The sequence below is a fragment of the Mustela lutreola genome, chromosome 14, assembly GCF_030435805.1.
Source record: "Mustela lutreola isolate mMusLut2 chromosome 14, mMusLut2.pri, whole genome shotgun sequence".
Lineage (NCBI taxonomy): Eukaryota > Metazoa > Chordata > Mammalia > Carnivora > Mustelidae > Mustela > Mustela lutreola.
In genome coordinates, this window is record NC_081303.1 from 45,882,318 (window position 1) to 46,026,496 (window position 144,179).

Consider the following 144,179-nt stretch of genomic DNA (forward strand, 5'->3'; position numbering starts at 1 on the left):
TATAAGCCCAAGTTACTGCATATTTTGTTTATGGCTCTCTTATAAAATGATCTAGATATTGAATGGTTCATGAGACAATCTGTATATTAAATGGTTCATGTAAGAAATATTGAAAAATAAAACTTCTATCTAAATTAATAAATCATTTGATAGGACCATTTAGATTTAGATTTATTAACAATTAAACTAACTTATTGAGACATTTCATGGAATTGAAGATAACACAGACCCAGCTTTAGAAATTACATTATTTGCTATTAGCATTAGAATTTCGGAAAGCAGATCCTTTAAAAAAAAAACGTTTGCAGTTACAAATATCAATTAATGCAGACTTATGACCAAGCTGATGAATTTATCAGTTCATATGTATATTTTTACTAGACTGCTTTCATTTGGGAAGACACAGATAAATAAAGGAAATAATTGATTTTTTTTCTCTTCACATAACCAAAAATGTAGACCAGTTATATGACGGGAAGAACAGACTACACTATATTTTTTAAGATGTAAATTAATAATGTAAACTATCTAAAGGAATTATACTGATGTATTTAATAATACTGCATCTTGGGATACTAAGTACTTAATGGAGGGGAAGAGAGAGTGAACAGAAGTGTGAAATATATACATAATACCTTAGTTCCATTTGAGTAATCATGCAAATCAGAGAAAAATAAGTGCTATTAATTTTCTTATTGTAATAGACATCCTTAAAATTAGTTTTCTCCTTAAGTAGCTAAGGTATTTCTGCTGCATTTGTAAATAACTTGTAAATCCCTTTACTGGATTGGGGGATAGGTGAAGGGGAGAGTTGAAAAAGTTCCAAGAGACTTTAAATTTCTGCCCTGAGGAAGCCTACCTCCCCATGGTCTCTTGGATTAGCTTATTTCCCCTCTATCTCACCCTATAATGTATCATATTCTATGTTAAGTGCCCTCTCTCCCCAACCATTCCTGAAGGTATCACTAAAAATGTGACAGGTTTTGGAACCAAAGAGGCTTTTTCCTGAATCCCAGCTCTACAACTAGGTAGCTCTGTGACCTTAGGCGACTTCCCCTCAAATTTTCACTTTCCTCACCTGTACAAATATGAGTAATAAAATATTTCTCAAAAAGCATAGAGTCCTTCCCTTTTTCTTCTTTAAAATATTTACTTTAAATGTACCTTTCCACAGCCCCCAAGGGTTTTGTTCAATATTTCACCTTTCAATTATTTAGGAATTGACCATACTATTTATGGGCTGTTTTAAATGTGTGATTTCTTCCACTTGCTTTGCTTGCTACTGACCCATTGGCCTTAGTTACTATCTTGTACAGCTCACAGTAAGGGTAAGTAATCAACAACTGAATTCAAGGTGGAGAAATGATTAACAATAGCCAACTACCATGTGTGTTTCATGTACATTTCATAGTTCTCCCTAGAACCAATTGCTCTTCTTCACAGAATGTATTTTTCTTGGTCCTTTTACATTATCTTAGAACCTACCTCTTCTTTTATTTATTTTATATAGATTTTATTTATTTATTGATGGAGAGAGAGAGAGAGAGAGTACAAGCGGGGGGAGCTACAGAAGGAGAGGGAGAAGCAGATTCCCTGGCCCAGCCCAGGACCCTGGGATCATGACCTGAGACAAAGGCAGAGGCTTAACTGTTTAAAAGTTATCAGTCGGGGCACCTGGGTGGCTCAGTGGGTTAAGCCGCTGCCTTCGGCTCAGGTCATGATCTCAGGGTCCTGGGATCGAGTCCCGCATAGGGCTATTTGCTCAGCAGGGAGCCTGCTTCCTCCTCTCTCTCTCTCTCTCTCTCTCTGCCTACTTGTGATCTCCCTCTGTCAAATAAATAAATAAAATCTTTAAAAAAAAAAAAGTTATCAGTCTTCTTATATCATCCCTGATAATCATCCTGTGCAGAAGCCTGCACATTTGCCTGGGGGGCACAGTCCGTTGAGCCTCCAACTCGGTTTTGGCTCAGGTTCTGTTCTCAGGGTCCTGATCTCAGGGTGGTGAGATCAAGCCCACTTCCGACTTTGTGCAGAGTCTGCTTGAAACTTTCTCTCCATTTGCCCCTCCCCATCTTCCACACTCTCTCTAAATAATAAATAAATTCTTTTAAAAAGTCTGTCCGTTGATTCTGTCTCAGTGTCAAATCTTCCTATATTATATCCGTTTTCTTGAAATATCTTGCTTATAACAAAATGTTTTACATTTTAATGAATTTCATCCTTAAGGAGACATGTCAAAAGTAAGAATGACATTAACAAAAATGAAAAAAGTAAATTACAGAAAGAACTGATTTGAGCTACCCATAAAAGTTCCTCTTTTTTCTGTGGGGCATTTGATGATATTTTTATTTTCACTGTACATTTATATAGTTGCTGATTTAAGCCAACTAGACCCAAGAGGATCTGATCTCCACAGATTTGAACTGGAGAATATCAATGAAGTTGTCAAACTCTATTCTTAACTCCAGGTGCAGAAGCCAGATCCACACAAACCAACAAGCAGCCACGATGCAACCAACTAAAGAAATGACCTTGTTTCCCAACATCACTTCAAGATGGCACACGGTGAGATATAAGATAAAGAACAAGTGTTAAAGGGATTGTGACCTGCACCCCCCCAAAAAAATGCCTTTGAAACGAAAGTTCTTAGCAAATGAGCTTCTACACAGCAAAGGAAATAGTCAACAAAACAAAGAGGCAACCCACGGAATGGGAGAAGATATTTGCAAATGACACTACAAAGGGCTGATACCCAAGATCTGTGAAGAACTCATCAAGCTCAACACCCAAAAACCAAATAATCAAGTCAAAAAGTGGGCAGAAGACATGAACAGACATTTCTCAAAAGAAGACATACAAATGGCTAAGAGACACATGAAAAAAATGTTCAACATCATTAGCCATAAGGGAAATTCAAATCAAAACCACTGAGATACCACCTTATGCCAGTTAAAATGACAAAAATTAATAAGGCAAGAAACAAGTGTTAGGTTACAGAGAAATGGAAACCCTCTTACACTGTTGATGGGAATACAAGCTGGTGCAGCCACTTTGGAAAACAGTGTCGAGGTAACTCAAAAAATTAAAAATAGAGCTACCCTATGACTCAGCAATTGCGCTACTAGATATTTACCCCAAAGATACAGATATAGTGAAAAGAAAGGCCATATGCACCCCAATGTTCATAGCAGCAATTGCCACAGTAGCCAAACTGTGGAAAGAGCCAAGATGCCCTTCAACAAATGAATGGATAAAGATGTGCTCCAGATACACAATGGAATATTACTCAGCCATCAGAAAGGATGAGTACCCAACTTTTGCATCAACATGGATGAGACTGGAAGAGATTATGCTGAGTGAAATAAGTCAAGCAGAGAAAGTCAATTATCATATGGTTTCATGTTTTTGTGGAACATAAGGAATGGCATGGAGGATATTAGGAGAAGGAAGGTGAAAATGAAGGGCGGGAGAAATCAGAGGGGTAGACAACCAATGAAAGACTATGTACTCTGGGAAACAAACTGAAGGTTTTAGACAGGAGAGGGTGGGAGGAGGGGTGAGTTCGGTGATGTTATTAAGGAAGGCATGTATTGCACGGAACACTGGGTGTTATACGTAAACAATGAATCATGGAACACTCCATCAAAAACTAATGATGTACTGTATGGTGAATAACATAACATAATAAAAATAAATAAATAAAAATAAAAACAAACAAAGAAAAGATAGTTCAGAACATGAACCCACAGCATGGTGCCTCAGTATCAGTCCAAGACAACACACCATTGAAGTAGTGTGGTCTACAACGGAAAATTGGTTGGAGCTGGAAGGAGCCTGAGTTGTCATCCCAGGTCCATGTCTGAAAAATGGCTGACCTTGGATAAGGCAGTCACTTTGATACCAAGTCTCTCCTCTAAAATAATGAAATAATGGAAATTGCTCTCTAACTTATATTGGTGCTCTAAGTGAAGATGCAATAACCTTGGAGAAAATAAGACTCAAAGGAAGAAAGAGCTCTGTAAATCCAGGGTTCTAGTACAAATAACAGTATATATTGATGTTATTAGACACAGATTAAGTAAATCATATCATGTACCTGGCACCAGCCAGGATATTTTATGAAAAGGTTTATATAGAGTCCTTCAAACTCCAGATGAGTTGAAATGACCTGAAAATGTCTTGACAGAGTTGGGTGTTTATTGTTTGTTTGTTTGTTTGTTTTTTCAAATTTTTAGTTAAATTCTAGTTAGTTAAAATATAGTGTATTATTGGTTTCAGGGGTAGCATTTAGTGATTCATCACTTACATACAACATCCAATGCTCTTCATAACAAGTGACCTCCTTACTACCCATCAACAGAGTTTAAAGAGTGATTGGTTAAAGTGCAATACTTATGAAAGAATCACAAATTCCAGATGCCCAGTAGGAACTATACTCTGAATTCCCCATCAAACAGGCAATTTCGTTAACTAGGAGGGGAATGGAAACAGAACTCGTATATACTTGATTGCTTTGAAGCTCTTTACATGAAACTCCTGTTTCCATGCTGATGTATTTAAGACACACTAGGCACAGTCTGGTGCCATCTGCGGGCTTAAGGGGGCAGTCATTAGAGCTACTGTACCATCACTTTCAATCCATCCATAGCACAGGGAGAATCTACTGTACACGTGGTGCTTTAGGATATATCCTTGAATAAGAGTAGGATACAATCTGGCTTAGGGCAAGACTCGGCAGTCTTTCAGAAGTCAGGCCTTCTAAATTGCTGACTAATGGACGTGAAGAAAAAGGGACTTTACCTAGAAAAAGCAAAGAGCATGAGGAAGGTCCCTCTGCTGAGAAACAGCTCACCATTTAAGAGTTTCATTTGTATTAAACATTCTCCTTTTGAAGTATGAATATTCTTTGAGAAGGAGTCACTTGATCAGCTCTATTTTTAGAACAGATGGGTCTCAGACTGAGAGTTTTGATCAGGGACCATAGCGTGAATAAGGAAAGACCAATTGGAACATGAATCACTTTGGAGGCCATCTGACCTGAGGAGTGTCACACATTAGCGACGTGTGAACTGCCAAAGACAATGAGGAAAGGAGGCACCAGGCCGAGGAAAGGGATATCGAGCCAGGGGAGATGTACTTTGCCAGTCTGGCAACAGTTTCTAGTACAACTAGCCACTAAGAATAATTCCCTGTGACTCCTTGGTCTCTAGTGCCATAGGATGCAGACTCCTACTCTGTTTGCAAGAACACAAAAGGTTCAAAGACAGGGGCTTGGTTTTCTCAGAATGAGCTATCCACATTTCTTCTGTCTGCCTTATCCTATACCTCTGCCAGGTAGGATGGTTTAGATTTGCTTCTGCTGGTCTTCCTGGGATATTTTAAGGACAAATGATTGGGTTTCTTCGTGAACCACAATTAGTGCCAAAATTTGAACAATGCTAGAAATTTTAAGTAAGTGAAGATCCCATAGGTGACCAAAGTTCTTGTAACTTCTTCCAAGAGTAGGCTGCCTATGTACACATTTTTAAGAAATAAGAGTCTCAATGCCTACAAATTTAATATTCCTAAAAATATAAAATTGTCCTGTAGACAGTGAAAAGCAAAAATAGTTTTAGTAGAGATCTAGAACCCTGTCTGAGAAGTTTAAAATAGGGGAGCAGTAGAATAGGATTGGTTACTCCAAGCCAGGTGGAGTCCTAAGATAATATTAAGTGATATCATTGTGACAGCAACCTAAAAGAAAACTGCTATTGGTATACCCATTTTATAGGTCAGGAGACTTAAACATAAAGAGTATCTGCTCCAGGCACCACAGCCAGCAAATACCAAAGTCAGGATTCAAATCCAGACAGTGTAATTCCAAAGCCCACACTCTTCACTAGAAGTTGGCAAACTCTTTCCATAAAGAGCCAAACAGTAAATATTTTCAACTCTGCAGGCCATAGGGTCTCTGTCAAAGCTATTCAACTTGCCATGGCAGGGGGAAAGCAGTCATAGATAATATGTAAACAAATAAGCATGACTCTGTCAATAAAGCTTTATTGACAAAAACAGGCAGATGGAGGACTCGATTTGGCCCATGGCTCAAGTGTGCCAACCTCTGCTCTTAACCCTTACATGATACTGCCTCTTAGAACAAATATACATTTCACTCCAAAAACCTGAAATCATTTGGTTGCTTCTGACCTCCTTGTCATTCTGCTTAGGAGCTCAAGATGATACATTGAAAACATAGGCCTCCCTTCTATTGAAGCTTAGGTTTTTAGCAGTTACTGGCATTTGAAATATCTATTGGGATATCCCATAATTTGTCTCTCTGAAATTAGAAGCACAGAGGCTATATTTGTACCTGCACGGTCCTCTAGGGCTCTTAACCAGCAAGAAAACGCACTCTGTTGACTCGAAGAGCTGTCCATGTAGAGCACCCAGCTTGGTTGTTAGGGTGTTTGTTTCTAAAGATCAAGCGACAATGTAATACCGTCTGATGATCCAGGACAGATGTGAGGATAAAGTCTGAGCTGAAAATATTCCCGGAGAACTTAAACTAAGATCAGAGGCATTTCCCCCAGGCATGTGGCAAGTTGGAGTCTGGAAAATGTGCTGTCTTGTATGAAATCAATGTCCCACTGAGCTCCCCACCTTTGACACTTACAGCTGCAAGGGGAGGAGGCCAGATTTACAAGAGGTGTTGACGTCGTTGTCAAGGGAAGTAAAGCAGATTTGATTCTACTCTCCATCCCTTCACCTGACAGAAGGGAAAGGGCTTCTACCAAAAAAAAAAAAAATCATGAAGCTGACCCCACTGTGCTTCCTGCAATTTGGTGCTGTGTATTTATATCTCTATTCTTTACCACCTCTTTGAAGATGGTTGTATTTATTTTGCTTGGGTGCTGCACTATAGGCCCATGAGTCAGAGAAACCAGGGATTAACAATCAAGTGTTCATACTGATAAACTAGCAAAGATACTGGCTCATCTCCTTCCCAATTCCTAAATCACAATATTAGTATTTAAGTGGTACAGCTAGGTTTGGTGGTTTCCTTTGCCCTATTCATATTCTGTGCCTCCCTTCCTCTCTCTTATTCACTACCTGGTTACCTTGTTTCTATAGCTACTAATAGCAGAGCTACCCTCGAAACTATAATGGAGTTTGCCTCTCTCATTCTTATTTTAAAGAAAATAGAAAATTGAGTACTTTAAAACTTAGTGAATTCCTGCTTTTTAATTGCTTGGCTTCTGATGGAAAATCTACTTCACTGTACCTGATTTGATATCATTTGAAATGGGGTTACCATCATATCCACATTTAGATTATGGCACAGATAAAGTTATCTTTTCTTGAACTGCATTCTGGAAAATAAACAACTATCCTCATTTCTGATAGAGAGTGGTAGACAATGGAACCCGCATGCATTTGCACGAATATTTCAGATATCAGTCCAAATTAAGAGATAATATGTGATAGTTTGAATTTGGCAATTTCAAATTCCAATTAAATTTTTTTTTAAGCACCACTATATGTATTACAAGTAAAAATGTCCCATTTTTGCCTGGAAGGCAGAAAATAGTTTAGCAAATTTATGGTAAAGCAAATTTTTTTCTATCGATCAATCCCTAGAGAGGCATTAACTACTCTTAAGGGAGCTTACTGCAGAAGATGGCCTAACGGACATACACAAAAGACAGAGCAAGAATGCTGAGACGTGGAGGAGGAAATGGAACACTTTAGCATTACATCCTGGTCATACCAAGGTCCATTGACCCTATATTCATTCCAGATAATTAATTTACAACACATTAAACCTCAACGTGAAGAAGGCTGTTCTGCATCAATTGCGTAGGAATAAAAAGTGTTATTGATTTAGGATTTCTTTTGTATCGTATGCTGACAAAAACGACAACAACCGAGCTGTAGCTCAAAGATAGACCGTACCTCTGCTGAAGGACAGAACTGCTAAATAAGTGCATTCGAATACACTTAGCTGAAGTAACACTGCCTGAAGAAGGATAATTAGAACTAACCAAAGCGTCTAATAAATATTGATAAATAAGCACTCTAGAAATCAAATTTGGGCATGTGATAATGATCTTCTTTACAGTAAAGGTCTAAAATAGCCCCCTGCCCTCTGCCAAATCCAACCATTAATATTTATTAAATAAAATATGAGCGTACCATTAATTTCAGACAACTGATGTGAATCGAAGCTGTCTTCTTCTTGAAGCATAGAAATTATAAGGGTGAGGCCACAAAAGCCCAAAGTCATGATGTTCTGAAGATGCCAAAAAAACAGTCATCAATTTAAAAAGCCAAGTGGCCTCATGAACTAGTATATGTACCAGCATAGGAGGGTAAGAATAAAAAATGGGTAAAACTGCTTTGGTTCAACTGCTCAGTGACCAAGAGCAAGTCACTGAGCTTCTCTGAGTCACAGTGGTCACATCTATAAGCAGAAATAATAATGCCCACTCTATTTGACTCAGGGCCAATGATAGGAATAGATGAGAGAATACATGTGAAACTGACCATAAATATTATTCAATCTATTTAAATGTGTGATTATTATTTGAGAATTGATGTTTAAGAAGAATGCAGTAACAAGGACTTCTTTTAAAGGTGTTTCAATCTAAACATGATTTTCTCCATGTTTCCTAAGCAGTTCACACCACCTTCAGTTAGCCTGAAGGGACTTATTTTAGGTTGGAAAAAAAAGGGCAGGAGGGTGGTGTACATATCAATGCCAAAAAAAAATAAAGTTCTAAAAATTATTACTTAAAAATTCAGATATCCATTACTCCATGGGTCAGATCAATGTGACCTGAGTCCTCTCGCTAATTCAAGGGCCTCTAGGTATATCAAAGGATTCCACCACATTCAATAGCCAATACATTCTTTCTTGTTTTATAAACTGTCTGTCCAAATACCTTTTCCACATCTAGCATTTTCACATCTACAATAGGAAGTTGATAGGACCATCTGTAAATATATTTATTTCTTGTAAGTTCTTCCTATAATAAAAACAGGATTGCCATAGAACTGCATCGTCCAATATGGCAGCCACTGCTACACATGAACATTTATGTTTCAATTAATTAAAATTAGAAATTAGAAATTCAGCTTCTCGGTCTCCCTAGCCATATTTCAAGTGTTCAACAGTTACCTGCGGCTAGCTGGTGGCCACCATACTGGACAGTGCAGATATAGAACACGCCATCCTTCCAGAAAGTTCTAGTGGTCAGTGTTATTACAGAGGATCTTTGAAGTCATAACCTTAGTTCAGCATCTCCAGGTATTCAGCCTCATCCACTTCATGGCATCCCTCTTTGCTGCCTACTGCTGCAAGGCCCTGCTCTTCCAGCTTCTCACAGCCTAATTTTTAGTGGGTATGAAACAATTACATTGCCTTGTTCTCTCTAGTTTTTGCTACCTTTCTCAACACCTGGTTAGAGAGCCATAGATATGAAAGTAGTAACATTTATGCAAGAAGAAAACATAGAAATAAGAAGAGGTAAACTGAGTAAATAAAGGCTCTTTCTATGTTTTCTGGGCTCTACCTTCTAAATGGGATCCTTAAACTCGGGTGATTCCCCTTTTTTGTTTGTTTATTTGTTTGTTTGCTTGTTTAACTAAATAAATTTCACTTAGTGGGTAAATTGCCACATCCATTTTTTTTTTTTTAGATTAATTTACTTGACAGACAGAGATCACAAGTAGGCAGAGAGGCAGGCAAAGAGAGAGGAATGGAAGCAGACTCCCTGCTGGGCAGAGAGTCCCATGCGGTGCTTGATCCCAGGACCCTGGGATCATGACCTGAGCCAAAGGCAGAGGCTTTAACCCACTGAGCCACCCAGGTGCCTCACACATCCACTTTTCTAACAAACTCAGTGAAATCACAGAAACATTGTAAAATTTGTAGAAATATAAGCCAATATATGATCAAGGCACCTGAGAGGACAGGCTCATTAAAGTACCTACTATTCCAAAAAACAAATGAAAGCACAGTTGTCGGCATAACCAGAATAAACAACTTAAGGGTGACCAGAAGACAGGTAGCATTTACTAAATACCTAGTATTCATTCACAGTAACCCTATAAAGTAGGTAGATAAATTCTATTATTAGAATAGAAAACCAATGTTTAGAGGATAATTTTTCTCAAAAATACACAGCCATTTATAATCTGTATCATTTAAATCTACATCTATCCAGCTTTGGGGATCTTTTTTTTTTCCCATAATACTTTAAAGACCACCAAAAAGAATATGGGTCTCCTAGGTGGCTCAGTCAGTTAAGCATCTGACTCTTAATCTCAGCTCAGGTCTTGATCTCAGAGTTCAGACCTGCACTGGGCTCCATGCTGGGCTACTTAAAATACATAAATACATACATACATACATACATACCTCCAAAAAGAATAGCAATTGTCAGTAAAATCTGAGATTCCTGACTTCTAATCATGGATAAACTCAAGACTTAAGACTTCCTCAGAGAGCAGTTGACATAAAATGAAATAGTAAATTCTATCTGAACTGAAGCATAGAAAGAAAAAAAGACTGGAAAAATTTTAACAAAGCCTTAAAAAATAATCTGTGGAATAATATCAAATGGTCTCACAAATAGTAACTGGAGTTTCAGAGAAAAAGACATATATACAAAAAATAAATACAAAAAATATATATATTTGATGACATAGTGGCAGAATGTTTTTTACAAATTTGATGAACACTAAAAATCCAACAAACCAAGAATCTCAATGAACCCCAAACAAGATAAACAAAAAGAAAACTACACCAAGGCACATCATAGTCAAATTGCTGAAAACCAGTGAAAGAAAGGTTCTTAAAAATGGGAACATGGGGGACGCCTGGGTGGCTCAGTTGGTTGAGCAGCTGCCTTCGGCTCAGGTCATGATCCCAGCATCCTGGAATCGAGTCCCGCATCGGGCTCCTTGCTCGGCAGGGAGCCTGCTTCTCCCTCTGCCTCTGTCTGCCTGTGCTCGCTCTCTCTCTGATAAATAAATAAAATCTTAAAAAAAAAAATGGGAACATGGATCATAATAATGATCTATGAGATCAACAGAATAAAGATCATAATAATCTCACATTTCTTATCAGAAAGAATGCAAACTGAAGAATATGAAACAGCATCTTTAAAGACCTGAATTTAAAAAATAAGTCAACCTACTATTCTATATCCAGAAAAAAATACCCTTCAAAAATGAAGGGCATGGGAAAATCTTTATAACATCAAATTTGACATTGACTTCATGAATGTAACACCAAAAGCACAGGCAACAAAAGATAAAATATACAAACTCATCAAACCTCATCAAAATTAAAAACTTTTATGTACCAAGAGATACTACTAAGAAAGTAAAAGAATAACCTATGGAATGGGAGAAAATATTTCAAATCATTTACCTGTTAAGAGATTAATATCAGTGTATAAAGAAATCCTAAAATTCAACAACAAAATACAAATAACCCTATTCAAAAATAGGCAAAGGAGGGATGCGTGGGTGGCTCAGTTGGTTAAGCATCAGCCTTTGGCTTAGGTCATGATTGGGTTGAGCCCCGCATCGGGCTCCCCGCTCAGCAAGGAGCCTAATTCTCCCTCTTCCCTTGCCTACCACTTCCTACTGCTTCTGCTTGCTCTCTCGCTCTCTCTCTGCCAAACAAATAAATAAAATATATTTTTTTTAAATAGGCAAAGGACCTCAATAAACATTTCACCAAAGAAGATATACAAATGGCCAATATATTGTACATAAGAGATAATCAACATCATTAGTAATTAGAAGAATACAAATCAAAACCACAATGAGGTGTCATGTAACACCTCCTAGGATGGCTACAATTTTTAAAACTGGAAAACAACATGTGTAGGCAAGGTAAGGAGATATCGGAATCCTGTGCATTGCTAGCAGGAATACAAAATGGTACAGCTGCTACAGACAACAGTTTGACAGTTTCTCAAAAGGTTAAACATAGAATTACCATATGACCCAGCATTTCCACTCCTAGGTATATATATGAACAAACTGAAAGCAGAGACACAAATGGGTGTTTGTACACTAAAGCTCACAGTAGCATTATCCGCCAAAGCCAAAAGGCAAAGCAACCCAACTGTCCATCAATAAATGCAGGGATAGAGGCGCCTGGATGGCTCAGTGGGTTAAGCCTATGCTTTCAGCTCAGGTCATGAACTCAGGGTCCTGGGATCGAGCCCCGCATCGGGCTCTCTGCTCATTGGGGAGCCTGCTTCCTCCTCTCTCTGCCTGCCTCTCTGCCTACTTATGATCTCTGTCTGTCAAATAAATAAAATCTTTTTAAAAATAAAATAAAAGCAGAGATAAACAAAATGTGGTCTGTGTGTCCAGTAGAGTATTATTCACCCATAAAAGGGAATGAAATTTTGATAAATCCTACAACATGGATGGATCTTGAGGACATTATGTCTGGTGAAATAAGTCAGACACAGAAGGTCAAATACTATATATGATTCCACATACATGAGGTACCTAGAAAAGGCAAGTTCTTGGACACAGAAAGTAGAATTGAGGTTACCAGGGAGGGGAGGAAGAACAGAGGAGAAATCATTATTTAACATGTAAAGAGATTTTGTTGGGGATGATAAAATGGCTTGAGTTTAGATAAAGTGATGTTATACAACATTAGGACTGTATTTAATGCCAAGGAACTGCATACTTATAAATTATAAAAATGGTAAATATTTTTTTTTTAAAGATTTTATTTATTTATTTGACAGAGAGAAATCACAAGTAGATGGAGAGGCAGGCAGAGAGAGAGAGGGAAGCAGGCTCTCCGCTGAGCAGAGAGCCCGATGCGGGACTCGATCCCAGGACTCTGAGATCATGACCTGAGCCGAAGGCAGTGGCTTAACCCACTGAGCCACCCAGGCGCCCTAAAAATGGTAAATATTATTACATGTATTTTACACAATAAAAAAGAAAATATGACAATATGAAACAATTTAGATGAGCAAAAAAAGAAGTAAAAAAAATCAGTTATAATCCCCTCATCATAAAATCCCCTCATAACTACAGTTACATTTGGATGTAAAATTTTTACTTTTGTAATTCACACAGGTTTAACAACAAAAATGAAAACATATACTATATATGGATTTTTTCTTAAACAATAAATGTATTTCCATCTCATTAAAAAATGATGTCCTCAGATAAGCAAAATCTGTGAGAATTTGATATCAGCAGACCTGCACTGTAAGAAATGCTAAAGAAAGTTCTCCAGCTCAAAGGAAAATAACACCTCATGGAAACTTGGATCCACACAAATGAATGAAAGGTCCCCAAAAAGGTAAATATGTGGTAAATATGGAAGACATTTTCTCATTTTTAATTTCCTTTGATTTGAAGAACTCACTTTGAATATGTTAAACCAAAAATACATAAGCTTGTATAACCCTATCTGTCCATTTGCGTACTATGCATTCATTCATTCACTCACTCACTCACTCACTCATTCACTTATTCTTTCAATAAATACTCTGGAAGAAGCCCTACATTAGGCAGTAACTATTAGTGGAGAATAAACAGACAAGGTCCCTGTACTCACAGAGTTCTCAATCTATGGGGAGAAGCCAGTTATGGTTTACAAACACAGAAGTGAGAATATAATTAGAAAATGGGATAAGTGCTATGAAGCTGAGAAAGAGAATAAGATGTTAGGAGAAGTGGAAGAACGGATTCCAGTGCCTCATCTCCTGCCACCCTGGTTTCCACTTCATGGTCCAGCAATGTGAATGAGCTTTGCACTGCACTCACTTTCCACTCACTTTCTCATTCATTATTGCTCTTCGCGATCTGTGTACACAAGCTGTCTCCATTTCCTCACTTTACAATTCACTCCTCACTCTTTTCAATTAGGTTTTAGCCCTACCAAACGTATTCTTAATAAGACAGTGTCTTGGGTGGATTCCCAAGAAGCAGATCCTGAGATGGGAATTCTTGTGCAAATGATTTATTCATGGGATGCTCTCAGAAAAAAGGGAGTGAGAGAAGTATAATTGGGCAGAGGGGAGAAGGTCCAAGCAAGAATGTCATCTCAACTAGAGACTAGCTTTAGCCAAATCCGCAAGGAGTCCTGTGGATTGCCCCACAGAGGCAAAAGACATGGGCTTCTCTCTACCTCCATGTCAGTCAGTCATTGGTGGTAGACTGCATAAAGAGTAGAATCAGGGAGTGGTATACTGGAGCGGTCTTATATGGCCTGTGAGAGCCAATTTCTAAATTTCTCAAAATTTTGTAAGCTGGTTGTTAAACACAGCTACTATTGTAAGTTAAATTATATAAATTTACAATTAAAGTATATAAAAAATAAAGGTAATAAATCTCAACATGCCTCACTTCCTATTTTTCCATATTTCCATATTTTATCCATGTTCTTGAGGTTAATTACATCTAGTATATGCTGTAAGTAGAAATACTATTAATGGTTAATTAATGAGCATCGCTTTCCAATTCCAGATTCATGACATCACATTGGTAGCTTGAAATCAGCTGTGATGCAAGTATTTACACAGAAACTGACAGACACTACAAAGTGGGGCTTGGTTTTTGTGTCTTGATCAGATAGTCTTAAAAAGGTGATGAAGAAAACCTTAATGAAGTAGCCATTAGACTGCAAATAGCACAAAAAAATTAAGGAAATACTCATGGAGTATTTGAAAACTATTATCTGATTCAGCAAAGAAGTCATGTCATTGACAAATGAGTGAAATCCTGGCCTACGTCCTTGCTGTTTCATTTCCTACTACTTATAAACATAAACACAAATATCAACCAGCATATACGTAATTACATTGGTTAGTCAGTTGAATATATAGGTTCGCTATGAATACAAGAGTTTGGGGGAAAAACAAGAAAGAGTAAAAGAAAGAAAGAAAAGAAAAAGGAAAGCATTCTGTAAGAATCATCTGGCTATACCAAATTTAGAATAAAGAATATTGGGTATTTTATTATTGTTGTATACTACACATCTTTCACATCAGTAAAATTTATAATAAAAGTAGACATATAGATAGAGAGACACAGACAGAGGCATACATTTCTTTTTGAGAAAGCTGGGTGTTAAACATATACAAACATACCACGGGGGCGCCTGGGTAGTTCAGTGGGTTAAACCTCTGCCTTCGGCTCAGGTCATGATCTCAGGGTCCTGGGATGGAGTCCCGCATCGGGCTCTCTGCTCAGCAGGAAGCCTGCTTCTCCCTCTCTCTCTCTGCCTGCCTCCCTGCCTACTTGTCATTTCTGTCAAATAATAAATTTAAAAAAAATCTTAAAAAAAAAATAGCACAGTAGTAGAGGTGAGAAAAGCAAATGCCTCCATTTGGAAAAGGGTAATTCAGAAGAAGAAGGGGTTCACTGTGAGCCCTTAGCAGACATCTCACAGTATCAGGAGTGTAGAAGCAACAGCCTGGTAAAAGGAATTTGGACAGGATGCAACTACATCCTCTACAGATACTCCTCAACTTATAGTGGGACTATGTCCCCATAAGCCCGTCATAAGCTGAAACGAAGTCGAAAATGCATTTAATACACCAAACCTACATCATAGCTTAGCCTAGCCTACTTTAAAGGTGCACAGAACACTTACATCAGCTAACAGTTGGCACAATCATCTAACAGAAAGTTTACTTGATAATAAAGTGTTGAAAAGTTCATGTAATTTTTTAAAGATTTTTATTTATTACTTGATAGACAGAGAGAGATCATGTAATTTTTTTTAAAGATTTTTATTTATTACTTGATAGACAGAGAGATATCACAAGTAGGCAGAGAGGCAGGCAGAGAGAGAGGGGGAAGCAGGCTCCCCGCCAGGTAATTTATTGAACAGGGTACTGAACGTGAAGAACACAGGGTTGTATGGGTACAGAATGGTTGTAGGTATGTTAATTGTTTACCCTTGTGATTCCAGGGCTAACGGGAGGCTGAGACTTGCTGCCACCGCCCAGCATCACAAGAGAGCATCTTACCGTGTATTGCTAGCCCAAGAATAGAGCAAAATTCAAAACTCAGAGTTCGGTTTTTACTGAATGCGTAACACTTCTGCACCACTGTAAAGCTGAAAAATCGCTGAACCATCCTAAGTTGGGGATCATTGCAGATGGCTAATGGCCTCTATGCCTTTACACAACAGACATGATTTTCAACCACTTTCAACCAAAGGGAGGAAGCTGCATTCTCAACAGCAGCTGGTGGCTGACTGTTCCCTTCTGCTTTAAACAGACTTCCTTCAGATTCCCTCAGAGCTTTCCCCCTAACCTTCTGGCCTATTTTCTCCACACTCCTTTGTCTTCTCCTCTATTAACTGATAGAGTTCATCCAGTTTAAAGGCCTCTCTTTTTTCTCATTCTACATTCTCTTAATCTACCCTGTGCTTCATTTACTAGAGATATTACAAGAGCTTCTAAATGCAAATTTCCAACCCAGATTTCTCTTCTGAGGCCCAGACTCATGCCTCCTATTGCCTGTTCAACAACTCCACTTGGATATTTCTCAGGTGTTTCAGACTTGATATGCCCACAAAGCAATGCCTGATTCCAACCCTCCAAATTTTTTTTCTTCTTCTTCTTCCTCTAATGTTCTATATCTTAGCAAATGGCATTACAATTCACCCAGTTCCTTGTGCCAGACATCTGGAAACTATTTTTCACCTCTTCCCACCACCTTTCCTACTCCCCCACCAGTAAATTCTTTTTCCATACATTTCCTGATTCCATCACCTTCTACATTCACACTGCAATCTCCTACTCAAGATAGATTGCTTTGACAAGCAGGCCTCATCTCTACACTATACTGGTACTACTGTGGCTCTGAAATCTGACTGTAACACTAATGTGGTCCCACACCAAGGCAGCCCACCATGCACCCCTTAGCTATAAGTGAGTTACCTGGGAGTTACAATCAGCTTTCCTTCTGCTTCACCTCCACTCTTCCCCTAATGATCACCCATTTCAGTTTGGTCCCAAGGAATTCTACAAAGCAGTCTCTTCTTCAAGTCCTGCATTTAAGACTAAGCAACATTTCTCTCAGAGTTCCTCTAGATCTATCAAACTAGCTCCCTCCTCCTTAAATTGAAGGAATGTCAGGACAGATGTATCTCATCCCCAGATTCTCTTATCTCCACTGCCATTCTTCCTCCCATCATTTAAAAGGGCAAGGACAGATAGGGTTCTCCCCCTCTTCTTCTTGCATGCCAAAGAAACACAACTTAGAACAAATAACTACTTTTTTCCCCTAACAAAATAGCAAATTTGTTTTATTTGAAAATACTCAGTGGTGGTAAGAATGATCTGAAATGAGTATTTGCATGCAGCATGGAAAGGAGGGTAATTTGTATAGTCTCTTTGGGAGAACTATCTGTCAATACGCATCATTCACTCAAATGTAATACTTTTACTTCTGTGAATACATGATTTTTAAAACTACAAAATACAAATAAAGATACATGCACAATAATACTCACCATGGTGTCATTTACAAAATCCAAAATTTTAAATGGCCTAAATTTCTACCAATAGGAAATCAATAGCACAGCATATGGAACATATATATGAGGAAATATGATTGTTTGAAAATTTTAGAATTGTTTATATTGTAATAGCTAAAAAGATAGGATCATACTTTGTTCAAAAGTCTTCTTTGCTATATGATCTCAACTAAATAAAATATTTACATCTGAAGACATTATGTCGATACAACAGAATGTTACCTCTAAGAGGTACGCTTATGAGTGCTTTTCTATCTTCTATATCATACTGTCTATAATTTTCACATTTACTATCTTTCATTTACTCACTCAACACACTATTGAGCATTATTATATGTTATTCATTATTCTTGACATTGGGGAACTAGCAATGGAAAAATTAAACAGATAAAACCCCAACTTCCATGGAGCTCTGCCCCTTTGAGAAGATAAACAATAAACAAAATTAGAATATATAGTATGAGAGAAAGTGATTAAATGTTGTAGAGAAAAAGTCATCAAAACACAGCGATTGAGAGTACCAACAAGAAGGTAAACAATGTGGGGATTTTTTCTGAGGTGGGAAGGGGCTGAGGGAGAGAGAGAATCTTAAGCACGCTCCACTCTGAGCATGAAGCTTGACGCAGGGCTTAATCTCACAACCCGGAGGTCATGACCTGAGCTGAAATTAAGAGTCGGATGCCCAACCAACTGAGCCACCCAGGCGCCCGAAAGAATGTAATTTTAAATTGGACAGTCAGGGCAGGCCTCACTGAGATGGTGAACAGAGACCTTAAGGAGATGAGGACAAAGCTATGTGAGGTCTAGGGAAGTGTACTAGCAGAGGAGACAGCAGGTGCAAAGGTTCTGAGGTAGAAGTGTGCCTGGATTGTTCAAAGAACAACAAAGAAGCCAGTGGGGCCAGAGCAAATGATCATGGCATTTTTTATAATGGGTCAGAGACATTTTTTTAAAAAAGAAAATAAAAATATATATCTGTATCAGCACATATATGTGAAAACAGAGTAAGAAAATCTCCCTTTGGTGAAATTGATCATATGGAAGTTCTGTTTATTTTAATTTTTCTAATTGTTTCCCAATGATTCAACTCAAAAATTTAAATTGAAATCATTATACATTTCAAACACAAGATTCTGTTTATAAAAGCAGCTTTTATAAAATATTCTTACCATAAAAAGACATTACATGTCCCCCAAAAGATAAATTAAATGTAATAAGCTAATTTAATGAAATATTAAACTACAGTTAAAAGGAATCAAAATGGACATATCACAAAACAATAATGTTAACTGAAAAGGATGTACTGGAAAATATGTACAGCACTATGCTATTTTTTTTTTTTTAGATTTTATATATTTTTTTGACAGAAACACAGTGAGAGAGGGAACACAAGCCAGGGGAGCTGGAGAGGGAGAAGCAGACTTCCTGTGGAGCAAGGAGCCTAATGTGAGGCTCGATCCCAGGACCCCGGGATCATAACTCAAGAAGAACGCAGACGCTTAATGACTGAGCCACCCCGGCGCCCCTACAGCAGTATACTATTAATGAAACTTAACCAAGCACACATAAAACAGTGACATACTGTATTAATGGAGGCACACTGGTGTATAATGTTACAGGAACTAAACAGGGAAGACACACACACAAAATGATAATGGTTATCCAGAAGAGGTGGTAGGAGAAAAAGTTGGAAAGGTCAAATGGAAGATTTAAAGACCCGAAGAAAACATGTCAAAATATTAATTGTTATTAATGTAAGGTGAAAACATGGGTGCTTCTTTTATAATTCTTTGTACTTTTTAGTATTTTTTAAATTTTTCTTATAAAGGAAGAAGGGCAGAAGGCGAAAGAAAGGGAGGGGGAGTTGAGAAGAGAAGGAAGAGGAGGGTTGAGCGGAGGCGGAAGGGAGGAGAGAGAGACCTATCTTCCACATCCAAGGTAGTCAAGTGTATTAAAATCTACAAATGTTCAGTGACTGCCTATGAGCTGGCAGGCACTATTCCCAGGGCAGGGTGTACCAGAATGAGTGAGACATAGTCCCTGTCCTGGAGAAGCTTCCCTAGACAAGTCTGGTAAGCACATGAGTATGTTTTTTAAAAAGATTTTTTTATTTAAATAAAAACCCTCAATTGCTAGTGCCTTATTCTAGATAAATCATCACTAACAGCAGCTAAATTTCATTTTCATTAAGGATTCTAACTTAACTAGAAGGGTTGTACCTACTACAAACGGGTACACTGACATCAAACAGGAAGGGGCCAAAGAATCCCACAGTCATAAGCATGGAGGGGGTAGGGGCCCATTTCCACTAATACACTATTGTGAATGACCACAATAAACTTACAGTTAGTTGGGACTCTTTCATCTGCAAATCAAAAACACAGCTCAAACTTGCTTCATCAAAGTTCATATATCAAAATGTCCAGAGATAGTTCTAGCTTCCAGCTCTAGCTATCATTAAGTCTGGATCCAGCTGCTCAAACAATATCAGCCAGAATAATCTAGCTAAGTAGCTAGCTATCTGCCTCATTCTCTCTCTCTGCAAACACTTGGCTGTGCCATCCTCTGCAACAGCAAATATCTCAGGCAGGTCCCCCATGTGAAGTGAGAAAATGGTTACCAGCAATTTCAGTGAGCAACTAACTCCTCATACACCAGTTCCACACTGACACTCATCAGCTCCTATTGAACTGGCTTTGGAATGTGTCTACCAACTGTAGCCAAGGGATATCATCACCCCCACAGAAACCCCACGAACTGAGAGTAAAAGAGAAATAGTTTTCCAAAGGAAAATAAATGGTGTAGGCAAAAAACAAAATATACACATGAAAAAGAAATTTACAACATATTTTGTCATTAAGCCATCATAATAAGAAACTAATGATATCAAGCTCTATATTAAGCACACTACAAACATTATCTCACCAAGACCACAAAACAACCTCTGAGGTAGATATTCGTACACATTTTAGAGTTGAAAAAAGCAAATTTTGAGGAACTTCAATTGTCCAAGATAGGCATCCAGCTGGTAGACTAATCATTACTTTCAAAGGATCAAATGATTCTCCCTGCCTCTCGGCCTGCAGCTCCCCCTTCTTGTGCTCTCTCTCTTTCTTTCTGCCAAATAAAAAGTAAAAATTTTTTTTAAGTAGCATAGACAGGGGGCACCTGGGTGGTTGAGTCAGTTAAGTGTCTGCCTTTGGCTCAGGTCATGATCCCAGGGGTCATGGGATAGAGTCGTGTGTTGGGCTCCTTGCTCAGCAGGGAGTCTGCTTCTCCCTCTGTCTCTGCCCTGGCCCCACCTTGTGCCATGTTCTGTCTCTCTCAAATAAATAAAATCTTTTTTAAGAAGTAGCATAGAGGGTGCCTGGGTGGCTCAGTGGGTTAAAGCCTCTGCTTTCAGCTCAGGTCATGATCCCAGGGTCCTGGGATCGAAGCCGGACCTCTGCTCAGCAGGGAGCCTGTTTCCCTTGCTCTCTCTCTCTGCCTACCTCTCTGCCTACTTGTGATCTCTGTCTGTCAAATAAATAAATAAAGTCTTTAAAAAAAAAATCTTAAAAAAAAAAAAAAAGAAGTAGCATAGAAAAAAATAATTAACTCAACCTGAAGAGAGAAAGGATGAGAATGGTCAGAGGAATCCATTTCTGAGTGAGGTCTGAAACATCAATTGAACCTTGATGAATGGACAAGAGGGAAAAGCAACCAGGCAAAGAAAAGAGAATCTGCAAGGTGGGGCACCTGGGTGGTTCAGTTGGTTAAGTTCAGTTGGGTCCTGGGATCGAATCCCACATCGGGCTCCCTGCTCAGTGAGAAGCCTGCTTCTTGCTCTCCCACTCCTTCTGCTTGTGTTCCCTCTTTCACTGTCTCTCTCTGTTAATTAAATAAATAAATAAAATCTTTAAAAAAAAATCTGCAAAGGCTCAGAAACATGAAACACCACTGGAAGTCATATTTGCTCTGGCATTATGGGAATTTTCTACTCTCCATCCTGCAACTGACCTCAAAGCAGTTTCACAAACTAAAGTCAGCCTTTTTTTTTTTTAAAGATTGTATTTATTTGACATAGAGAGAGATCACAAGTAGGCAGAGAGGCAGGCAGAGAGAGACGGAGGGAGAGGAGGAAGCAGGCTCCCTGCTGAGCAGAGAAGCCCCATGTGGGGCTTGATCCCAGGACCCTGGGATCATGACCTGAGCCGAAGGCAGAGGCTTTAACCCACTGACCCACTCAGGCGCCCCTAAAGCCAGCTTTGAATAAAGATTCCAAACTGTATTATCTTCCAAATCCAGGAGGGAAAAAAAATCATTCATGTAGTATCAATAAGCTACATTTTCATCTAGAATCTACCTCTACAAAGGCAAGATTATATGGCATTAGAATTTGCTCATAATCCAAAAGCAGGCAAAGATCAAGGGGGAAAAAAAAGTGAAGAAAATTTCATTTCAAAACAGAAAAATACATAGGTATCACTTAAATTAAAAAAAAAATAAATTTTTTTTTAAATTTTAAAAAAAGACAGCTCCTTTCCTGGCACTTCACGCTCAGTCTGTATTCCCAATGATCCAGACAAGCGCAGCAACTCTTCCCTGCTCCCCTATGGCGTGGAGACAGCTCTGGCAAACACATCTCAGTGCATCTGAGCAAAGCATGGATGGAGGTTCTGGACCACACTTGTTTATGGATCTGCTCACCACCACCAAGAAATGTTTGCTTAGGGAAGAGCCGGGGTAGCGGGGTGAGGTGTGGGGGGGGGCATTCGAAGCTAACCCACCCATTTCTGCATACGACACATTGGTCCTCTTGAAGTGAGGTCTGAGGTCATTTGTGGGCCACCAGAGAGGATGAATGCATGGCTGATTTTATGAGGCCTGCCAAGAGATAAGAAGCAGGCTGCAGTCTAACTGCTACAAGGTCAAATACTTGACCAAAAGTGAAAACAAAAATGGAAGAAGCACAATGTTGCAAATGACAGGAAAAACAGGAGAAAGGATCTCTTCAAACAATCCGTCATGGATGCAAGTTAAAAAATAATCGTACTAAGGTCGCTTTGTGAATCTTTGTGTAGTTCCTATTCTTTCTTTTTATGATCATCCCAAGTAACTAAGTACATATGGCATGTTTGTAGGTAAAGCAGTCGATGAAGTCAGTTACACCTCTGCATTTATTACCATGCCCCTGAGTATTATTAAGTTTTACACTCCCCATAAAGTATAATTTATCACTTAAATAATTTGCTTTGTGTCAGGGTTCAGTGTGCTCCAGTGCTTTCCTGCTCATTAAATGAGATATTTTTACTTAATGAGCCAAGGATGTCCTTTGTATTTAACATTTGAATTGATTTCTAACACTTCATTTTTATAATAGTTTGGTGTGTGATTCTAAAAAATGTGGGTTTCGTTTCACAATGTCAAAGGAAAACAATTCAGAAAATTGTCAAATCCATGTGGCATTGTAAGTGATAAACGGTCTTATCCTTAACTAACCGTAATGACTGAGTGAACAAAAATGAAAATATGTGATCATAAAATAATGATTTCTTTACCCTCGCCAGCAAATCATGGAATTGGGGAACTGAAGTATCTACTGTTCAAAACAAAACTTCACTCTAAGCCACTCAGAAAGAAAGTTATGTTCTGATGTGAAACAGAAAGTCTTCAGTCGAAGTCGCCATGGCTGACGGAGCAGCCTGGGACAGTTTTCCACACGGAGAGCCACAGCGTTCTGATTCATCACTGTCCATGGGACAAACACGAATGGTTGCTGGGGCATTTCTTTTCATTTAACAAATCAAAGACTGAGAATTGAAATTTCATGTTTCCTAAATCATTTTCAAGTCATTTAGTATCTTAAACAACTGAGGATACACACTGTCACCAGACAGGGGAAGGGGGTGGGGGGGAGGTCTTTGCTCCGAGTATCATCAAAAATATTACATTAACCCATATTATTTAGAAGTCACAACATATACCTGCATGCATGTATCTTAATGTGAAGCTTCTATTTGAGATTACAGCACCCTGGATTTTTCATTTATTAAGCTGCATTGTTATCATTTAATAGGTGGGAGGATAGCAGTACTATATATCATCTCATATGCATATATATCTTTATATGCAGTATAGCATAGCATCATTAAGGGAAGTAGGACTTAAAAGACTTGGAGAGATACAGTCAAATGCCCATTTTTCATCTTATAGTTTAGAGACCTGGAGCATTCTTCCCTTGTTTCTTAGTCAGAATTTCCCATTCTATATTCCTTGCCTATTCTTTGGGATCCATGAAAATGGAGTGTCATTCTGATCGACTGTGATAACCAAACACCAGATAGATGAGACCTTAAATACATCAGTATTACGCAATCAATCAATACACATTTCTACGGTCAAATAAGCTTAGAAGTAATGCCTATTACAATCCTCACTTGTAGATACACAGAGCACACAAGCATTTTTAAAACTATGGGAGCTCCTACAGAGAAAAACTTGTTTATCCCAGAGTTTCTCAAACTTAGACTACAGAAACTTTTGGTCCAAAAATACTTCAAACAACCCTTTCAACTAGGATTTCTTCAAAAAGAATTTAGGAAAGCTTATCAATTAAATAACCAGTTGATTCAGTGTGGGTGTTTGTTTTTTAGAAAACATCATTCCCCATGCCCCACGTCCCAGCCCCCAAGGGCAGCCGCTTCGCATAATTTCAAGAACTGGTTTCCTTTCAGCTGAATTTCTGTATATGGCGCCCCCTGGAGTTGCACTTCATAGTGTCTGAGAGACTGTCTGTCCCAACCCAGTATTTGATTTCTCAAAACCTTATAGCACATAGACAATATCTATGCCATATGTACTACAGAAACACTAGTTCAAATATTTCACAAGAGAAATAAAGTATTAATGAACTGAGAACTAATCTTGGAGAAAAGTTTACAGTATGAAATATTTCAAAGAAATGCAAATTCATTATTTGGAAGAACGTGATTTGTATCTTTGGAATCCATCCCCTGGAAGATCGAACTTTTAAAAATGCCATAGTCGTAATTTCAAATTAGTACATAAACTGCTTTCCATTAACTTCTTAACAATATTATTCATTTTAAAAATCACACCAAGTCCTAATATAGTATTAATTCCAAGTTCTCATGGCCCAAAATAATAAAAAAAATTAGTAAATCCTGACGACTTGGGTCAAAATAAATATTAAAGAAAAACAACATTTATATATTACTTGATTCCCTTAAAAAAATTGATTCGCACACTGACAATTGCTTTGGTGACTGAAGAATCGCTCTTCTACGGAAAGAGAGACAATGAGTGTGACTTTAGGTGGTACACACTAATGGAATTCCACAAAGTGAAGACTGATCCAAAAACACCTTTGTTACTTAAGATATTTGAAATTCAATCCTGGCAAGTGATTGCAACTTTTGTCTTCCATTCTAATATGTAAAGAATCTTCAAAATGTAAGTACATTTTAGTTTTGTATCTAGAAAACTTACTATAAATTGGTGTTATAGGGAAGCCCTTACCCCGTCAGATGACCCTGCCCACAGAGGCAGTCTTTTCTCGCTTCCCCTTTTTAATCTCTTCAACCTCCAGCAAAACCAACCGACCTTTAGGAAGCTTTTCTTGACCAACTTTTGCTCCTAGCTGGATTCAGGCCCCAAACTCTAGCTCAGTAATGTCTCATGCACATCTCTGTTATTTTCACTTCCCTCATTTTACCATCATGATCTCTTCAGTTGTTCATAAATTTGAGCTGTAGAAGCTCAAAAAATGATGACTAATGAATAATTGAACCAAAGGCAAAACTCTCAGAAACGAAGTTAATGTGCAGTATTCTAGTTTGGGTGAAATAATCAAAGGAACCAAAAGAACAATAATAATAACAATGAGAGGAACCTAGTGATGATGGTATTTTACGGAGCAGAATGGAGAATCTGTGGGGATGTGTTATTGTCTCCCTAGAGGATTCTACTGCGTTTGCTTATTTTTATTTTAAGTTGAAGTAAATCCTATACCCATTTTTCCAGAATGGTTCCTATTTAGTTGGGCTTTGGTAAAATTCCCAAGCTCCTTCAAGAATAGAAGATGCCACCACCTGCCTTCATGGCCTCCCAGCACCTCACAGGATTTCTTGCACGGCTGTGATATGACTTTTCCATAAGGCAGAAGCTAGCGCCAATCTGAAGCTAGCCCACACATTCAGCATCTTGACCTGAAAAAGGGAAATTATCTAGAAACACGTTTGGTTGAAAGAATGTGGCCAAGTCAGGGCCTTGGAGAAGACAGGAAGCCTAAAAAGCAGAACAGTCCTCCTAGTCTTCTCTATGACAGAGGTCCTTCCTTTTGAGAGATGGTTTCTTTCCTTAAACCCTCATTTCAGTGGATACAAAAAAGCGGGGCGGGGGAGGGGGGGTGATTCTTAGCTATCATCACGGGCTTCCCATTAAAACTAGAGCTTCAGTATTACCGCTTATTTCCTCTGGTGTTTCAGTTTAAAAACTGAGTCCCTGTGATATCTCTCATTTATAGAAGCTGTAGTTTGCAGTTTGCCCAGCCTCACAGCCAGGAAAGTCTGCAGCCATTTTATTCTTTCAGAGCAAATATTCATCCTAAGACACAAGTGAAAGAAGCCAGACCTTCAACTTTCAACCATCAGCAAGCTCTCACTGCCGCCTGCATCTAGTTTTCAGGTGAAGACGCAGGGATGGAGCTGCGGGTCAGTCCTTCTATCCCATGCCCTCCACGCATTGTAACTTTCATGCTGTTACCTTTGTCTCAGCAGCTTGATATAAAACCACAGCTCTTCCAGTAAGAGTGAATGTGGCCGTACCTTGGCAGAACTGCACCATTTACAAGGGAGCTGGTGAGGTGTGATGGCGGAGAACCTGGACAAGGTTACCCCGGCAACCTGATCCTGGTCATTCCGTCCCCAATATGCCGTTTGCACCCCTCCAAGAGTGGTGTGGGGGGCAGGGGGGTGTCAAGGAAGTATGTAATCTAGGTCTCACAGAGCTTGGCAGCACTTCACTCTCAGCATAGTAAAAGCTGAAGCGTGATGCTTGAAAATGAAATGTACAAATCAAGCAAGATTTTGCCCAACAGATAAAGTGAAATTATTTTTTTTCTCACGGTGGTCCATCTCCCAATTTCGTTAACAGAAGTGACATGTTAGTTTTAAATCAGATATTTTGTATCATTAAAATATCCACAAGCAAATTTGTCTGACATAACAGTTGAGTAATCATGCAGAGAGTACGGGCTCAGGGGAACAGAAAGTGAAAATATGGTCTTAGCAGCATGATTTAAATTAATTAAACAAGCGTTAATACCTTCAAGTGTTTGCACACTACTGCTTCTAGTCTTTGGTGGGAAAAGCTATAATTTACATGTTCTACCGTTTTAATACTTTCTGTGTATTACATATACACAGTAGCTGTGTTAGCAGATGCTGTAAACAAAAGATGCAGTTGAAAACACATGCTATAATAATTAAAATGTTATGCTGACACTATCTTTCTTCTAGGATCTTGTAACATCTGTATTGACTGTGATAAGCATTGATTATCTGGAGTGATGTAAATATTTGGGGAGTTAATAACAATCGGGAGTTCAGTGCATGCTAAGACACAAAAGATAAATCACAGGAAATTCAGATCAAAGCAGGTTTGTGAATAAGCTCGTTTTTATAGTTAATGACTAACTATAAAGTGCATATACACATTTCTTTTCTCCAATGAAATGCATAAGGAAATGTCATAAAGAAACATCCCATCCTGTGTAGCATTTCTGTACATCTGTCGAATTTCCATATGTAGAGAGGAGGAAGTCCACACACAGCACTACAAAGGCTGAATTGATCCAATCCATCAAGTACTTAACATGCACTTTTAAAATCATTAAAAAGTTCTTTGAATTATTAAGACCTTTTTTCAAAAGAAAAAAAAAAAGGCCCACAACTTATAAATCTTGCATTTCCTGAGAGGTTAATTTAAGGATGCTGGGGTCAGCAGTTACCCAGTTCTAGCAAAGATTCTGAAATTTCCCTTCAAGTATGTCCTAATACTCAGCCTTTTTTTTTTTTTAAGAAAATTTCATGCAGCCTCACCAGTTAGACATCTTACACTCATTGTGAACATTATTTTGAAAAGTGAACACATGCTGAAGCCACTGAGCTGAGGTTCTTTTCAGTTTATCAAAATGGGTACAGAAATAACTGGCGGTCTATCACCTACTCCTTATATGAATACAAATAGGTGCACAAACTTTTCAGAATATAAAGTCACCCTTCACTTAATCTGAAAGCCCATTATGCTCTGCCTCCTTCCTTCTCTTTAACCTCACCTACTGACATTGAACTTTCAAAGCTACTCACAGTCCCCTGCCCCCAACACTGACTTCATCGGAGCCTCTCTGTCTGAAACACACTACCTGCTCTTCAACTGCTCCTGGGTCCATCATAACATAACACAGTCTTCAGATCCTCTGGAAACTCTTACTTGATGTACCCTACTCTGGGTCAAGGGCATTTTCAAGGTTCTCCTATCAGCACCCTGTATTTATCCCTACCAAAATATTTACCACCTTGTACTGAAAAGGCCATCTGTCTTGTCTATCTCTCCATTAAGTCTCGAGCTCTTTGAATCAGGGGCCAAGCTTTATTATCTTTATATTCTCAGAGAACAGCATATAGCATCCACTTAATACATGCTCAATGACTAAGAAAATAAGGCAATGACACATTTCCTCATGATATTATGTGACTCTGAGAAAGACCCTACCACAGGTGTTCCATATCCAGAACAGAATAGGACTTATTCTAAGCAAGTTGCAGAGATCCAGAGTGCCTTTTTACTGGTCTCAACCATTTAGAGAGGATCTAAATCCTTTGAGAACTAAGAGCAAAGTAAGAAGTTAAGAGAAAAATTAAAGACAGTCTAGACTTGCAAACTAGAAAAGTTTACCGATAAAAGCTAGTAGGTAATCAATAAGATAACCAATATTTTTCAAAATAACAAAAGTTAGTAAAATGCTTCCCAAACCTGGTTGATTCCACTCTTTTGAGTGTTTATTTCAAAGGTCGGGGATGGGATATTTGGTAGGGAGAGGGGAAGAAAACACGTCCATAAGATGTAAAATTGGGGATTTATAAAAAATTATATAATCAGGAATTGGAAACATCCCAGGTATTTTTCAATAGAGGGATGGCTAACCATTCTGTGGTATAGTCATAGAATGAAATGCTACTCATCAATAAAAAGAAACAAATTACTGATACATCCAACAACACAGATAAATCTCAAACACGTGCTGAGTGAATGAAACCTTACAGAAGAGTACATTTTGGGTGATTCTCTTTCTCTGAAGTTCTAAACAGACAAAACTAATCTATAATGAAAAAAATCAGAACAGCAATTGCTTATTCTAGAATGAGTCATAAAGAGACTTTCTATACTGATGATAGTGTTCTGTATCTTACACAGACATAATCTGTGTAACCTATAGGTTGCAAAAGAGTATATATTTGTCAAAATGTACCAAATGGTGCTCTTAAGATTTGTGCCTTTTACTATATGTAACTTTTACCTTCAAAACAATAAACAAATGAGTTCTGGTTGGTGATGTACCTGCTGAAATGTTTAGGCATGAAGTATACAAATGTTAACTTACCTTGAAATGCATCAGAGATAAGATGACTTGATAGATGGATAGATGGATGAAAAGATGGACAGACACACAATAAAGTAAATACAGCAAAATGTTCATTGTAGACTCTAGGTAGAAGGTATATTGCTATTCACTGCATAATTCTTTCAAGTTCGCTATATTCAAAAAATTTCATAATATAATATTGGGGGTAAAGTATATATTCTGAATCCCCTATCCCAGAGCCTGGGGCAAAGGGATAAACTTGCCATTTATCTAGATATTGTTAAGTTTGCCAAGATATCAACTGCAGGCTTATAGCATTAATATTTAGGGTACTGAAATTTGGCCCAATGTAGTAATATTTTGAAAACCCACACCTCAACCTCAAATTTTGTCCTCCATTTACCACAAAATGATGCCTGAAATTCTACCAATATAGTCTCATTCCATGAGGGAAAAGTAAATAAGCCAGTAAACCAATAATTTACCCACGATGACAAAATATTAGAATAGAGCTTTCTCAACTGGCAGTTATCTGAATATGTATTTTTGTGACAAGCATGGCAGACCAAGAACAGTAAAATCAAAATGAATATGAGCCTGTGAAAATGTCCATGACCACCTTGCCCCCTCTCAGCTGTGTCTAAAGGTGCCACACAGCAAAGTGACCGAACGCAGCAACTCTTTGGGATCCTGAAGAAAAGCTATTTTTCCCCTCTAGGCCTCAATTACTTCAGCTGTGAAAGAGAGACATTCTTTCCTAACTGATTTCCATCGTGGTTCTAAGACAGAGCTGCCAAATAAAATAGGTACTTGGTTAAATCTGAATTTCAGATAAACAGTGAATTTTTTTTATATAAGCATGTCATTATTGTATCATACATTTTTAAAGTTAAAAAAATCAAGATTTACTTGATATTCAAATTTAACTGGGAAACCTTCATTATTGTTGTTTGTTTGTTTGCCTTCTGCTAAACTTAGTAGCCCTCTTCCAAGGGAATGCAAACATTAGAATTTTAGCCCAGAATCACTGCTGTTTTTGATGGAAAATGGCTATGACTGAGAACCCAGAGATTCATTCAGAAAACTATAGTTATTAGGTGTGCCAAAGATTTCAGTATATGATGCAAAATGACATGTTCAAGCCATAGGTGTTCAGGTGAGGCATCCTGATTTTCCTGGAGACCAATGCTTGATTCTTCAGGGGCCAAACTGTGTCCAGCCTAAAAGGAATAGTGGCTGAAAATAGATACGAAAAGATATGTCCCAAGATCTATAGATTGACACGGTTGTCTCCATGTGTAAAACCCAGCAAGTGATTGGCGAGAATGAGGGGGAAAACACTTGATTTGGATTGGTATAGTCACTTCATACAACTTGGAGAAGGACTGCTTTAACTGAGCCCAGCTCCAACCAACTGAATGCAAGAGCAAGAAGACACTTCCGACTTGTCTGAAGTTATGAGGCGTTCAAATAACAGACATTAAATGCCCACCCTGGAATCTAGAAGAGGTCACTGGGGCTAACTGAATACTCCATTGTTTTATTTTAAATCCCATGTGAAATGGTCACGGATAAAAAATGAGGTTTTTCCTAAAACGCTGACTGAATCTGTTTTGTGAGCAAGGGGGTGGGCAGCAGAGAAGCTGAAAGATCTCTGCTTAAGAACTCAGCTTCCAGGTGGAGAAGTTAACTATTTCATATTAAAAGGATAGATTTAGGGGTGTCTGGGTGGCTCAGTGGGTTAAAGCCTCTGCCTTCAGCTTAGGTCATGATTCCAGGGCCCTGGGATCGAGCCCCACATCGGGCTCTCTGCTCTGCAGGAAGCCTGCTTCCTCCTCTCTCTCTCTGCCTGCCTCTCTGCCTACTTGTAATCTCTGTCTGTCAAATAAATAAATAAAATCTTAAAAACAAAAAAAAGAGGTAGATTTAATTTCCAAAATCAGGTACCAAATTTAGAGGCCATTAGGATAGGAGTCAGACCCAGAAAAGTGTCTTGTTTCTCCCTGTTCATCCTCATAAACATAGCCCATTGTGAAGGAAGCTTGAAAAAGAGTTAAAAGTAATAAAAAGTTGCTGCCAGATAAAAGCTGACCTTCGGAGTGTGCCCCAGCCATTTCTTCCAGGCTCCTCGTAACACGCAACCCCTTCACATGCTGGGCGAGAATTCTGAGTCAGGAATGTGTGACGTGGTGCACGGGCTTTTGAAATCTTGACACCAACTGAGGTCAGGCCTAAAGAAACAAAAGTATTTACCCAAATTCAATCTTGTCTTCACATACACATAGACACAAATTATATCTCATATTTTCTGCAAACATTTTAAATTCGTTTTCCCTTTCTTTATAACACAATGTATTGTCTCAGGCTAGTTGAATTTCTCCGCTATTGTTCACGCTACCCATTTAGTCCTCTATGTAGAAGCTTTTTTTTTTTTTTTTAAAGACTATGCATTAACTTCTCCTTCTATAACCCTTGCCCAGCTTTTTCTTCGCTTGATGTAACAGTTTGTACTATACAGAGGCACCAGGATTAATTGTGTCTCCAGTCATTATCTTGTCCTTGTTTTTTTTCAGACTTGTGGCCTCTGAAATTTTTCAAAACAGCTCAGGGCCTAAAAAGACATCTTCTTCACAATAGCATAAACTAATGCTCCGTAGACCCAACAATGGATGTTTATTGCACCTTACAAAACTACTTTAATTACCTTCAGATTGCTGGTTTTATTCAAACAGATTCATTCCCAGCTAAGGACGTCTGTGGACATTTACAAAAACTCTTTACAATATAGTGTTTTATGAAGAATGATTATAATATTCTCCCCTGCTCATATTTTAAAAAATAAATAAAAGGAGATGGATTTGTATTAAATTAAAAAAATAAAAAAACCTTCAAGCATCAATGTAGCAGGGAGGTTTTCACTGTAGATAATATGAGTTGAAAGCCTGGTACCTTAAGACTTCATTTTGTCTCAATGAGTCCTGGCCTTGTTCCCACATGGCAACTACATCGTCACACTCAGGTTCATACAGAGCAGCTCATTGAGCTTAACCGAGCCTCTAGTTTATGCTGACCCATTTACTTAGACATAATATATGTGTATTTCTTTACCCCTGTTATCAACTGATGTTTGACTATATCAAGCTCTACTATTACTTGAGTATATATTCTACATCACTGCAAAAAAATAAGCAATTTGTTTCAAATCCTTAATTTATAAATAAAAGCAATTTAGCCAATGTGTACTGAACACTTAGCATGTCAGACATTATGCCAAGCACCTCATTTGGACTATGTCATTCAACATTTACAACATCTCTATGAGGGATCTCTAAAATCCCCCACTCTACCGATACAGAAACTAAGTCAAAAGGAAGTTAAGTAAATTTGTTCAAAGACCAAAGCAAGTGTCATAGTCAAAATTCAAACCCAAAATTCAAACTCCAAAGCCCACGATACACATGACCACCTTTTGATTACACATATATTTGATTGTATGTATTTGATTATATTAATCATGACAGCCAATTTTTAGGTTGGCTAATATATAATTTTATAAGTGTAAGTTATAAATACAAACTAAATGATATCTAACTTTCTGCCTATGATTTTAATCATATTTTAATACACTCACTAGAAAATTAATTTATATGTGACCCAGTTCACTTTAATGAATCTCTGGGCATGATGTGTGAATCTGACAGTCTTTTCTGGTCACTAGTTTCTTCTATACTACGAATTAAAATAAATTCCAACATAGGCTTAGCAGGTGAGGACCTGTGCTTGTCTTCAAAGCAATACCTGTACATGCATAAGCCATGTGGCATAGTTTTTTATGTAAGCCATAAAAAATGACTTGGACACATGAAAATGTGGTCCTCAGAGGAAAATCATTACTAAACAGTGTCATCCTGCATTAACATTTCTATCTTTTACAAGTCAATTGAGATGGAAAACTCTTCAGTTTAGTTAAAATGGTCAAATTGGTTTTGTCTTTAAACACAATCCACATAGTCCCCTTACAAAGGTCCTATTATAAGACATAAGGAATTTCAAACTTCCTTAATATAAATATAAGACTGCTCAATGTGTTGACAAATGACAAACTCAGATATTTGGAATCCCATCCAAAATTTCCTCTCTACACAGTCCTCCTTGATGGAATTTTGATTCTAACACTAGGCTTTCTAATTTATAATAGTTTCACAGTTAGTCTGAGGCAAAATCATGAAGTCAGATTGCTTTATGTTTGGTCTATGAGATACTGCTATTTATAAAAATATATCTATTTGAGCATTCAGATTTTTCATATATATTTGGTCTTCTCCATTGTTCCTGGCTCACAGCTCTTAAAATCCTTGGAATTTCCTTATGAAAGCCATAAAGATACCTATCCTTATATTAATGAGGTGACTTTGAGACTTCACATAGGGAATGAAGGCTGGTTGCCAGGGGAATCAACCATGTCCCAGTCCCATCCCCTGACCTCCAGAAAGCGGAAAGGGGCTGAAGCTTGAATCAGTCATCAGTGACCATTGATTTAATCAATCATGCCTAAGTAATGATGCCTCCTAATAAAAAATCCAAAAGGACTGGGGTTCAGAGAGCTTCTGGGTTGGTGAATACACGGAGATTTGGGGACACTGGCATACTCAGAAGGCACCGCAGCCCTGCCCCTTTCCGCATACCTGGCTCTGTGTGTCTCTTCCATCTAGCTATTCCTGAGTCGTATCTTTTTATAATAAACCAGCATTCTAGTATGTAAAATGTTTTTCTGAGCGCTATGAGCCACTCAAGTAAATTAATCGAACAGGTTGCAGGAACTTCTGATTTGTAGCCAGTTGGTCAAAAGGACAGGTGAGAACCTGGGCTTTTGACTGGGATCCAAGGTGTCTATGGTTGGGAGTCCGACTTGAAAGATTGAGCCATCAGCTGAGCGGATGCTATGTAGATAGTGCCTGAACTCAGGTGAATTCTAGGATGCCCTGCTGGTATATGAGAACTGCTTGGTGACACACATGTTGTAGTTGGTCTTAGAACTTCAAAAGAGCCTCCTCTCCATTCTTAAGATTGTACCTACCTCCTCTCTAAGTTTCTATCTTCCTTCAATACTTCTGTCAGGACCAACTGTCCTGGGTTCTTTGACCCTATCACTTCACTGGTAGAGAAAAAGCAACAAGAAGGCTAGTCTAAGGCAAATGCACCCTTTGGGGGAGAATTTTAAGCACCAAGGCTCTGAATAGGGAGGCATTTGGGATTAAGATCAAAAGAAGTTCAAAAGCATGAACCTCTTATATTCCTGCTAAGATCAGTCTACAGATGAATAGCTTGAGTCAATACCTCCCTCCTTCCCTTAAAGTTGTGCAAGAGGGCGGGGAGAAAAAAAAATCTTTGCCTTCAATATTTGAAATAGAAATTCGAGTCCAGGGAATTTGCAGAAAGTCTAAGTAGTCCTTAGTCGACCTTCATTCTAACATAAGAAACCCACCAAAACTGAAAGCAAAATTAACGAATCCCACTGCAATGTTTGGCAGACTTAAAGAAGGCATCAGGAGAACTGGATGTCTCACCAGGTGTAGCTCACATTCCTACGGTGAATTTCTAAGAAAGAGATCTTCAAACCACCGTCCAGGTACTCCCTAGTGGAAGGCACTTCCATTGCAGAGAGATTAGTAAAAAGCTTTCAAGCGTAAAGGATAAAATATGAATTTAATTAAGAAATTAAATGATAAATTTCAACTATAAAAGAAGAGCTTTTCCATGTATTTTATAAAATGAGTGAAATGAGTAACAAATTGCTCTGATATTTAGATTCCATAGGATACATTGAAAAGAATGATGTAGCAGCTTATTTTAGTTTGAAGGTAATCAACTTCCAGACCCACATAGTCCATATATATTTTCCTAAACTGATGTGCTTAAGAGCAAGTCATGGTCACAGCATCACCTTCGGCTCAGGTCATGATCCTGGAGTCCTTGGATCAAGTCCCGCATCGGGCTCCAAGCTCCATAGCGAGTCTGCTTCTCCCTCTGACCGTCTCCCCTCTCATAGTCTCTCTCTCTCTCAAGTAAATAAATAAAATCATTTAAAAAAAAAAAAAAAGTCTAACAAACATCCAAGTCCGAAGAACCACGGTTTGTCTGACAATAGTTCTTTCAGGTAAAATGTGATTCCATGAGAAAAAAAAAGTAACTAGCTCAGTTATCAATTGCAAAGTGCTTTTCCTTGAAGTAACTACTTGTCTTCATATGTTGGCACACAGAATATCAAAAATATGTATCCTCAAGGGTCAAGATTAATAAAAGTAAAGGACATTCTTAAATGCAACTGTCATTTTTTTTACCATGATTGTGTGGCGAGAAGGTTACACTCACCAATAACGAATGCAGTTGACTGCCTATCTCGATTCATGCTAAAGTGCTAGCCGTTTGTTTTTTCTTTAATTACATTTATTTATTTTCAACACAACAGTATTCATTATTTTTGCACCACACCCAGTGCTCCATGCAATCTGTGCCCTCTATAATACCCACCACCTGGTACCCCAACCTCCCACCCCCCCACCACTTCATTCAGTGCCAGCTGTTTTATCCATCATTGCTTTTACATCAGTAGTATAAAGGCCAACCCAGTGGGAAAAGGCAAATAACTATTACCATTATGAAAATATCACTAACCTGGCAGATAATTTGAAAGGGTCTTCTGAATTCCGTAGTCCATGGGCCACAAAGCAAGACTGTAGGGCTAAGCTATTTTGAATCCACTGAATACATTTAGAAAGTAATCTAACCAACTTACTTTAAAATTTTAAACATTTCTAATTCATCAGAAATTACTATTATTCTATGTTATTCATTAATGTAAAACAAAATTGTAGATGTCAACTTAAAAATATATAGCAGAGTACTTCATTTTTCAAAGATCTTTTAGGGAAAATATGAGTTGACATTTCTGAAACTCATTCTTAAACCCAGGCAAGCAAAGAGAAAAAACAACAAAAACAAAAACAAAAAAAACTGTAGGAAATGGAGCCATATTTGCTATACTTTTACCTGGATTTTATTGTAATAATAGTTTCCCAACAAAAATGTCCATTAGAATACTCAGAAATATTAAAGTATCTTGGTCTTCAACTCTCCATAAATTCCCATTTTCTTAGATTTAAAAATGGCATACTAAAATTATTTAAAGTAATAATAAATTCCATTACCCTACTGTCTTAATACAACTCTAACTTTTATATATTATTCTCAGTAAGCACTCATAATTTACCTAGATGAAATCATAGTGTTCAGAACCATCTGGAATACAGAATTTTTTTTAAGTAGAGTATAAAGAAAATAATGGTACCATGAGACATAAACTGTTGACACTTTATTTCCTATCTTCTTTTCTTTATGTATACATATATTTTATATAGACAAACACGGAGACTCACAATTAGTATCATTTTACAGTGGTTTAGGTTTCCTTCCTTTTCTTTAACTTTATGGATGTTGTTCCACCTGTTTAAATACAGTTTGAAAATATAATTGTTAGTGATTACATAATATTCCATTATGTATGTTCTAAAATTTATTATTTTCTCTCATCTCTAATTTTATTAATATTATATATATCAGACCATATAAATCTTTGTCTACATCTAGGATTATTTTTCTAAGATAACACCTTACCAGGGGAATTAGTGAGTCAAAGGATCAGAACTATTTTCATGCCATGTTACCACCAGGAAGATTATACCAATTTACATACCCACCAGCTCTCCAAGAGTACATTTCTCCAAATCTCTGCTAACACCAAATATCACTTTCTTCCTCATATTTGTCAAACTAATAAGTAGGAAAAGCATACAATTAAGTTTACACTTCTTTCTGCTGAATTTCTTTCCTTAATTTACTTCCAGGTGAGTATTTCCTCCTGTGCCTTGCCTAACCATATATTTTGCCCATTTTCATTTTTTCATTCCAGAGAGCTAGTGTTTTTGGTAATCTGCTTTTACGAGGTCTTTTTATGTTTACTATATCAGCCCTTGGTCTCTCTAACATCAGTGATAAGTGATTTCCTATTTTTTATTTGTCTTTTAAGTTTATATATATATATATTTTTTTAATATTTTATTTATTTATTTGACAGAGAGAGACTCAGTGAGAGAGGGAACACAAGCAGAGGGAGTGGGAGAAGCAGACTTCCTACTGAGCAGGGAGCCCGATGCAGGGCTTGATCCCAGGACTCTGGGATCATGACCTGAACTGAAGGCAGACACTTAACAACTGAGTGACCCAGGTACCCCTAAGTTTATATTTTTGAGAATAATGTATTTTTATTTTTTTTAAATATATAAATATATCTTAAATAAATGATAGGCATTTTTACTTAGTATTGTGTCTATTGGGAAGATTTTATTCATCACGTTTCTAATGTGTTATTTAAGTTTATAGAAAAATTATTGGTTTTGATGACTAATTAGCCACATTACCAATGGTTTTCCTAATTGCTATTTCACTTGTCTTGAATATTTTTGGAGGGACCATTAAAATAATCTGAAAGTGGGACACCTGGGTGACTCCGTTGGTTGAGCCACTGCCTTCAGCTTGGGTCATGATCCCAGGGTCCTGGGATCGAGTACCGCATCAGGCTCCTTGCTCAGTAGGGAACCTGCTTCTCTCTCTGCCTCTGCCTGCCTCTCTGCCTGCTTGTGCTTGCTCTCTCTCTCTCTCTCTAATAATTAAATAAACAAAATCTTTAAAAATAATAACAATGATAATAATCTGAAAGTAAGTATATTCTTTTTCCTCTTTAATAGCTTATAATTCTTAATAATTTCTTGCCTCATGATTATTGAAATGGCCAGAATTTCCAGGATAATCTTAAATAACAATAACGATTATAACCCATCCTTGTTCCTAACTTTATAGAAATAGTTCTAATATTTCATTAAATAGTATATTGATTGTTGGTTCCAGATATCTTATTTTAATCAGGCTAAAGAAGAATACTTCTGATAATACTTTAAGATTATAAAGAATCAATATAGAATGTTGTTAATACCACCCTAGCATCTTTTTTGATGATTTTTCTCACATATTGGTGACACATGTAATAGGCCCTCTGATAATAAACTCTCTTTGCTATAAATTAGTTGCTATTCTTATGTTAGCATAACTGTGAAATTTTGTTTGTATCTACATTTGAAAAAAAAAATCTGAAAAATAAGTTGTCATTTTTCTTTTTTGTGTCCTCTTTGAAATGTTTTATATCATGGTTACATTTTAAAAATGTAAACTGTTCTTAATTTTCTACACAAAGTTCTTTGAAAAAAAATAAGTCACTGGAAAAAACATTAGTCCTACAACTTATTTATTCTAAATAGTAATAAGAGTTTATGTTTCTCTCATATTATTAGTCTCTTCAAGACATTTACCTCTTGATTACCTTTTCATAATGTTAAGAATTTCTTCTTTTTCTCAAGTGCATTACTATGAAGTTCTCTATAGTATTCAACTGCAAATACTCTTTTGCCTCTCTCTGTGCTATTCAATACTTTTTCTCATTTATACTTTCATTTAATATTGTTTTCCCTTTTTGTTAAATAGAAACCAGGATTCTCTCAGTGTTTTTGCAAATAACCAACTCTCAGACTGATTTTTCAAGTCTCTGCTTTGCTGTTTCTGACTTGTTTTTCTACCTGTGCTTCTATTATGGCTTCCCCTTTCTTCATAACATTTACTTTATTATTTGTGTTCTAATATTTTGTGTTGAATATGTAGTTGAGGTATTTTCATTATTTATTTTTATTTTTAAATCATTTAGTCTTTCAATTTTTCTCTGAGTATCACTTTGTGGCAAAAAAAAAAAAAAATCCATTAGTGATGATGAAAAATTTTTGTTTTTTAAAATGGTCATTGTGCCTTTGACTTCCTCATTTGCCAAATAAGCATTTAGGAGAATATATGTAAAATGTCCCATGGACTACTCAACTGTGATGACTACATTTTTCAAATTTTCTTCATTCCAATTTATGTTTTGGTCACCTGATTTACCAAAACTTAAAAAAGGAACATCTCCAACAATAATCTGGTTTTTACCTAAAAATTTACCAGGCTTATGAAACTTACATTTTACCATTAAATACTAATCTTCATCCAATTCTATTCTACTTGTCTTTCATTTTAATAAATTCAAAGTTATTGTTGCTATCTCTTTCTTTTTATAATGAATTTTTTCATCATTCACTTGAAACCTCATAGAAATTATAAATAATATTTTCTGGGTGGTTTTTTTAACTTATCTGAGAAATTTTGTCCATGAATTTGAATTTTAACTCATCTATTTTTGATTACTAAAACATTTGCTTTCACTTCTGTATTTCTTCTTCCCTGACTTCTTTTCTTACCTTTTGCCATATGAATTGTGCTTTGTTGGCTATCAGCCACATAAGACTTTGATGAGCTCTCTGAACCAGACTGGTTTCCTCCCACTCATCTCCACCTCCGCCAGTCCCCAGATTATTGCCACAAAAGAAGTAAGTGTTACATTTTGTATCTTTTCTTTTAAAGTTGCATTTGTATCCGCATTGAATTTATTCCCAAAAGTTATAAATTTATTCTAAATTCTATATGTAAATGTTTTTGATATTCACTGCCATTTCTTTTACAGCACAAAGTCTCCATCCTTGAACTCTTAATTCTGCTTCATCTACCTGGGGACAGATGTAAGCAATTTTTTTTTTCAAAATAGTAAAAAGAATGTAATTTGGAACACTTGAACATGAATTATGTGTCTGGGTATAACATTGCGAAGTCAGAGTCTTTTTCCCTCAAAACTGCGGATGCTATTACACTATCTTCTGATCTTTCATATCACAGGAGATAAATCTGAGAGCACCTTGATTTTTTTACAGGTCACTTCTTGTTCTCCTTGTATGTATATAAAGCACTTTTTACTTTAACTTTCTAATTTAAGAATAAATTATTGACCAAAATATGTTAACATACTGGTTTTTCTTGAGTTTCAGACATATTTAGTCATTTTCTACTATTTTCTTCAGGAAAACTTCTCAGCATTAATCTCTAGACCTTGTCCTTCACGTCTGTTTCCTCTCTCATCAATTTCCACTCTTTGTCTATTACTCAGTATTAGGGGCATTTGCTCTCCATACCAGTCATGGAGTTTTCAGGAACACACTTAATTTTTATCATAGGCGCCATTGTGGTTTAAATGTTTATGTCTCCCTAAAACTCCCTGAAACCTACCCCCAGTGTGATGGTACTTTGAGGTAGGGTGTTTGGGAAGTGATTAAGCCATGAGAGTGGGGTCCTTACTGCTGGTATTACTGCCCTAATGAGAGAAACCTGAGAGACCACCCTTCCTCTTCCATCATGTGAGGACACAGAGAAAATGCTATCTGTGAACCTGGAAGCTACCCCAAATCACAGACACCAAATTTGCCTGTGACTTGATCTTGAACTTCTCAGCCTACAGAACTCTGAGAAATAAATTTCTATTGTTTATAAGTCATCTGGTCTGTAGCATTCTGTTAAAACAGCCTGAACAGATTAAGACATGCACCTTGCATATAAGTCTTGCTTTCAGATTCAGGCAAAATCTTTTTCTTATCTGGCTTCTGTACACTTTAGGCAATTGGTCTTTCATATTAGCTTCTTCTTTCCTTAAGCTTCCTGCTATATTTCCCGAGTTCATATCTAATTGAATCTTAGTGAACAATGCCAAAAGATATCATTTTTTCTTCTGATTCACTCTTCCTTTTACTTATTGATACTTTATATAAAGATGTACTCTCATATACATATATAATGTATATATATATATACACATACATAAAATGTATATATTTACATATCCCTTCCCAGTGCTAGGTGCAGGTATCCCCACTTTCAGAAAGTCCACCCTGGGGCACTCTGCTTCTGTGAAAGACCTGCATTAGAACTTGTTTTTGCTGACCAAAAGAAATCTGAAGACAATTTTCTCTTTTATGAAAAATGTTGAAAAGCGAAAATAGCACTAGGCATTTGTTTTGAAGTAAGCCCTCACAGAGGCAGCATGTACACCTAGTATCAGGAGCAGCCCCGCCTAGCTCCTACCCCAGGAACTACACTCAGTGTGTCAGCATCAAGCCATCACAGCTTTGAAGAATGTCCATGAGTGTCTGTACTTCATCCTGATTTATTTTGTGCAGCCATTAGCAAGATGTACCCTAAGGTATAAGAAAGGCCTAAGAGAGATTATTCTCTGGGTCTGAGAACGCTCAAAAAATTTTCCATGTAAATTAATGAGAACTGCTTCTGAGATTTATACCATTTCAGTTTACATAATTTTCATAGGAATACTGTGCTTTCAGATAACAGGAAAACCTCCACATATATAAATGTGCACACATGCACACACACACACACAAACACACACAAAGTTTTTGCTACCTACAGATATCAACTATACTGGTTTTAATTATTTACCTTTTAAAATAAATAATAAAAATTCATTAGTTAGGGGCACCTGGGTGGCTCAGTAGGTTAAAGCCTCTGCCTTCGGCTCTGGTCGTGATCCCAGGGTCCTGAAATCGAGCCCCACATCAGGCTCTCTGCTCAGCAGGGAGCCTGCTTCCTTTCCTCTCCCTCTGCCTGCCTCTCTGCCTACTTGTGATCTGTCTGTCAAATAAATAAATAAAATCTTTTTTAAAAAATTATTTTTAAAAACTTTATTAGTGAGATAATTTCTATATTTTATTGATTATTTGCAATCACTATTCTCAAAAATTTATTTAGTAAATATTTTACCATAAACTGCTTTGTCTCTGATAATTTCCAATTCAAATCCCTAAGCTCTCCAAATAGATAACTTGTATTTATTTTTTGCTCTCTGTAGCACTTATCATAAAACTTGCACATAACAAGTTACTTAACAAATACCAGTTATTTAGTTGTTAATTTAAAAGCACTCCGGATATATAAGTGATGAATCACTAAATTCTACTCCTGAAATGAATAGTACATTATATGTTGGGGGGGGGGGGGTGTTTGTTTGTTTATTTTAGAGAGGGAGGGGGAAGGGCAGAGGAAAAGGAAGAGAGAATCTTAAGCAGGGTCCACAGTCATTGCAGAGCTGTACACTGGGCTTAATCTCATGATGCTGAGATCATCACCTGAGCTGAAATCAAGAGTCTGATTCTTAAGCAGCTGAGCAACCCAGGAGCCCCAATACTACACTGTATATTAACTAACTCGAATTTAAATAAAACTTTGGAAGAAAATGAAGTGAAATGAAATGAAATGAAATAGACATAATTATGATAAAGCCCTTTATGGAATAAAATATTTGCATCTGTAGTTAAAATAAAATAAAAATTAGGTAATTTCTGAAATTTTGGGCTTTCGTTAAGCACACCTAAACAGTATTCTACATAATCCTACAAATAAAACCATTTATCACTTTGAATTTTATTTCTATTATAAAACCACAAGTTAGAGTATAACATATCAAAATTTTCGAACAATTATTTCATCCCAATCTTCTGGCACTGAAATAGGTATGGACCAAAGTATAAGCTCAAAAGATTTTCTTTCTCACTTGTACTGTTTATACATTTTTATCATAGGATGTTTATCAATTCCATAATTCAACCTGTTCAATATGTGAGAAGTTTTGTTTTCAGGAAAATAATACCACATTTGGCTCCTAGTATGTCAAGGGTTTGGTAAAATTTCAGTTCTAAAGATGAGCTCTCCTTTGTGGTTCAGACTGAATTTATGAGCTCTGAGGATCTGTTTAATCAGAGCTTAGGCATGGTTTATCTAAGCTGAGAAAGTGAGAAAGAACATCTCCCTCAAAAGAGGACACAGAAGGATATGCTCTAAATTCTATAAAAGCCTATAAAATATACCGATGTGGGGTGTTAAAAATTTAATAAGTAATGTTATAAGCAACTAGAAAATCCCTACTATCTTAAAACATGTAAGAAATTCACTTAAGACTCAGAAGATTTAATTTCCCATTTAACGAGTTTTCATTTTTCTCTACACCTGTTTTACTTAAAAGAGATGATTTTTGGTGCAATAGGTTAGGACTATGATCTATCAGAATGAACATGTTCTTTTCTCCCTTTTTTCACAGAATTCAAAATCTAGCAGAATAAATAAGAGAAAATATAAAATATACAGTACTATTCCAATATCCGCCCCTTATATAGAGTTACTTTCATAAGCAAGTAATTAATAAACATTTTCATTTGAAATTCCCTAAGTATTAAACTATGCAAAATTCGGGGCGCCTGGGTGGCTCAGTGGGTTAAGCCGCTGCCTTCGGCTCGGGTCATGATCTCGGGGTCCTGGGATCAAGTCCCGCATCGGGCTCTCTGCTCGGCGGGGAGCCTGCTTCCCTCTCTCTCTCTCTGCCTGCCTCTCCATCTACTTGTGATCTCTCTCTGTCAAATAAATAAATAAAATCTTTAAAAAAAAATAAATAAACTATGCAAAATTCTACCAACACTCAATTTTCCAATCATCAAAAGCAGTTGAATTTTTATGATGCCATGTAATATTTGTTCTATAATTCATCCCTAGTGTTCAGCTATTTTCAAGATGGAATTACTCTTTTTTCTAGTGTTATTTCCAGAAAAAAACAAAGATTAAGAAAGAAATACAGAATTCTGAAGTGTGAATCATGCAATGAAGTTTCTATTCATGAACACCTGTTGCAAAAAAAAAAAAAAAAAAAGCAGATGGTAATATATGTTCCTTGCTCACACACGTGAAAAAACAAGTAACTCACTGACATACATTTTTTTTTGGTTTGAGATAAAAGATACTGTGCAAATAGAGAACAATACTAATTTCCCTATCTTTGGGATTACTTTGTTGAATACAAGAATCACTCATTTGGTGGCTCAGTTCATTAAGCATCTGCCTTCCACTCAGGTCATGATCCTGGAGTCCCAGAATCAAGTCCCACATCGGGCTCCCTGCTGAGTGGGGAGTCTTCTTCAGACAGTCTGGTTCTCACTCTGGCCCTCCCCCTTTTCATGCTCTCTGTCTCTCATTCTCTCTTTCTCAAATAAATAAAATATTTTTTAAAAAATTTTAAAAAGGGGCACCTGGGTGGCTCAGTGAGTTAAAGCCTCTGCCTTTGGCTCAGGCCATGGTCTCAGGGTCTTGGCATCGAGCCCTGAGTTGGGCGTCTCTGCTCAGCAGAGAGCCTGCTTCCCTCTCTCTCTGCCTCCTTCTGTCTACTTGTAATCTCTGTTAACTGAATAAATAAAATCTTTTTAAAATTTTTTAAAAAAGAATCACTCATCTGGCTCTATTAATTAGTTTTCTTCTCATTTCTCTTTTTCATGTTTTATATTCTAAACATTAAGTAAAACAATGATTTGCAAAGGGGGAAAAAAAAGACTAGAAGGTAGTTTCCCAAGACACTAACAGCTACTGCTATTGGATAATAAGATTATCAGTAATTTTCTCATACATTTTTCTTGATTTTTCTAAATTTGAAGTAATAAATGCACCGTCCTTTATAATCAAAAGAAATTTAAATTATTTAAATAATATTCTTTCTGTTTCAGTGAGCACAATTATAAACTGTCCCACGTAATAGAAATGCTGCTAGCTTAACTATTCACCAATCTCATTCTGTCAACATCCCACCCCCAACCTTTTAGGATCCTCAGGCTGGCCTCCAGGGTCCTTGAATAAGCCTGTGATCCATCTCACTGAGCACTCCATGCAGTGACAAGACCAAGGTTGCTTAAAGATGGAAAATCTAAGAAATGCCATTGGATGAGTGCTTGGAGCCTTAAGAACCACCAACAAAATTCAGTTCAACAAGGGCTTTCTAGAGACATGTTCCTCCCCTGGGATGCCTGCAGAAGGCTTCCTTCCTAAATAAATTTGCCAGAATTCCTCAACTTGCCCTGCAGGGCAGAAACATTAAATCAATATTCAATTACTTATGACTTTCAATTTTTAATTAACGTGTGTTTCAAATGGATGGATGAATGGTCCTTTGTACTTTGAGAAGTCATTATAAGGGGTGTTATTTTCAGCTCCTTTAAAGATATGTACTTAATTATTTATTAAGTGTATGGTTTACATTGTGTCAGATCTCCAGACACCCAGTGGGAGACATTATTAAGCAGATTAGATCTGATATCTAAAATTTGTCCACAACCACTTTAACTAAAGCACAGCCAGGTAAGAATAAAAATATTTAATCATATACAAGAAGAATTGGTTAGAAATCATACACCACTCACCCACACAAACTGTCACCTCCATGTAGATCTGCAAAGCCATGTCTTCAAAAAAGAGAGGAATTTGTGGGAGGCAGAGCAAATCTTGTACTTTTTAGATATAGCTAAACACTTTTAAGAAGCTAGACACCCTTTAGCATAGCAAAAATGCAACTTTTAAATAACATGACAAAATAACTACATATAGAGAAAAACACAGTTACTTATTTTCACCTCTAAACTTAGGAAGGAAGAGGAGTATTACCAGTACTGGCGAAACACTTATCATTTAACAAGCAGATCGCTCTGCACCAAACACCCTGCTTAGAACCTCTATAAATGTTATTTTATTTCATTGTCACAAATGTCCAGGAAGATAGATGGCATTATTCCAGTCTGTGGACAGTGGAACTAAGTTTCAGAAAACATCATGCCCAGGGTCACCCAAATAGTGAGTGGTAGATTGGGAATTCAAATCCAGGTGTGCTAAAACCAATGTTCTTTCTGAGGTCTGACCACCTCTTTGGGCCAGATAGGGATTTAGGATTACAAATACAAGTGGGATTTTATTTTTTCTTAATCCCGCTGCAACACACGTTTTTAAAATATTCGTGTATGTCCAACCTTTATTATAACAAAATATGTTAAATGCCTGGGATAATTATGTCAATACAGAAAAGTGTGGCAGATGGAGGGCTCCAGTTTCTCTTCATTTTTATACTACACAAAGACATCTACATGAAGAACAAGGTCTCACCACAACCATGCCGAAGGAATTCTTAATGTTAACGTTTTCTATCATTTGAAAATGGCTTTTGTAATTGCCAAAATGTCTGCACGCATTTGCTTCTAAATCACAGAAAGATTGTGAAGGAAGTTAAATAGAAAATTAAGAAACAGGAAAACACAACAGCCTCTATACTGTCGACCTTGATTCAGAACAAATGATTTAGCTGTAAGCCAGCATTATCCCAGCCCTACTTCCAGCACGGTTTTTCTTTGTCTAACGCACTCTGCTCAGCTCTAACAAAAGAAATGGTGGGAAGATAATTAGATCTTCTTTTTAAAAATGACCTAGCAATAGCATCCTTAAAACCACCTGCATCTTTGCAGCAAATGAAATAATACATAAATATAAATGTTTCATGCTGCTATCAAACATTGATAATGAAGATTTTAATATTTATTGTTACCTTTGGCCAAAGCCTGAGTTCACTCTTTAGCAGGAGAGGCACAGAGAGGTAAGGATCGCCTTTGGGTACTACTGATTGGGATGGTATCAGCATTAGAATATCCCTGTGGAAAAGGGGGCTTGGGCATGGCATCCTTAATCTTCTTAACATTCTCTTCTCTGCATTCATCCGTAATCAGCTTTCTCTCAAATTCTAATAGATTCTTCTTCTTTTTTTAATATAAGGCTCTGTGCTTCCTCACAATCAGGGATATTTAAATGAACCTAGATCCTTCTATAGTCCACAGAAGAGGTTTTCCTGGCTGTGCCCCTAGAGATTTCACTGTCCCAACATGAGTGATGACCCTAGGCAAAAAGTTTTTCTGTGAACATCAAAGTATTCTGAGCAGTTTCTCAAATACCTTATGAATGTGGAGTTCAAGTTTTGTTACCCACCCCTCTCTTCATCGGCTGGTAACTGAAGCTAGGCTGGGCAGGGAAGTCACACCCAGAATTCGACTGCAGACTGCATGGTAAGATCTCATAGCTAGTTCCACGGTGTGTACCTCGTGCAGGGCACTGTTCCGGATTTTTTGCAAGCACCGACTTGCTTAGTCTTCAGAGCAATCTTATGAAGTAGATAAAAATTATCTCCATTTTAGAGATGGTAAAACTGAGGCACAGAGTCATTAAAAAACTTGCTCAAAGGTTGCATAATTAGTAAATGGCAGAGCTGGGAGTTGAAGCCAGTCAAACAGGGTCCATAACCAGAGCTTCCAAGCAATGTGCTACGCCATGCTGGCCCTGAGGTGAAGCCAGGAGAAAAAGGAAGGTCCCCATCTCGCTAGCACCTCAGGATAACCCACTGCCACCTAGTTACTACAACCCTTTATCTTTCACTCACGTTAGAACAGCAGCGCTTCACCAGCTTGCAGATGACCGCACCTCTGGCCGCAGACCCCCTTCTGCCCGAAGTGCAAGTCACCAAAATGGACTCTCAACAGCTCACCTCACGTTCACACCCAGGGCAGATGATTGGACTCCCCATCTTCACTCACCTCCCTCACTGGGTCTTTCTGGTTATGTATGCTCTTTTCGAGAGTCCTCTGTATTAAAACTCTCTTTATAGGCAACAATTAACACCCGAGGTCCCTTTCAGCCCTGGAAGGAAGAAGTCCTTCCCCGTCTTCTCTGCCAATCCCAGCGTCCTCCATTTTCTCTCCTCTGTAGGCTAGCTCAGACAGCTCTGAGTCTCCTCTCCCATCACTTACGGTCTTGTATCAGAATTATTCATGTTCACACCTTATTTCTCCTACTAGTTGGTAAGCAGGGGAGAAACATCTTTTTTCTTCTTTGTCTTCCCCAAAGCACCTTCATTTTGTTACTTGGGTGCCATCCAGTCCTTCCCATGCTCAATTACAACCAAAAAAGAAAAGGACATGCATTTGAGCAGCGAACCAGGAACTATATTTCCAACCACATTTTGCACTACAAAATTCAACTTTTTGAAATATTGCCTCAATTTATTTTCAAAAAATATTTTCCTTTAAAGTAATGCTTATTGTTCTTTGACACTGGTGGAATTGCAAAGCATGATGTAGTGTGATGATATCTTCCGTTATACCCTGATGGTGTTTGATTTACAGACACTATAAAGGTAGGAAAAATATCTGTCACGGTGACATCGATCGGTGTTTTGACTGGCTGAGGTTAAGCCATAGAGAGGTACCGTCCAGAGGGAAAATGTAGGGAAACTCCTCCTTACTCCCAACAGAGAATGTGTTTGATAGCTCCTGGCCTGAAGAGCCACTTCCAGACAGAGCTTTATGAATAAAACCAGAATGTGGCATTAATTGAAATCAGGTTCCATATGGTCTAATCAGACATCCAATCGGTACTGCAACTGATCAACTTAGTTAACTATCAGGGTCTTCATTTCCCAGCCTCCCCCAGTAATGAATTAGAAAGCTATGAACTCTTTGACAGATCAAAACAACTGAAGCAACTTGTGTAGACGATCTCAGCTATGAAGGAGTTTCCAGTTTTGTGAATTGTTTTGTCTTCAAACGTCTTGTTTCACTATCCACTAGATACTAAAATCATTTCTCTGCACATTGATGAGACCAACAAGGAAAAGGAAGGAAATTCAATTTAGTCAAAAGTTATTATATCAAGAGACTGTCAAGAGGTCGAAGAGTCCTTAGAATTTAGTACACCACCTCATTTTGAAAATGAAGAAAGTGTCGGAATAAAAAAAAAGATTTTGCAAAAGACACATATCTCATTTGTGATAAAAACTGATTAAGAATTCTAGAAACCAGTCTCCACAAACAGGATTTACCTTTAGACATAGAATAGGACTTACTAGAAGCTCTTCTTAACAATTACTGCTGAAAATTTTTAAAATCCACCATGAGGACTAAAGATCTTATTTTTCTATGTGACTCCAAAGTTATCAACTTTTCTAAAGTCACATAAACCAATGTTTTTCCCTCTTCTTTCTCTATTCATTTGAGCCTACAAATTATGATGTGAAATAAAATGGCCTATAAATAATATTTTCTTAATTTCTCACACTCTCCCCCTTCACCTTGCTATATCAGTGGGACGAATTTTAAAGGAACAAAGAAAGGAAATGAAGGGTCAAGAGATACAGACCCACCCTAATAAATGTAGAATGTACAATTCCAGAATTTTCTCCTCTCTGGCCGGGAAATTCATTCTGAATACCTGAGTATTCACGCATTCATTGCCGTACCTTTGCAACCACTAGGACTGCCCGGTCATATTTCCTGCTACTTCTTTCCCTTGGACCTCACCAGCTAACGGACCACCTGTGGACAGACAGCGCTTTGAGGTCTTTGACACAGACAAAACAATCCATTGAATAGCTGATTTTGCCACTTCTAAACCAACTATATGTGACATTTTTTACACACAAAGAAAGAATTTTAATTTCTTATTCTCTGCTCCCTGTACAGACCAGAATAGACTTGTAGGATGTTGCAAGCAATGTGTGGAGGAGTTAAATGGCTGAGTAAGAAGAAGTGATCATCCAAGTAAACGGGGTTTTGCCTCATTTATCTCTCTTAATATGAAGATCTCTCTTTTAATCACATCTAAAGTCACTCAGAGACTTTCTTAAAGATATATTGGATTACATGGTTTTCTTATTGGCCAATCAACACTGCATGGATTGAGTGGGGGACCTACTCTTCCCCTTCCCCCCTACCCCTTTGGGATTTCATCAAAGAGGCCACCCTGAAGTTTCCGGCCTGTGCCTCAGTGACCTGAAACTCATCTATCACTGATCACCATCAACATCTGTTATCCACCCTGCTCAAGATATTTTTCCTCCACTGGTGCATGCACTCTGATGGACAAGTTTCTTATACACAAAAATATGAATAGCATAAAATATATTAATTCTACAATCTCACTGTCTTTGATCCACATTTTAAAAGAATATACTAATAGTACTGTGATACAGTAATACAGAGCGAGGTTTTTTTACTTTAGATAGGATATAACAGCTGTTTGCTTTTATTTATCTCTAAATTTTTTCCATTTCTTGAAGGCAACCACTCCGTTTTACTATAAACCCGCTAAAAGTTTAAACATGCTTAAAAGTACTTTTTGTGTTTTCAGATTTAATATCAAGGGAACATACTTAAAACAGTTATTGCATCTCCACTGCTTTAATTATTTTATCATTTTCCTTCTTTGTGAGAATGTACTTTCCAATATATTTCAAGGAATTTCAACTTTAGAAATGACTAAAAGTATTTCAACATAAAGATATATGTTCTAACACATGTTCAAAGCTGGACTGTTTTCCTTCAGTTAATAGAAATAAGATCCTTACAGACCTTTAATAATTGTCTGGTTTTTATTCACTAAAAAATTGTTACAAATTAATGAAAGAAGAAAACACCACTAAAATCTTCTGTGTAGATTTTCTGAATGTAAACGAGCATTTTTTCTCAGCATTTTTATGTTTAGAATATTTCTAACTTACGATGTAAAGACTTTTTTCCCAGAGTCCAGATATTGACTAAAACATGATACTATTTAATTATCTATGGCACTTTAGAAAATATAGTCCTTTAGAAGTAATTCATGAAGAGCTAAGAAATTTCTTTCCCACCCCCACCCAAGAACAATGCCATTCAAAACTTTTACATGTATAGCCCGCATATAAATATAACCTTAAGATAATATAAGTAGTAGAAAGATAAAAGTTATATGAAGTATCCAGTTTTTCAATCAATATATTGAAGCTATAGGATGTTTACACATTGCTATTCACTTCAGGGAGACCCAGAAGAGAATCCATATCTATTGTACAGGGAAATAGACAAAACAACAGGAGTTTTAGCTACAGGGCACCAATTAAAGAATAATGGGAAAACTTTTATGCAGCTAAAAATCTTCTGGGACTACTTGCTTTTAATGGACAGTAACAGTTTTGGAACACAATCTTTACAGGTTCTGCACAAAGGCCATCTGTCTTTTGAAAGTTTACTTGAGTTCTTTCAATCAGCAAATATTGTTTGAGCATCTCCTCTGTGCCAGGTGCAAGATATACAGACAGAAAAATTCCAGCCCCTGGCCTCGCTGAGCTTTTAGTTAGAAAATGGCATAGTCATGGAAACCAATGAGCTGTACTATCAGATGAGGGTTACAATATGGGCATGTTCAGTGTGTAACAGAGCGGAGGAAGGGAGGTCCACAGATGATCTAATAGTCACTCAATACTTCAGAAATGAGCACCTACATGTCAGATACTGTGCTTAGCTTCGGGAATGCAAAGATGAAGAAGAAAACGAAAGCATACCATTGAATGACAACTGCCATCACAGAGAAGTGCCGAGGACTCCATAGAAACACCAAGAAGGATATCTGGCCCAAACAGGTAGAGACAAGATCTATTTAAGACCTCACCAAGAAGTCCAAATATGTTTTAAGTACTTGTATTTACAGATAGACTATTCGAGAGACAAACTCAAAACACTAGTTGGATTTCCACTGCTTTGTTTTTCTTATAATTTGCCTTCTTCATAAGAATAGACTTTAATTCAAGTAGGATCATAGAAAATAAGAGGTTGTATGACATGAGAGGCTGGCACAGCTATGTTTGGGAAATGATGAATAGTTTTGCATGGTTGGGGTGCAGAGTGTATCTGAGGGAAAAAGTCAAACTTGGGAAGGAGGTTGGAGGTCCATCATGGCAGGCCTTTATGCCAGCCTAGGCAAGATAGACTCTACCCCACAGACAACGGAAGCCCCTAAATGGCTTTATGAGGAGGAGAAAGAGGACCAGATTTGCATTTGTAGAAAGATCACCCACTAGTTGTGAGGGCCTTGCCATAATCAGTTCACACCTGTTCACAAATCTGACGCCTACCCCGAGCATGGTCTCAGTCCGGGTACATCTCTAGGGCACATCTTAACAATGAACAAGAGCAAACATAAGGTGACTTTCCTGGAACTAGCATGGAGTCTGGCTCGAGGTTGGTCCTACTCATACCTGGAAGCCTCCATTCTTCAAAAGCAGCCCTCTGCCTCAGTAATCCCCCCTCTCCCTTGGCGAGGGATGGTGTCCCTTTCTGTCTTCAGGGGCTTGACCTTGTTAGCCTAAATTCCAGCTTTGGGACCCTTACCTCTCTGATGTATGGATCAGACCTTGCCTGTGTAGATCTTGCCTCCCTCTCCCTATGACTGAAGGGTATTAACTGAGGATCCACATGGTTTGATTTTCTCCAGGTCCTAAATTCTCCCTCCCTTTAGGACCCTTTTCCTCTAGTCTGAACTCACAACTCTCGCCTCTCTGGCTCTTCCTCCCACCTGCCATTACTGCCCCACTCCATATGCCTGAAGAAAACTCTCCAACCAAATGGCCACAGACTGAAATTATCTATCAGTCCCAGTCCCATGTCCTGATAGGGCCTTTGAGTCTCTCCAACTCCACACTCATTGGAATTGAGTTTTTACCTTGTGAGCACTTTTTTTCTACCCAGGATCATGTTATAGCCTCTGGGCTAGATATAGTGGCCAAGATATGTTGGCTACCTGGAGAGTATTACTAGCTGACTACATGCTCAGCCAGTTTCAGCATTTTCTGCTTTCTTTCTCACAAAGAATTTAGGAGTTTCACATTTCATTGGACAGAGGCCCTGGCTTGATAGGTGAAATGTCTTTCTGACTGGATGATATATCCGTTTATTTGTATTTATAAAATGCAAGCGACCTTTCAAATGTGAAAGGTAGGAAAGCCTTTTAATAGATTATCCCTCCACTCTAGAATTTTTTAAACAAAGGCACATTTATTCAAGATAAGGGGATAAATGACAATAAAAGCACAGAACATCAATTTGCTATCAGATAGCAGGTTGTTTGGTGAAGGTTTCCCCCAAGGTGTTACAGAACTTATAAAGGAGTATACACTTGATTTTCAATGCGTGAGCCTCTTAAAATACTTATACATAATGATATTTTCACTCATATCCACTGGAATATAAAGCAGGAGCAAGTTTTCAAAATCTGTTAACAAATATTTAAAAATGTAAAGAAGAAATGTGTAAAATGAAAAAAAAAAATCTATCCAAACTTTTACTCTCATAATTAGTATATAAGGTTAAACTTATTCAGTGTCTAATAAGTATTGGGCATAATACTAAGTGCTTTACATATGTTATATTATTTCACACTAAAAATAATTCTATACTCATCATTATCTCCTTTATATCAATAAGAAAAGTGAGGAGTTATGTGACTTCCCCAAAGTCAAACAGCTATTAAGAAACAAGTCAAAGAGCACCTGGGTGGCTCAGTCGGTTAAGTATCCAACTGCTGATATTGGTTCAGGTCTTGGTTTCGGGGTTGTGAGATCAAGCCCTGCTTTGGGCTCCACGCTCAGCATGGTGTCTGCTTGTCCCTCTCCCTCTGCTCCTCTCCCCACTCATGCTCCCTCTTTCTCTCTCTCTCTCAAATAAATAAATAAAATCTTTAAAAAATAGTTTAAAAAAAATTTTTAAAGAAACAGGTGAAGAATTCAGATCCAAGTCCATTTGGTTCTAAAAGCTGTGCTCTTCCTACCAAGTATTATAGTTAACATTAACTCGGGAACCAAGTTAGCTGGATTCTAAACCTGGCTCTTTTGATGACTATGTAATGTTGGGCTAGTTATTTAACCTTGCTGTCCTTCAGTTTCCTCATCTTTTAAATTGAAATAACAAAAACACCTACTAACTAAGAGTATGGCAGGGATTAAATGAGTTACCACAGGAAAAGTATCTGGAACCATGTCTAGTACATAATAAGTGCTCAAAAATCCATGGCTGTTGGTCTCATTATCATTATTACCATTACTGTATTACTACTACAACACAAGGTTTCCTCCACGGGACACTTCTCCTGACCCTACATTCCTCTCCATCTACCATCCCACTTCATGATCCCCTTCACAGTCACACTTACTGAAAGAGATATCTATGCTTACTGTCTCCATTTCTTTCTTTTTTTTTTTTTTTTAGATTTTATTTATTTATTTGACAGAGATCACAAGTAGGCAGAGAGGCAGGCAGAGAGAGGCGGGGGCAGGGTGGGAACGGGGGAAGCATGCTCCCTGCTGAGCAGAGAGCCCGATGTGGGGCTCAACTATAGGATCATGACCTGAGCCAAAGGCAGAGGCTTTAACCCACTTAGCAACCCAGGTGCCCCTCCACTTCTTAACCTCACATCCACAGCCATTGAGCTATGGCTTCCTGTCTCTACAGTATAAAATCTGTTCTGTTTGAGATCTCTGTAGCAGAGACTATTATGTATTTATCAAAGCCCATCTACTTTGCCTTCTAGAAACATATTCAGACTACAATTCCCAGCCTCCTTTGCTGTTGAGTAGAGCCATGTGATAAAGCTCTAGCCAACCAAATGTGAGCAAAAGTGATGTGCCCCATTAAAAAGTTCTCACATGTGATCCTTCCTCTCTTTCATCTGCCGACCTGATGCTGATGGATCCAGTTTCATATTTCAAAGCCCTAAAGTATTACAGAGCCACAAGGGAAAAGGACTTGTGTTTATATATATATATATATATATATATATATATATATATATATATATGGAACAGAGCATATTATCTCTGTACCTTTGGCCAACTGAAAATTGCACCAATGAGAAATAACCTTGCATGTGTCAAGGCATTGAAATGTTAGTCTTGTTTGCTACAGACGTTAGTGTTGCTTTCCTTAACTAATGAGAACATCTATGATATTCAGGTCATTCTTTGTCCTCAACTTAGCAGTCTCTAAGATAATTTTTTCCTTTTTTGTTTTGTTTTATAAATTTTATTTTTTTATTAACAAATAATATATTATTAGCCCCAGGGGTACAGGTCTGTGAATCACCAAGTTTATACACTTCATAGCCCATACCTTCCCCAATGTCCATAACCCCACCACCCTCTCAGAGAATTTTTTTCAAACACTCTCTTGTCATAACTTCCACGATATCACACTCTTCTGATTCCCCACCTTACATTTCTGCACATTTTTTTCTCAGTTTCCTTTGCTGGCTTCAGTTTCTTGAACTTTTTCAAACTTTTTCACTAAAAGGCTAGATCATAAATATTTCAGGCTTTGTGAGCCACATCCAATCTTGCATATTCTTCTTCGTTTTCCTTACAAGCCATTAAAAATATAAAACCCTTTCTTAGCTGGGAGTCATGCAGAAACAGGCCCCACGCTGGATTTGGTCCACAGGCTGTGGTTTGCTGACCTCTATCCTAGTTGACTGACAAATATAGAAGTGCTCCTGCTCTTTCCAGCTCAGCTTTAACCTCTACTTTCTTTGCTCTATACACACTCCCTGGAAAATCTTACCAAATCTTCTGCTTTAAACACACCTTCTGCTTTTAACATCTCCTAGAAATCTCCAGAGCTGACCTTTCCCTTGTGAAACAAACCTAAACGTAAAACAGCCTATTTGACTTCTACCTTTGGATATCTACTACTATTAGGCTTCTCAAACATAAAAGCAATACAAAAACAAAAACACAACAACAAAAACCTAAAAGACTGCTGATCCCCTGCCCCCTTCAAACATGTTCCTAGCTCAATAAAAGACAGCATCATCCTCAAGTTCATCCCTGATGTCTCTTTTCCCACATCCCCCAAGACCAATCTCTAAGATTTGTCAGTTTTAATCAGGGAGATTCAAATAAAAACCACATTGAGATACCACCTTACATCAGTTAGAATGGCCAAAATTAACAAGACAGTAAACAACAAGTGTTGGGGAGGATGTGGAAAAATGGGAACCCTCTTACACTGTTGGTGGGAATGCAAGTTGGTACAGCCACTTTGGAAAATAGTGTGGAGATTCCTTAAGAAATTAAAGATAGAGCTACCCTATGACCCAGAAATGCACTATTGGGTATTTACGCTAAAGATACAGATGTAGTGGGAAAAAAGGGCCACATGTACCCCAATGTTCATAGCAGCAATGGCCACAATTGCCAAACTGTGGAAAGAGCCAAGATGCCCTTCAATAGATGAATGAATAAAGAAGATATGGTCCATATATATAATGGAGTCTTACGCCTCCATCAGAAAGGATGAATACCCAACTTTTGTATCAACAGGGACAGGACTGGGGGAGATTATGCTGAGTGAAATAAGTCAAGCAGAGAGAGTCAATTATCATATGGTTTCACTAACTTGTGGAGCATAAGGAGTAACATGGAGGACATTAGGAGAAGGAAGGGAAAAGTGATTTGGGGGAAATCAGAGGAGGAGACAAACCATGAGAGACTGTGGACTCTGAGAAACAAACTGGGGGTTTTGGAAGGGAGTGGAGTGGGGACTTGAGTGAGCCTGGTGTTGGGTATTAAGGAAGGCACGTATTGCATGGAGCACTAGATGTGGTGCATAAACAATGAATCTGGGAACACTGAAAAAATAAAATAGAATAATTTTTTTTAATGTGTTGGTTTTATTTTCACTATACACCTGGAACGTGTCTACTCCTCTCTATACTCCTCTGGACTATCGCACCAGTTCAAGGCATCATTGACACCCATCTGAACAATTGCAATAGCCTCCAGGGTGGGCTCCCTTCCACCTTCACCTCCAAAGACCATATGGTTCCTCCAAAGAGCAATTACATTGATTTTTCCAAAATTTAAATCAGCTCAAAATGCTCTTCACACTTGAGTGGCTTCCCCTTGCTCATAAAATAAAACCAAACTTCTTACTATAGGACATAGCCTCTTCCTCACCTTCTTCCACCCACCACCTGATCATCCTCTATTACATCACTCTATTTCCTTCTCAGTGATGTTTGCAATGTGTCACTTGCTTCTACATTCATTTATTTACCTACTTTTGTCTGTCCTGCAAAAACTACATACACTCATGCACACTGTAATGTAAACTCCATGACAGCAAGGATCTCCCCGTCTTATTTATCAATGTAATACCCAGACCAGTACCTGGTACATGTTGTACTAAGTGCATACTTATGGGACAAGTATGAATATGGGAATGAAGAAAGGAAATAGATGAATAAATTCTGGTGATGGAATTTACTTTGACTTTGATTTAGTGATACCAACATTAATTTCAGGTAAATTAACAATTACTGATAGTATTTTTCAGCTTAAATTTTTTACAGCCAGGTTTGCTTTTTCCTTAGTTTTCATAAATGCCAATGTGGGGCCCAAAGAAGTCAAATATCATGAACTTAATTTTATAGAGAAGCATGTTGACATATAAGCAGGTTGGTTTTACCAGATCTCTACGAATACGAATATACGAATTTACTGCAGGTCTCTGCAGTGCTGGGCTTACTGTCATTTTCTAGTAGATACTGGACTACTGGTACAAAAAAATCATTAGTTATCCTTATTCCCTTGCTTCTGTAAAGGTCCTGATGATGTCCTTGCAGGCCTTAGGCAAGATGGCCTTTAAAAATCTGCTGTATTAAACAGCAAATGACAAAGTTCAGTTCTGACTCTAAAGCAAGAAATTAGGAAAAAGTATAGTCACAAAGATAATGGTTTACTATAAGGGTTTACAAGGTTTCAGCTATGAACTCTATAGACAAGAGTACAAGAAAAAGTGTGAAATCGCAACCCATTGAAAACTGAGTTTAGCTGACACTCATTCACCGGGGCATCATACCATCTGAGCCCTGGAAGTTGTAGAAATCTTCAAGAAAAGAAGACTTGAGAGAACAGAGCAAAAATTAAAAAGTCTGAGTGGCAGATTAAAGGCTAAAGGAATTGATATAAAACTCCCCTGAAGAAGAGCTGTGAGGAGGGAAGCCATGACATCACTGAACCCTTGATCAAGCTGTCTTCTGCTCCCACTGTAAGAATGATGGATTTAAATTACAAAGTACATTGATTTCAGCCAGATGGGAGAATTTTAGAATTAGTGACTCTTTGCCTAGACTCTTCATTCCCTGGTGATAGTTCATGACCAGAGAGCACATCCAGACTGGGGCCACAATGCCATGGTGGGGAAGCTTTTCCTGGGTACCCCTGGCATCCAAACCTCTGACCTATAATTGGGCTTTTTCTTTTCCATCCTGTAAAATACATGCCTTGATACTTTATTCATACCGGATTGCAAAAGACCCTAGTACCTTAAAGCATAATCCTTCTCAGACACATTTATTTGCATTTTCATTTGAATCCATGCTAAAGCAATAAAGTTTTGCTTATAATGATTCAGAAATCAGCCAAACCGTTGTGAGAATACTTGCATAGAACTTTAAAACCTTCCCACACTTTTTCTGAGTATTCCATACAGGCAGACACTAGGAACCAGGAACACGGGGGATGGAGGGGCATGGGGCAGGAGAGGATTTGGCAATTCCATTAATAGAACAGGTGATCCACTTCCTCCCTATAGTAAACAAAGTAAAATAAATAGTAAAGTAAAAAATAATAAGGCAACTAGCAAATTAATTAATTATGTAAGTAATAAAGTAAAAAAATAATAATAAATCAAGGAAAAAAGGCACACATTGAGATAGCTCTAATCCAAACAGACTATAGGGAGCTTTATAATGAGGATCAAACTGTAGAACTTAGGAAGGGAGACTAATTTCCATGAAGATATTCTAGTACATCAAAAAATAAATCTGCTGAACTTAGAATTACTTGTATAGGCAAGATCACAAATATTTTATAAATTTAAATCACACTAAAATATACACAAAAATAAACTGAAAATAATAATACCTTTTATCTGATGATTCAGAAATAAGAGTTTTACAGAGGCTTGGAAGCCTCCTTATAATGAGCAAATGTCGATAAACCGGATGTACAATGTATTGTTTAATAGACTATTTTAACTAATAAATTCCTATCCATTTCACCTGCTCTAAGACACATAACCAACCTGTAGGACAAAAGAGACTAACTTTTTTTTTTCTTCTTTTATGTGTTTAATGAATTCTTCAGATATATTTAACAGAACTTGACATGAAATTCAGAAATTCCTGATATCATCTTGGGGCGCCTGGGTTCTCAGTGAGTTAAAGCCGCTGCCTTCAGCTCAGGTCATGATCCTAGGATCCTGGGACGGAGCCCCGCACTGCACTCTCTGCTCACTGGGGAGCCTGTTTCCTCCTCTCTCTGCCTGCCTCTCTGCCTACTTGTGATCTCTCTGTCTGTCAAATAAACGAATAAAATCTTAAAAAAAAAAAAAGAAAGAAAATAATTTCTGACATCAGAACAGATGGAAAATATCTAAAAAGGATTCCGTAAACCTTAAAAAGTGGGGAGGTCAGGGAATAGATAACTGTCATTAGATATCTATATCAATAAAACCTCAAAAGCACAAAAACCCTTAGAATTATTTAGCTTCTCTCTGTCACTACTGCACACTCCACACACACTTTGGAGAACAATGAATATCTGTCATCACACAGGACAGTAGAGGCGCCAGCCCAAGTGCCAATTTGAATGACTCGTTTCCCCTGATTAGAACCCCCTAACAGATCCCCTGGCTTTCAGGATAAAATCAAGCACACCTTCTTCAAATGCTGTAAAGAGGTATTTAATCCTTCTTGGCAAATTCTGTTCCCTATCTCAATCTGAACCAATCCGCAAACTGTCATGCAGCCTTTATTACATTTCTTTTTACATCTTTTTAGGACTAAAATTCCCAGAAAACTACACAAAAGGAAAATATGAAAGATCACAAATGTCACTGGGCATCTCAGGGTGAAAAACGAGACATAGACACCGCTTTAGAAAATTAAAGAAGGTTTTCTAACGAAGAAGATTTTGAAGGAAACCACTGAATATTTTAGATAGAGTGGTAAGTGCTAAATCCCCCAAAAGACCTTATCAGAAGGTCACAGTTAAGTCTAAAGAACTAAGGAAGCCATCACATGTCCTGGAGACTTGGCTGTCCCACTTCCGAGCTCAGTCTCATAGGAGAGGTTATAATATATGAAGTTGCTGACATTTGACCATTTTACCAACACTGTCATGAAACTTAATATAAAGTCAAATGTAGATCTGCATGTAGGTAAATTTAGATAAATGCTACAGACTCCTGCCTCTGAGTCACAGGAACCCATCCAATCACATTATCCAATGTACAACATTACTCCAGTGTGTTACATATACTACAGTACATAGATTCATTTACTATATTCAGTCTTTCTCAGTCAGAAGAGCCTGATCCAAGTGATTACCTGGATAATTACAATAAGGTTCAGATACACAAATGTCTCTGAATCTATTCAGTAATACTTAATGTTATGAGAATATGTAACAAAAGTGAAAAAGACATTATATATAATTTTATATTATATATATTATATATTTCCAATTTAGTACAAGAAATACAGACTATTTGCATAGAAAAAAAAACTAAAAGAAATGTACTAGGTTGTAGTAACATAACAAATGAATTATATTTTCTTCTTTATTGTTTTTGGTACCTCCAAATTATTAAAATGATCACTCATTAATCTTATACTCATGAAGTAGCAGTATCTTTTAAAAATTTTATCCTTGTAGTAACGTGGAGGGAGGATCAAGTTGATCAATGAGAAGACTCTACAGTTGTCAAGACAAGAGGGTGATAAGGACCTAGACAGAAAAAGATTTAGGAATTATTAAAGATCTCATTTTACATAGAAGTTGACTACAAGTTTTCTGGCTTGAGCAGCTGTGCAGATAGAAAGAACACTAATTAGGAGAATATATGTAGTTGTCTTAGGAAAATGATAAATGTTATTTTTGACATGTTTGAGGTCTCTGAAGACATGCAGGTAGAGATGAGGAGTAAACGTGGTAAGAAAGAGAAAGAAGGAGGGGCCCCTGGGTGGCTCCGTCAGTTAAGCGTTTTGTCTTCAGCTCAAGTCATGATCCCAGGGTCCTGGGTTCGAGCCCCGCCTCAGGCTGTCTGTTCAGTGGGGAACCTGCTTCTCCCTCTCCCTATGCCAGCTGCTCTGCCTACTTGTACTCTCTCTCTCTCTCTGTCAAATAAATAAAACCTTTTAAAATGTTGTAAAAGAGAGAGAGAGAAAGAAACAAGAAAAGAAAGCAGGGAGGGGAAGAAGGGAGTAAGAGAAGGAAGTGAAAAGAGAAGGACGGTTCAGAAGCGTAGAACATACATTTGGGCTGGAGATACTGTCTGGCAATATCCATATTAAATAGTCATTAACAGTGCATAGACCAATATGGTTTTAATAGAAAGTATAAACATATAGGCTTCTTTTCTTCTAGAACAGGGTTTCTCAACCTTAGCACAACTGATATTTAGGGAGTGAGGTGGGAAGCTGTCCTGTGCATTATAGGATGCTTAACAATATCCCTGGCTTTCACCACTAGATTCCAGTGGGTGCTACTACCCCTCCTCTGTTATGATCACTGAAAATGTCTACAGCCATAGCCGAATATCCCTGGGGTGGGGGAGCTATGGGGGTAAAAAATCACTTCCAGTTGAGAACCACCGTTCTAAGTGTATTATAGCAATGAGACATGATGTCATTCAACAGAAATCTACATATTGAGATAAAGATGTTTTCACATAAAGGTTTTTATTGGGGAAATATGTGCCAGGTACAATGCTAAGCTCTGGAGACTCAAAGTTAAATATGATAAGCACCAGGTCCTCATGAAGTCCATAACCCAGTGAGGCACATAAAGAACTATTTGCAATTGCATTGGGAAAAATGCTAATCTCAACAAGCACAAAAGACTCTAGTAGCAAAATAGTGAAAGCTATTCTGACAGGAGAAAAAAAAGAGTCAAAGAGAAAGTGATGTTTCAGTTGGATCTTGAAAGATAAGTATACATTCGTTACGTGAGAATGACAGAGAAAAATATTCTATGAGGAATATATGCAAAAGAATATAGCCAAAGAACTAATAGTGGCCCAGCATTTACATTGAGATATCTTTTGTTCTGCTCATGGATGATTTACGTCGATTTGGGCAACAACAGGGCACTTGTAGAAAACTAGCCCCCAAAGTGAAAAGCATATTTTTTACCAAAGGTAAACAAAGTGGTACTAACTGAGCTGGGCCAAGGAACATAAGTTGTCTTTACAGCTACTTTAGTTCCCACACATTGCCCAGAGCCCTTAAATTGACCTCATAGGGGGCCGTTAAAAAGGGTTTCCATCCCAGTCAATACCTCAGGAGCAGTGGGCTTTTCCCCTGTGTTACAAGGTAACCCCTCTATGAAACTAATTAGATTTTTTTTCCCAAAAAAACATCCAGGCTATTGATCTGAGAATTGAAAATAGTATTGATGTATAGCTGTCAGTTATACCTGAATAAGAATGAACTACAGAATTTTTAATGTAAGAAAAATATGAAATGTTTACAATTTCTACTGCTGTAAGATTCCAACAACAACAAAAAAAATTCTTTTGTTGTAAATCTGCTTTAAAAATGTAAGCCCCCAAATAAAAGAAATTATGAAATAATTTTGCCAAGTGGCTTAATATTTTATCTGAATGTCTTGTTCAATTGAGATATTTTTGTTTATCCCTGAGATTACAATGTTCTTCACATAACATCTGTTTTTATGAAGGTTCATCATTATAATCTCCTAATGGCCTTAAGATTTGCTCTGCCTTTATTACATCTATACTTATTCATTCAATAAACATTTACTAAGTACCAGAGATAACACACAGCCATTTGCAAACATATAGATGTTTCTCAAAGATATTGAACTGAAAAGAACTAAGAGAACATACTGAGCCAAGCCCCCGTGGTAGTCACTGTGTTTGTTTTACGTGCCTCATCTCATTCCCAAAACATAGGTAAAAGGTGTTTTAATTATCTCCATTTTACAAATGAGCAAATAGGGAGTTTAAGTAACTTGCCCAAGTGCCTACAGCTAAAGTGGATGGCTCGGCAATGGGCCCGTCTGTCCTCTTCCCCGCTCTTTCCAGATGCTGAAGAGTAGACATCCCCCATTCAACCGTGTAGTCCCATTTCCTGTTTTCTTCCCCAACTCCAAACTGGTCTCTCTGGGCTACATCTTACATGCCTACAAGTACTCACCCTTCAGAACGCCTTCCTTCTTACTGCCAAGGTTCTGACCACTGCCATGGGTTGTCAGGGCTCAGACCGGAAGGCTAATACTCTCCTACCTGATGGGTGTGTTACGCTGCATCCAATTCTACTCTGTCTCCTGTCAATTTTCTCTTTTATAATACTTGGCCATAAATGTCAGGAATCACTTGGTCCTAGACCTTGTCTACCTAAGACTCTCTCCATCTCATACTTTTAAATATTATTTTATGCTGTGTATTTCCAAAACTTACATCTCCACTGTAGACTTCCCTGAGTGCTAGACTTAAACTCCACCTGCCTTCTCGAAGTCTCTAATTGGATGTGGTGACCTCTCGTGCTCATCAAATCATATGCGGGCATGAAACTAGACCATATTTCCTAGGCAAGTGTAGCCTTATGGCTGTGTTTGATTTAACGAAATACAAGCAGAAGTAATGAATGGGTGTGCGGTTTCCAGTCCTGGCCCATAAAAACCTCCCATGCCCACTGCTTCATGTTTTTATTTTTTTTCCTCCTCTTCCTTCCAGTACATGGGAATGATCTCAGGGTAACAGCTAAAGTCACATGATGCAGGTGGCCAAATTTCTGTCAGCCTGGATCTCTGAGCCACTGCGTAGAAGAGAGCTGCGTTACCCAGGTGTTACACATGTAAAAAACTACTCTTTAGGCTTATATACATGTTTTTTTTTATCTAATTGCTAGTCAGAAAGGCAGTTAGCCTTCCAAACGAGCATAGTTTTCTCACAAGAATCTCAAGCTTCACGTGATCTCCACCTAAACTTGTCCTCATCAACCTTCCCTAGTTTAGAAAATAGTACTACCTTTTATATGGTCTCAAAGGTCAGAAATCTGGGAGTTATTCTTGATTCTTTTTTCCTTCATTTTTCACATGCAATCTATGTAAATTCTATCTCTAAAATGCTTCCTAAAGCGATCTATTTTTTTTTTTTTTTTTATCTCTACTACCAACTCCCTAATGCAAACTACTGTATTGTTTACCTGGATTGTGACAATAGCCTTCTAACTTTTCCTTATCTTCTTCCGTTCAGGACTGGGAGGGTAATATTTTAGGGACTGAAAAGAAAGATAGTACAAATTACAACTGGTTGAGAGGGTCCAAGAAAACCTCATGAAGGAGATTTGAATGATGGATTGAACAGGAATGTAAGGGGGGCGCTGCAGGGGAAGGTGAGCAGAATCAGGCCATCGACCCACAGAGAACAGCAGGAAATTCAATGAAGTGGGGCTGTTGAATACCACTGAGGACCATAATGTGTCCCTCTTCCCTATATAAAGGGTTTGAATGATGTAAGTGGCTGGCATTAAAAATGACTTCTTTTAAAAATATGTTTGGGGGCGCCTGAGTGGCTCAGTCATTAAGCGTCTGCCTTCGGCTCATGTCATGATTCCAGGGTCCTGGGATGGAGCCCCGCTTTGGGCTCCCTGTTGGCAGCAAGCCTGCTTCTCCCTCTCTCACTCCCCCTGCTTGTGTTCCCTCCGTCGCTGTGTCTCCCTCTACCAAACAAATAAATAAAATTAAAAAAAAAAAAGTTTATACAAGAGGTATTTGGTCTTAAAATCATCAATGCCCAATTCCCAAACTAAAAGAATAATTTTTATTATTATTATACTCAGCCAACATACAGTACATCATTAGTTTTTGACCTATTGCTCAACAATTCATTAGTTGCATATAAGGGCCAGTGCTCATCACAACATGTGCCCTCCTTAGTACCCATAACCCACTTACCACATCCTCCCACGCCCCCTTCTGTAACCCTCAGTTTGTTTCCCAGAGTCTAGAGTCTCTCAAAGAATAATTTTGTTTAACCCATAACTGCATAAATAAGCTCCTGTTTATAGCACTCGGTAACTGCTACTCTGCTATTAGTAATATATTTGTTAATGAAAAAGAAGTAATTGTATCGGTTGAATTAATGCTTGACTTGAGACAACAGTCAACTTATCAATGAAGTAAATTTTAGCCTAAATAAACAAAAAGTGTGTTTTTTCAAGGGAAGTGGCGATGGGGGACGGATGGGGTAACTGGATGATGGACATTAAGGAGGACACATGATATAATGAGCACTGGTATTATATAAGACTGATGAATCACTCAACTCTGCCTCTGAAATTAATAATGCACTATATGTTAATTAATTGAATTTAATTTTTTTTAAGATTTTATTTATTTATTTGATAGACAGAGATCACAAGTAGGCAGAGAGGCAGGCAGGGAGAGAGAAGAGAAAGCAGGTTCCCTATTGAGCAAAGAGCCCAATGTGGGGCTCGATCCCAGGACCCAGGATCATGACCTGAGCCGAAGGCAGAGGCTTTAAACCACTGAGCCACCCAGGTGTCCCGAATTTAATTTTTTTTTAATATTTTATTTATTTGACAGACAGAGATCACAAGTAGGCAGAGAGGCAGGCAGATAGAGAGGGGGAAGCAGGCTCCCCGCTGAGCAGAGAGCCCATGAGGGGCTCGATCCCAGGACCCTGGGATCATGACCTGAGGTGAAGACAGAGGCTTAACCCACTAAGCCACCCAGGTGCCCCTCGAATTTAATTTTTTTAAAAGATGCTTTTTTCAAGTAAATTGTATTACACATAATGCATTATATGTATATGTGTCTGTGTGTGTGTGTGTGTATAGATATATAGTTAATTTGGCTTTTTTCTAAAATATTTTATTTATTTATTTGACAGAGAGAAAGAGAGATTAGAAGCAGGCAGAGAGGCAGGCAGAGAGAGAGGGGGAAGCAGGCTCCCCACGAAGCAGAGAGTCCGAACTGAGGCTCTATCCCAGGACCCTGGGATCATGACCTTAGCCAAAGGCAGAGGCCTAACCCACTGAGCCACCCAGGCACCCCTATTCTGGCTTTTTTTAATATCAAGAAATAAATGATTCAAACTAAAGAAGGTAGAAGGTTCATTTATGGCTCAAATTTTAAAATTGATCGTTATAAAATAAGAAAGACAAAGAGAGTTCCCTACTGTCCTAGTTTTCTGAAAGTGAAACATACTAAGGAAAACCACTAGTCCAATCACTTGAAGCTCTATGGACAAAAAAGAAGAGAGAGAAACTTTTAGAATTCTTTTATACTCAAACTCAATCAACACTCAAAAAAGTGTTGATTTTCTCTACTGAGTACTCAACACTCCTCTTTGTTGAGATGCTTTAAGTGGAGAGGGAAGTATATAGAAAGGCATATAATCGTCAATACATTCAACATGGCAGGGGGTAGTGGGAGACTTGTGCATAAGTTTACAGAGGTACAGAGTAATTAAATATATGTTATACATGTACACCCCTATCAAATATGAAGATATCTAGAAAGCCAAGTATTTTCTAGGATACAGATAAATCCACAAAGCCAGATAGCAAACACGTTCAGATAAACAATGAGCGAGTAGCAATGGGAATGATTTCCCACCAAGCCAAGGAATAACTCCTCTGAGTTATTCCTATGAAGCAATCCAAAGCCAGGTAACAGGGCATGACCCCAAGGCTCCAAATGGTGTGGAGATTCAAAAAAATAGAGAATAGCCTATATTTTAAGCTCCTGCAAAAAAAGAATATGGAAATACACTGTCATAGAATTATTTGGACAAGCAAAGTGAGACCACTTTCAGCAAGGTTTAAAGGGAAACTCCCAAATGAGTATTTCAAACCAAAGTATGTCTTTCCTGAAATGTACGAATGTTATTTCAACTCTCCACTTTAATGGCTTTCGAGGGCCCTATTAGATTGTTAACAATAAGAGTTCCACTTCCTAATTCACTAACTGGAGACCTGGGCAATACACTGTAAATCTGTTCAGGCAGCTTTTGTGTGGGTCTACACAGAAGAAGCAGAAGTCAGTTCCTCCAGTAAGAGCACAGCCAATGGTAAAGCTGATGCGTGTGACTTCTAAGGATATACCCTGGGAAGCTGGTAAAGGTGAACCTAAACCTCAGCAACACTTCCAACTTTATTACTGAAAAGAGCAGTACTGTGAAAGTCTATCTTCAGTGTTCAACATACTCATGGCCACTAATAATCCAATCATAACTTTATCAATGTATTTAGACTAAGAAAATGACTTGGTGATTTTCATAAATTTACGGACATGTCCCGTTCCAAGTGAACTGTCTTCTTAGGGAATTCTAAGCACCTACAGAATAGTTGGCCTTAATCTAGAATTCCAAGAGCTAAAGCTGAATTTAGTGAAATTTGAAATATCTTACTTAGTTTTACTATACATGTTCTATTTGAGGGACTATGAGAAGCACACATATTATGTGATCATATTTCAGCTGAGACTTTATTAAAATTCTATGATGGTGAAGATAACACAAGAGAATCAGATAACCTGGTTCTAGAACTATCTCAAATGCTACCTAGCTATATGACCTTGTGAGTTAATTCTTATACAGAATAAGGGGAATGAATTAGCGAAGCTTTCGTGTTGTAGGGAAAAGAGAGCAGATTTTGGAAGCTGAGTTTGAATTGTAATATCATTGCTTACGGTGAGTCCCTGAACAATTTACTTGCTGACAGAACTTAGTTTCCTCATCAGTCAAATGCTTCCAGCTTCTTATTTATTTACATACTACATCAGCCCCTTGATGGCCTCTCCATTGTGCCCAAACCAGCCTGGACTGATTCAGCTATATCTATGGAACCCGTGCTAGCACCATTGGCCCCCTTTTCTTTTCTTTCCTTTGATAAGCTTATCACTGACCTGCCTTCATCTCTCAGCAGATATCTTCCTCCTCTCTCAAGTTCTAGGCTTATATGCTCACAATTGTATAGATATCTCCAACTATAATCCCAAATTCATTATTTGTTCCATTTCTTTGAAAAAGATGGATGGTACTTTGATAGGAATTGCATTAAATGTGTAGATTGCTTTAGGTAGCATAGACATTTTCACAATATTTATTCTTCCAATCCAGGAGCATGGAACATTTTTCCATTTCTTTGTGTCTTCCTCAATTTCTTTCATGAGTACTTTATAGTTTTCTGAGTATAGATTCTGTGTCTCTTTGGTTAGGTTTATTCCTAGGTATCTTATGGTTTTGGATGCAATTGTAAATGGGATTGACTCCTTAATATCTCTTTCTTCTGTCTTGCTGTTGGTGTAGAGAAATGCAACTGATTTCTGTGCATTGATTTTATATCCTGACACTTTACTGAATTCCTGTATAAGTTCTAGCAGTTTTGGAGTGGAGTCTTTTGGGTTTTCCACATATAGTATCATATCATCTGCAAAGAGTGATAATTTGACTTCTTCTTTGCCGATTTGGATGCCTTTAATTTCCTTTTGTTGTCTGATTGCTGAGGCTAGGACCTCTAGTACGATGTTGAATAGCAGTGGTGATAATGGACATTCCTGCCGTGTTCCTGACCTTAGCGGAAAAGCTTTCAGTTTTTCTCCATTGAGAATGATATTTGCGGTGGGTTTTTCATAGATGGCTTTGATGATATTGAGGTATGTGCCCTCTATCCCTACACTTTGAAGAGTTTTGATCAAGAAGGGATGCTGTACTTTGTCAAATGCTTTTTCAGCATCTATTGAGAGTATCATATGGTTCTTGTTCTTTCTTTTATTGATGTGTTGTATCACATTGACTGATTTGCGGATGTTGAACCAACCTTGCAGCCCTGGAATAATTCCCACTTGGTCGTGGTGAATAATCTTTTTAATGTACTGTTGAATCCTATTGGCTAGTATTTTGTTGAGTATTTTCGCATCTGTGCTCATCAAGGATATCGGTCTATAGCTCTCTTTTTTGGTGGGATCCTTGTCTGGTTTTGGGATCAAGGTGATGCTGGCTTCATAAAATGAGTTTGGAAGTTTTCCTTCCATTTCTATTTTTTGCAACAGTTTCAGGAGAATAGGAATTAGTTCTTCTTTAAATGTTTGGTAGAATTCCCCTGGGAAGCCGTCTGGCCCTGGGCTTTTGTTTGTTTGGAGATTTTTAATGACTGTTTCAATCTCCTTACTGGTTATGGGTCTGTTCAGGCTTTCTATTTCTTCCTGGTTCAGTTGTGGTAGTTTATATGTTTCTAGGAATGCATCCATTTCTTCCAGATTGTCAAATTTATTGCCGTAGAGTTGCTCATAGTATGTTCTTATAATAGTTTGTATTTCTTTGGTGTTAGTTGTGATCTCTCCTCTTTCATTCATGATTTTATTTATTTGGGTCCTTTCTCTTTTCTTTTTGATAAGTCGGGCCAGGGGTTTATCAATTTTATTAATTCTTTCAAAGAACCAGCTCCTAGTTTCGTTGATTTGTTCTATTGTTTTTTTGGTTTCTATTTCATTGATTTCTGCTCTGATCTTTATGATTTCTCTTCTCCTGCTGGGCTTAGGGTTTCTTTCTTGTTCTTTCTCCAGCTCCTTTAGGTGTAGGGTTAGGTTGTGTACCTGAGACCTTTCTTGTTTCTTGAGAAAGGCTTGTACCGCTATATATTTTCCTCTCAGGACTGCCTTTGTTGTGTCCCACAGATTTTGAACCGTTGTATTTTCATTATCATTTGTTTCCATGATTTTTTTCAATTCTTCTTTAATTTCCCGGTTGACCCATTCATTCTTTAGAAGGATACTGTTTAGTCTCCATGTATTTGGGTTCTTTCCAAACTTCCTTTTGTGGTTGAGTTCTAGCTTTAGAGCATTGTGGTCTGAAAATATGCAGGGAATGATCCCAATCTTTTGATACCGGTTGAGTCCTGATTCAAATGTGCCCAATCAAATTCTTCACCTACCTACCTGTGTTTTCTATTTTTATTAAGGCACCAACATCCTCTCCATCTAGAAAATGCAAGCCTTGTTATAAATTTGGCCCTCTTCCCTTTATCTACTCATGCTGTCTGGGTTTACACTTGCCCGATCCAATGGCTATAAAATACCATCTTAATGCTAAAGATTCAAAAATGTGGGTCTCCAGTCTAGCTCTCCTTCCCCAACTTCACATTCAGATATCCAACTCTGGCATATTCACGTCTCCACTTAGATAACTCAACATGTGCAGAACTGAACTCCCAATCTCTACCCCTAAAACCGAGTCTCCCTGCAGACTTCCCCATTTCCTGCTTTCTAACAACTAAGGCCAAAACCTTGGCATCATCTTTACTCTTTATCTTTCTCTTGCTCTCTCCCTTCACATTGGAAACTTTGGTAAGTCATGATAGCACTACTATCAAAATATATGCGAAACATGAACAATTTTCACATGGATTTTTTTGTCTGTTTTGCTCAACAGCTCACTTTACCACTTTGTCCCCATTTCTTCCCTCAACTGCAACAGTTCTCAACCATACACGTATCTGACTCCTGCTTCAAAACCTAACTCAAATGGCCATTTGTCTACCAAATGGCTTTTCTAGCCCTTACCTGGAGGTGACAGCTCCCTCTTTTAATACCTCTGATTTCATTGCCACTACAATAAATTAAAAGTTTCAAACTATTTCAGATTGGTCTGACAACAATCTGTGTATGTGACTTACTCTGCATGAGGGGCAGGACTCCAGGTGGGGGTCCATTCAATGCGCTATTTATAGATCCCTCACATTCCCTACCCTAGAATAGGTGAACAAAAATCAATTTAAATAAATTATGGATTTAAATATGGCTTAGAAAGATACATAGAGGGGCGCCTGGGTGGCTCAGCGGGTTAAAGCCTTTGCCTTTGGCTCAGGTCATGATCCCAGGATCCTGGGATCGAGACCTGCATCGGGCTCTCTGCTCAGCAGGGAGCCTGCTTCCTCCTCTCTCTCTGCCTGCCTCACTGCCTACTTGTGATCTCTGTATGTCAAATAAATAAATAAGAAAGACACATGGGATAATATAAAAAGATGGGGAAGAGGTATACATTGCTTGGGGAAACATTGTGGAATTACTGTAGAGTCAGAAAAATCTGAAGGGAATGATGAAAGCAGGAAGTATGAGACATACAGCAAAAGGGCCTCTGCCACACAGAAAGGTCAGGAAGGGCCTGCTGCTAAGATGTCAAAATATGTTTAGAAAGTTATAGGAATCAATATTTTTAAATATATTACAGAGTTAAATATTTATTTTTAAGCTCATACACTGGTTTCAATTATCACATTTGCTTATCAAAAACAACCAGACCAGGAGCCATAGATCCAATTAGTCCTGTTCTTTCTATGTTTAAAAAATAATCCCCTCTTAGACATCACTAATGACTCTACAGAAAAAATATTTTAGCTGAAAGAAAATATTATGAACATCTTTATGCCAACAAATTAGACAACTTTGATGAAATATGTCCTGGAAGACACAAATTGCCAAAGATGTCTCAAGAAGAAATAGAAAATATGAATAGATCTATAACAAATGAAGAAATCAAATTAATTATTTAAGAGTCCCATAAAGAAAAGCCCAGGCTCAGATGGCTTCCCTGAAGAATTTATCAGTTGTGGAAGGAAGAAAATAATACCAATCTTACACAAACTCTTTCAGGAAGCAGAGAAGCTCATACTCCCCAGCTCATTCTATGATACCAATACCATATTATTCCATTTACATAATATTTCTAGAAAAGACAAATTTTTAGACCCAGAAAGTAAACCAGTGGTTGCTTAAGGCTAAGGTTGGGAAGAGGGAACAAAGGCAAACAGGCATGAGGAGGATCTCTTTGGAGTGATAAAATGTTATAAAACTGGATTGTGGTTATGGTTGAACTCCTATATAAATTTTCTAAAAAGAATGAAACTGTATACTTCCAAAGAGTAATTATTATTATATATAAACTATACTTCAAAAGAACTGTTTTTTAATCCCCTCTTTATCAAATTCTACAGCACTTCTCCAATCTATTCTCATTCCATTTTGAAATGGAAATCTAAGACAGTTGCAGTTGTGTTACCGTAGGCAAACAACTTACACTCTTTGACCCTCTATTTCCTCATCTGTACAATGGAGATAATAGTATCTATGTCACTTCCTATATAGTTTAGAGTTTGGCTTCTAATCCAAGCAAATGTGGCCCTTCTCCTGTCAAATCCCGAACCTGTCTAACCCATCAGCCTACATACCTAATTTTATTTTAGCTGAAGACATAGATTAGGGTCTTTTTCTTGGGATGTCATTCTGGTGTCAATTTCCTCTACGGACATCCTTCTTCCTAAAATCCAGAAAAACTTTTAACTGATGGCGAGGGATGCGAAAAATTGACTCCGCATCATCTTATTCTCCCAAATTTTCTTTTTCCTTATACATTTCAGATTTTGAATCTTAAATGCCAAGAATTAGACTCTTCTGTACTACTATAGCCTCTCTCCACTGAGGTACTAAGTGCTATTGATTGGCAGTAAGTGTGGGGTAGCAAAAGGAATGCCAGGAGAAACAAAACAACTGAAATGAAAATGTAGATGTGTTATGCTACTTCACACATGCAGTCTGAAGTTGAATACTTGGTTCTTTATTTCTCTGCCACTACTTCAGAGATATTTTCCTCGCTAGTTACTAACATAATATACCTACCTTGGTTCTTTCCTGGTGAGAAGAGGCTTAACCTCTTCTTCCCACTAAATCAGATATGAGTCCTTGGTCACCTACATTGATTCCTCACAATCTGACTGAGCTCTAGTGATTAGTGAAAGACACATTCTTTATAAGAAGACAGGGAGATGAGTAGATAGAAATTGCAATGTTCTTTTAAAATAATGGGTTTGTTAATTAAATAATCCTTAAATTACTTAAGTCTGAACCACTTCCTCTGTTCCCAGTCTTCTTATTAGAATGCCCATATAACCATACCTGACACAATTACACAAGAAAAACAGAGAGCAGTATTTCCCCCAACAAAAGACTAAAGTGTCTACAATCAATGATCTTCAACAGCTACAAATAATAATTGCAAAATTTTCAATGAGACATCAGAAGTTTACATTTGTTTTAGGTAGCACGTATCCTTTAGTTTTCATAAACAGATTAGGGCATCACATCTACCACATCATGGTTAAAACCCCCATCAGAGCTGACCAATGCAACATGTATAAACTCTAGTATATTCATGAGTAAATACTTGAATAAGATTTGACTGCCTCAACAGCAATAGCTTTGTAAAAAATTAATAATAATAAAAAGCTACCACAGAAGACCAATTCTGCCACCAGAACAAGGCAAACAAAACCAAAGCTAAAAACAATATGTTTATAAAAAAAAAAAAAAAAAAAAAAAAAAAAAAAAGAATCTATCCCCCCCCCATGAGGAAAAAGAAAGCCATCAGTTAAGTAAATTTATGTACATCTTTCCCCAATTTGGTGCTGGAAGCAACACCCCACACTTCTGTTTGCTCACCCTATGTCCTTCCACAGAATTTTTCCAAAGTAGACAATTTCAACATATTTTGCCTAAACTTTACTCTTTTCTCCAAAACAGTTACTTTTCAAAACAGCCAATGGTTTCACTGAATTAAATATCTTTTTAAAACATTATAGAGAATAAGAACTTAAAAAAATGATGAGGGGGATTTCTAATCCACTTTGCACAGCCTAAAGGTTCAGCTCTACATCCCTTCCATCCTAACACAGCTTTAGGTCTCCAAAGAGATTTTCCACAAACTGCCTCAATATATCTTTTTTTTTTTTTTTAAGATTTTATTTATTTATTTGACAGATCACAAGTAGGCAAAGAGGAAGGCAGAGAGAGATGGGCAGGGGTCGGGGGAAAGAGAAGCAGGGGCCCTGCTGAGCAGAGAGCCCAATGCAGGGCTCAATTCTGGGACCCTGAGATCATGACATGAGCTGAAGGCAGAGGCTTAATCCACCTCTGAGCCACCCAGGCGCCCCTCCCTCAATATATCTTGTCCACATTTACTATTAAGTCACTTTTGTGTATACCTACCTTATGTTTCTCCAGATTTCATATTTATTTCTTTTGAACATTCAAGACCGAAAACTTAACTTATTCAATTTATATCCTTTCAATCTATACTTAAAATTGGGGATTAAAAAATTGCCAAAGTTTACACATACCTTTGTGTGTGTAAAACATATATACACTACTTCTTTTTTTTTTTTTAATAATTTATTTATTTGCCAGAAAGAGAGTGCACACAAGCAGGCAGGGAGACAGACAGGCAGAGGCAGGAAGAGAAGCAGGCTCCCCGCGAAGCAAGGAGCCCGATGTGGGACTGGATCCTAGGACCCCAGGATCACGACCCGAGCCGAAGGTAGCGGCTCAACCAACTGAGCCACCCAGGCATCCCTATATACGCTACTTCTTAATAAATATTTATGACATTGTTATTTGGTAAAGAGCTCACATATTTACTTCAGAAAAAATTTAATGCCATCTTGATTCCTTATATGCAAAACCAAAAGACATATACTGTGTTCTCTATAGATGTCAATTTTTTTTTAATTTCTGAGAATTCTGCATTCCATTTTCTGATTATAATTGTAAAGACTTGCACTTTTTCTAAGGACACAGAATAACCTGACTTGAAAAGAAATTAAAACAAAAATAACCAAATTTTTAATCATTAACTAGTTTCATCATTTATATCCAGGGTTCCTAGTTTCTTTGATTTCATACCATGTTTCCCAAAAGGTTTCCCCATTAATATTAACAGCTTTATGAATCTCATTACACTGATTTATGCCTCTTCAATTTATTTAAGGTTGTGTCGATATTAAATTATCTGTCCCTTGTGAGCAACTTCAATGTTTAGATGCAAAATAATCTTAAATATTACCTAGCAAGTAAAAATCCATGTTATTTCTTATAATGCCACCCTCCCTAATAGAATTGACTAATAATTAACAAGTATTATTCTGGGGACACCTGGGTGGCTCGGTTGGTTGAGCAGGTGCCTTCGGCTCAGGTCATGATCCCAGCGTCCTGGGATCGAGTCCCACATCGGGATCCTTGCTCCGCGAGGAGCCTGCTTCTCCCTCTGACTCTGCCTTCCACTCTGTCTGCCTGTGCTCGCTCTCGCTCGCTCTCTCTCTGACAAATAAATAAATAAAATCTTAAAAAAAAAAAACAAGTATTATTCTGAAAAATTCAGACCCAATCTAAAATACAGTAAAAACATCTATAAGCTGTACTGTAACTTCTGTCTTTAGTTAACCTCAAATATACTTGTTCTTTAAAAATAAAAAGTGTGTCAGAGAAAAGGAGAAAGTCAAAAGATGAATTGCAAAGTTTAAAATTTCTGCCTAGCTATCTAGCGGAAGCTCTAAACAAAACTAAATGAATATCTATACTACAATTTCTATCTTAGAAGACTTCTACTTCTAGAAAGAGGGAGTAGATATATTTTTCCCTATTCCTCTAAGTTCAACTACAAATCCTAGATATTATAAATAAAATAAACATAAAGCTGTAAAATGGAGAGAAGAGACAAGCAAACCAGTGAGCCAAAGCAGGATCCAAAGAATAGAGTGGTAAATAATATATATATATATATATATATATATTATATAATATATATATATATTATTGTAGAATAATTGACAAATCTAATTATATATACTGAAAAATGGACAAAATGGGGCACCTGGGTGACTCAGTCAGTTGAGCTTCCCAATGATTTTGGCTCATGTCATGATCTCAGGATCATGCTCAATGGAGAGTCTACTTGAGAGTCCCTCCCTCTCCCTCTGCCCCTTCCCTCCATCCTGCACATGGGTGCTCGCTCTATCAAAATAAACCTTTAAAAATAAAATAAAAGTGTACAACATGGTGATAATTAGTTATACATATATATTATAGAATTATGACCAAGATCTTGTATTCTAAAAGCTACCAAACACTGATAAAAAAAAATTTTTTTTAAGAATTTATTTATTTATTTTACAGAGAGAAACACAGCAAGAGAGGAAACACTAGCAGGGAGAGTGGGAGGGGGAAGAAGCTCCCTCCTGAGCAGGGAGTCTGATGTGGGGCTCTGTCCCAGGCCCCTGGGATCATAGCCTGAGCCAAGGGCAGACACTTAACAACTAAGCCACCCAAGCACCCCAAGAAATTTTTAAAGATCTAAATAAAGAGAAATAATATGTTAGTAGATTAGAAGGTTAATAGTAAAATACCAGTTTTCTCAAAATTGATATATAGGTTTAACACAATTCCTCTCAGAATCCAGCCAAAAAAATTTGTTGATACAGACAGCTTATTCTAAAATGTATATGAAAAAGTAAAGGAATTAGAGTAATCAAAACAATTTTGAAAAGGAAAAACTAAGTGGGAAGAATTAGTCTACCTGATTTCAGTGTTTATTATATAGTTATAGTAATCAAGGCTGTATAATACTGGTAGAGGCACGAACACACAGACTAATAGAACAGAAGGGGATATACAGATGGCATGTAAGTACATTACATAACCATAATGAGCTATCACTATACTTCCATCAGAAAGGCTAAAATAAAAAAGTGACATCATCAAATACTAGATGCTGATAGGAATATAAAATGGTATAGCCACTCTAGAAAATGGTAGTTCCTTAAAAAATAAGCAGAAAACTATAATATGATCCAGGAATTGCACTCTTGGGCATTTATCACAGAGAAATGAAAACTTATGTTCACACAAAACACTACTAACAGTGACCAACTTATGATGATTCAACAACAATTTTTCAACTTTATGATGGTGTCAAAGTTATACGTATCCAGTAGAAGCCATACTTCAAATTTTGAATTTTAATCTTTTCCTGGGCTACTGATACGCAGTCTAACACTCTCCGGTGATGCAGGGCAAGGGCAGTGAGCTAAGCTCCCAGTCATCGGTGCAAGCACGTAGGTAAACAATCCACATGCGTATAGGCATTCTGTACCCATACAACCATTCTGCTTTTCATTTTCACTACAGTTTTCAATAAATTACAAGCGATATTCAATCTTTATAAAAAAAATAGGTTTTGTATTAAATTACTTTCCCAACTGTAGGCTAATATAAGTGTTCTGAGCACATTAACTTAGGCTAGGCTAAGGTATGATGTTTGGTAAGTTAGTTGTATTAAATGTATTTTGGTGGGTATTATAGAGGGCACGGATTGCATGGAGCACTGGGTGTGGTGAAAAAATAATGAATACTGCTATGCTGAAAATAAATAAATTAATTTAAAAAATAAAAAATAATAATAAATAACAATAAATAAATAAATGCATTTTTAACTTATAATATTTTCAACTTATAATGGGTTTATCAGGACATAACTCCATCATAAGTTGAGGAGGACCTACACTGTTTCTGGCAACTTGATTCATGACAGCAGAAGAGTAGCGGGGGCGGAGGTAGGGGGGGACAACAGATGTCCTACAGTGGGTGAATGGTTTAACAACTGTGGTATAGCCAATGGAACACTACTTAGTGATAAAAGGGAATGAACTGTTGACACACTCAGTAACCTAGATCAATCTCCAGAATATTATGCTGAGTAAGAAAAGCCAATCCCAAAAGGTTACATACCGTACGATTCCATTTATATAATATTCTTAGAACTATAAATTATATAAATGGAGAACAGGGGTTAAGGAAGGAGGAATGGAAGGGACATGAGTATGGCTATGAAAGGACACCATGAGACTTGCCTGTGGTGATGAAAATGTTGTGTATCTTGATTCCATCGATGTCAATACCCTGGTTGTAATATTGTAGTGGAGTTGTGCAAGATGTTCCAATTTGGGGGAATTGGGTAAAGGGGACACAGGCTCTCTTTATCTCTTACAATGGCATATGAATCTACAATTATCTCAAAATAAAAATAATGAATTTAATTTTCTTTTAAATACATTTTAGATACACATGATAAGTCTATGCCTGGATCATAATAATTGCAGAGTAGATTTTTAAAGAGAACTGGACATTAAGGGGTGTCTGGGTGGCTCAGTCAGTTAAGCATCTGCCTTTGGCTCAGGTCATGATCCCAGGGTCCTGGAATTGAGCCCCACTTTGGACTTCCCCGTGAGCATGGAGCCTGCTTCTCCCTCTCCCTCTGCCACCTGCTCCTCCTGCTTGTGCTTTCTCTTTCTGTATCAAGTGAATAAATAAAGCTTAAAAAAAAAAAACTGGATAGTAATTCGGTATAAAACCGTATTTTATTTGTAGAATTGTACCTTTGAGAATATTAGCTATATTTTACCAAGTCTATTTTTATTAAGTAATAGAAAAATATGAAACAAAACAGAAAATTGAAGTATAACTAGTATTGATAAAGAAAGGCTCTTCCCTTGTTAAGTCTTCCTCTCTCCCGCGCCTCCCTCCATCCCTTTCTTCTACCAATCATTCCATAAAGAGTCCCTCCTCTTCATTTTGACTGAGGTAAGTCCATGGTCACAACTTAAAACTGAAAAATAGTGTCATTCAAAAATAATGGATTTAAGAATTACAACTAGGAAAGAATGAAGAAAGGATATAAGAAAATAAGGGGAAAAAAAGAAAGGAAGGAGGAAAAAAATTTTACCTAATGACTGCTCGATGCTAAGCACTGCCGTACCATTCTCTCATTCTGTGCTCATAACTTCCCTGTAAGGGAGATATTATGATATCTGTCATACAGATTAGCGAACTGATGCCCACAGGGAATGAATCAACTCCCTCTGAGAAGAAATTCAAGATAGTAAATATGAAATAAAATAAGGTATGGGGCGCCTGGGTGGCTCAGTGGGTTAAGCCGCTGCCTTCGGCTCAGGTCATGATCTCAGGGTCCTGGGATCGAGTCCCACATCGGGCTCTCTGCTCAGCAGGGGGCCTGCTTCCCTTCCTCTCTCTCTGTGATCTCTTCCCTTCCTCTCTCCTACTGTGATCTCTCTCTGTCAAATAAATAAGTAAAAAATCTAAAAAAAATAATAATAATAAGGTATGAAGAAATTCTACTATACTGATATTTCAGAATATTATAAAAATATTTTTAAATTAAATACTAAAAGGCAATAATTTTAACAAGCCCAAAAGAGATGAAAGGATATCAGAAAATCCAGTATTACCTTGAGATCTTTCATTCAAATGGAGAATAAAGGACTAAAGAAGCAGATATTACATGTACCTAGTTTTGTTAATCTTCTGTCTTTAAAGTCCTATCATTATTATCATCATTATTAGTAGGAATCATTTGCTGATGACAGTTACTCAGACATTTTTTACTTTATATTTTCTTGAACTCTGAATGTTTGGGGCAAAGAGAACATTCCAGGAAAAGTCTTAAGTTCTCTTCCTTCTAAACAACCAAATAAGTACAAGAATAATTGTGTAGTATGCAGAGGAAATAAATCTTAGTCAGCTCTTGACCCGCCGCCTCGCCCCTCTGTGAATGCTATCTCAGCAAACATATGTTCTGCTCTTTTATTTTATGTAGTAATAAACAACAGAAGTGCATGTCATTCAACAACACACTTGAGGTGAGGAGAAAGTGTGTCTCAAGTCCTTTTATCCACACGGATATTGTAAGAATCTGCATTAATCATTTGCTGTACTCCAGATGAAGTATGTGTCCAACAAGACTACTTGAAGCATTTATGGTCATCGAACATAAGTCTGTTTTCAATATCTCCCTGATTATTTCCAACACAAACATAAGTAGAAGAGTAAGGGAAGTTTATTCTAGCAGATTTTAAAACAGATGTCAATTATATTGAAGTGTTCCGTAAGGGGCACTAACTTTGTTATTGACATTGTAATGGAGACAGCCAACCACTGTAATTAGCAATCGATCTTAATGGTATGTAGATGTGTAGACAAATGAAGAGAACTCAAATTCCATTCATAAGGCATAGAACATCAGTACTAATCTGTACTTGTTTGAAGTGCCACGTGCTGTAAAAAATGGAATGTGAACTATAATCCTAAAGAACAGTCCTGACAAAGAATTACTGAAGCTATCATTTAAAAGGGATAAAGAGCTAAATTGGATGGTCAAGGGAAAAAGACTTAAACATTTATATATGTTATCATTCTAGTATCTCAGATAATAAAAAGAAATCATTGCTTTCAAGACACATACCATTATTTCTGAACCTTGACTTTTAAAAGTAAGCAAATTTAATGAGAATAAAATTTGTAAGTACACAAATCCTGAGAAAATGGCTGATGTGGCTTGAATATACTTATTTTCACAGTTGGGATGAGATAAGCGTATATTTGGTACACTTCCTACATTGAGGCATGCCATCAGCATTTATCCATCCAGCAAACAAGCTAGAAACTCACATTCTCACCACCTCACGGTTGCACACATAGGATCACTCACAAGGCCTTGGGGGCTGCCTCTTCACTGTTCCTTCTCTCTGTGTCCCCACTTCATTTCCAACTGCCTGGCCCCCTATAAGACCCCATGATCTCTTACATAAGCTAGTGTGTCTGCTTCAGTTCATTGACCAATCTCTCTCTCAAATCACAGATCACATAATGTTAACTTGCATGGTCTGATTCTCGTTGTGCTCTTAAGAGCAACAGATGACAAAGGCAGTTTTTGTTGTTGTTGTTGTTGTTGTTTTTAAGATTTTATTTATTTATTTGACAAAGAGAGACACGGTGAGAGAGGGAACACAAGCAGGGGAGCAGCAGAGAGAGCAGGAGAAGCAGGCTTCCCACCGAGCCGGGAACCCGATGCGGGGCTCAATCCCAGGACTCTGGGATCATGACCTGAGCGAAGGCAGACGCTTCATGACTGAGCCACCCAGGCGCCCTAACAAAGGCAGTTTTGTGGATAAGAGCCCTCCAAATTGTTGAAGGTTTCTACCAGGTGTCCTTTTAGTCTCTCCATCAGAGGCAAAGTATGCCCTTTCTTCATTCATTCCTTTGTAATAGCTACCAACCCACCAGAGCAAGCAACAGGGAAGTATGGCATCTAATATGATACTGCCATTTTCTGTATGAACTTGGGCATATCATGTAGCTATTTGGGGCTCTGTTGTCTCATTCATTAATTAATAATGATAATAATCCCTTTCTGAGTTTTTTTTCAGTTTTGTTAAAAGGACTGAATAGCATTACATAGAAATAACTTTTTTTAATTAGAGGAGCAATATAGTCGTTTCATACACTTAAACTGAGGACTTTTAGCTTCAGGAGAAACCCCACAGAAGCAAGACCTTAATTACATCTAATCATCAGAAGGCTGGGGGTGCCCGAGAGAGAGAAAGGAAGAGAAAGATTTCACTTCCCACAGGAATAAAGACAAGCCCTGATGGTCCAACTGCAACTACCCTTTCAAACCATCTCTCCCTCTCATTTCCATCATCCAGTCAGATTTATTCCTGAAGTTCCTCAGAGTTGCCATGCCCCCTCCCATCGTGACTTGCCATCCCCCCAGACTTCTGTTTCTTACTATAAGGCAGTATTACCCAGCTGCTCAAGTGAAAGACCCAGGAGGGCCCTTGAAGTCTACTCTCCACCCAATCCAACAGTGAATCAGTGAATCCTTCCTGCTTCATCTCCAAAATAGATCTGAATCCATCCACTTTTCTCTGTCTCTACTCTTGCTCCTTTTGGTCCAAACCACCATCATGGGTCCTCCTAACTGTCTTTCTGTTTTCACTCTTGCTGCCCTATTTTGTTCACAGGAGTTAACTTTTGAAAGTGTTATGTCTGCAGTGCAGAGGCCAAAGTATGCTCACTATAACTTAGGGGTTCAGAAGAGGAAATTCCTTTATCTTCAATAACTGAACTCAACTGAACTCAACAATAACTGAACTCAACATAGCTCTCAGGCCTCAATCTGCCTATAGAACAGACAACTTACTGCATCTCATCCTGATACTATGACTGATGGAGTGATTTTTCCCATCAAATTTAAGTATCATTATCCCCATCACTGTCCAGTACTTCCCTTTCTGTGGGGTGTTCTATGCCCTCCTCCTGTCTCTTGCCCAAGGAGTGTTATGCAATTCCTAGTCTTGAGATGATATATAGGAATATGTGACTGTGGTTTCCTAGCAAAATGTCACCATTTTGACACATGCTCTATAAATAATTTTGAACGAATGAAATGAGTGCAAACTAACAGTATTAGAGTTCATTCACTTGAAATTCCTCACAAATTTGGGAAACCCTCATTCTCAGCTCCGCCAGCCTCCCAGGGACTTATTCATTCAACCTAAGTCCATGAGAGCCTGTTATTTCAAGGTATTATCGGTGCTAAGGACTGTGAGAGACAGGAAGGATGCTGCTGCTTTGGGGGGAATATTGCCTCAAGAAGGCACTCTGGCTCAAAGAAGTGTATTCAACAATTTCATTTATGTATTTGAATTTTGCAATTTGAATGAAAGAAAAAAAATCAGATAAAAGAGGTAATATATTACACTACTGACTTTAAGCCATAAATAAGCTTTCAGAAGTCCTTGGCAGAGAGGAGAGTAAAATGAGCACTGTTTCCCAGAGCACAACTCAAGGACAGTGAGTAGGCAGGAGTCCATGCCTCCATTTGCGATTCTGTCCAAAGGCAACTTTTGACTAGTCGTTGCTAAAGTGAATGCTAACTACATAGAAAGGAGACTGTTCGAAGAGCCCTAGCTGGTAAAAGTGCTTTGTTAACATTAGTTAATTAGTATTGTTGTTATGCAATTGTAATGAAAATATTTCCTTACTGGGTAAATGCAATGCTTTGCCCTACTAGGAATTGAAATCAATTCCAGATGGGGAAAAGGTCAGGATTCTGCTCTCTTAGAATGAATGTGAACTAAAATGGGTATATGATCTCAACCTTTTTTCCTTCCCAATAAAGTAAAGGGGTTTAACAGATTTCTGTGAATAATGGTGACTCCATGTGACCTGATTATCAGAGTAACCACCTCGGAGGAGGAGAAGGTCTGAACCTGCTTGGTGAGGAGGGTATGCCCAGCCTACTCTGCTCTTCATAAGAACTCCCTTTCACCACTTTTTCTCCTCTCTTCCACCTAACAGAGAAGCACTACTTATATTAAAAAGCAAGTGTATTTATTCATGATTTTTTTCATTTTCGTACATATGAACAATAGACCCATATCTGGAATTCACTGAATGAAGATTTTTAAAAGAGATGCCTAAAAAAAAAAATAAATAATAATAATAAAAATAACAATGAGATTCCTAAATCTTGAGCCAAAAGGAAACAGCAGAAAGTTTTCATTAATTAAGAAGAGATCCCAGGGGCGCCTGGGTGGCTCAGTCAGTTAGGTGTCTGCCTTCACCTCAGGTCATGATCCCAGGTTCCTAGGGAAGTGAGGACCCTGCTTCTCCCTCTCCCACTCCCCTGCTTGCATTCCCTCTCTCGCTGTGTGTCTCTCTCTGTGTCAAGTAAATAAATAAAATCTTTATTTTAACAACAAAAAAAAAGAGATCCCATACAGAAAATACTCTGTACTTTTGGACAGACTTTTAATACTGGAAACTGTTAGGCATTATCTGTATTTCCATAAATAGTTATACCCGTGGCCCTTAAAGTCTGTAGAATAAACAGACTTCACTATAGGTCGGTCATGTACCTGCACCATCTAGCTATGCTCTGACAGGAAACTCCCTGTGATCACTTGATAACATGTGCAAAATGACTGGACAGAAATTGGAGAGAACCCAGTGGCCAACCCCCAGGGGGGAGAATGAGACCTTCAGTGCCAATAAATCCAAGACCTTCACCTCATTAGTACCACATGTTAACAAACCAAGCCAACGAGTAGAACCTGTTTCTTTGGGTTAAGAATGCGTGCTGCAGTGGTAACTTGAAATTCCCTATCTCAAAACCTCACAAAACCGTTAGCTCTGCTAATATTTCCACGGCGACTCCAATTTCTTTCCTTTGATGTGAATAATGTATTCCCCACACAGGCCACTTAGTATCAACAGGAAAGCTAGGAGGGACCCAACCTCTTGGGTTCCTGGGATCCTGAAATATAAAAGGAAAAAAGTGTTCCTTACAAAAAGGAAAACAAAAACAAAAACCATTGCCCCACTTCATCCTAATTTGTTGTTTTCTTTGGGTTTCTCTTGTTTGCCAAGCTTTTGAAGTAAGTTGCTCCCTGCCACCGTAAACTCTTTCTAATAAGCCGGAAACTCTGAGCACACCTGCTCTTTCATATGCTACTCTTCTTACTCAACGAGGACAGTAGGCCCTGTATCTTTCAGCACGACAAGGGCATTTGGCATCCTAATGCTGCAGCATTATAAATTTTCTCCAAATGTGTCATGAGTGCCCTATAGGGCACTTTGTACAGATTTGTTTTTGAATGACCCTCAAAAAAAAACAAAGTCTTGTGCAAGAGGCTTAAAAATCCCTCAGGGAACTTCCTTCCTTTAACAGATTTTCCAGAAGGAATGTGCTCTGGGCTCTTGATTTGATTTCCTGCCCAGTTAAAAGCACTGTGGTGTAAGACATGTTTTATCCCCATTTTTCACCTTCTAAATGAAGTTAACCTATAATGAATGTCTATACTGGCTCAAAAGCAAAGTTACCAGTGACACTGACTACAATGTCACATCCGCATGTGTCTACAGAGGAAGAAATTCTCCCTTGGTACAAACCAAGTTGCTGAATGTGAATCACAGGAATGCTGTGTCTTTTCACTCTTACTCACAGGCTGTATGAAGTGGGTCAAAGGTATGGTAGCAGAGACAACTAGGGAGAATCCAAACAGTGAAGGGAGGGGATGTTACAGCTGTTTCCCTTACTACTCCCCCAAAGCAGCAAGTGGTCACCAATACTTTCCATGTGGACAGACATGCGTATTTTCTAAGATAATAACTGGCCACAGCTAATAAATTTGTCCTGCTTCAAGGTTGGTACCAGATTGTACTCTTTATTATTTTTCTAAAGAAATAAAAGCAGCCATTGTGGGTTGAATTGTACCCTCAAAAATATATACTTAAGTTCTAAACCCCAGTACCTCTGAAAGTGATCTTATTTGGAAACAGGGTCTTTGCAGATATAATTGATATTAAGAAGAGGCCATGTTGAGCAGGATGAGTCTTAATCCAATGACTGGTATTTTTATAAAAGGAAAAACGGAAAGAAGACCAGCAAAGATTGCCAGCAACTACCAGAAGCTATTACCAGCACATGAAATAGTCTCTCCCTCAGAGACTTTGGGGAGAAAGCTCTGCCAGCCCCTGGGTTTCAAACTTTGAGGCTCAAGAACTGTGAAAGAATAAAATTTGGTTGTTTTAAACCACCCAGCTTGTGGTGATTTGCTGTAGTAGCCCTAGTAAACAAACACAACCGGCTACTAAAAAATGTTCTTTTTTTTATATAAGCAGTAACTGCTTCACAAAGATGTGCATATATTTCCGGATCTCTGTATACCTTAATATACCAATCGATAAGCTAATTCCTCTGTGTTCAGTCTGTCATATCTAAATTACAAATAATGCTCTTTAAAAATAATAATAATAATGCTCTTTGAAGTTGTTACACTCCTCTGATTTCACCAGTTTATTGTGATTTCACCAATTTTATGTGCACTCGTGTCTGTGTGCCTAGTTACATGCAGTTTTATCATAGGTGTGAATTCATGTATTCACTTGCACAATTAAGATACAGAACTGCTCCATCAGATTAAGGCCCCATTTCCTACCTCTTTAGAGCTGCACTGACCCCATTCCCTCCTCCACTGCCCTAACCTCTGACAATCACCAATATGTTCTCCATCTCTACAATTTTGTCGTTTCAGGAATCGTATAGTATGCCGTCTTTGTTTATTCAGAAAAAAACCCCTTGAGATCCATCCAAGCTACTGCACGTGTCACCAGTTTATTCCTTTTATTGCTGAGTAGTATTGCACGGGATGGTTTTACTACCACAGCTGGTGCAACCATTCACCTGCTAAAGGACATTCCAGTTATTTTCAGTTTGGGGCTATTATAAGTAAACCTGCTATGAATATTCACGGACAGATTTTTGCATCAACGTCAGTTTTTATTTCTCTGGGATAAATGCTCAAGAGTGAAATTGCTGAGCTGTCTGATAAGTGCAAACTTAGTGGGGGGTTTTTTGTTTATTTTTTTAATTTTTTTTAAAGATTTTATTTATTAGAGAGATGGAGAGAGACCACAAGTAGGCAGGCAGAGCAGCAGGCAGAGGGAGAGGGAGAAGCAGGCTCCCCCACTGAGCAAGAAGCCCGATGTGGGGCTCGATCTCAGGACCCAGAGATCTTGCCCTGAGCTGAAGGCAGCCGCTTAACCAACTGAGCCACCCAGGTGCCCCCAAACTTTTTTTTTTTTAAAGTTGTCAAACTATTGGGCACCAATCTGGCTCAGTGAGTAGAGCATGTGACTTTTGGCCTTGGGGTCTCGAATTTGAATCCCACGTTGGGGGTAGAGTTTATTTATTTTTTTTAAATCTGCCAAACTTTTCCGAGTAGATATAACACTTGACATTCCCACCAACAATGTATGAAAGATCCAGTTTCTCTACATCCTCATCAGCATTTGACATAGTCACTACATTTTATTTTAGCCATTTTTATAGATGTGTAAAGATATCTTACAGTGATTTTAATCTGCATCCCCCTAATAACTAATGACAGTAAACCCCTCCTCATTTTCCATCCATATATCATCTTCAGTGAGATGTCTGTTCAAATTTTTGTCTCTTTTCCAATTGGATTATAAAGCTTTTTACTGCTGAGTTTTGAGAGTTCTTTACATATAGATAGATACAAGGCACTTACCAGATATATGATTTACAAATGTTTTCTCGCAATTATCTTTACATCCTCATCATGGAGTCCATCTTTAATAGACCAAAGGTTTTTTCATTATGATAAGGTCTAATTTCTCAATATTTCCCTTTATTGATCATTTTTTTAGTATCAAGTCTATAAACTTTTTGCCTAGCCCTTGGTTCCAAAGATTTTCTCCTATGTTTTTTTCCGAAAGTTTGATAGTTTATATTTTCCATTTTGCAAGATATATTTGAGTTAATGGGGGGAGGCTCAGTTTGAGGCTCATTTATTTGCTTATGGAGGTCCAATTGCTCCAGAATCACTTGTTAAAATGTTTATTCTTTTTTGAATTCTTCATTGAATTGCTTTTGCGCTGCTCTAAAACATCACTGATCATACTTGTGAGATAAAAGTTTTTCAATGGGGGGGGCACCTGGGTGGCTCAGTGGGTTAAAAAGCCTCTGCCTTCAGCTCAGGTCATGATCTCAGGGTCCTGGGATCGAGCCCCGCATTGGGCTCTCTGCTCAGGGGGGAGCCTGCTTCCCTCTCTCTCTCTGCCTGTCTCTCTGCCTACTTGTGATCTCTGTCTGTCAAATAAATAGATGAAATTTAAAAAAAAAAAAAGAAAAGAAAGAAAGAAAGAAAAAAAAAGGAAAAAAAAGTTTTTCAATCGGATTTGTTTTAAAGATTGTATTTATTTATTTTACAGAAAGAGACACTGCAAGAGAGGGAACACAAGCAGGGGAGTGGGAGAGCTCCAGCTTAGCAGGGAGTCCAATACAGGGTTCAATCCCAGGACCCAGGGATCATGACCTGAGCTAAAGGCAGACGCTTAATGACTGAGCCATCCACGTGCCCCTTTCAACAGGATTTTTAATTATAATTATTGAAATTTCTATTTCTATAATGTTTATTCTACAACAAGAAATTCCTTTACTTTTATTGGAAACGTAGTATTAGAGACCTAAAGCTTTTTCTGTCCTGGAAAGTGCTATGAAATCCTTTAACACATTGATAGGTTCAGAATAGTTGCAGCTACAATAGTGAGTTAAGCCAAAAAAGAGCACTCAGCTACAAAGTAAATTGTCAACAGCAGATAGCATAGTACATTGGTGAGTATTCATACATATCAAACCACGTACAATGGTTGATCCATAACTTGCATTTTTCTTCTTCTTTTTTTTTTTTTTAAAGATTTTATTTATTCATTTGACAGAGAGAGAGATCACAAGTAGGCAGAGAGGCAGGCAGAGAGAGAGGGAAGCAGGCTCCCTGCTGAGCAGAGAACCCGATGCGAGGCCTGATCCCAGGACCCTGAGATCATGACCCGAGCCGGAGGCAGAGGCTTTAACACACTGAGCCACCCAGGCGCCCCACTTGCATTTTTCTTCTTAAGAAAAATTGTTTCTTTTGCATACCAATGCAAACTCTCAGCACATCTAAACTATCATCCTAGGGGTGCCTGGTGGCTCAGTGAGTTAAGCCTCTGCATTCAACTTGGGTCATGGTCTCAGGGTCCTGGGATCGAGCTCTCTGTTCAACGGGGAGCCTGCTTCCCCCCACTCTCTGCCTGCCTCTCTGCCTACTTGTGCGCTCTCTCTCTCTCTCTCTGTCAAATTTAAAAAAATAAAAAATCTTTAAAAAAAATATATATATATAAAAATAAACTATCATCCTAGTTCTCAGACAGAGGAGTTCACTGAACCTTCAACAAATAATTACTTATAAGCTACCAGACACACACATTGTACTGAGTCCTGGGGACAGATTAATGAATAAAGTCCATACCCTTGGGGAGTTTATATTCTAGGAGAGGATAACAAGAAGAAACATCTAAGTTTTAAAATGTGTATTAAAATGTCAAATAGTGTTCAGTATTACAAAAAAATATAAATCGGGATAGAGTGATGGAGTTGAGAAGTTTGGTCTTTTAAACAGGGTGGGCTTTGAGGATATAAGACATAATGAAGTGATGAACTGAGACACGCAAACAGCTGCAGGAAAATTATTCCAGACAAACAGAACCAAAGAGAAAAGGCCTCTGTGATAGGAACGTACTCAAGCTCAGTCAGGAATAGGGAACTGGCCCTTACAGTTTGAGGTAGATAATCTAAGGCAAAGAAGAGACCACAAGAAAAACAGGGCCTTGTAGATGTCATAGGCTGAGGCTTAATACCCCAGCTTGTTTGTGGATTTGACCAAGATAGCCAAAGAAAGATAGCATAGTGAAACCCATCATTGTACTTGGTTTTATGACTTTGTCAATAACTTGCAACATGATTTGTAGGTCAACCTTCATTTACCTGATAAAATCTACTGTGTACCATATGAGCAATGGGTTGTGATAAGTCCCCAGAATGCAAAGGAAAAGAGGACATGGTTCCAGACTTGATAAGTTCACAGGAGAGTGGAGGTAAGGGGACATTCAAGGACAGCATGATGCTTTTCTGTGGTAACTAAATATTTGCAAACATAGAACAAGAATGTTGTGAAAGAACTGAAGAACACGTCTTAGGGTGTGCAGCGTCAGGGCAGGGACATCAGTAAGTGTACGGAAGAATATCTGAATTGAATCTTAAAGGATGAGTAAGAGTTTGTTAGGAGAAGACAAAAAGTACATTACAGAGAGGAAGAGTAATGGCAAAGGTGGGTAGCCTCCGGGCTCATTCCTGTCTCCATTACTTACAAGAGAGCATTATTCATCTCCCACTCAAGGAAATGAATCTCTGACCACGAGGATTATCTGTTTGGCTGGATATGGTTCAACAGAAAAGAATGCCATGCGAATTAAAAATTCTGACAACACTATGACTCCAAGGTACATTATCTCAAAATTTACCTAATATACTCAAAATGTTCCAACCCTAGACATAAGCCTAATTATTCTGCTTAATACCATCCAATCTCTTTTTCATCATGCAAATTTGCTGACTATTTTTTCTTTTAGCCATCCTCTGTGTGACTTTTGTCCTTGTAATAGTAGTGTAAGAAATGTCCCTTCATTGCTGAGACTGACTACATCCCAGGATCTTAAGGTTTGAGTGTCCCACCTGATCACTCTAAGTAAGTACACTGCTTTTAAAATAATAATAGTAATTATTATTATTAGTAGTAGTAGTAACATACCAAGAAATGGGCTAAGCTTTGACCAGAAACAAGAAAATTTTCCCTCTCTGGACCTTTGTTTTGAAAATTACAGGGCACCTGGGTGACTCAGTTGGTTAAGGGTCCAACTCCTGATTTCGGCTCAGGTCATGATCTCAGGGCTGTGAGATGGAGCCCCGAGTGGGGCTCCACACTGGGTGTGGAACCTGATTAAGATTCTCTCTCTCCCTATCCCTCTTCCCCCATCCCACCGCTTAAAAAAAAAAAAAAAAAGAAGAAGACTTTAAAAAACTGACAATTGATACTGGGAAGACCAGGGCCAAAATTATAAAATAACTGGGAGAGAAGGGAGTTGAGGGAAATTGGAAGGGGAGGTGAACCATGAGAGACTATGGACTCTGAAAAACAATCTGAGGGTTTTGAAGGGGCAGAGGGTGGGAGGTTGGGGGAACCAGGTGGTGGGTATTAGAGAGGGCACGGATGGCATGGAGCACTGGGTGTGGTGCAAAAACAATGAATACTGTTACGCTGAAAAGAAATAAAAAATTAAAAAATTTTTTAAAATAAAAAAATAAATAACTGGGAAACAATTATGGTTCTAAACCAGAACTGGCCATATATGTTGACAGAGCAGGATATCTTCTCCAGAAGATGCCACAGACATGCTCAGGCTGCACTAAATACAATGTCTACATTTTCTGTATCCTCTTTGAAGGGTGAATACTAGGAAAGAATAGAATTTCTAAAGATACTCCTGGAGTGCCTGGGTGGCTCAGTCAGTGAAGTGGTGAAGCATCTGCCTTCAGCACAAGTCATGACATCTGGGGGTCCTGGGATTGAGCTCCACATCAAGCTTCCTGCTCAGCAGGAAGTCTGCTTCTCTCTCTCTCTTCCCCTCTGCCCCTCCCCACTACTGATTCATTCTCTCTTTTGCTCACTTGCTCTCTCAAATAAATTTAAAAAATATATATATAGCCCTAAAATAAAAGCCTCAACAGAGTTCAGAAGAAAGGCTTAATTTTTAAGAGTTGGATTGTTCTAGAAGAGGTGACCTGAACAGACTTACCATCGTGAGGTTGTTCTATGTGTTGTGTGCCAGGATAAGATGAGGTACCAGAGAGGTGGGTAGGTACCAGATACAAAATGCACCCTTCTCACAATTTTGCATTAGTTTGTAATAAAATTCCCAGATATTTTTTAAAGGAGAATGAATTTACTGTTTGGAGTAATGAAGTTATTAAATAGCCAAAGTTATTTGTATATAGAATATATATGCAGATATTATCAATCCAAATTTAAAATATTTAATGACACGGAAAACCACAAGTAGGAAAAAAAAAAAAACTAGAAAAACATCTGCAGAACAATCATAACCCAAAGGAAAGAAAATGAGAGGGAAAAGAAAATACACCCCAGGAGAACAGGTGGTAATCCATAAAATGTGTTTCTCACCCTGTTGCTTTTCAAAATTTTCTACAATAAAACATGTTCCACTTCAGTATTAAAAGAAACAACAAAACTTATTATTTAAATGGAGGGAAAAAAAAGATTCTCTCTGATATTAATCTCTATGTCTGCTTCCATGAATTCTGGAGATGAGACATCACACCCAGTCACCACAGCTTTGCTGAGAGTTTAACATACTTAGGCTGCTTTCCCTCAAGTCAATGAGTTGCCGTTCCTGGCTGTTCCCCTCACGTGCCTGGGCATCAGGCCTGTCTGGGGGAAACGAGGACTTGCACTCCATGGCCTCGCTATCTTGTCTGGAATGTGCACCATGGTCAGTATGGAGAGGAATTTTTAAGCCTCATGGTTTAAAATGATATGATGAAATATTCTATGAGGAATGATGAAAGGTGGACTGAATGTTCCTGAACCCTCAAAACCAAATGAAATACAAGTGAGGTTTTTTTTTTTTTTTTTTTTACTTGAATCTATTGTTTACTCTTCCTGACTATGATATGAACCAGAGGACAGGACACTCTCTTAAGCACAGGATTTAAAAAAAAAAAAAAAAAAAAAAAACTGGAGATCTGGTGAAATTTACAGTATTACAACTTTTAAACATAGTTTTGAATATTTTAAATATCTAGTAGAGAAGAGTTATTTTACCTACTTTTTTTTTAAGATTATTTATTTATTTATTTGACAGAGAGAGATTACAAGTAGGCAGAGAGGCAGGCAGAGAGAGAGAGGAGGAAGCAGGCTCCCTGCTGAGCAGAGAGCCCAATGCGGGACTCGATCCCAGGACCCTGAGATCATGACCCGAGCAGAAGGCAACGGCTTAACCCACTGAGCCACCCAGGCGCCCTTACCTAACTTTTTTTAAAACCGTAGATAAAATAGAGGTACCCGGCTACCTCAGTTTGAAGAGCAGACAACCCTTGATCCCAAGGTCATGAGTTTGAGCCCCATGTTGGGTATAGAAATTACTTAAAAATAAATAAGTAAACTAAAACCCAGATAAAATAAAGATGAAATGTAAAGTAGTATTTTGAGGCACAGGTTGAAAGAATGAGCTAAAATTATTTGGAGTGGTTATAATCATGTTTATTACCTACTTGTTTCCATAAATACACACACACACATATACATACTCATATGTGTACACACATACATATCTTCACACGCATACATATATACACACATAGTTACAGATATATAAATACATACACATGGACTTAACATATCCACAGTAGCAATCTTACATCTCCTTTTTCTTTTTTTTAAGATATTATTTATTTATTTGAGACCAAGAGAGAGAACATGGCAGGGGGAGGGGCAGCAGGAGAAGCAGACTCCCCACTGAGCAAGGAGCCCAATGCAGGGCTCAGGGTTCAATCCCAGGGCCCTGAGATCCTGACCTGAGGCAAAGTTACATGCTTCACTGACTGAGCCATGCACATGTCCTCCTTTTTCTTTCTCATATGACCAAAGAACACCAACATCTGTCTAGCAAATAACTTCAGCATCCCACCCCCTCACCCATGCATGAACATGAATAATCATGAACAGCCTACATGAAAGGCACAGATATGGCTCCATTCTACTGTTCTCCACTGGGTCCAACCTGACACCGTCCCTACCCAAGCTAGGGCTTCACTTTCAGTTAACACACGTAACATAGAGTGTTCACGAGGGACAAATGGTTATTGTGGAAATATTGATAAGGTCGTTTAACAAAAAACCACAGTAACCTCAAATGAGGTTCCATCTGCTGTGGAACTCAGATCCTCAACATGACTTAGCTTCTATTATGGTCAAGACCTGAAGAATAATTCTCAGTGTTCCAAGTATCCACATAAACAGTGTGGTGAGGGACCTGGCCACAATAATCATCTATTCTGATAATTATCAGTGTGTGTCATTACAATCTTCTTCAGGCAAGAGGCCAACATAAATGTAGCAAAGAGGGGCATGAAAAACAATGAGAAATGAAGAAAAGTGCATCCACCCCAGCCAGTGCAGAAGGAAATTTATAATGACTCCACAGAGAATACTTGACAGAGAAACCAAAAGGTCCCAGAAAAAAAGATCAATGTACCTACCTCTAAGGAGAACATTTTGCACAGTTTCACATAAATGTAAGACAGCTGAAACTTTTTGCTGAATTTACAGTTACAGTACTGCATCATAATTCTATTATGTTTTATACTTTTAAAACATGCAATGTTGTAGCACCTTCCATTTTTAAAATTAAGAAAGATAACACTAATGTGAATCACATGTGTTCTTCGAGCTTTCAAATAATGCGTGCTTTCCACTTGACATCAGATTTTCCTTCAGATATTGGAATTTGAAGCCACTAATGAGCAAGGAGTGATGAACATATTTTCCCCAACTGCTCCAGCCTCAATGCTACCACCTTTCCCATTCCATATCCACTGATTTCTTAGCTGGGTCAACTTTATTTGTTTCTACAGGCGCTCCATAGCTGGGTCAACTGTAGTCTAATTTTTTTATATTTGTGGGAATTATTTGAGACTGCTAATTATTTGAGACTGCTGGGAATTAGAAAAATGGCATGAATTAAGGGGGCATGAAATGAGTTTTGAAAGAATCTATAAATGAATTTAATTCCCTAGTGCTTAAGAAAAAGAAAGAGAACCCCAACAACACCTATCATCTCTAAAAAGACTTCTTCCTGTTTCTGTGTTTTGGTAGGGGGTTCTCTTTAAATTCTGAACTTCCTACCTTCAAAATGCAGAACACTTTCATGCCTTCTGCTTGTCTCTTAATTTGTAAGAACGGTCAAGTTTATTATCTTCCTTCTTAAGCCCAGATATGAGAAAAAAGTTACTTTGATATTTGTTTGGTTGGTTGGTTTTAATTTTTAGTTTTTTATATTCTAGTGTCTATTGGGAAACAACACCATGATAAGAAGGACAAACAGGAAGGAACCCCACACCTGACCACAATAAAAAAATCTTGGTTTCAAACATCACACAATTGGCTGACCAGTTTTTGTTTTTGTTTTATTTTCCTATGAGCCAACAGCTGCATGACTCACTGCTGTATGTGTTGCCTGTCTTCGCACTGAGTGGGTTGATGTAAATAGGAAGTGATGAGGAAAATCAATTTGGGGCAAACACATTTTTTTCAAGGCTGTAACAGGAAGAGATAGGAAGCCCAGGAAGATACTTGATAGATATTCAACTCTGTAGAAAGGAGGAAGTAGCATGCTGAAGCATGCGGCTAGTTATTTTGAGTTGTTGAACGGAAACGGGATACAACAGAGAAAGGACGCAGATAGGATGCATTTTGTTGCATAGCAACACAGAGGATGGCAGCCCCTGTACATAACTGAGACCATCTGTCTGTATGAACGGCTAAGGAGAAATGGCTGTTTACAACAAAGAAAAAGAAGGCGGTGAATAAAATAAGTCTGCAAAGAATTTATGAGGTTCCATATTCCTTTTTAAAAGCATGTTTTGTAGTAATAAAAAAATACTCTTATTAAGATTTAAATGTTATTTCAAAGAGTTGATTTTGATACATAAAACGTGATGCCTTATACCACCACCCTGACTCTGTACCACTCTCCTTGCTTTGCATCAAGCACTTGCTGCGGAACTATCCAGAAGGGCTTGGAGGGCGTCAGGCTGGTGCAGCGTGTGGTGTTTATGAACTTTGGGTGGCACAATTTAGCCCAAAAGTCAATATCCAATAAAAATTAATGGTCAATGGAATCTCCTAGATAATTTCACCCACAATACTATATATGGAAATGATTAGAACTGAGAATTTGCTGTATTTCAGATGGGAAAGGGGGGGTATCCGATCAGAAGGCACCAGAACACAATTATCAAGGAGACAGGAAGATGTAAGATCTGGTTCCCAAGGAACAAGCACACTCAGTATCTACCTGGCTGCAAGTTCACCTGCCTGCAAGGACACTCTCTTAAGCACAGGATTTAAAAAAACAAAAAACTGGAGATCTGGTGAAATTTACAGTATTACAACTTTTAAACATAGTTTTGAAAATTTTAAATATCTAGTAGAGAAGAGTTATTTTACCTACCTGAACGGTGCAGGGGTCTTATGGGTAATCCCATCACCAACATCCCTCAAAGATCCCTCAGGCAGAAGGGATAAGCTGGGGCTGGGTGGACCCACTAGAACTGGCCAGTTTCCTGGGACAGCACCCCAGCCCACACGGGGAACTTCGGAATTCCGTGGTTAAAACCTACAGAATTTCAGTAAATGACAATTAAAAAAAAAAAAATTAGTGGCCTAGTAGCTTAAAGACAAATCAGTGGAGTGGGGGTAACAAAGAGGAAGGGGAGTGAAAAGGTTCACCTCCACCAAAGATAAATGTCTTCACTCCTGTCCTGTGAGTTCCCCAGAGAACTTCCTGGGCAAAAGTTATCACAGACCCCTGCCTGAACAGAGAGACATGAAGCCACAACAGCATTTTTTCTTAGGAAGCCCCTAGTGTTCATAGGAAAATGTGCAAAGTGCATACATTCTTCCTTTGGGGACAGGAAGTGTTCTCCAGAAATAATATCCAGTTTCCTGCTGCCAAAGACTATCAGCCCTTGGCTGGTTCTACTTCTGTAGAAATGTACTAGTCTGCTTCCTTCCCTCTACCCATGATATGCCCCCAAACTTGCCCCTTTCCTCACCCTACAGAACTATCAAGCAACGCTTATCCAGAGACTGTGCCTCTGTTGCTCTCGTCTTACACTGGTTGGCAGCCATACTCTTGCTTTTCTATTACACAGGGGCACAACTGAGGGGACAAGGATCTGTGTTCACCCACCAGGCACCACAGGAATTATATCGGGGAAATCATCATCCCTTCATAGAAACTATCACTTTGGGGTGCCCAAAAGAGAAGCCCACCCCAGCAATATTCTACTTTGGAGGAGGTATTTATATGATATCACAAGAGATAGAAACCTTAAATAAATAAGAATTTTAAAAAAACATGAGCCAACACTGACTTAGGAAAGAATGAGAAGCAGAAGTAAGTATTAGTCTATTCCTAGACTAATTCCCCCAATTTTACCTTACATTATAGATGAATAATATGCTTAAGAGCATGGGCTCTGGCATCAGAATTCTTGGTTCAGTTCTAGATTTCCCTCTCTACCAGCCTGATGGCCTTTGGATTTTCTCATCTGTTAAATGGAAATAATTACACCAAACACCTCATGAGGTGGTGAGGATTCAGAAAAGCAATTCACGTGAAGGACATAGATCATAAACATATACAGCAAGCACTCACTAAATATTAGCAATGACCATTTTGGGAAACCAATTTTGGCAGATAAAGTTAAGAACCTGAAAAGTTTTCATCTACATAACTAAATCTAATACAGTACATTACCTATGTAGATCTCTGCAGAAAAAGAAAGTGTGGAAAATAATCTTTCTCAATGAAATATCAGGATATCAAAGCTACATGATTTATGATTTTCTTTTTTTAAAGATTTTATTCATCTATTTGTGAGAGAGAGCAAGAGAGAACACGAGCAGTGGGGAGAGGGAGAAGCAGACTCCCCACAGAGCAGCAACGCCCCTCCCCAAACATGGGGCTCCATCCCAGGACCCTGGGATCATGACCCAAGCCGAAGGCAGACACTTAGCCAACTGAACCACCCAGGTGCCCCTAGTGTATTAAATTTTTAAGTAATGAAATAATTTTCAAGTTTTAGTCCTATGTTTCCTAAATTTAAGTACATCACAATTTCTCAAACTCATATGTATAGGCTCTTATTTTTGCCCCATATAGTTTTCCTTTATATATTATAAAATTCTCATGAAATGGGAAATGTAACTGACATACATTTACTCCCAGAGTAACCACAGAAGAGTACCTGGTACTGGCAGTGCAAAGATGGAAGTTCAAACACCAGCTCCACGCCCAGTAGTTGAGAAACGCTGAGCCTTCTTCTCAACCTCTCAGAGCCTTGGTTTCCCAATTTTTAGGATGGTATAAGAACACAACTTTATAAACTTATTAAGACTTGCTTTGTGATCTAACATATGATCTATTCTAGATAATGTTCCTTGTGTGTTTGAGAAGATTGTGAAATCTCTTGCCATTAGATGAAATGTCTGTAAATGACTGTCTACCAGTCAAACATATCATTTAAGTCCCGTGTTTCCTCATTGATTTTCAATCTGGATAATCCACCTATTGTTGAAAGTGGGGTAAATTACCCTATTATTATTGTATTTTACCTATTCCTCCCTTCAGATTTGTTAATATTTGCTTTATGTATTTAGGTGTTTCTATGCTGGGTGCATGAACATGTACAAATGTTACATCCTCTAGTTGGGTTGATCCCTTTATCATTATAGCATGAACTTTTTTGTCTCTTGTACAATCTTTGGCTTAAAGTCTATTTTGTCTGGTATAAGTACAGTTACCCCTGCTTTCTTCATTTTCTTCATCGTGTCATCTTCATTCTTCATCGTATCATCTTCAATCGTGTCAAGCATCTTTGCCAATCACAACGATATAAAACTAGAAATTAATTAAAATGATAAAACTGGAAAATTCACAAGTATGTGAAAATTAAATAACATGTTTTTGAACAACCAATGGGTCAAAGAAGAAATTAAAAAATATCTTTAGACAAATGAAAATGGAAGCCCAACACACTAAAACTTATGGGATATAGTAAAAGCAGTGTGAAGAGGGAAGTTTATAGTGATACACTATATTAAGAAAAAAGAAAGATTTTAAACAACCTACTTTTACACCTAAAGGAAACTAGAAAAATAAGAAAAAAGTAAGCCCAAAATTAGCAGAAGGAAAGAAAAAACAAAGATCAGAGTGGAAATAAATAAAAATTAAAAACACAACTGAAAAGTCAATGAAACTGAAAGCTATTTTTTTGAAATGATAAAATACACAAGCCTTTAGCTAGAGTAATCAAGGGCAAAAAAGGGCTCAAATAAAATTATAAAGGAAAAAGGAGACATTCCAGCAGTTATGACATAAATAAAAATGATCGTAAGTACAACTATGAACACATAACTGAAAAATTAGGGGCGCCTGGGTGGCTCAGTGGGTTAAAGCCTCTGCCTTCGGCTCGGGTCATGATCCCGGGGTCTTGGGATCGAGCCCTGCATCGGGCTGTCTGCTTAGCGGGGAGCCTGCTTCCTCCTCTCTCTCTGCCTATTTGTGATCTCTGTCTGTCAAATAAATAAATAAATGAAATCTTAAAAAAAAAAAAAAACTGAAAAATTATACGAAAGAAAGAAACAAACGGGCACCTGGGTGGCTCATGGGTTAAAGTCTCTGCCTTTGGCTCCTGTCATGATCCTAGCGTCCTGCAATCAAGCCCGCATCAGGCTCTCTGCTCAGCAGGGAGCCTGCCTCTCTGCCTACTTGTGATCTCTGTCTGTCAAATAAATAAATAACCTTAAAACAAACAAACACTAGGGGCTCTGGCTGGCTCAGTCAGTAGAGTATGTAACTCTTATCTCAGGGTTACGAATTCAAGCCTCATGTTGGACATAGAATGTTAGGCCTCTGCCTTAGACTCAGGTCATGATCCCAGGGTTCTGGAATGGATCTCCACATGGGCTCCCTGCTCGGCAGGAAACATGCTTCTCCCCTTCCCACTCCCCCAGCTTGTGTTCCCTCTCTCGCTGTCTCTCTCACTGTCAAATAAATAAATAAATCTTAAAAAAAAAAAAAAAGGTCCTAAAGACTCCAACAAAAAACTGTTAGAACTGTTAGAATTTCAGTAAAGTTGCAGGAAACAAAATCAATATATAAAAGTCAGCTGCATTCCATATACTAATAATCTATCAATAGAGAAATTAAGAAACAATACAATTTACAGCACAGAATCAAATAACAAATACTGAGGCATAAATTTAACAAAAGAGGTTAAAAATCTAAATGCTGAAAACTTATGATGCTGTTGAAAGAAATTGAAGGTGACACAAATAAATGGAAACATATTCCATGTTTGTGAATTAAAAGAATATTGTTAAAATGCCCATACTATCCAAAGCAATCAACAGATTCAATACAACTCCTATTAAAATTCCAATACCTTTTTTTCCTTCAGAAACAATCCTAAAATATGTACAGAACCACAAAAAAAAACCTGAATAGCCAAAGCAATCTGAAGAAAGAACAAAGCTGGAGGGCACCTTGGTAGCTCAGTGGTTAAGCATACGACTCTTGGTTTCTGCTCAGGTCATGATCTCATAGGTCGAGAGTTCAAGCCCTGGATCAGGCTCTACACTTAGTTGGGAGTCTGCTTGAGATTTCTCCCTCTGCCCCTCCCCCCACTCTTGCACACACATATGCACACACACTCGCTCTCTCTAAAATAAAGAAATCTTTAAAAAGAAAGAAAGAAAGAACAAAGTTTGAGCATTGAGTGTCCTAATTTCAAACTATACCAAAGTATCAAGTGTCCTAATTTCAAACTATATTACAAAGCTACAGTCACCAAAACAGTGTGGTATTGGCTTAAAAACAGATACACAGACCAACAGAATAGAATAGAGAGCCCAGAAATCAACCACACATATGTGGTCAATTAATTTATGATAAAGGAACCAACAATATACAATGAGGAAAGGATAATCTTCTTAATAATGATACTGGAAAAACTGGTAAGCCATATGTGAAAGAATGAAACTAGACTCCTACATCACACACGCATATCAACTCAAAATGGATTATTAAACACTTGAGCATAAGACCTGAACCCATAAAGTTAATATCCAAAATATATAAGGAATTCATACGACCTAATAGCAAAAAAAAATTCTGATTAAAAAATGGGCAGAGGAATTGAAGACATTTTTCCAAAGACGTACAAAAAAGCCAACCCGTACATGAAAAGGTTCTCAATATCACTAATCATCAGGGAAATGCAAATCAAAACCACAAGATATCACCTTACACCTGTTAGACTGTTGATTATCAAAAAGACAAGAGATATCAAGTGTTGTTGAGGATGTGGAGAGAAGGGAACTTTTGTTCTTTGTCATGTAAAGTGGTGTAGCCACTATGGAAAACAGTAAGGAGGTTCCTCAAAAAATTAAAAATTGAACTAGCATATCATCCAGCAATCCCACTACAAAGCATATGTCCAACAAAAATGAAAACAGAATCTTGAGGAGATACACAGCTGCCACTGTTTATGGTGGCATTATTCACTATAGCCAAGATATGGAAACAACTTAAGTGCCAGTCAATAGAAGACTGTAAAAAGATGTGATATATATATTAAATATATAATATTATATATAATATTAAACAGTAAATACTATTCAGCCATTACAAAGAAGGAAATCCTGTCACTTTTGACAACATGGATGGACCTTGAAGACATTTTGCGAAGTGAAAAATGCCAGATAGAGAAAGATAAATACTGTATGATCTTACTTATATGCAGAATCTAAAAAACCCAAACTTATAGAAACAGAGACTAGAACGGTGGTGGCCAGGAACTCAGGGGTGAGGGAAATGGGGAGATATTGGTCAAAGAGTACAAATTTCCAGCTATACAATAAATAAGTTCTGGGGATCCAATGTTCAATATGGTGATTATAGTTAATAATATTGTATAATACACTTGAAAGTTGCTAAGAAAGTAGAACTTCAGTGTTCTCACCACAAAAAAGATATGGTAATTATTTGATGTGATGACTGTGATAATAATCATTCTATAACATATGTGTGCCAGTTCAATACATTGTACAACTTAAACTTATACAACATTATATGTCAATTATATCTCAATAAAACTGGAAAGAAAAAAGAAACCCAAAAACTCATGCTAATGAAGAACTGTTTTTCCAAACATCTTTCAGAGGAGGAGTGTGTGTCTCTGTTATTCAAATGGACACCTCAAGATATACTTTTATTGGCCACTCATGTGTTAGAAACAAAATAAAATCATTTACTTCTATGGTGCACTGAAATTTTTTTTTAAAAATCAAAGTCTATATTATAATTAATTTTTAAGTACTTCCTTAAAATATTCTTATCAGTGATGTGCAGCAAACTGAATCTTTGGCAAACGTTTCAACATATTGTTAGATGAACATTGCAAATGAGCTTTTTTAACGTTCCAAAACACACTTCAACAATGAATATAGTAATTGCAAATTACTGTTTCTCAGGGAGGGACACCTAGTTGGTTCAGTCGGAAGGGTGTGCGACTCCTGATCTCGGGGTCATGAGTTCAACACTATGCTGGGTATAGAGATTCCCTAAAAAATAAATTTAAAAAATACATTCTTTGGGTACACAGAACTTAGAATAATAAATATCCTAACATTCTGAGTAGTTATATCAGAAGCTATATATGTTTTGATAATTTTTTTTAAGATCTTATTTATTTATTTATTTAAAAGCACAAGTGGGGGAGTGGCTGATGGAGAGGGAGAAGCAGGCTCCCCATTGGGCAGGGAGCCCCATATGGGGCTCGATCCCAGACGCAAGCCAAAGGTAGATGCTTAGCCGACAGCCACCTAGGCACCCTTGTTTTGATGATTAGCTACAATAGCAAAATGTCATCATGTTATTTGTTTTTCAAAAATAAAACAATCAATTTAAAAATGATTAACCAGATCCTATTCAAGAAAAAAAGACTATGACTTCATAGTCTAGAATGTTTAATATAAATCATGTGTTTTGGTATATGAAAGTACCTGGCACGAAGCAGGCGCGCAACGAATGATCGCTTCCTTTCATCCTCCAGTTAATAAAAAAGCCTTTCCTGTGTCTCATTACTCTATCAAATCCTTAAGTGGTAGGTACTACATCTCATCCTCCAATAAAAGAAATGAAGGAATGAATGAGTAAGCTATCTTGATGATTTCCTCTCCCCTGCATGGAACAGGAGAATTAGTCTTGGTGAAATTCCACATGACTCTTTGTAGTGAAAAGGGAACAGGCCACTTCATGTGTCCAAGTCCCCAGGACATATGTTGTAAGCACAGTACAATCTCAAAGATGGGTCTCAGCCAGTGACAACTTTCCCAGCAGCCTTTCAAAGAGTTGGATAAGCTTCTGAAAGTAACCCCACAAACCTCCAGCTCACAAGGAATCACTCTCTCCTTGGATCTTAAGGAAAGAACCGTGGACCTTGACTCAGAAAAAGGTGTGACAGTGAGATGCACACTAGTTTCCATGCACTGTTTCAATCTGTGCTAGTCTAAATATATATTTTTGTTCAGAAGTTTCAAAGGATTGTTTGAAAAGTTAGACTCTTCTCATGCACATTTGAGACTTGCTTGTTTGCTAAGTATGTAATACTTCTAGTGACATAATTAGCAGCCCAATTCATGTCCACATACATGTGTTCCCCATAGGGAAATCGAGGAGATGCACATGTGGTATTTGCTAAAAATTTTCACCTTTACCATGTACCTGATTCCCCACACCAAGTTATAAAGTAATCCAGGAAAGCGGATTCTGTTACATCACATCGGCTCAGGATAAAGCTGTGATGGAATTAACTAGTTAACAGAACATCTGTGAAACGTTTCCTTATGCTTGGTTAAAAGACACCTATACCCCTAGGCTCTGAGTAATGCTCTCAGTAAGAATATCAAACCTGGGGCGCCTGGGTGGCTCAGTGGGTTAAAGCCTCTGCCTTCGGCTCAGGTCATGATCCCAGGGTCCTGGGATCGAGCCCCACATTGGGGCGCTCTGCTCAGCAGGGAGCCTGCTTCCCCCTCCCCCTCTCTCTCTGCCTGCCTCTCTGCCTACTTGTGATCTCTATCTGTCAAATAAATAAAGCCTTTAAAAAAAAAAAATCAAACCTAACTGTTTTCACGTTGAATTTTACTTACAACTGAAATCTTTTTTCTATGAGAGGACTTTTTACTACATGAATAACCCTGTGTATCAGAGAGTTGGTGGAACACTGAAAGAAACAGGCTTAGTTTGCTCCACCAGTCTTTTTTTTTTTTTTTAAATCATAGATTTGAGGTGCCTCCTTAGCGCAGTAGACAGCGCGTCAGTCTCATAAAGCATAGATTTGATGTCAGTTGCAACAACCTGTGCTCTAAAAGGTCTTATTTGGAAGATGATAATCAATAGCCCTATTTTAAAACATGAAAACTGAAAACACAAAAATGTAAAAATTTAAACACTAAGATATGATTCCTAGAAACTGACAGGAAAACTAATCCAATTGGCTAATAGCAATAAAATTTGTGCTTAGTTTCAAATATGGGATAGGCATAACTCTGTGTGTGTGTGTGTGTGTGTGTGTGTGTGTGTGACGCACGTGCACACGCAGACGGACGAACAGAAGGAGATGGGCAAGGAAAAGGAAGATGAAGAGAAGAAGGGTGGGGAGAAAGAGGAGGAAGAGGGAGAGGTCTGAGTCCTGGATCTGACCCTCACATGCCGCAGAACCTGGTACGAGTTACTGTTGCCTCGCGGGTACTGAGCTTCCCCCCCTTTATAACGAGAACAGTTATTTCTACTTAGTAAGACTATCATGAAGATCCCTTGAGTCAGTGCCTGACACAAACAAACGGCAGCTGACAACGCCCTTTTCAATCCGAGGGCTCGTTGGATTATTTATCTCCTAAACACACAATCTACAGGTCCCATTCTTCCTCCCCAAAGACAGTCTAATATGCAGAGTGCACCTTCGTAAAAAAACTTTTGCACCTCACCCACAAGGATATCTCAAATGCTCACATAATGAAAGCCCATGAAACACTCTCGGGTTGCCTGGGTGGCTCAGTGGGTTAAGCCTGTGCCTTCGGCTCAGGTCATGATCCTAGGGTCCTGGGATCGAGCCCCGAGTCGGACTCTCTGCTCAGCAGGGAGCCTGCTTCCTCCTCTCTCTCTGCCTGCCTGCCTACTTGGGACCTCCCTCTCTGACAAATAAATAAAATCTTTAAGAAAGAAAGAAAGAAACACGCTCATGTACCTTATGTGATGTGAGCTCCTACCCTAGGGGACGGAGACCCAACATCTCCTAAGGAGGCAAAACAAGGATCACTATCCCCATGTTACAACTAGAAAACTGAAGGTCCCAAAGGCCCAGAGATTTTTGCCTTCGCTCTTGCAGCCAGCATAGGGACAGGTCTTCTGGCCCTGAACTCCTGGCTCCTCCTGGCTCAGCTTCGGCTTCTTCTGGAGTCTGAGCTTTACAGAAGCTGGGCTGTCCAGGACCTAATTTCATCTCCTTCATTTCGGTGTCTAGTTAGCGTTCGAGGACCAATTATTACCATGTACATACAACGCGGAGAGCATTTAAAAAAGAAGATACCGTCTCACTCTAATGACCACCTTTCTGCCTGTGGTCAGATTAAAATCCCCAGGGGGGAAAAAAAAGAATATTTCAGAAGATAAAGCACAAATAGCTTCCCTTGTTCTCAGCATTTGATTCCATTTTATTTCCTTTCCCTAATACCGTTTGAAATGAGCATCCGGTGAAGTAGTCATTTTCTGAGGCACCCAGAATGTAATTGTTGAGGAAATAACTGTGTTGCATCTGTCCTCGCTAATTTATTGTCATGTACCACGCTGGCCTGACTTGCTGTAAACGGTGACATTGCTGGGTTCACAGAGAGCACAGAGCACCCCTATCCTAGTGAGTATACATTGAGTTTTTACAGGAGGTTTGTTCAAATCCAAGATTTCATGGTTTTTAGGAAGGTGGGGGAGCGAAAACTTTTGTTCTAGATGATTAGAGGTTTGACTAAAAGAGAAACTTGAAATGGAAGCAAGAGACACTGGGGGTAAAAGAGAACGGACCACTGGATGGTAACAAGAATCAAATTTTGCATCTGAAAGCAAAACGAGCTGCTTTCTTGAGCAGCTCAAGAAACCTTGCAGTTAACAGTTTAGTGTTTACAATTTCTTTTAGGTAACCCAGAAGTTGCATTTCTGTATTAGTGGAAACTGAGGGCCAGTGATTTGCAATCAGCATGTGGGAGCACTCTGTGCAGCAGCTGAGTCCTGACTGCCAGGGAAGAGCATCTGAGAAAGCCAAGAAGAAAGGCAGAAACTGCCAGTGAGCGGAGGAGGTGGCCTGGAGGAAGAAGGGAGGGTCAGGCGGAGCTGAGCTCCCACCCCTCATTTGGGACTGTGGGGTCTGATGAGTGAGGGCAGTGGAAAGCCGGATAAGCAGACCCACCCCTTGCCAGGTGCCTTTCTTAGCGAGGGGAAGTGCAGAGGGTTGAGAAATGTGGGTGTGTCCCTCTCCAGCCACCCCTCTCACCAAATCGGGGAGTCTCTGCACCCACTTCCTGAGGTTCCCACATAAGAGCACCTGCCCAGGGTCCCTGTGGGGCCTCATTTTTTTCCCTTCATGTCAATTATTTTGCCTTCTTATTTTTAATGCCACCACAGACAAAAGTTAATAAAATATAAATTTAAATTAAGTGCAAATTAGGGACATCTGGGTGACACAGTCATTAAGCATCTGCCTTCAACTCAGGTCATGATACATGCTGATGTGGGATCGAGTCCCACATCAGGCTTCTCGCTCAGTGGGGAGCCTGCTTCTTCCTCTCCCTCTACCTGCCACTCTCCATGCTTGTGCACTCTCTCTCTGATGCATAATTAAATAAAATCTTTGGGGGAAAAAAATGCCACTTTGTGAGTTGCTAACTAAACAAATTTTGTTTAATTACATGCAAATTAAATGAATTTGCTCACTCAAGAAATACTTCCTGAGGGGCACCTGGGTGGCTCAGTGGGTTAGGCCTCTGCCTTCAGCTCAGGTCATGATCCCAAGGTCCTGGGACCAAGTCCACATTAGGCTCTCTGCTCGGCAGGGAGCCTGCTTCCTCCTCTCTCTCTCTCAGCTTGCCTCTCTGCCTACTTGTAATCTCTGCCTGTCAAATAGATAAATAAATAAAATCTTTAAAGAAAAGACAAGAAAGAAATACTTCCTGAGCCCCTATTATACACCAGAAGTGTGTGTCAGGGATACAGCGATGAGAGAACAGAGGGGGTCCTGCTCTCATGGAGGCAAGTATTTAACCTTGCTCTAATTTTTAAGGAATATCTTTTTTTTAATTATTTATTTTTTATAAACATATATTTTTATCCCCAGGGGTACAGGTCTGTGAATCGCCAGGTATACACACTTCACAGCACTCACCAAAGCACATAACCTCCCCAATGTCCATAACCCCATCACCCTTCTCCCAATCCCCCTCCCCCCCAGCAACCCTCAGTTTGTTTTGCGAGATTAAGAGTCATTTATGGGTTGTCTCCCTCCCAATCCCATCTTGTTTCATTTATTCTTCTCCTACCCCCTTAAACCCCCATGTTGCATCACCACTTCCTCATATCAGGGAGATCATATAATAGTTGTCTTTCTCCGCTTGACTTATTTCGCTAAACATGATGCACTCTAGTTCCATCCATGTTGTCACAAATGGCAAGATTTCATTTCTTTTGATGGCTGCATAGTATTCCATTGTGTATATCTACCACATCTTCTTTATCCATTCATCTGTTGATGGACAGCTAGGTTCTTTCCATAGTTTGGCTATTGTGGACATTGCTGCTATAAACATTCGGGTGCACGTGCCCCTTCGGATCACTACGTTTGTATCTTTAGGGTAAATACCCAGTAGTGTAATTGCTGGGTCATAGGGCAGTTCTATTTTCAACATTTTGAGGAACTTCCATGCTGTTTTCCAGAGTGGTTGCACCAGCTTGCATTCCCACCAACAGTGTAGGAGGGTTCCCCTTTCTCCGCATCCTCACCAGCATCTGTCATTTCCTGACTTGTTGCTTTTAGACATTCTGACTGGTGTGAGGTGATATCTCATTGTGGTTTTGATTTGTATTTCCCTGATGCCGAGTGATATGGAGCACTTTTTCATGTGTCTGTTGGCCATCTGGATGTCTTCTTTGCAGAAATGTCTGTTCATGTCTTCTTCCCATTTCTTGATTGGATTATTTGTTCTTTGGGTGTTGAGTTTGCTAAGTTCTTTATAGATTTTGGACACTAGTCTTTATCTGATATGTCATTTGCAAATATCTTCTCCCATTCTGTCAGCTGTCTTTTGATTTTGTTAACTGTTTCCTTTGCTGTGCAAAAGCTTTTGATCTTGATGAAATCCCAATAGTTTATTGTTGCCCTTGCTTCCCTTGCCTTTGGCGATGTTCCTAGGAAGATGTTGCTGCGGTTGAGGTCGAAGAGGTTGCTGCCTGTGTTCTCCTCAAGGATTTTGATAGATTCCTTTTGCACATTGAGGTCCTTCATCCATTTTGAGTCTATTTTTGTGTGTGGTGTAAGAAAATGGTCCAATTTCATTTTTCTGCATGTGGCTGTCCAATTTTCCCAACACCATTTATTGAAGAGGCTGTCTCTTTTCCATTGGACATTCTTTCCTGCTTTATCGAAGATTAGTTGACCAAGAGTTGAGGGTCTATTTCTGGGCTCTCTATTCTGTTCCATTGATCTATGTGTCTGTTTTTGTGCCAGTACCATGCTGTCTTGATGATGACAGCTTTGTAATAGAGCTTGAAGTCCGGAATTGTGATGCCACCAACGTTGGCTTTCTTTTTCAATATCCCTTTGGCTATTCGAGGTCTTTTCTGGTTCCATATAAATTTTAGAATTATTTGTTCCATGTCTTTGAAAAAGATGGATGGTACTTTGATAGGAATTGCATTAAATGTGTAGATTGCTTTAGGTAGCATAGACATTTTCACAATATTTATTCTTCCAATCCAGGAGCATGGAACATTTTTCCATTTCTTTGTGTCTTCCTCAATTTCTTTCATGAGTACTTTATAGTTTTCTGAGTATAGATTCTGTGTCTCTTTGGTTAGGTTTATTCCTAGGTATCTTATGGTTTGGAGGGCAATTGTAAATGGGATTGACTCCATAATTTCTCTTTCTTCTGTCTTGTTGTTAGTGTAGAGAAATGCAACTGATTTCTGTGCATTGATTTTATATCCTGACACTTTACTGAATTCCTGTACAAGTTCTAGCAGTTTTGGAGTGGAGTCTTTTGGGATTTCCACATATAGTATCATATCATCTGCGAAGAGTGATAATTTGACTTCTTCTTTGCCAATTTGGATGCCTTTAATTTCCTTTTGTTGTCTGATTGCTGAGGCTAGGACTTCTAGTACTATGTTGAATAGCAGTGGTGATAATGGACATCCCTGCCGTGTTCCTGACCTTAGCGGAAAAGCTTTCAGTTTTTCTCCATTGAGAATGATATTTGCGGTGAGTTTTTCATAAATGGCTTTAATAATATTGAGGTATGTGCCCTCTATCCCTACACTTTGAAGAGTTTTGATCAGGAAGGGATGCTGTACTTTGTCAAATGCTTTTTCAGCATCTATTGAGAGGATCATATGGTTCTTGTTCTTTCTTTTATTGATGTGTTGTATCACATTGACTGATTTGCGGATGTTGAACCAACCTTGCAGCCCTGGAATAAATCCTACTTGGTCATGGTGAATAATCCTTTTAATGTACTGTTGAATCCTATTGGCTAGTATTTTGGTGAGAATTTTCGCATCTGTGTTCATCAAGGATATTGGTCTATAGCTCTCTTTTTTGATGGGATCCTTGTCTGGTTTGGGGATCAAGGTGATGCTGGCCTCATAAAATGAGTTTGGAAGTTTTCCTTCCATTTCTATTTTTTGCAACAGTTTCAGGAGAATAGGAATTAGTTCTTCTTTAAATGTTTGGTAGAATTCCCCTGGGAAGCCGTCTGGCCCTGGGCTTTTGTTTGTTTGGAGATTTTTAATGACTGTTTCAATCTCCTTACTGGTTATGGGTCTGTTCAGGCTTTCTATTTCTTCCTGGTTCAGTTGTGGTAGTTTATAGGTATCTAGGAATGCATCCATTTCTTCCAGATTGTCAAATTTGTTGGCGTAGAGTTGCTCATAGTATGTTCTTATAGTAGTTTGTATTTCTTTGGTGTTAGTTGTGATCTCCCCTCTTTCATTCATGATTTTATTTATTTGGGTCCTTTCTCTTTTCTTTTTGATAAGTCGGGCCAGGGGTTTATCAATTTCATTAATTCTTTCAAAGAACCAGCTCCTAGTTTCGTTGTTCTATTGTTTTTTTGGTTTCTATTTCATTGATTTCTGCTCTGATCTTTATGATTTCTCTTCTCCTGCTGGGCTTAGGGTTTCTTTCTTGTTCTTTCTCCAGCTCCTTTAGGTGTAGGGTTAGGTTGTGTACCTGAGACCATTCTTGTTTCTTGAGAAAGGCTTGTACCGCTATATATTTTCCTCTCAGGACTGCCTTTGTTGTGTCCCACAGATTTTGAACTGTTGTATTTTCATTATCATTTGTTTCCATGATTTTTTTCACTTCTTCTTTAATTTCCCGGTTGACCCATTCATTCTTTAGAAGGATGCCATTTAGTCTCCATGTATTTGGGTTCTTTCCAAACTTCCTCTTGTAGTTGAGTTCTAGCTTCAGAGCATTGTGGTCTGAAAATATGCAGGGAATGATCCCAATCTTTTGATACCGGTTGAGTCCTGATTTAGGACCGAGGATGTGATCTATTCTGGAGAATGTTCCATGTGCACTAGAGAAGAATGTGTATTCTGTTGCTTTGGGATGAAATGTTCTGAATATATCTGTGATGTCCATCTGGTCCAGTGTGTCATTTAAGGCCTTTATTTCCTTGCTGATCTTTTGTTTGGATGACCTGTCCATTTCAGTGAGGGGAGTGTTAAAGTCCCCTACAATTGTTGTATTATTGTTGATGTGTTTCTTTGATTTTGTTATTAATTGGTTTATATAGTTGGCTGCTCCCACATTGGGGGCATAGATATTTAAAATTGTTATATCTTCTTGTTGGACAGACCCTTTGAGTATGATATAGTGTCCTTCCTCATCTCTTATTATAATCTTTGGCTTAAAATCTAATTGATTTGATATAAGGATTGCCACTCCTGCTTTCTTCTGATGTCCATTAGCATGGTAAATTCTTTTCCACTCCCTCACTTTAAATCTGGAGGTGTCTTCGGGCTTAAAATGAGTTTCTTGGAGGCAACATATAGATGGGTTTTGTTTTTTTATCCATTCTGATACCCTATGTCTTTGATTGGGGCATTTAACCCATTAACATTCAGAGTAACTATTGAGAGATATGAATTTAGTGCCATTGTATTGCCTGTAAGGTGACTGTTACTGTATATTGTCTCTGTTCCTTTCTGATCTACCACTTGTAGGCTCTCTCTTTGCTTAGAGGACCCCTTTCAATATTTCCTGTAGAGCTGGTTTGGTGTTTGCAAATTCTTTCAGTTTTTTGGTCCTGGAAGCTTTTAATCTCTCCTTCTATTTTCAATGATAGCCTAGCTGGATATAGTATTCCTGGCTGCATGTTTTTCTCGTTTAGTGCTCTGAAAATATCATGCCAGCTCTTTCTGGCCTGCCAGATCTCTGTGGATAAGTCAGCTGCCAAACTAATATTTTTACCATTGTATGTTACAGACTTCTTTTCCCGGGCTGCTTTCAGGATTTTCTCTTTGACACTAAGACTTGTAAATTTTACTATTAGGTGACGGGGTGTGGGCCTATTCTTATTGATTTTGAGGGGCGTTCTCTGAACCTCCTGAATTTTGATGCTCGTTCCCTTTGCCATATTGGGGAAATTCTCCCCAATAATTCTCTCCAGTATACCTTCTGCTCCCCTCTCTCTTTCTTCTTCTTCTGGAATCCCAATTATTCTAATGTTGTTTCGTCTTATGGAGTCACTTATCTCTCAAATTCTCCCCTCGTGGTCCAGTAGCTGTTTGTCCCTCTTTTGCTCAGCTTCTTTATTCTCTGTCATTTGGTCTTCTATATCGCTAATTCTTTCTTCTGCCTCATTTATCCTAGCAGTGAGAGCCTCCATTTTTTATTACACCTCATTAATAGCTTTTTTTATTTCAACTTGGTTAGATTTTAGTTCTTTTATTTCTCCAGAAAGGGCTTTAATATCTCCCGAGAGGGTTTCTCTAATATCTTCCATGCCTTTTTCGAGCCCGGCTAGAACCTTGAGAATTGTAATTCTGAACTCTAGATCTGACTTATTACCAATGTCTGTATTGATTAGGTCCCTAGCCTTCGGTACTGCCTCTTGTTCTTTTTTTTTGTGTGTTGAATTTTTCCACCTTGTCATTTTGTCCAGATAAGAGTATATGAAGGAGCAAGTAAAATACTAAAAGGGTGGCAACAACCCCCGGAAAATATGCTTTAACCAAATCAGAAGAGATCCCAAATCATGAGGGGGGAGAAAGGGGATAAAAAGAGGTTCAAAAAGAAAGAAAGGGGGAAAAAAAGAATTAAAAAAAGAAAAACGAATAAAGAAAAGTATAAAAAAGAAAAATATATATATTAGATAAACTAGTTAAAAACATTTAAAAAGAAAAGGGTAAAAGTTTAAAAACAATTTTAGCAGAAGAAGAGAAAAAAAATGAAAAAGAAAAAAAATAAATTAACTGCAAGACTAAAAAATCACAGGGAGAAAGCCATGAGTTCCGTGCTTTTCGTTCTCCTCCTCTGGAATTCTGCTGCTCTCCTTGGTATTGAAACCGCACTCCTTGGTAGGTGAACTTGGTCTTGGCTGGATTTCTTCTTGATCTTCTGGGGGAGGGGCCTGGTGTAGTGATTCTCAAGTGTCTTTGCCCGAGGCAGAATTGCACCACACTTACCAGGGGCCAGGCTGAGTAATCCGCTCGGGTTTGCTTTCAGGATCTTTTGTTCCCTGAGCACTTTCTGTAGAGTTCCGGAGGACAGGAATACAAATGGCGGCCTCCTGGTTGCCGGCCTGGAGGAGCCAAGAGCCCAGGGCCCCACTCCTCAGTGTGCCCTCAGAGAACAGCGCCCAGTAACTCCCGTCTGCCTGACCTCCGGCCGCACTCCGAGCTCACCGAGCCTACGGCTGGTTTAAGGTAACCGCGAGCTGTGAGCTTACTGTCGGCTCTGTCTCTGTAGCCGGCTTTCCCGTTCCAATACCCGCAAGCTCTGCGACACTCAGACACCCCCAATCCTTCTGTGACCCTGCGGGACCTGAGGCCACGCTGCCCCCGCGTGGGCTTCGCCCCGGTTTAGCCTCTGGAGCGATGTCCCTCAGCGGAACAGACTTTTAAAAGTCCTAATTTTGTGCTCCATTGCTCCACCGCTTGCCGGGAGCCGGCCCCTCCCCCCGGGGTCTATCTTCCCGTTGCTTTGGATTCACTTCTCCGCCAGTCCTACCTTTCAGAAAGTGGTTGTTTTTCTGTTTCTAGAATTGCTGTTCTTCTTCTCTTCGATCTACTGATGGATTTTCAGGTGTTTGCAATCTTTAGATAAGATATATAGCTGATCTCCTGCTAGCTGAAGTAGTCTCAGCCTGCTACTTCTCCGCCATTTTGACTCCTCCCCCAGGAATATCTATTTTTTAAAGCAAATTATGTATCTTAGCTATATTAGAAGGGGAAAAGTGGGATGTTTGAAAGTTACTGACAAAAGCGTGCAAGTTTTTACTACATACTCAAAGGACACAGGTTCCCTGAGGTTTCTGCTTCTTCCTGGAACAAATCCACCAGGTACCATGATAAGGCCCTAACAACCTCCATTATTTTACCTCAAGCATCTCCAAAACTAGCCAAGTGTGGTCCCTGGACCTGCTTCATCTGCTTTACATTGGAACTCTTGAAAAATGCACTGTTCAGCCCTAGCCTAGACCTACCAAGTCAGAACTCTGCAGCAGGGCCCAGAAATCTGTGCTTTAAAAATCCTACCAGGTGGTTCTACTACAGTGGGGAAGCCTCTTCAATAAGATAATGTCAGCCAAAATCCATCCCCAATGGCAAGGCTCTTTACTCAACAGAGTCCTTAGGCCCTTCCCCCACACTTAGAACTGCCTAAATATCAATTATAAGGTGATCTTCTTCACTCAGTCTTCAGGCAAGAAAAATATGGGTACAAAGTTTGACAGGTAAGCATAAAACAAGTTTTACCAGGGTTATCCATCAGCTTTGGTCTACTCTGAGCAACCAGGCTCTTTTCGTATTCTCTTGAGTAAGTTTTGCCCCCATTATTCAATTTCAGTAAATCTCCGTATTATCTTTTGTTTGATCTCTGCTATTCATCCCATCTCAGAGCTTAATACTCTAGGTGACTAGTCCCCTGGCCCTGAAAATGAGGCTCAGGGTCTCCAGCGCCACACCGAGCTGCCAAGCTCTCATCTGCCTCACACTTGCTGTGGGCTCTTCGGACTTCTGGAGGCTGTGCCAGCTCTGGGATCAGTGCCACATCCCCTGTTAAATCTCCCACTGACCTGTGCCCTTCAGCCTGACCCTCTTGAGATTACAGGTGTTCATTCCAGTCAGCTGGGACATCCATATAGCCCTTGACAGGAGACCTGAAGTATGTTCTGTTTCCAGATCTTAGTGGACAAACACCTTCACGTAATTTTAGTTGACAAATAAGATTGTATTTTAGGTGATGAAATGAGGAATAATGGTGGTGAAACATGTATTGACAATCCAATAATCTATATTTCCTTATGGGACAAAGATTAGCTTTAAAGTACCACCTTGGCCAACAGACACATGACAAAGTGCTCAACATCCCTCGGCATCAGGGAAACACAGATCAGCACCACAGTGAGATACTACCTCATACCAGTCAGAACGGCTAAAATTAACCATCCAGGAAAGAACAGATGCTGGTGAGGATCTGGAGAAAGAGGAACCTCCTACACTGTTGGTGGGAATGCAAGTTGGGGCAGCCACTCTGGAAAACAGCATGGAGGTTCCTCAAAAAGTTGAAAATAGAGCTACCCTATGACCCAGAAAGCACACTACTGGGTATTTATGCTAAAGATACAAATGTAGGGATAAAAGGGGCATGTGCACCCGAATGTTTGTAGCAGCAATGTCCACAATAGCCAAACTATGGAAAGAACCAAGGCGTCCATCAACAGAAGAATGGATAAAGAAGATGTGGTGTATATACATACAATGGAATACTATGCAGCCATCAAAAGAAATGAAATCTTACCATTTACAACAACATGGATGGAACTAGAGGTTATTATGCTAAGCAAAATAAGTCAATCAGAGAAAGACAACTATCATATGATCTCCCTGATATGTGGACTTCGAGAGGCAGGGGGTTATGGCGGGGTGGGGGGGGGAATGAAACGAGATGGGATTGGGAGGGAGATAAATCATAAGAGACTCTCAATCTCAGGAAACAAACTAAAGGTTGCCAAGGGGAGGGGGGATATGGAGAGGCTGGTTGGGTTATGGACATTGGGGAGGGTATGTGCTATGGTGAGTGCTGTGAAGTGTGTAAGCCTGATGATTCACAGACCTGTACCCCTGGGCTAATAATACATTATATGTTAATAAAAATAATTATAAAAAATGAAATTAAAGTACCACCTTGATTCAATCACCTAGACTGAAATTCCCACACTTACTGGCAAGGCTCCATCCCTGTTATATCCTACTATGTCTCAGGGTCTTACACAATCCATGGCAACATGGTAAGCACTCAGTAAAGGTGCTGAATAAAAGAAGGCATAGTCTATTCCCCTTCTCTCGCTTTTCAGCTAACTTATAAAATACCTTAGTCATTATTATCACATGCTCATTAAATACCATGATGAGAAACATTAGGGCCAAGACTGAGTGTTGATTGCACAAAGAGAACAAAGAGAAGGGAGAGGGTTCATTTAAAACTCATGCACACTATCATGGGAGCCAGATAACTGGATTCCTCTCATGGCTGAGCCCCTGGTTAACCAAGTTACCTGATCATGTAGCATAAGCCCTGGATGTCTCAACTTCCTGACCTGCAAAAGGATGAAGTTGGATTATATAGTCTCAAAATCTCATCCTGGCTCTATCATTCTAGGATTGAATGGTGGCCCAAAGTCCCCTGATTTTTAAGTTTTAGAACAGATTCAACACAGATGTTGCTAACATGTTACATAACTTATTATATTTCATTGTAGTACATAGATAAAGGTAATTCTTTTTCTGTTACTATACATAATACACATAATTTGCCCTAAAAATGGATATTCCTTGGGGTGCCTGGGTGGCTCAGTCAGTTAAGCGTCTGCCTTTGGCTTAGGACATGATCCTGGATTCCCAGGATGGAGCCCCATGTTTGGCTCCCTGCTCACTGGGGAGCCAGCTTCTCCTTTTCCCTTTGCCCCTCTGCCTCCACTCATGCTCTAGTCTCTCATTTTCTCTCTCTCAAATAAATAAATAAATAAAATCTTTAAAAATGGATATTCCTTAAAAATTAGACATAGACTACTGTAGTCTTACTCAAGAGCACAGGGGTTGGCTGGTCTTGGCTGCAGACCGTGAACTGGGTTTAGGTCTGCTTCACTGGTCTCCTTACTCTCTTTGGATCAGCATCTATCTGGGGTATGTTCTTGTGTTAGCTGGTAGAAGCACAAGGAGCCAGGTCAAATCACACAGGAAGATTTAAAACCTCTGCTCATATCACAGACGCTGAAAGTTCACTGACCAGGACATGAAAAGATGTTCAACATCATTAGCCCTTAGGGAAATGAAAATCAAAACCACAGTAAGATACAGTGTCACACCCACTGGATTGGCTATAATCAAAATATAATCACAATGTTGGCGAAGATATGGAGGAACTGGAGTCCTCGTACATTACTGCTGGAACGTAAAATGGTACATCTACTATAAAAAAAAAGAGGTGGGCAGTTCTCCACAATAGAGATATCTTATGGCTCAATGCTATTCCTATGTCTATACTCAGGAGAACTGAAACAATTTGCTCATATAAAAACTTGTTCATGAACATTCCTAACAGCATTATTTGTAACAGCCAAATAGTGGAAACAACCAAAACGTCCATTAACTGACGCATGGATAAACAAAATGTGGTATACCTGCACAAAGGAATATCATTTGACCATAAAAAGTAATGAAGCCCTGGTATGCCTTAAATAAGTCTTAAAAACATTCTACTGAGTAAGGGGCTTAGTTGGTTAAGGGTCTGACTCTTGATTTCAGCTCAGGTCATGATTTCAGAGTCATGACTCTCAACGAGGAGTCTGCTTGGGATCCTTTCTCTCCCCTTCTCCCTCTGTTCTTTTTTTTTTTTTTTTTTTTAAGATTTTATTTATTTATTTGTCAGAGAGAGAGAGGGAGAGAGAGCAAGTGAGCACAGGCAGACAGAATGGCAGGCAGAGGCAGAGGGAGAAGCAGGCTCCCTGCCGAGCAAGGAGCCCGATGGCATCCCCTCCCTCTGTTCTTCCTCCTACCCCTGTTCAAGCTCTCTTTCTCTCTCTCTCTCTGTCTCTCAAATAAATAAATAAATAAAATCTTTTTTTAAAAAGTGTACTAAATTTCACATAATGTGTGACTCTGTTTTATATGACCTATCCAGACTCAGCAAATCCATAAAGACAGAAAAGAGATAAGTGACTGTGTGGAGGTCAGAGGGAGTGGAATAGGAATAGACTGCTAATTGGTATATGGTTCCTTTTGGGGGTAATGAAAATGTCCTTGAATTAGATAATGGTAATAGTTGCACGATTTCATGAATATGCTAAAAACCACTTCACAATGATGAAGTTTATGGTATATGAATAATGTTTCAATAAAAAATAAGATTCCATTTTCCAAAGTAAATCAATGAGATAAGAAAATACGTATGCTCTGCCTATTACGTATGCTCATGCCACACAGTAAAGGCTTAGATGTATAATCCATAACTAGAAGGAACAAAGATATGGAAAAAATAATCCAGCCTACTAAAAATAATGTTCTGTCTTTTTATAAATTTTAAGTCTGCATTCAAAGCTTAAAAAGCAGAGAGGAATACTTAGCAGAGATAAACTTGGAAATGCCCAACCTTAAACATATATTTGCCTGAAAGCAAAAGCAAATTATATATATATATATATATATATATTTAGGTAGAAATATAGGCAAATCCTTCTTTTAGGAGCTTCTTTTTTTTAAGTAATTTTTTTTAAAGATTCCATTTATTTACTTGGGAGAGAGAGACAGAGCATGAGCAGGCAAAGGTACAGAAGTAGAAGCAGCAGACTCCTCACTGAACAGGTAACCAAATTGGGGCTTGATCCCAGGACCCCAAGCCAAAGGCAGAGGCTTACCCAACTGAGCTAACCTGGTACTCCTTTTAGGAGCTTCTTGAAACAAGGTAGAAATAAACCATCAGAGGTGCCTGGGTGGCTCAGTGGGTTAAACCTCTGCCTTCAGCTCAGGTAATGATTTCTGGTCCTGGGATCCAGCCCCGCATCGGGCTCTCTGCTCATCAGAAAGCCCGCTTTTCCCCTGCCTCTCTGCCTACTTGTGATCTCTGTCTGTCAAATAAATAAATAAAATCTTTAAAAAAAAAAAAAAAAGAAAGAAAGAAAGAAAGAAACCATCAAATTTCACTAATTAGGGATGAGGAACAACTGGAATTTGTGAAGCATCTGAATTATAAACATTCTTCAAGTACAGCTTCATTCCTTTCAAGTACAAACAACACTAACTAATCTAGAGAAAAAAAAATCACCTGGTAGAGATCTTTTAAAAATGAGTTTAATGAGATTTCAAACTGTAATTAGCACATCAATTATCCATATATAAATTGTGTTTCTGCAGTGCTCAGTGGAATTTCTTAAGTGCCTCAAACCACATATTCTGTTGAACAACTTAAAAATCTCCTCCTACCCTCAGGTCTTGTTTACATACTTAATGTGTGTTATCTATAAATTAAGTGTTTGCCTAGCAAAATAAACTTCAGAACTGCTCCTGACTCAACCATAACCAGTAGAAAATCACTCGGGTTCCAATTTCATTTGGTCTTTCTCAGGATAGATCATGGTAAAGCAGTGAATGAGAAGAAAAAGAGATTTTAAATTCAGGTCTCAGAATTAAGTTCCCTGAATGTTCTAATTCTATCTAGCCAGCTAACGCTCTTTTTATACACCGGGCTTATGCTGGCTGGCCCACCTCAATGCACCCCAGAAAAACAAAAGGCCCACCTACATAGAAATTCCTCTGAGAAGTACAACTCATTAACTCTTGTTGGGTTTATCTAAAACCGACTTGATCACGTTACACTCATTCCTCTCTCATCTCACCATAACCAAAATATTCCACATAATCAGAAGCAAAAGTACAAATTATCAACATGCTCCAAAGAAATCATTCTTTGGTTCCAGATCCAAGAGAAACAGTGCATACGACCTCCGCACACACACAGCCCTCCTAAATTGCAATTACTACCTTCATTTTTACTGCTCAAAACTCAACTCTTAAAAAAAAAAAAAAAAGCTTTTCAGAAGGAGGTGCACCCTGGGCTAGAGAATTCTCGATTTTGTTGCCAAGCAGGGAAGAAAGAGGAGAAAGAGAAAGTGTGCACTGAGGATGAGACGGAGAAGCATGGGAAGGAAAGAGCAATAAATGGGTTAGAAGAATTCTTAGGGTAAGAAAAGTAGTATTAAAACCAAAAAGAGGAGGCGCCTGGGTGGCTCAGTGGGTTAAGCCGCTGCCTTCGGCTCAGGTCATGATCTCAGGGTCCTGGGATCGAGTCCCGCATCGGGCTCTCTGCTCGGCAGGGAGCCTGCTTCCCTCTCTCTCTCTCTCTCTCTGCCTGCCTCTCTGCTTACTTGTGATCTCTCTCTGTCAAATAAATAAATAAAATCTTAAAAAAAAAAAGACAATGAACACAAGAAAAAAAATCGTGGGATGGGTTAAACAGGTGAAGGGGTCAAGAGTACACTTATCATGATGAGCACTGAATAATGTACAGTATTGTTGAATCGTCTCTTACACACCTGAAACTGAGATAACACCATATGTTAACGATTCCGGATTTAAAATAATCAATCAGGGGCACCTGGGTGGCTCAGTGGGTTAAAGCCTCTGCCTTCGGCTCAGATCGTGATCCCAGGGTCCTATGATCGAGCCCCGCATCGGGCTCTCTGCTTAGCGGGGAGCCTGCTTCCTCCTCTCTCTCTGCCTGCCTCTCTGCCTACTTGTGATCTGTCAAATAAATAAATAAAATCTTAAGATAATCAATCAGGGGATGTCTGGGTGGCTCAGTCAGTTAAGCGTCTGCCTTTGGCTCAGGTCAAGATTCCAGGGTCCTGGGATGGAGCCCCACATCCTGCTCTCTGCTCAGCGGGGAGCCCGCTTCTCCCTCTCCCTCTGCCTGCCACTCCTGCCCCCACGTGTGCTCTCTCTCTCTGTCAAATAAGTAAAATAATCAATCAATCAATCAATCATTAGAAAAAACTATTCCCCTGACAGCAGGCAAAACAAAAGGCCACTAAAAAGACAAAGGGGGACAGAAACTTAAAACTGAGGAACAGGAAAAACATACAATATTTTACTTCCTAAGCAGAATGTGGGCAAAATACTTCATTTCACATGTTAAAAAAAAAAAAGATACCGGGGCGCCTGGGTGGCTCAGTGGGTTAAGCCTCTGCCTTCCGCTCGGGTCATGATCTCAGGGTCCTGGGATCGAGCCCCGCATCGGGCTCTCTGCTCAGCGGGGAGCATGCTTCCTCCTCTCTCTCTGCCTGCCTCTCTGCCTACTTGTGATCTCTGTCTGTCAAATAAAATAAATAAAATCTTTAAAAAAAAAAAAAGATACCCTTCGTTGAATAAATAAATACATGAGTGGCTAACTTTAAAGTAACGACAATACAAGCAAACTCACCATTTCTTCTCCAAAACTCACTCTTCGCTGACCTCCTTTCTTCCGCTCATGCCCTCTTTTTCCCAACGGGGCAAGCTCTTAAAATCCTGGAATCACCTCCACTATTGGCTCTACCTCTGGGGTGCCAGCTTCAGTCACGCAAGCATCAATAATCCCTTCCTCCTCATCACATCTCCTTTCCCCACCTCGTCTGTCTGCTCTGAGCAACCCAGCCCACCCCGTGCTGACGGACTCAACAAGGGTCGGGGGCGGGTACGGTACGCGTCCTGCATCCTTGCGGTGGTAACTTCCTGTACACCAGGCCAGTCATTGAAGATGGTTCTTGCCTTCGGTGAGTTCAAATCAGACACAAAAACAAACACGTTGGCCCGTGAATAAGGCAGGTTTGAACCACTTAGTGCTTTGAACCACTTATACCCAGTTTTTGCTGGGTAAGTGGTTTGAACCACTTATACCCAGTTTTTGCTTTTTTTGTCTGCAAAAAGTTTTATTGTTGCCCTTTGGTCCGCGGCTTGGGAGAGGGCTCCACGGTGGTCCAAGAGCTGGTGACTGCAGAGACAAGCTCAGGCAGAGGCCCGACACCCCGGGGTGCAGAGGGTCCCTCGGGGGCCGCCCCGCTCCCGAGGCTCTCAGGCGTGACTGAGACCTGCTCGCCCAGCCCCGCCTGGGGCCTGACAGCCCGCGGAGTTAGTCGGGGGCTGCCCCTCTTCCTGAAGAGTTTCACCTCCTCATCCCGGAAGTGGTTCCCGAGGAAGTCAGGGAGACGGTGGTGTCGGCCCCGGTGCAGGCAGGGCAGGCACGGTTCCCGGGACCCAGGTTCAGGTTCTCCAGCATCCGGGGGCACGGCGGCTTCCCCGACGACCACCGGCCTTCCTGCCCGCGCCGGAAGAGGGCGCAGCGCGGCGCGGGATCCGCGGCACGTCCCAGGCGCACCTGGCGCCCCCTGGTGGAAGAGGGAACTCCGTCCTCCAGAGCCGCCGCCTCCAGGGGGAAATCCCGGAGGTGCGGAGGCCCCTCGCGTGCACTTTGACCAGGTGGTTGGTCTAGGCTGCAGCCTCCATCTCCACGGAGTAATTCCGAAGACTCGGAGAGCTCATGCTTGATCAGCAATGAGGTGCTAAGCTCAAGAAACCGTGTTGGGAGGGGCGCCTGGATGGCTCAGTGCGTTAAACCCTCTGCCTTCGGCTCAGGGTCTTGGGATCGAGCCCCGTATTGGGCTCTCTGCTCAGCAGGGAGCCTCTTCCCCACTCTCTCTCTGCCTGCCTCTCTGCCTACTTGTGATCTCTCCCTATCAAATAAATAAATAAAATTGTTAAAAAAAAAAATGAAGAAGAAGAAGAAGAAGAAGAAGAAAAAGAAATGGTGTTGGGGGACGCCTGGGTGGCTCAGTCATGAAGTGACTGCTTTTGGCTTGGGTCATGATCCCAGAGTTCTGGGATGGAGTCCTGCTTCGGGCTCCCCGCACAATGGAGATTCGGCTTCTCCCTCTGCCCTTCACCCGGTTGGTCCTTTCTCTCTCTCTCTCAAGTAAATAAAATCTGAAAAGAAAAGAAGAGGTGATGTTGGCTGGCCTCAGAGGTAGAAAATGGTAAGTAGATGGTTCTGAAGGCTAAAACAACCTGTGCCCCTAGGTCTGTTGCCTCCAATTCCTACTGAAGCAAGAGACAGATCCTGTGGATCTGCCTACATGTGGATTTTTTTTTTTTTTGTACAGTACACTAGTGTCAATTTATTTATTCTTCCTTATAATTCCTCTTTTTTGGCACTTTTTTTAAAAGATTTACTTATTTGTTTATTTGACAGAGAAGAGAAAAAGCATGAGTGAGAGGGGCAGAGGGAGAGGGAGAAAGTCTCAAGGAGACTCCCCAGTGAGTAAAGACCCCCCCCCAAGGTGGGTCTGGATGTCAACAACCCTGAGATCATGACCTTAGCCAAAACCAAGAGTCTGACCTTTAGCTACTGAGCCACCCAGGTGCCACCCCCTTAAAATTTTCTTAGCATTCTTTTCTCTGACTTACTTTGTTGCAAGGTTACAGTGTAAAATATATATAACACACAATATATGTGTTAATTGACTGTTTGTATTATCAGCAAGGCTTCCGATCAACAGTAGGCTATTAGTAATTAAGTTGGGAGGTCAAAATTTATACCCAAATTTGTCACTTGAAGGGGTAAGTTCAAGGCCCCTAACTGCCCCCCCACATCCTTATTGAAGGGCCAGCTATAATACAGTGTGACAAAAATAACCATGGAGCTATTTACAAGGAAAAATGCCTGAGCAACTAACGATTGAATTATTGTAATAGTCTCCCCTCTCACTGTCCCTAGCCTCTGCCCTTTTATTTTTGTTGAGGGTTCAGGAGCATTTAATAGCACTTTCTATTTTTTTTAAGCATTTTTTTTTTTACATCAATATGTACTTATTTACTTATTTATTACTAGCATGAATTCAAAGCAAGCGTGCAGTTTCTTTTATATCAGAGCAAATCAGGAAACCAAGACACAACTTTCATCCCCAAATGTTAATCTTCAGAGAACATCTCCACGAGGTTGGCTGGGAGACCTCAGATTCTACCAGTGTTTCTATATTTAAGTAGTGTAAGCACTATAGTTACTTTCAAGGTTTTTCTGAAGTCATTATTTGGATCTTTCCAATAAGGTTTTTTCTCATACTTGGCAGTAGATGAACACGCAGCCTTCACTAGCACACTTCAGCCCCCCTCCTACAGCTGGTTCAGTCGCAGTCCGGGGCACCAGCTGCAGTCGGGGCACCAGCTCTTCCCTCCAGAGCCCTTAGAGCCAGTAAAGCAGGAGAAAATGGTCTTGCCATTGGGCTGCTCATTGGCCAGTTTCAGGGTCCTCGGATGGCACCACCAGGGGCTGGGGCCCCATAAGCCTCTTTCCCTTAGAAAGTATTTTTAGCTAATCTATCCTGAAGGATTCTGTGCCCCCATTTATGGAACTACAAGTGTTTTGCCTACTTCATCTCATTTACACCACAAGATAGCCCTAGAGGCAAGTGGTATTATTACTTCATACCTCATTTTAGGGCTGCCTGGCTGGTTCAGTTGGTTAAGCAGCTGCCTTCAGCGCAGGTCATGATCCCAGGGTCCTGGGATTGAATCCCAGATGGGTTCCCTGCTCGTGAGGAACCTGCTTCTCCCTCTCTCTGCCTGCCACTCCCCCAGCTTGTGTTTTCTCCCTCTCTTTCTCTCTCTCTCTCTCTGTCAAATAAATAAACAAACAAACAAACAAACAAAACTCCATTTTAAAAATAGAGAGATAGTGTTTTTCACCACAATTAAAAATAAAAATTAATTGATTGATTGATTTCTTTAATGAGGAAGCTAAAGTGCGGAATGAATAAACTTCTTGCCAAAGTTTATCCAGCAAAGAAATCGTCAAGGCTTTGGTTTTGTTTCTGTACCCGTGCTCTTTCCCACTGTGCTCTACTGTACACAATCATCAGATTCATTTTCTCAAAATACTCTGTGTTATGCCCCAATAATGGGTCAATGATTAAAGGAGCGAGACTGATATAAAGCGAAGGTCAAGCAAAGCTTTATTTCATGCCAAGCATCAAGAATCTAACCATACGTTCGGGGACGCACCTCTTACATGAGAGGGTGACCCTTCTGTTTCACAGACTAGTTTTTAAGGGCAAAGGCCATGCGGTCGGGCCTGGCCACGCACAGGTGGTCAACGAGATGGTAACACACACAGGAAACTCCACAGTGATGCTAGGTGACCAATTGAGTTACAGTTTACCCTAGTAGACATTTGAACCAGCCTGTTACACCTTGATTGGGATTGGCACCCAAAAGGCTCTGAAAGGGCGGGGCCCATACTCCTTGGTAACCAGGGAGACAGTATGCAGCCCCCCACTGATCGGCTGTCTCCACCTGGTCTGACCCACCTTTGTACCTGGGCTTTGTTACCTTAAGCTGGTTTCCGGGACTTGTCTCCAAGTAAATCCCCTGGGGGAAGGAGAGCAGGGACAGTTTCTAAATAGGTCCTTACACTCTGTCACTCTCTTTTTTTTTTTTAAAGACTTCTTTTTTATTTATTTGACAGAGAGAGATGCAGCAAGAGAGGGAACACAAGCAGGGGAAGTGGGAGAGGGAGAAGCAGGCTTCCCAACGAGCAGGGAGCCCGATGTGGGGCTCATCCCAGGATCCTGGGGTCATGACCTGAGCCGAAGGCAGACGCTGCATGACTGAGCCACTCAGGCGCCCGTCACTCTCTTTTGCAAAACACATTTCCTGCAGGCTCAAATCCGTACCAATCTTCAAGGCCCTCATAATCTAACCACAGCCTCTCTCTCTCACTTGGCTCTGCCGGCACAAACTTCTCTTCAGAACGAACATCACTCCCACTCATACAGCTCATTCTCATCCATTCTGTTCCCCAAACCCAATATGGCCTCCACCTCTCCAACCAATTTAAATCCTGCCTATGGTTCAAGACCCAGTGAAAGTCATACCTCCTCCATAAAAGGAGGTATGCTCCTTTTATTGTGCTCAACCAGCACAAGCCCACCTTCAAGGCCTTTTCTCTGAAATCTCAAACTTTACTCTCTGTACTATTAACTTTATACATAACTAGAGACTGCCTTGGACTACTGTTTAATTTACAAGTATCTAAACCTAATTGTGAATTCCAAGAATCGAGGCTCCTAATAGCAGCATTTCTCTATATTTCCCACCTATGCCTTTTACAAACAAGGCATTTAATAAAGGAATGAACACCAGAACATTAATAAATGACTCGTACCTCAGCTAAGACTTTTGGGGGGATTACAGCAATTAAGAAATATAAAGATTGGTGCTTGTTGAAAAGACAAAATTCATATCAGCAAAGAAAATGTCACAAATATAGCACTTACAAACATACACTAACTTTTAATTAATTTTTCCAGTAGATACAGGTAAGTATATTTTTAAGTATAATAGCATAACCTCACTGATGTAAAAACAAAAAAATCCAGCCTAAAGTAGTATTTAGCCACAGAGTTATACACTTTTAATAATATTCTTAGGGAATTCACCCAACTCAGATGTCAGAATTTAGATATCAGAAAAAAAGGAAAACTGAGGAATTGTTTTTGTTCTAAGGAATTCTAATTGTTATTCCATGGAAGACATATGAAAAGAGAGAGATGAAAGTAAGATATAATGAAGAACCCCCACCCAACAATGTGCTTTGGAGAAAAGTTATAGGACCATTTTCTTTGGAAGTCTCTAAGAATATGAATATAGGAATAATCTTTGAAAACATCCAGAACATGGATTAATAGATTTCAAACTGATTTCAAATCTCAAATAGATTTCAAATCTCAAAATGGATTTCAAATCTCAAATCTCAAATTGATTTTTCTTTCCTAAGTATTCTTTTTCCTAAGAATAAGACAGCAAATTAAGGTGATTTCTAACGTCATAACCACTGGACCTCTCTTTCCTGCTGGTGGCTCTCCCTCCTATGGACAAGGAGAACTTGCTATTCCTAATAAAGTACCTAACACCCATTGCCCAAAACACAGGGTCAGCTGAGTTATGGATCTCTTAAAACTCCCTACAGTGTAAGGGTAAATTCTGGTTCTGATGTCAAATATTTAGCAATACAGAGTGACACATGTTTAAGCTCTAGTAAGAACAGTGAAATTGATGCCATGCAAATAGAGCCTCCTTCTTGTGTAATACCAGTGTATTCTGTTTACACTGATGATACCGTATTTGACCTGCACAATATATTGCTGTTTAGTCTCTTTTGCACACAGTTTGCTTTCTAATTCATGAAGTGGTTAAGGATAGCTCTTTCACAAGAAGTATTTATTTGTGCCCCTCAGCTACACTCTGAGAGCCTTGAGTATTTAAATTAGGACATTATAGCCAAACTAAATAACATACTTATTGTAGTTATTGTCATCACTCTTAACTAAAAAAAATATTGCTCTGACACATAGGATAAGGGACAGTATGGTGTGATTAAAAAAAAAAAAATGGGGTATTGGAGCCAGAACATCCTATGGCCAAATTCCAGCTCTAATACTTATATCCTATATGACTTTGAAGAGGGCCCTTAGCCCCTCTAAGATTCAGTGTTTTTATAGCAAACTGGAAAGAATAATTTTTCCTGCCTGGTTTGTTGAAAGGACTAGAGATCAAATATGTGCAGTCCTTGACACTTATCAAAGCTACAAATACACAAGATGGCATTATTATTACTAATATTACTGTTGTGAGAATTAGGCAAGGCAAGAAGTGAACACAAGCTTACCCAAAATGAAAAAGATTAAAGAAGTCATATATATACCTTTAGGAGAGTGTCTGGTTCACAAGCTTACAGTGAATTGATCCAACTGAAATTTTCTTTCAAATGAGAAATGTTTGCTGAGAAACTTGGGTCTTTGACTTTGCATGGACCCTCTGACCTCATGCACCATCTCCCTATCAGCTTATACTCTCCACTGACCCTAATGACAAGATATGACATCAATCTCAAGAAACCAATCTGAAACCTCTCCCAGAAACATTTACTTTTTTAAGACCTCCAAGCTCTTTAAAGGAATTACAGGCATGAGTGGGGTTTTAAGTATCCAAAAAAAAAAAAAAAAAAAAAAAAAAACAACTACAAACAATAAACACATTAAAAAAAAGAAGAAGAAGAAATTGTTTGAAAGTTTGCTTTAGAAGCAATGAGACCCAGGTTCCCTTCCTCACTGTGCATAGTCAGGTATTACTAAAGATGAGGGGTGCAGATTTATTATCTGGTCTCTAAACTGGATGATACCAGGCACAGTCGAGCAATGAGTGCCCACTGACAGAAAATTCAAGTAAAATACTATTAACTGAAGATTACAACCACCACTTCTTACCCCACCTGGCTCCCAAATCAATGTCAACCAAAGAAGAGATAAGAAAATTATTTTCTGGCCATTCCAAGGAACAAAAAAGACAATGATAGTGGTGCTTACCCAATTAAACACCCAAGTCAGCTCACCCTAGAACAAAGTGCACACAGAGCTTCCAATCAGTATTTTTGTACCTTGTTATTTAATATGAACAGCAGCCAAAAGTCACTAGACAACAGAGGAAAAATTGGCCAACATGAGAAGAGAGAGACAGCATGCATGCACAATAAATAAATAAGTAATAAAAAATAGAAGCAACTTAAATAGATGGTGCCAAGATAAAAACTTCCAAGAAATTATTAATTTCTTCAGAGACAAGAGAATATATTGCTACAAGAGAAAAGAAATTACTATCAAAGGGCAGTGGTCAGAGATAAAGAGCTCTTGATTAAAAAAGGGGCAGGGGCAAAAATAAACAACACACTAGGAGAGCTGAAAAATATAATTAAGGAAATATTCCTGTAGGTAGAGCAAAACAAAAAGAAAAGTGGAAAATGTAAAGAAAAGCTAAGGAAATTAAAAGATAATTTACCTAAAATATTAGACATCTGAATAATAAGAATTACAGAAATGGAGAAAAATGAAATGGAGACAATGAAATCATCATGGATATAATACAAGAAAATTTTTCACAGCTGCAGGATTTGGGTATCTAGACTGAAAAGAGCCATCAACTCAGAAAAATAAACATGTAGATCAGTGTAACAGAATAGAAAACCCAGAAATAAATCCACTATTAATTTTCAACAGGGGTACTTTGGTGGCTCAATGTGATGAACATCCAAGTCTAGTTTGGGTTCAGGTCATGATCTCAGAGTCCTGAGATTGAGCCCTACATGGGGCTCTGTGCTCCGCAAAGGTCTCCTTGAGATTGTCTCTCTCACTGTCCTTCTGCCCCTCCCTGCCCTGGGTGCATGCGCGCTCTCTCTCTCTATCTCTATCTCTTAAATAAATAAATAAATAAATAAATCGGGTTTTTTTTAAATCCTAGAAGAGAACATAGGCAGTAACTTCTTTGACATCAGCCATAGTAACTTTTTTTCTAGACACTTCTCCTAAAGCCTAAGAAAGGCAGAAATAAACTTCCTCAAAATAAAAAGCTTCTGCACAGTGAAGGAATCAATCAACAAAACTAAAAGGCAGCCATGGAATGGGAGGAGATATATGTAGATGACACATCCAATAGAGGGTTAGTATCCAAAATATATAAAGAACTTATCAAACTCAATACCCAAAAAACAAATAAGCCAATTTAAAAATGGGCGGGGGTGCCTGGGTGGCTCAGTCCATTAAGTGTCTGCCTTTAGCTGAGGTCATGATCCCCTCATCCTGGGATTGAGCCCCACATCAGGCTCCCTGCTTGACAGGAAGCCTATTTCTCCATCTTCCACTCCCCATGCTTATGTTCCCTCTCTTGCTACGTTTCTGTCAAATAAATAAAATTTTTTTAAACTAATTAATTAATTAATTAATTAAAATAAATTTAAAAAATAAAAAATGGGCAGAAGACATGAACAGACATTTTGCAAAGAAGACATACAGATGGCAAATAGACACAGGAAAAGATGCTCATCATCACTCATCATCAGGGAATTGCAGATCAAAATTACAATGAGATATCACATCACACATGTCAGCATGGCTAAAAATCAACAATGTCAAAAACAACAATTGTTGGCGAGGATGTGAAAAAAACAAACAACCTTCATGCACTGTTGGTGAGAATGCAAACTGGTGCAGCCACTGTGCTAAACAGTAGGGAAGATCCTTAAAAAGTTAAAAATAGAGGGATACCTGGGTGGCTCAGTCAGTCATCCAAGTCTTGATTTTGGCTCAGGTTATGATCTCAGAGTTGTGCAATGGAGCCCTGCATTGGACTCCATGTTCACCTTAGGAATCTCTCTCTCTCTTCCTCTCCCTCTCCCTCTCTTAAGAAAAAAAAAAACTAAATAAATAAAAATAGAACTACCTCCTGATCTAGCAATTGCACTACTGGGTATTTACAAAGAATACAAGAACACTAATTCAAATCAATATATTCATCCCTGTGTTTATTGCAACATTATTTACAATAGTCAAACTACGGAAGCAGCCTAAGTGTCCATCAACTGATGAATGGATAAGGCACTCACATACACACACACACACACACACACACGAATATTAGTCAGCCATAAAAAAGAATGAAATTTTCTTACATTTGCAATGACATGGATGGAGCTAAAGAGTTATAATGCTAAGTGAAATAAATCAGTCAGAGAAAGACAAATACTATGTGATTTCACTCGTGTAGAATTGAAGAAAAAAACTAATGAGCAAAGAGGAAAAAAACAAGAGAGAGACAAAGCAAGAAACTGACAGTTTTTGAGAACAAACTGCTGGTTACCATAGAGAGGTGGTAATTTAATAAGATAATCTTGCCAACATGAGCACAGGGTGAGGTATGGAAATATTAAATTACTATATCGTACACCTGAAACTAAAATAACACTGTATGTTAACTAACTAGAATTAAAATAAAAACTTTAAAAAAAAAAGAAAGGAGCCATCAAATGCCCAGGAAAATAGATGAAAACAGACCACATTATGGCACACGAGTTTGTAACTTCAGAACACTGGGGACAATTAAAAGATTTGCAAGGACAGGGTGCTTGGGTGGCTCAGTTGTTTAAGCCGCTCTTGATCTCAGCTCGGGTCTTGATCTTAGAGTGGTGAGTTCAAGCCCCACATTGAAGAAAGTCTCCCCACATGGAGTCTACTTAAAAAAAAAAAAAAAAAAAAAAAAAACTTGCAAGAAAGAAAAAGAATAAGAGGGTAGAAAGGGGATCCATATGAACATTTTCTAACTTCTCAACAATACTGAAAGCTAGATAATGACATTCTATATGAGATGTTCTATCAACTGCCATTCTTAAATATATCAAAATTTATTAGACAGAGGTAAAGCAGTGCTTAGAGGGAAATTTTTAGCTGTGGCACCAAAATTAGAATAGAAAAAAGTACCTCAAATCAATACCTAAGCCTCCCCCTTTAGAAACTAGAAACAGAAGAGCACACTAAACTCAAAGCTAGTAGAGGAAGGAAATAACAGAGATTAGGATAGAGATAAATGAGGAACAGAAAAACAGTAGAGAAAAGGCAATGAAAACAAAATTGGTTCTTCGAAAGTATCAATAAAATTGACAAACTTTTAGCTAGACTAACCAAAACTCATTTAAGTTCCTGCTCTAAAACTGACATACAAGCTCTATCTGAGAGCTTTATATTCTAAGTGACAATAAAATCACTTATAGAGAAGTCAAGAACAAAGAAGATATCCTGCAATTCAAGATCAGTGATAGCCCTTGACAATAGAATTGATATTACCCAAAGTTTTTAGGCCTAGGAGTACAATAAAATCACTTCCAAACACATAGGCTTCGTTTTTTGGTTTTTTTTTTTAAGATTTTATTTATTTATTTGACAGACAGAGATCACAAATAGAGAAGCAGGCAGAGAGAGAGGAGAAAGCAGACTCCCTGCTGAGCAGAGAGTCTGATGCAAGGCTCCATCCCAGGACCCTGGGATCATGACCTGAGCTGAAGGCAGAGGCTTTAACCCACTGAGCCACCCAGGTACCCCTACGCTTGGTTTTATGACCCCATGTTTAACTTCTAGTCTCATATACCTATGTTCACCTATACTAGAGAAGGGGTTAGAGTCTATTAAAAAGATGGTATGCAACAGAAGATTATACATCTACATACTATATAAAACGTATCTGTGTATCTCAATGTCTTTGGGTAATTTTTCTTTCATTATTTTACTTCTGTATTTCTCAGTCCACAAAATACTGTATTGTGCTTAGGAGATTCATTCAATGTTTCTTTGCCAACTATGTCAGTATCCATAGTCACAACTGATCTTACAGTATTTTAGGAGTATCAATAGTTGTTGTCTTCAACTTTGATGACTTCAGTCAGTCTTGCTCCTTTCTCCTTTTGGCTCAAATTCTGCGTTAATGAAGGCATCATGCATCATCTGGTTTCCCCGTGTCTACCTTATATTTCCACATTTTACATTAGATGGAATTCTCTTGTGGATGAAAAAGGAATGGGAGCAAAAACTGAAACGATGAGAGGTAAGGAGTTGAAAATAGTGATACACACACAGAAACATACGTATGTGGAAGAATGTCTAAAACATATCTCCTTTAGATAATACAACAAATAATATAATAAAATAAATTGTAGTTACTTCCATTAAGAAATAGGTCATTCATTACCAGTACTGCAGAAGTCGCCCACTGTGACATACTTTAATTAATATATATATATATATATATATATATATATATAATTCATTAGGTATTTTTTTCTGTAACTGAACAAAAAGCTAAATTTGTGGAATTGTTTCAATAAAATTGCATAACTACGCAATTTTCAAAGGCAGAATATGAACAGTAGATACATTTTTACCTTAGTGGGTTACAATTCCGAAGAAGCGAACATTCGGTTACTTGCTGGCAACATGGCCATTAGCAGCAAACACCACGTTCCCCACAGAACTGAGCTGAAAATGAACATCTCTTTAGTAGCCAAACGTGGAGTCTGAGGCCCTTGAGCAGGCCAGCAGCTAAGATGTCTAGGTAGATAGTAATGCTCCTGTACCACAATATCAAACTTTTAAAATTATACGATGAAAATTTTGATATGGAACTGTAATAATAGTTAAGTTTATTGACCTCATTTTGAATTTACTTTGGTAAATTCATTTCTAATGGTTACATTTGTGGTCTCAGTTCCACTCAATATCGATCTTAATAGTCAATCTCTCAGCATTTGGCCAAAATGAATTTGGCATTCCTTCACTCTCTATGTAGAGAAACTGTGGGTGCATTAGGTAGGTACAATATGAGAAAAAAAATAGGCCAAAACACCTTAAACATGACTTTCTCTAGGTGCCAGGGAATTTTATTTTTTTTGTACATTCTCGTGTTTCCCAATGTCTTCATTTTTTTTAAGATTTTATTTATTTTTTTGAGGGAGGGAGGGAGAGAGGGAACATAAACAGGGGGAGTGGGAGAAGGAGAAGCAGGCTTTTCCCCACAAGGGAGTGCAATGCGGGGGGGGGGGGGGGGGGCGGGGGGGGGGGCCTGAATCCCAGGACCCCAGGGTCATGACCCTAGCTGAAAGGCAGACACTTAACAACTGAGCCACTCAAGTGCCCATGTTTCCCAATTTCTTCAAAAAATATATATTGGTACTTGGGAAAAAAAGAAACAAATGCTCTTTTTGTAAAAATAGCAGTATATACAATTATCATTAAAATACAGACTTTGATAGTTCTGCTTTTATATCTTATTACAAACATATCATTGGAAATATTTTAACATGATGACAAAGGTGTACAAATTCTAACTCTTGGAGTTCACTTTCAGGCTCTATAAGGATTTTTAAATAGACCTAACTTTGTTTGCACATCATTATGTTTGTAGTGAGGATCTGTGAACTGAGATTGAGTGTTTGGATAAGTAACAACCTAACAATTGCAAACAGAGGAGTAGGAAATTCATATCCATCTTATTCCAAAGACAGGTTTAGGACATTTAGCAATTGTAGCCTAAGACAAAAGAATTGGAACTGAAATGTTGAATGTGAAATTGAGGTCAATTAGAACCTAAATTTTTAGGTTCCCTCAACCTAATTTTTTCCCCATGAAACCAACTCAACCAGAAAACTCTTCTGAAAAAAAATAAAATGGTTTTCTTTGAAAAACACACAATTCTAAAATATAGAGAAAATAGCAATGAATATGTGAAAACTAAAATCCAAATGCATTAAACATTTAAAGGCACACACACCAAAAGAAAACCAGAAAAGAAATAAATTTTTTTATTTTGGAATAGAAAAAAAAAAAATTTAAGCATAACCAAAAACATCAAATTAATAAAGGAAATGGAGGAATTAAAATTTTTGTTGCATAGGGGCGCCTGGGTGGCTCAGTGGGTTAAAGCCTCTGCCTTCGGCTCAGGTCATGATCCCAGGGTCATGGGATCGAGCCCCGCATCGGGCTCTCTGCTCAGCGGGTAGCCTGCTTCCTCATCTCTCTCTGCCTGCTTCTCTGCCTACTTGTGATCTCTGTCTGTCAAATAAATAAATAAAATCTTTAAAAAAAAAAAAAAATTTTTGTTGCATAATATAGAAGGATATCTATTTCAAAAACATCCATAATAGTAAGAAAAGGGAGCACCTGGGTAGCTCAGTGGGTTAAGCTTCTGCCTCTGGCTCAGGTCATGATCTCAGAGTCCTGGGATGGAGCCCCAGGTCAGCCTGCTTAGCAGGGAGCCTGCTGCCTCTCTCTCTCTCTGCCTGACTCTCTGCCTACTTGTGATCTCTGTAAAATAAATAAATAAAATCTTTGAAAAAAATAGAATACAAACTAAATGTCCATCAATAGACAAATTATGATAATCATAAAATAGAATGCTATGTACCCATTAAAAAGAATGAGGTATATCTAAATATCTAAACATGAAAAATGTTCCAAAATATATTATTAGGTTAAAAGAGAAGTTTCAGGGGTGCCTAGCTGGCTCAGTCAGAAGAGCGTGTGACTCTTTAACTCTTTAACCCAGACACCCCAGAGTGTGTGACTCTTGGTCTTGGGGTTATAAGTTCAAGCCTCATGTTACGTGTAGAGATTGCTTTAAAAATAAAAGAGAAGATTCAGAAAAAATATGTCTAGTATACTTTTGTTTTAATAAAAATGTATGTATGATAATTAGTCTTTGCATAATAAGAATACTGTTCTGAAAATAGTAAATGTAATCTTTATTACGTCTATAAATCATACTCCCCCATAGTCCTATCAGCCTATGGCCCCAAGGAAAGGATGCCAAATGCTACCTCCATATGGAGAAAGATATAATCTGATCATAAAGAGATAAAAAGAGAAGTTCCTTCATTTTCCAGGGGTGGAACAAAAAGGTCAGAACTCAAAGGGATGCACTGGAAATTCAGATAAATATGACTAGATCTGAGGACACTAGAGCTAATGGTAACAGTATAGAAATGGCATTGGTGGAAAGAGGTGATCAGCAAGATACACTTAGTTAACACATAGCTTAGTATACAAAAGATCCAGAAGTTCCCACTTGCCATGGAGGCAAGGGCAGGCTGAGAGGACCCCTGTAGTGGCAGAGACCTTGGCAACAGTGAATACTAACACCATCAAAGACCAGCTAAGACTTGGTAGCCACTGATGGTTTATGGAAGACAGAGGTTAATGCCCAGGGAGAAGCAGAAGGACATCTCAGCTGGAAACCAGCAAGAAATCAAATGATAACATATGGATCTCACCTCCTGTGCACACATACCCACTGTCCCCAGACACGCACACACACACACACCACATTGTGTGAGATAAGTCAGCTTTCCTCTACCCAGATGCCCTCTTAAGAAGAAATCGGAGAGGAAACAAATCTTAAAAAGCTAAGTTAACCTAAAATAAAACCTGGGTGAGACTGAGCCAATATATATTGTCAAATAGATAATCCACAACCATCACCCATTGACCCGAGTATACCATGTATAAATTTTTGGCACAGTTTGAATTGTAGAATGTTCCATCTTCACTAAACTACAAAAGAAAATGGAATATTATCTTGGGATTAAATAAACATGACTTAACAACAGGTTGGATATTAAGGTGTGAGGGAAAGAGAGAAATCAGATATGACCCCCAGATACCTGCCTTGGTTGCTCAGTGGGAGATAATACCATTAACTAAATATAAATATGACAGGAACACCTAGAATGAATTTATAGGGGAAAAAAATTATGATTTTATATCTTCTGAATTTGAAGGGCCTCTGGGGCACCTTAGTAAAGATACCCTGGAGGCAGTTGGAAATTATGATTCAGAAAAAAAGTTTTGGGAGTCTTCAGGTTGCACTGCAAATTTGAGCTAATGCTAATGGAAATGGACAAGATTATTCAGGAAAACAAGGTAGAATTCCTGTACTCTTAGAGCCAACTCTATGTAATTAAGCTCCAACTGGACTATATTATCACCTTGATTGTGAACTCCAGAAGAGTCTTATAGATACCTGTGATGCTATGACTTATAATAAGAAATACATAGTTGGTCTTCGTCCTGGTTTCTGGCAGAGCCTCTAAAACACTTGGATTTCCCTAAGTGATAAGAGCACAAGGCCTTTTATTAAGTTAATGATGTGACTTTTAGAAAGCCCCTAGCTAAACTAAGAATGGATGCTGGTTGCTCTTGGAGCCAATCATGTGATTACACCTCCACGAATAGGAGAGGGGCTGGAGATTGAGTTCAATCCGCAATGGCCAATGATTTAATCAATTGTGCTTATGCAAAAGACCTCCATAAAAACCTAAAAGGGGTGGGTTCAGAGAGCTTCCAGGTTGGTGAACACATGGAGGTGGTGGGAGAAGGCATGAAAGTTCTGCTTTCTTTCTTCATACCTTACCCTATTCATCTCTTCCATTTGGCTGTTCCTGAGCTATATCCTTTTTTCACAAACTAGTAAGTAAGGTAAGTAAACACTTGTACGTAAGTCAAGTCTTTCTCTGAGGTCTGTGAGCCACTCTAGCAAATTAATCAAACCCCAGAAAGGGGTCACTGAAATCTAGGAGCTATAGCTGGTAGATTAGAAGCCCAGGTGGCATCTGGAGTATGGGGAAGGGATGCAGTTTATAGAGCGGAACCCTTAATCTGTGGAATCTGACATTATCTTCAGGTAATGAAAGTGGAGCTGAATTGTAGGACGCCTGGCTGGTGTCCAAACATTGCTCGGTATGGGGGGAAAACTCCACACACTGGAATTGGATGCAGAACCCTTAATCTCTAATTCCCCTTAGCTCGTGCTGAGTATGGCATAAGGACATACACAGGCCAGTAGATATCCAAGACTGAACCGTGAAGTATTTCCTTTCTTGGTGGGTGATACGAGTGGTCACTCTTCTCAGAGTAAAAACGATGTCAGTTTGGCAGAGATAGTTGTCCTTCTTACGTATCCATGACAAACATGGCTACGGTAAGGGCCTGCTTAGCCAGGACGACTCCATCTCGGTTGAACAGCCATTTTGTTGTTTGTGCAGTAAAACTTAAACTGACCCTGCCCCCCAACCCCCAGAGGAACTTACTTAGAAGCGAGTCCGGGAAACCAGTAAAATATGGTCGACCAGTCCCTGACAACAGAGCCCAAATACAAGCATGGGTCAGGTCAGGTGGCAATAACAGAGCCCAGAATGCAAGGATGAGCCAGGCCAGGTGGAGACGTCCAATCAGTGAAGCACACATACTATCTCCCTAATACCAAAGAATGTGGGCCCCGCCTTTTGGGTGCCTTTTGGGCGCCCATTCTGACCAAGGTGATAGGCTAGTTCGAATAGCTATTACAGGGTGAATTGTAATTCAATCGGCCACCTGTGTGTGGGCCAGGCTCAACTACATGGCCTCTGCTCTATAAAAGTTAGTCTGTGAGGCTGGGAGGGGTCGCCCTCTCCATAAGGGACAGCCCCAACCGATCTGTTTGATTCTCGGTACTGGTGCGAAATAAAGCTTTGCTTGACTTTCGTTTTGTATCAGTCTCGCTCCTTTGATCACGGACCCTAACAATACTACGGAAAACAATGTCTGGAGATCTTAGGTAGTGTGCGGGTATGAAGCCATCCCTTGCCTGGAAATCGGGGTTCCTGAGACATAATCTAAACCCTCCTGAACAAATCTCTCGCTGCTCTCTATGCTTTAGCTCCCTCCCTAGTCCCACCACAAGTAAACAGATACACAATGCTTCTAGTTTGTCTTAGTCAATATACTGTGAGTGCTTTAAAGGTATCATCTATAAATATCCTAAAGATTCATCTTAACCCACTGTGTAATAGTATGGGAAGCTACACAGTGCAGAGCCTGTCTTGGATCACTATTTAACCCTTAAAAAAGTAGTAGATAGGAGCTGCCCCAGTGTATCCTCAGAAATACAATGCAAGTGGCACTCCAGCCAAAAGTCACATACTCCTTTTAACTTAATTGTATTGAATAATTCACATTTCTCCCAAACCTCTTACTTCCAAAAGCTCTTTCATATGTTGTTCCCTGTGACTGAAAGACCCTTAGGCTTCTTCCCTTTGCAAACTCCAACTCGTTCTTCAAGGCCCATCTCAAAGTTTCTCCCTTCTGGGAAGGCATCTTCAATGCAAATATATTTTTTTAAGATTTTCTTTATTTATTTTACAGATAGAGATCACAAGTAGGCAGAGAGGCAGGCAGAGAGAAGGAGGAAGCAGGCTCTCCGCTGAGCAGAGCCATGACCTGAGCCAAAGGTAGAGGCTAAACCACTGAGCCACCCAGGCGCGCTGGGAAGACTTCTTCAAATGGAGTTGGTAACCTGTTACATACTGCTTCAAGTATAATAATTTTTGCATTATATTATCACCTATTCATAACCCCTCCTACCCATCTAGACTGTAAGATTATAGTGCAAATTTTCGGCAGCTACAAGCATAACACTAAGGTTTGCAGAGAAGCATCTCTGATATTCTTGTCCATGTTATGTCTTCTGAGTATTTGAAGACAATAGAAAAATATTTCTGGCTTTATTCCATAATAAACTTGTCATAATGCATTCTGACATTTTAAAAATACATTCAAAGCTGATGAAATGAAGATTTTAGATTTTGGCATTGGAAAAAGGCCTTGAACCTCAGCCAGAGGATTCCCAAGAGAAACAAAAGTGATTTATATTGAAAACGAGGCAGCAAAATGTATTGGACATTCAAGTATTATTTCAAGGTCCATACCCATTGACTTCACTGTCAGAGGGCTAAAATCTCTTCACAGTGGCTCTACAGGTTATAGAGTTCATTACAATGTTAACTTAGAGCAACTGTTCTCAACCACAGTGCCATGACTGCAGGCACTGGAACCACCTGAGAGGTGGACTGCCAAAAACTTCTTACAAATAATGAACTACTAATATTTGTGAATAATATTTTAGATATAAAATTACTATAGATTCAGTATTCCCCTATCAATACATTATCATTATTATTTCCAGGAATCACTTATTATTTTTCTCTGAGTTAGAAATGAGCAGTTATAGCTACAGATAATTCTGTAGGGAATAAACAAACTGTCATCTACTTGGTCTGTGTTGTGGTCCACAGTTAATAAGTACCACTAGTTTTAATGGCAATTAAACACCTCTTGATGGGAGGAGTGTCAAAGAATTCTTGAACCTCTTTAATCTCTCAAAGAAGGAATGATTAACAGTAGCATGTGAGCAAAGAGATCACTGAGAGCTGGAAAATTATATTGCGTTTAATAATATGAAGGTCAACGGGAACCATAATGAGATCAGCTCAACGCAGCTGTTAAAGCAGAAGACAAATTCAAGTGTTTGAGAAATGAATTGAAATTTATTATACTTCAGAGGCATAAAAGAGAATGGGAAAATAGAATTTCAGCCAGAGGAAGGACAGGAGAGTTCTTTTAGGAAGGAAAAACAAAATAAAAACAAAACAAAACACTGACAGGTTGAGAAGAAGAAATCAGAGGAGGAACTGCTCAAACCATAGGATGGAAAAGAGATAAGTGAGGTCCTAGAAGAAGTTAGAAGGAAAGGGGTAAAAAGCAGAGATGGGAAGTTTGCCTCTGAATGAGAGAAGAAATATTTCAACTTTTAGGGGCACCTGGGTGGTTCAGAGAGTTAAGCATCTGCCTTTGGCTTAGATCATGATCCCACATCAGGCTCCCAGATCAACAAGGAGCCTGCTTCTCCCTCTGCCTACTGCTCTCTGCCTGCTTGTGCTCTGTCTCTTTCTCTCTCTCTCTCTGTCAAATAAATAAATAAAATCTTAAAAAAAAAAAAAAGAAAAAGAAAGAAAAGAAATGTCTCAACTTCTTTTTTTAGTATATGAGCTGCCAAAGCGAGCACAGACACGTTCCAGCTTCTGAGCAGGAAGGATGAGAGGATCGATATCACCACGGGTGATTCTGTACCTCGAGTGTAAGCAAGTGTATGCCTGAGTTCTCAAAGCATAGTCTTTCATCTCTGCCTTCTCCTTCCACCCACAGGAGCAGCATCTTTGGGCTGATACACCTTAAAAAAAGTCTGCCTGCCTGGAGAAATGCCATTTTTTCACAAGTCAGCTGGTCAAGGTTGAGTACCATACTGGGTATCGTCCAGCCATGACCACGTATGGTTTTGTGGGAGGCAGCTGGGGAAGATCTCTCCCTCAGAAATTTGCTCTAAGTATGGAATTTCAGGGTCATAGTTAGGCTCAATCAGGTTTTAGACCATTTTAGTCAGGCATACACGTGGCATACGGAATGGGACATGGAGATGTCCTTTCAAAACATTACTCACACTTTAATAAAACATTACTCACACACTAATCAGGGATTAGCAAGGATCCTCAGAGGCTTGAAGGGGTGTGAGGAGAGTCGGACACATCTCAGAAGTGTCTGCCGGGGACAAGCAAAATGACTGCTCTCCAGCATTTGCTGCTCTACCACTCACTAAGCGTGGCCAAAAGGGTGTTCTCCAGCCTGGATACTAATTTTTAGAAGCCAGCTCTCTAGATTATTCCAAAGTAATAGTAAAGCTATTTTGCAGTATGTTTGACTTTTTAGCGTGGTCTCTTAGAACGCATCAGTACCGATGGACAGATGTGTCCAATGTACCTTGTGATGAAAACTCAAACTGGTTCCTTCCCAGTGCCTGCTGAAAGCCCTGTCGGCCTCAGCACCACTTTCTACCCTAATACTGTGGGCAGGAATGCACCATAGGAACCTTCTACACAAACTCCTTCAGTAGCTCCCTGAGTCCCTGGTTTCAGGAGGTTGGATGAGAGCTCCAGGCAGGCACTGGGTTTACCAGCTTAAATCTTTGTCATTATTGATGTCACATACCTCTCTGCCCATTTGCTACTGACTGCTCTAACAAAGCAAGTGCATTCTTCAACATGTAACTTTAGTGTTATGTTATAAAAATCTGTTAGGAAAAAGTTTTACAGAAATCATATTATTCTAAGAAATCAACATTAATTACATTTGTAAGTAGAAGGAAAAACTGTTACTTCCGATATAATTCAAGTGTTATACATTTTTTAAAAATTTATTTATTTATGTATTTGACAGACAAAGATAACAAGTAGGCAGAAAGGCGCGGGGCGGGGGTGGGGGGGGGGCAGGAAGCAGGCTCCCTGCTGAGCAGAGAGCCCACGGAGGGACTAGATCCCAGGACCCCGGGATCATGACCTGAGCCAAAGGCAGAGGCTTTAACCCACTGAGCCACCCAGGCACCCCAAGTGTTATACATTTTTTTAAAGATTTTATTTATTTATTTAGTTGACACAGAGAGAGATCACAAGTAGGCAGAGAGGCAGGCAGAGAGAGAGGGAGAAGCAGGCTCCCTGCTGAGCAGATAGTCCAATGTGGGGCTCGATGCCAGGGCCCTGAGATCATGACCTGAACTGAAGGCAGAGGCTTAACACACTGAGCCACTCAGGAGCCCCTACATTTTTTAATAGTTTAAAATTTTTATCATAGAGAAAGAGTCTATTAGCAAACTTGACCATAAATATACTGAAGAGACTATTATTAAAAAGTCTTAATCAGAAATTGCATTTCAACTCAACACCTGATGTTAAAATTTTATGCACATGAAAGCTAGTTTAAAGTTATCATTAAAATTTTTGAAAATATTGGGGCACCTAGGTGGCTCAGTGGGTTAAAGCCTCTGCTTTTGGCTCAGGTCATGGTCTCAGGGTCCTGGGATCAAACCACGCATCGGGCTCTCTGCTCAGCAGGTAGCCTGCTTCCTCCCTCTTTCTCTGCCTGCCGCTCTGCCTACTTGTGATCTCTGTCTGTCAAATAATAAAATCTTTTCAAAAAAAATTTTTTTTGAAAAGATTTTATTTATTGTTTTGGGTGTTGTTTTTTTGTTTTTTTAATATTTGATACCTCCCCTAATACTTGGTATGTTCTTCTCTTCTCATAATCATTAAATAAAAACAATAAGGAATTTCGCCCCCAGGCTTCATATAGACATCTCAAATTCCCTTCAGTTGATTCCAGTGTGAAACACAAGTATCATTTTCTCTGTGGGTGCCACTTGAGTGAAAAAGGTACTTTTGGGAGGTACAGAGGTGCACTGATACCAACATATAAGATCAGCAGAAAATACACAAGGCACGTTTGATAGAATATGAATGTCTTCATCAGAAAATTCCAGAGAGAGATACCTGTCTCTCTAAGCTATTTGGAAATGAAAGGGAAGTCCTGAAATTATGGAATGAATTCTTCCTTCTTCTGATTCCTAAACAATGCATTCTTCTCTAGTTCTTTCTGGTCTTTTAGGTATTGCCTAAATTACTGTAGCATCTGCTTATCTAATACACAGTATCTAATATGTATCCCAGAAAGAATGAGGAAGAAACTGCATTGCAGACCCATATACATTGTACCAATTCCAAGCTTTCAGATATCCCAGAGGGGGATTCCGAGCAGTCCAAAATGGAAGAATGTTCCACTGAAAGAGGTCGGACTGTATTGGAAGCAGCTCTGCACAAAGGATGAGGGCAACATGACCCCCAGAATACACAAACCTGCAGAGAGCTGCAGTTCACACAGCAAGTGAAACATCCCCACCTAAATAAACTCCGAGAATGAAAGCTCAGGGCAAAGCAAAGAGGGAAGCGTCAGATCTCGGCTTATATAATTTCTTGTGACTCCAAGATCAAGTAAATAAATAATAGGCAATAACTGACTTCATTTGGAGCCATTTAAAATGATTGCCCCCTTCAGCAGTCCTGTAGCGCGCCCCAAACACAGATAGGACCTGACAAGCAGACAGTTTCGAGGCGGCCCAAGAGTTCCGCTGTTAGTAGGAAGGCATCTGGGAGAGAGAGAGACAAATGCGGGGAGGCGGTTGCCTGAAATCCCCAAAGCTTTCCCTACTAATGCCTATTTTAAAATGCCGAGAGCATTTCTGTGAACTATTAAGGGTGGGCAGAGTTACCTAATGAGGCTGTTAAATTCATTAGCCGTGTGCCTCGTCTGTTTCCACCATGCACGTGAACAAAACCTCGAATAAGGCTGTCAGAGGTCATAACAACAAGGTGGTCACTCCGTCCTGAGCCTCGGTGAAAGGCTGAAGGCTCCTCCTAAACCATTTCTTTGAAAATAGGATTGGATTAATTACCGTCATTTGCATATGTCGCTATGCAAGCTATGGTAATGATGTGCTCTAATGAAACCTATGCCTCGGGCTATAAGCTGATGACCTGAGGGGTTGGGGGAGGACTGTCTCCCCATGTGCACAGGGATTTCACAAGTCCTAAAGTCTGTTAGAAAAGTTGGGGAATGGTTCATAACTCGGGGCAAATTCCTAATGGTAGACAAGCTACCCAGGTCTTTTTTTCATAACTCTCAGAAAACGTCCCATGCCAGAGTATGTTAATCTACATACATGTTGCCAAACACTGACAACATTTATTTGGGTGAAATACCATTTAATCATGATTAGATGTCAACCGATTTGAGGCTTTACCAAAACACATGCGTCTAGGGCACCTTGATCCAAGTCTAGTTTTCCTATTACTAGGAAAAAAGGACTCCTCCTCTCTATACCTTTAAAAGTATAATTTTAAAATAGGAAGAATCAGTCCCATTTAAGTCTGTTTCTGGCTCAAACAACACAGAAACACATGTTGATTAAAAAAAAAAAAAAAAAACCCTAGGCAGCAAAGAAAATGATGAACGTCAGTTATCCCAAAGACAAAAGACATTAAAACAAATGAAGATGAAAAACTGCCTTTCCCAGACATCATTTTAACCAACCAGAATATAATCGACTCCATGGTATTCTGTTTCTTAAATATGATATATTAAGGTCTTACTCTGTTCTTGGCAGAAGGCATAATGTTTATAGGAAATATGCTTAAAGATTGTGGGAGCTAGGTGATTCAGTGACAATGCTGTATTTCTGGGCATATAACCTAGACAGGATTGGTTTTAAGAAGAAATCTGGAGCTGTGTGGAAATGGAAACACTCCATGCACAGAGCTGAGGGACCACTAACAGAGACCATTTTATTTACCCTTCAAAGTATCCCTGACGTCTATCTCTATCAATTCCTTCCCCATTGCTATTGTTAGAGAAACAGTTTTCTGGGTGATGTAATGCTGAGTAAGCCCACGTTGAAGCACTAGGATTTGTCAGGATCTTATATTCAGATTAAAAGTTTCTTCTGCTGAAATTATTATTCTAGAATCCTATAAGCAGAACTATCTTGAGAAGGAAAAACTGAGGTCACATTCACCTCAGACCTACACAATGTTTGGAAAAAGATATGAGCCATGATGCTCTCCCAACCCATCCTTGGGAAAGTACAACATCCTCTGGTGTATAAACATGGGCCATTCCCCTCCCCATGTGACTTATAGAATGAGTGTTCTCGTAAATAATACATGAAAGATGCTGCAACTGCATTGTTTTGAAGCTGAAGGTCATCAGTATTCTTTCCAAATTATCACAGCAGCCACTCTGTTTTCCTAGAACTTGGCTGTTTAAAGAGGCTATTCCAAAATTGTTTGCATCTGTTTAGGACACGGGGATCATGTCTGACCAACACAAACAACCAAAGGGCAGGTCATTTATTAGAGATAAAACCAGGCGAGGGGAAAAACTCACAATATTTAATATAGGATATCTTCTCTATGTAACAATATGAAACAGAAGGCACTCTTGTTATAACATAGTGGCTCTAGGGAATCTAAAATCTGTGGCTCTTTCTGATTGACTTAGTTATTTAAATAACTGAGTATAAAAAATAAAACTTCCTTTTTTTTCTTTAACTGTCTCTTTTTAATTCTTCAAAGTTCCAGTATGCTTGCTTATGACTCTCTAGGAAAGACAATGACCATCTTACCATGAACTTGGCAACAAATTAGATCCTATGAGGTATAAAAAGATAAACAAAATATAATCCTTGTCCAGGCAGAGTTTACCCTTACACTCTAGCAGAGAACTGGACTACAAAACAGAAATAACTATACTACAAATTAGAATGTGATAAGTGCCCACGGAGAGAAGTAAATAGCTATGAGAATATACAAAAGGAAAAGTTTAATTTAGGGTTTCCAGAAAGATAGCTTCTGAGTCTTAGTAGTCAGTAGGATTTCATTTAGCAGGTTTGGGGGGGGGGAATTAAAATTCCAAATGTGCATCAGTCCAAAAGCACAGAAGTAATACATGGTGGGACAGGGTCACAAAATGGTTGGGGATAGAATGGCTCAGAAAGAATAG